This window comes from Fringilla coelebs (genome assembly GCF_963513975.1).
Source record: "Fringilla coelebs genome assembly, chromosome: 4".
NCBI lineage: Eukaryota > Metazoa > Chordata > Aves > Passeriformes > Fringillidae > Fringilla > Fringilla coelebs.
In genome coordinates, this window is record NC_140032.1 from 22,765,361 (window position 1) to 22,887,256 (window position 121,896).

General features: G+C 40.4%; 4 protein-coding genes across 7 annotated transcripts; 2 read left to right on the forward strand and 2 right to left on the reverse strand.

The window, feature by feature from the left end:
* The first annotated feature begins 41,583 nt into the window (after positions 1-41,583).
* KLF3 (KLF transcription factor 3) lies at positions 41,584-70,027 on the forward strand. 4 transcript variants are annotated; one of them, XM_084203931.1, is made up of 7 exons: positions 41,584-41,673; positions 46,420-46,458; positions 53,302-53,398; positions 58,895-59,390; positions 60,217-60,367; positions 64,691-64,851; positions 66,056-70,027. In XM_084203931.1, exons 3-7 carry the CDS (start codon positions 53,342-53,344, stop codon positions 66,235-66,237), a joined length of 1,047 nt encoding a protein of 348 aa, XP_084060057.1. In that variant the 5' UTR covers positions 41,584-41,673; positions 46,420-46,458; positions 53,302-53,341; the 3' UTR covers positions 66,238-70,027. The 4 variants fall into 4 exon arrangements, with proteins under 4 accessions (XP_084060057.1, XP_084060056.1, XP_084060055.1 ...); XM_084203930.1 differs by lacking the exon at positions 41,584-41,673 and adding an exon at positions 41,701-42,373 and having other exon boundaries at positions 53,299-53,398; XM_084203929.1 differs by lacking the exon at positions 41,584-41,673 and adding an exon at positions 41,701-42,373.
* Positions 70,028-74,102: 4,075 nt separating this feature from the next.
* Positions 74,103-76,508, reverse strand: LOC311152974 (toll-like receptor 6; the record flags this gene model as incomplete). Its single annotated transcript, XM_084204473.1, has 1 exon — positions 74,103-76,508. One exon carries the CDS (start codon positions 76,506-76,508, stop codon positions 74,103-74,105), a length of 2,406 nt encoding a protein of 801 aa, XP_084060599.1.
* A 7,519-nt stretch (positions 76,509-84,027) lies between these two features.
* Positions 84,028-88,471, reverse strand: LOC311152751 (toll-like receptor 1). The gene is made up of 2 exons (XM_084204068.1): positions 88,466-88,471; positions 84,028-86,103 (listed from the first exon to the last, which is right to left on the reverse strand). The coding sequence occupies exon 2, from the start codon at positions 86,038-86,040 to the stop codon at positions 84,079-84,081; it is 1,962 nt and encodes a 653-aa protein (XP_084060194.1). The 5' UTR covers positions 86,041-86,103; positions 88,466-88,471; the 3' UTR covers positions 84,028-84,078.
* Positions 88,472-91,872: 3,401 nt separating this feature from the next.
* On the forward strand, positions 91,873-120,839 carry FAM114A1 (family with sequence similarity 114 member A1). Its single transcript, XM_084203905.1, has 14 exons — positions 91,873-91,900; positions 94,377-94,750; positions 95,009-95,096; positions 103,530-103,643; positions 103,803-103,909; positions 106,058-106,192; positions 107,976-108,128; positions 110,320-110,443; positions 112,397-112,482; positions 113,569-113,736; positions 114,948-115,087; positions 116,725-116,797; positions 118,718-118,771; positions 120,149-120,839. Exons 2-14 carry the CDS (start codon positions 94,385-94,387, stop codon positions 120,257-120,259), a joined length of 1,719 nt encoding a protein of 572 aa, XP_084060031.1. The 5' UTR covers positions 91,873-91,900; positions 94,377-94,384; the 3' UTR covers positions 120,260-120,839.
* The last annotated feature ends 1,057 nt before the right edge of the window (positions 120,840-121,896 follow it).

Consider the following 121,896-nt stretch of genomic DNA (forward strand, 5'->3'; position numbering starts at 1 on the left):
AGATGGCAAGTAAGATTTCCAGTATCAATTTATTTCCCATACAGTAATGATAGCTAGCATTACTTGTATTTTTCTCCTTTATTTTTCGTTAATTTAGCCCTAATGAGCTCGTCATTCTTTTGCCCACGATCTGCAATAGGCCCTATTCTATCTACCAAAAATTATTCTGGATTCCGAGCTCTTCAGAAGGACTCCGCTAAGCAGCTCGAACGCAGTTAGCCGGGTGGCTTGTTTTTAATGTTTAACTTCTCCTCCAGTTCCTGAGAGCACAGAACTGTTTCCCCGCAGCCCTGAACGCTCCCAAGTGAGGCGATCCTGGAGTCCTCGGGGCCGGGGCCGGGGCCGGGGCCGGGGCCGGGGCCGGGGCCGGGGCCGGGGCCGGGGCCGGGGCCGGGGCCGGGGCCGGGGCCGGGGCCGGGGCCGGGGCCGGGGCCGGGGCCGGGGCCGGGGCCGGGGCCGGGGCCGGGGCCGGGGCCGGGGCCGGGGCCGGGGCCGGGGCCGGGGCCGGGGCCGGGGCCGGGGCCGGGGCCGGGGCCGGGGCCGGGGCCGGGGCCGGGGCCGGGGCCGGCGGGACCCGCCCGGCGCGGAGGCACCGCCCGCGCCCTCCTCCTCGCCGGGAACAGCCCGGCCCCGGGGCGCTCTGTCCTTGTGCCGGTCCCTGTGCCTGTCCTTGTCCCTGTCCCGCCCTGCCCCGCCCTGCCTCCCCCGGGCGGCCCGGCCTCCCCCACCCGCGGCGGCGGGCGCAGCGTGGCTTCTCTCCTGAGGGCCTTCCGCGGGGAAAACGGCGTGACTGGGACACTTCCTGCTCTTTCTGTAGCTTAAACCCTTGCCAAAGAATAGTATGCGGTTCAGAACGACTTAGCACGACTGGTGTTAACATGCATATCAAAAAGTCCCATTTGTCATGCATAGCCCAAATCTTATCTGTTTTGCTGGCCGATACAATGCAAATGAATTCTAAGAATTCTGATTTTTTTTTCTTGCCTACTCTGTTTTTGAGTCAAGAGACACTGGCTTTTGTTCTCTGTCTCCATACACTTTCAAACACACTTTATATTTCTCAGTACCTATGGCAAATCCAGAGCCAAACACCAACATCCCTCTTTCCACCTACACCATCTGCCAGTATAGGCAGCGGACTGACATTCCCAAAACATCACAGAAAAAGGACAACTGATATTTCTGCCTTTAGCACTGCAGTAAACAGAAGATAAATCTTAGTAGTTTTTTTTCTCCCTGCCAAATGCCAGTTAGTTTTGAAAGAAAGCTTAGTAGCCAGCATTGCATTTTGGTAACTGACCTTAAAAATTAAAATCATCATGCCAATTTCAAGCTTGTGAGAAAACTTGTAACTATGTCTCACAATCAGTTGCAAAATTTGCTTTGAATTTTTCACCCTCAATCCTATGGGCTTTCCTGTGGCAAACAGTTCTGCCTTTTGGTCTCCAGACAGCCAGTATGTTTTGAATTCCAGTTATTGCACAAAAAGTAAACTGATTTTGTATATCAGTACTCATCATCTGTCACTCCCTGGAAGAGAAAATCAACTCAAACCAATCTTTCCCCTCTGATTTTAGTTGGTCTTTGGAGTACAAGGCCACCCTCCAGAACACTGCTTTTAGGCTCTCTTGATCATGACAGATGTTAAGGAGGAAGCCATGGGGAGTTTTCTCTCTCCCCTGCTCTACATACCACCAGAAGTTAGGTGTCCTTAATACCAAGTTCCTTTTGCCTGAGATGTCTTTCACAAGCAGTACTTAAAGACATATGATGAATCCATGGAGGATACGCATCATTCACAGCCCCTGCAGCCATGGCTCAGTCAATAAATCATTGCTCTTGGCGCTGGGACATTAATCCTCCCCTCCCCAAGAGACAGCCCTACCCTGTATAGCCTATCTCCCATCTCATTAGGTTTCTTTGCCACACCAGAAATCTTCGGGTTGAAATGTAGCCCTTTCGTTTGTGAGGGTTGATTCGGGATTGTCTTCAGAAACAGAAATGCTGAAGTTTCTTGAGAAATCTTGTATTTATGATATTGTGTGGAGCAATATTGACTGGATAACAATAGCTCTGCTTCTGCCAAATAAAGGTATGTGGGGCAACCAAGAGATTACAGGATGGACGTGGTAATCAGCCAACTTCAAGTGACTAAGTGGCCATATACACTTATTATCCATGGCCCTATCCTGCAAGAACTTCAATATAACCAGAAGAGTCCATCAGGTCCTGTTGAAATCAGGTTATGTCAATAGTAATAATGGTGATATAAATATGGAACAAAAAAGAAGACACAAAGGCTTACAAAGGAACAATCCAGGCATGGGGATCTGCTTAGATGAGCACAGGAAAGAATCAAAGATAGAGATGGACCTCCAGAGACAGAGCCAGATGGTCCTGTTTCAGATGGGATCTGTGAGAACTTCTAGCAGTTCCCTCCACTTTCAGACACATGCTTTGTGGCTCAGGCAAAATGCTGAGGGATAAATATGTAAATATCCTTCTCTGGCATGGAGGCACCCAGTGTCTTTTACAAGTTCTTTGCTTGCCCCATAAGGAGATTGAGATGCTTGTGCAGGAGGGGTGCAAAGATGTTGAACATGACCTAGGAAATGCCAGGAGAGGCATGAGTAGTAAGTTAGACTTCTCCTAAAGCTCCAATGCCCGAGTCCAGGCTGCAAACAGATTGCTTCTTCCAATCAGAGGCAAGTAAACCAGGTCAGTGACTGTGCACAGAAAGAGGAGGAGGATGTAGTGGCAGAGACGACGCCCAGTAGCCCAGTGACAAGAGAACTCACCCTGGAGGTGGAAGATTCAGGTTTGGATACCTTCTCTTCTGCCTGACTTAGAGCAGGGATTCAGGTCTTCTGTTTCCTAAACAAGAAAGCCACGCAGGCCCTCAGTATCAATGGCTCTGCTTTGCACAGAATTTTTAAATGCTTCTTTGGCCAGAGAGGAAAAAACCATACTGTCTCATCCTGGTGTGAGATCATGCCCAGAAAGCACCAATTTGGGATGAACAGTCCAGCCCTCATCTCGTGAACGATTAAGTACTCTATAGAAACTGAGAGAGCTGAGTCCCACTGCAGAATATCCTCTACTCTATTGAATTGTGCACTTTTTACAAGAGAACTGGGTTTAGACCCAGAGGAATCAGGATTTAAATTTCCAGCATCTCTGTGTGAGGCTTTGGGGGGGTTTGGTTTTGTTTGTTTGGGGGTTTTTAGTTTTCTTGTGTTTTGGAACAGGTGCAATGCAGAAGATGTGGTCTCAGATTGCATGCAGACACTTGGAGCTGCGAATGCACTCAGTAAGCAGGTATTAGCAGCTCAGAGACATTGAGGAGGAAGGATTGTATGCATGCTGACAACAAAAATGTAGGTGCATTATAGCTTTTACTTTTGTCATCATCGACGCCAAAGGGCACCAAGTGCCTCTCAAGCTAAGCAGACCTTGTGCAGGGGGTTCTGATGATCTCAGGAATATGCCAGGTCAGGTTAGCTAGATATCAGCCTAAATATCAGCCTAGCCCTTAGTCTCTGGAGCTCAACTCCACTGTGGTACAGCAGTATCACAGAGACATGGCTCCAGGCCATATCCATCTCCTATCCATCTGACTTGCCTGCAGAAGTACCTTCAGGGCATGTTCTAGAGCAGCCCAGCTGGTACTCACAGGGATGAACTTTATGTGCACCCAAATGCATTGAAGTGCACTCAAGGGCACACTTATTCCCATGCAGTGCATGGCCCTGTGTCTCTGTGAAGCCTCTGCCTGGCCTGTATGCCTGTGCAAACATATCCTGTGACCTTTATCAGGGCAAGAACACCTGGAGTGAGACAGAAATGTCTCTTGCTACAGGAGCAGATGGGTCTTGGGAGCTATCTGAGCTCAGGCCAACTACAAGCAAGAGGAGAACTCAGATGCTTTGCTGTTAGAGGACCACTGCTCCAGCCCACCCTGGAGCCCTGGGGGTGGTGTACTCACAGCCCCACTGCCTCTGCTCCACTTGCAGTAGCTGTGATCATCCTCCTACCAGCAGCACCCTGAGGATGAACACAGTAATGTGGGGCCACTGTGGCCACCAAAATGGGGTTTAGGCAGGAAAGCTGATCTGACAAAGCAAAAGTGGAAAAGTAGAAGCTCTTTCCTGGAAACACTTCTGAGAAGCAGAGAATGGAGAATAGGGAAGAAGAAATGAACAATCATCATTACCAAATCTTAGCATAGCACAGCCACAAGTCAGGTCTCAAAGAATCACAGGATTGCAAAGCAAAATGACATTTTTGTTCTTTGTATTTTTCATCTGATTTTTTGAGTACCTAGGGTTCATGTGCAATCTTTTCCCTCATTAGAACAATCAGGATAAGATTTTGCCTTTGTCACTTATCTCCAGAAAATGTCGCTACAAACAAACACACCAAACAGAACAAGGATGCCAACTGAAATGCTGAATTTTAGCTAAGAAAATTAGAATTCAAATGTATAAAATGGATAATCAGTGATATGGCTAATTGGTGCCTTCCACAATCTGTTCTCCTCCTGTGAAACATAAGGTGATTCATATTTCTGTCAACTGCAAGTCTGAAAGGAATGGAAAAAGAAACAATTGAGTACTTGCAAATATTGCATTACTTTTTTTATCTATCAGGGTGCTAGTAAGAGAAATATATTTGAAACAATTCACCAAGTTTTTTGTCGGTGCGTAGGACACACAGATGAGGGTGTTGTGGGAAAATGCAATTGACATTCATCTTGTCTTCTTCAGCAACATCTGCCACATCCGTGCTGTTTTCATGTCGCTACATGTTAAAGTGCTGTGCTCCTGTTTGGGAGAAGGCCCCACAAATCACATAGCTGAAGCACAGATCTGAGAATTTTTATGAATGTGGCAATCCAAATGCAATCAACAGCTAACAGGAAGCAAAAGAAAGAGAGTTTTGTGTCTGTATTTACAGTGTGATGAGCAGGTGAGTTTTATATCAGGTGTCACATTTATCCAGGTAATAAATCACACCAAAATAAATCCAAGTCTTACTGAGCTGGAAACAGTCTTTTTTCTAACTCATTCGCTAACTTCTTCTTTAACATGGAGTCTTTGTTCCTGTTATGAAACTTTGTATTTCTCTACTTTATCAATTTGCCAATCAAGTTTCACAGTAGAGTACCATCAGAAATTTAATCCAGTTTAAAAATGTCAAAAATGATAGGGTTTTAATAATTAGTTACTGAAATGTCAGCTCAAGTTCCTGGCATTTCAACCATGATTCAGGTCCAAACCCTTCTTTCATGTGGTATCCAATACAGACATACTACAGTATACCTCCTCCATCTACGGGTGAAATGCTTTGACTTCCTAAACTAAAAGATTGTGTGCAAAAATGTTTTGGTACCTCAAAAATACTGAAATAACCAGCTTCTCAAAGAGGTAAAAATTTTACTTTATTGTACTGCTACAAGTCTTCTGCAGCATGACTCCTAGGCAGACTTCCCCCACAGAGAACTGAAAAGAGAGAGAACAAACTGAGATTTATGGATAGAGCCATAAAACCTTTATGCACTGCAATAAAGCTGAGGGCATGTTGCTGGCAGCATGGCTTTGCATGTCTGTGAGCATTTGCAGGGAAACGGAGATCCTTGTATGGGGAGTCAGTGAGGAGCCACACACCAGCAGGACACCTCCATCAGGGGATCACTACACCTTTGTGCCCTGTCACCCAAAGGAGCAGCTCCCGCAGCCCCGCTCAGCTGGGGCAAGGCAGAGCTCACTCCCACCTGCAGGGAGCACAAGGCTGATACCACAGCCACTCACCTCAGCGATCCACCAGTGCACACTGTGCCCCTTTCCTTCACGGCTGTTTGACCCAGCAGGGACATCAACATCTGAAATTGTTATGCCTCTGTAGTGCAAGTTTCTTACAGCATCCTCACCTGGGAGACAGTCTCTTCTGCTAGGCTGTGACATACCGGTGGTGCCATCAGTCAGGCCAGCAGGGGAAATATCTGAAAGCTCATCTATATTCACACCAGCTCAAGTTCACTTCCCTACACCCACTGTAAGAAGTCTTTCAGCTGTAGGAAACCACTCCAGCTTGCATTTGCCTCGGCTCTTTCCCAGCCAGAGCCCTTCCTGAGTGAACACAAACATGACTCAGCTTTTCCTTTGAAACAGAAGAAATTTGGTTCTCTTTGCACTTCCACTGTGGTGTGGTATGACAGAACATAGATTTGTCTTTCACTTTGTTTAGAAGATGCGACACCAGTAGCAGCTGCGGATTTAATTGTATTTCAGCTGCAAGAGAATCTCAGTTATGTTTTTTATGTCTCTTTTTGTTTCTTCTCAGAAAGCCAACTTTAAATAGGCAGACATTCTTTAATGTCACTGATTGTGGCTGGGTCTGACTTAGGTCCCCATAAAAGAAATTACTACTTACTGTCCAAAATGCTTATTTTGGGCGTAAAAAATGTCTCTTTGACACAGATATATATATGTCTGTATATGAGTATATATATATATGAGTGTGTGTGTGTATATATATATATGTATATGTATATATGCATGTATATTGAATAAATGTCATTGTATAATTGCATCATGAATTGTATAATTAATATTTGAATTTCATAATTAGACTGCATAATGAATGTCTTGGTAAATAAATATATGTCATTATCCAAAATGTCTTTCATATACATACACCAACAGTAAAACTTCTCAGTAATCCTTAGTCAGTACCACCATGACAACATAAAAGGAAAGAAAATATATTTATGAAGGCTGAAGTCTCCTAACTTATGTCTCTCCAAAGAAAGCCAATTCTGATAGTCTTCATTTTTTAAAAACATAATAATATTCAATATACCTTAGACATGTTTCCTATTGCTTAAGGATTCATATCTGTGCAATATCACTGCCACCTTGGCTTAGGTCTTCTGCTCTATCTCCCTAGAACTATATAAGAGATGTTTTATTTGTTTAGTTCAGAACCAGCACCCCTCAGTGCTTTGATAAAATTTCCTCCTGGTGTGGGATTGATTTTTTAAATCAGAATTTGTTGATAGGCCTATAAAAACACTTTGGAGCAGGAGAGGCAAGGAGCAGCTGACATTGCATGCAGCAATGGAACAAGTGGCACATTACAGTAATGAGGAGGGACATGTAGCTATTAGAAAAAGAGGGTGGATAAACCCAGTTCAGCTCCCAGCTGCAGCAATGCCTCACCTGTGGCAGGTGTGGGTGACTGTGGGCAGCTGCATGCTCCCAGCCCCCCTGCACAGGGCAGGTCAGCACCTGTGCCACCTTCTGATTTAGCACACCCTGGGGCTCCTGGTCCTCTCTCAACCTCTTCAGCCACCCTCCAGAACCAGTCTGGGCTTCCACTTCACCACAGAGAGGTAGAACTTCCAATGAAGTCCAGTGGGCAAAAAGAGCTTCTGCTCAAACCATTGCACAAAACCCAGTCCCCAGCTTTCATTAGGAGCAAGTTAACTTTTATCCATCACTCCTTTCCTCTTCTGCCTGTTTCCTGCTTAGTCCATTCCCGTTTCTGTGTCAGTTGTGTGTCTTTTGTGTGTCACTTAGTTGAACATCAGTGGAATGTAGTATACATGAAACATATATAAAACATTTCCTCTGCTGGAGAATCAACCTCCTCATGGGGGGAGGTTGTTTTATTTTCCTCCTTTGTTGTTTTGGGAGCAGTAAGGGAAAAGAGCTGACTCAATGGTATTTCAAAGCTATAGTCCCACATGGTAAAAATTGAATAAAACAAATAAAAATAAGCAAAAAGGAAATATCCTTCTTTCTACACTATTTGTAGTACTTCACTCACAGTATCAAGCAGCAACACAGGGTTAGACTGGTGGGGGGCTTTTTCCTGTACAACCTTGCCGTGGCAGGACAGTGCAATACACCTGCCGTGAGGTCAAAGGGCTGAGAAATACAGCCTTTACACTGAAATCTGTTACTGCTGGTATGAAAAAAGCCTTGTCTATCTGGATTTGAAGCATATTGATTGGGATCACAAATTCAGAAACCCATCTGCAAAGTACTGATATAGTATAAACTCACTCTGACAATTCAAATAGTACCAAAAAATCCCTGATGGGTTCACTTGGACTGGTGAGGATCTGCAGGATCTCTGCCTGACCCCATCTAGATTTTCACCAGCCAGGCCAGCATAGAGAGGCAGCAGAAACGTGCTTGGGGTGATTACACAGAAATGTGATCCTGCGCCACGCCTGATCTGAATCAAACATGTATTTCTGGGAGATCCAGTCAAACACGGACCTACTGTTAGTACTCATGGATTTACAGGCTGAGAAGTTTCCAGAGAAAGACTACAGGCCCAGGAACCAGTCACAGATTCATGGAAATTGAAGGTGAAGCCAATCAGTATTGCAAATGGCTTCTTTACATAATAAAGCCTTTAAAACTGTGTTGAGAGCTGTCAATTAAGAAATTTTAAATTAATTTAATGCAGTCAGGTTGTACTGTTTTTCTGTCAGGCACTTTTTAAAATCCATTTCACAGGGAAAAGTGCTTTTCAGAAGTCTAACAGTTGCCTGGAGGAGCAAATTCTTAGCCCAATTTCTACTTTGGAAGTGTAAGGGCAAGATAATGCCATCAAATTGAAATCTAGCTACCATACATATCATACAACTTCATGGCTGAGCATAGCTCATGCAGCTAACCTTTCTGCTCACTATTTGCATGCCACAATAACCCCTCTAAGATTTTAACTGAGATCAGAGCAGTTTCCTGGTTCGATCTGCTGCAATCGTCAAACACTAGCACAGATCTTTGCAGATCTCTCTCTGCAAGACGCCTGTGTGTGCCGAGCTCCTACGCTGGCAGTTTAGAGAATCATTCCGACAACTTCATAATGCTCTGGGGAGAGATTTTGGAAACGTCCAACTTCACCGGTTAGTGCTTGGTGTCCCAGTCGATCGGTGGGAGCTTGTTTGTGCCCACTGCAGGCAGAGCCGGAGCGGCGGGGTGTGTGTGCCTCTGCGGGCGTGTGTGCCCCGGGGCATCATCGCACAGGCCGCCCGTCCCTCGGAGCAGCCCCCGGGCACGCAGCTCCGCCCTGCCCCTCGCACGGGCGCTGGGCGAGGGGCGGCCGGCTCAGCCCCGGGGAGCCGGGCTGCTGCGCGCCCCTCCCTGCGGCCCGGCGGCAAACGCGCCTGCTTCTGCTGCCTGATCGCGATCCGCCGATTCTCTCTGGGCTGCTGGAAATAGTCTTGTTTCAGTGCAACACCCTGGCTGTAGGCTTTGGGAGAGTGCTTGCAGTAATTACAGTCTGTCATAACATGAGTTTATTACAATAGTCTGTTCTTGTAATAGACGGGAATGTTTTTACCCTTATGAAATACACAGATGCTGGAAGATTTATGTGGATAATGCAAACAATAACGCCTTTGCAGATTACAAACCATAGCTAATCTGCATATACTGTACTGCAGAAATAGCGAGAGCAGTTTATAAAGTCATCTGCCTAAAGCCAAGATTTCAGTAAATTATTTACCTTCAAGGAAGCAACATACTGTCTTTCAGTAATGCTTCTATTCATTGACAATTACAAGTTATTTGCTGGCACTTCAAAATAAAACTTGGGGGAAGGGTAAGGGGATTTGTCTGCTCAGGGGGAGGACTTCTGTTGGCATTTTAAAAATGCTCAGGCCTTTCCAGGAGCCAGGTACAGCATTAGACTGTTCAAGTGCCACCAAGGTAAGCAGGTTTTAGTGCCTGAACTCTATTATTATGGCTGCCATGGCTCAATACAGTAGTTGAAGGCCTTGTCTGCCATAGAACAGGCAGATCATAGAACACAGGTATAGAACATAGGCAGCCAGATCTCTGCACTGGAGCTTGCTCCCAGTTATGGGAGCTGAAGGTCCTTAACTCTAAAACCATTTGCTTAGCCTTTTCAATCAAAGAATTACCTAATTTGGGGTTGAAAAAATATCCTTTAATCATCCTCAGTAGTACATCCACAAGGCTCTTTATAAACAGCTACCAAAAATAAGGATAAGCTGTTGGAGTTCATTTAGATACTCTTACATGTTTCCCCAGGCTTACCTGCGTGGTAGTGTGCAAGTTATAGGCATTTTATTTGTTTGTTTCAAGAAAGCTTTTTGAAGAGGTGTAGCTCATCCCCCACTCATTGACATTTTCTGTGACAGGCAGGCAGCTGCCACAGGAGAGGGCTTGCACAGCTTCTCAGGCTGCTTATTTGTGTCAGTGTAATCCAGGAGATGCTCTCTGTGTCTCCCACCCAAGCTGCCAAACTGCCACAGGCACCTCAGCAGTAATAATCTGCACCTAGCTTTGAGAAAGATTCTGTGGCATGTGTAGAAATTTACCTTCTCTAAAACTGATACTTTTCTCTTTAAAGTTTTTCCATCTGTGTGACAAGGTTTATAGCTCCGCTCTCTTGCTGTTATTATAGCAAAATTTGCAAAGATACTTATTTGCATTTGGCATAATGGTTTACCCTTATTGTACAAGCCACACTGACACCTCTTGTGTTCAGTCACCTCCCTGCGCATCAAGATGTCAGCAGGACGTGCAAAGAAGACAAGCATAGCAGCAACATCACTGTTTCTTGGATCTGCTGTTGATTCGACTCAAGGTATTTTTACTTAACCTATTTTCCTTCTGAAAACCAGCCAGGTACACACCAACCAGGCACTAGTGGGGAAACTAATCGGTATTGCTTATCATTTAAAAAGCACCACAAAAATACTTATTGCTCTACAGAACATCAGTTCAGAAGTATTGAACAAACATGCAGGATAGTCCCTGTTCAATTTAAAAACAGGATGTAGTGGGGTTAATGATAAAAAAAGAGAAAACACAATAAATGTGTTACTGAAAATGGTGTTTAAAAGTTCTGTACTGAATAAATTTATTTGCTTCATTATTGTTTTGATTTGCAGTATCCTTTCAGAGCTCTCAGTGTACTGGATGCTTAACTTTCTACTTTAATTTAACTGGTTTTTGAAACCCCAGGGGCTCCCAGTATCCCTAACACCTGATGCTAATTAATTCTGTTTTAACAACATGTTACATGGTTTTATCTTCTTTTATTCATTTGTTTAAATTTCCCACCTGATGATTTCATTTCATTCCACCTAAATCTTTACCACAAGAAACAGGAAGCAGTTTTCTGCTTACTGTTTTCATGCATTTTTCTCCCTGCCACTCTGTTTATCAATTGCTAGTTTATCCTCCCTCATTACCTCTTCTTGGGTTCAGGGACCTTGGTCTACTGAAGTGTTTCTGATATGAAAATTATTCCATGTCTTGAGTGATATTTCTTCACCTTCTCTATACCTTTTATAATGTGTCTGTACCCTTTTTGAGAAGAGGACACAGTATTCAGAGCAGGGGTATATAATAGATTTATACAGTGGGGTAGTTTTATTGCTGCAAGCAATTTAGTATCTTCAGCTGCTAGTTTAATTACATTTTGAAAAGATGCACAAAGACTAAAAAGGAAATGTAAATCTTTATAACTTCAGTCACCTCACATTGCTTCTGGGGCTGATATTCAAGGTTAAATTTCTAAAGACTAATTACTGATTTGGGGAATCTAACTGTCCTTCTGGAGCTTATAATGCTAAGTATTTTTGAGTCTGTGAGAAGAGACTCAGGTGCTTAGATTCTGTTTGAAAACTCATCTGTGGTTGAAAAAGAAGTCTGATATTTTTGTTTCCTTCTTTCTCCAGATTCCTATGTGAGACTGGAGCAGGAATAAAAACTCCTCATAAGTTAAAACATTTAAAATCACAAATCTCTCTGTCTCTTTTTTTTTTTAACTGGCATTTTCTCTGTTTGCTCCTCCTAGAAGTATCCTAGAAGATACAACCTGTTGCTGTAACTGGCCTAAAAGAAGTTCCTAGAGAACTCTATAAGGCAAATATACATACATATATCATTTTAATGATCACACAGTAAGGAAGACTTTTCCCATTATGAAAGTGGTTACAACCTATATGTAAGGGTATAATGCATAACTACAGCACTTCTTATCACAGAGCATTTGGGTACTTTCAACAATACCTTAAATCAGCATAGGCTCTCTGAAGGTAATGGAGCCACAAAGGTTGAAATTAGGTTAAATAGTATGAAGCAACTTTCTGCCCATGGCAAAATCATATCTCTCCTGTCCCTTTTCAAAGGACTTCCAAAGGCTCAGACAGCATGATTTACTTTCCTATAGGAGGTCCAGACAGTCCTTATACTGCATTTGCAAAGCTTTTTGGTCACAGCCATACTGCTGACAAAGGCATTATTTACACTGACAGGTCTGATAAGAGAATGTAAACACCTTAAAAGTGCCATTTCTCTTGCACAATAAGCTCCTGGCTGCTGAATCAGCACTCTGGGGACAGCCCTTCCTGCCAACCACCCCTCCTGTTGTTCAGCCTGCACCTATCTTTGCTGCCATTGCACCATTCCTCTTCTTCAGGACTCCACATAAGCCTCAGAGAGCCCAGCAAAGCCTTTTGCCAGCCAGCACAAAATGGTTGTGCCCCTCTTCTAATCCAAATATTTAATAAACTGACAAATTAGAAGATTAGTTGGGTGTGATAGCTGGTAGAATCCTTACCATACAGATGTTTTCTTTTGGGTCAAGTGCACTTTTCTTGAATTACCAAACCAATCCCCCCAAGATTAAAAATATAGATATAGATAATCATTGACTGGTTAAAAATGTTTTTTGCATAAGTTTGTAGGTTCCTCCAGAAGCCTCATGACTTCATCCAGATAGTAAACCACAGTACTCTCTGGGCAGAGACAGACCTACTGTGTTTGCAAAACACACGGCACCCTCTGAAATCCTTCATCCATACTGGGTACAAATCAATTGATTGGAACCATGAATAAAGGTTTATCTTTTATTATCTTGTAAGAGATAAAAGCAGAGCTGATGATGTGATCCAGCAAGTGTTTACAATCGTATTATTGTATTTCATAAGCTGCCACTCCACACCTGTCAGCACAGCCCTGAGCTGTAGCTGCTGTGCAGGCTGCGAGGCAGCAGAGTACACTCTGGGTGCAGCTAACTGGTTGAAATCCCAGTGAAAACAGCAGCTGTTGCATGGGAGTGTGAGAGAGGACAGAACCAGGCTCTCTTTGGAGATGCACAGGGGCAGCATGAGCGACACGTGCTCCAACATGGGAGATTCCAACTAGATATAAAGAAATTCTGGCACTGTGAAGGGAGCCAGGCACTAGCACAGGCTGCCCAGAGAGGCTGTGGAGTCTCCATCCTTAGAGGTAATTAAACATGGTCTGAGCAAGCAGTTCCAGCTGACCTGCTCTGAGCAGGGCAGGTGAGGTGGACTACCCAATATCCAGAGGACCCTTCTCGATTACTCTGTGGTGCTGTGAGTTTATGGCCAGTTACTATATTGCAGTTGAAGGAGCACTAATTAAGAAGGTTTTTTAAGAAGGATTTTTCACATCACTGTAACTATCCAGGGGAAGTACCAAGAAGAAAATAACCATTACCTATTTAAATAAGAGAACAGAAATGTAGATGTTGGAGAGATGCTTTCCAACCAAATTATCAGCTGGCAGCACAGCTTCTCACGAAATGGAGTTCACTAAGACATGGGGAATTTCCAGCATTCTAGAATGTGGTTTTAACCAGATTTGAGATGAAAAATGCAGATCATATATTTTACAGGAGTAATCCAAAATATTTCAATTAGTAAAAAATGTTAATAGTGTTGAAAGACCATTGCACAATACAGACATGCACATACATGCGTGAACACAAAATATAAATACATATGGAAATACAAGAATACCAACACTAAAAATTCAGGAAAAGGGATGCAGGGGAATAAAAATTAAACAAGGACAGAATATTCAAATGGAATATCACAATTTCATTTTGAATTTCTTTGAAATTTTCCCATGGAAAAAGCCATTTGTTTTCAACATTCTTCTTTTTGAAATACGTCTTGTACCCTGTGGAGCAGCATTTTCCAAAGGGAAAGGTCATTTTCAAGACTTCACATCAGTTCTCTTCAGCTATTCCTCCATGAGCCAGTATCTTTGAGGAATATGAGGAATACAACTCCTGTTTTCCTGAGCCACAGTTTTCCTTTCATCACAATAAAGCAGTGAATTCTTTACATTTGTTACACATTCCTGTAATGTTTCACAAAATGGCATTTACAATTTTTACTGCCCTGTTTCTTTCCGGACCACCCTAACAAACAACTTCTGCTTTATTTTTAGAATGAGCTCTTCTTGCTGGCTTTTATTTTCCTGTGCCACCCTAGCATGATTTACTGCAATTCAAGTTTAACTATTACTTTGCTGCCCTGCACACCTGACTCTGTGGCAGAAGTAAAACTTACTGATTTCCCTCCAAGCCTTCATCACTCAGGCTATTTGAGTACCCCAAGTGCTGACGAACAAAAAGGACATAATTAATGTAACTATCTTACTTCAAAGTATGGAGGAGAGGTAATGAAATTAGCTTCCCAGAGATCCTAGCAATCAGTTCTCACTACATTAAAAGCTGTGACACTATGCATTATGTCCCTGGGTGTAAGCATATAACATTTTATGGATGTGAGTTATGGCCCAGAAAGGAGATTTGTGCTTCCAGTGGTATAATGCCACTAAAGGTTATGTCAGAAGAACTGAAAGTCTGTATCACAAGGTTATAAAGACCCGTGATGTTACAAACTCATGGTAGTAAAAAATGAGAGTGACTGCGGCTACTGCACAATTAGTGTCTGAAGCAACTGCTGCTCCACAGTCGGTCAGGAAAAGGTTAAGATTTTCTGGAAGTGGTGTCTCCACAGATGGCAAATTCCTCTTTCTGTTCAAATAAGACTGTCAAAAACAAAACAAGCTCTTTCCCAGAGAAAGAAAACTAATTTTCCACGAATTCAACCCTTCTTTCTTCCACCATTTCCTCAGCTGTTGGTTCACTGCCAGCTCACTGCATCCTCAGCCCTCACTCCCAGTGGTTCTCAGAAAAGATTGTGTTTGCTGCTTGCTGTTGATTCCCAGCCCTGCTTACCCTACTCTTGCAGTGAACATTACATTCCCCTTCTCCCTGCTCTCATTCCTACTTTTTTTCTCTTACCTTTGTGGTTCCATCCCCAGTTTGCAATATCAGGTGCTGTTTGAGCAAAAGATGCTACCTCTCCCTAAAAAATATTACTCATTCACAGCACTGAACTCCAAAAGTTAATTGCCTCAGGGTTTTATTCACCCCTACAGCATCAAGCTAAACCCCTTTATCTGATGATTCAGTTTCAAATCTGTGTGTCACCAGCTTTTTTTGCAGATCTCTTGTTTTCCCATGACAATCTTCATTTGCTTCACTAAGATCTTTAAACTCAGCAGACTTCAAGAACTGCAGGGATGGTCTTTTTTTTCCCCTTTCAGCCTTCCTCCAAGGCTTAAAAGCTTCTCTTACATTCTTCTTTTTGTTTTTTATAATATAAGAAGAATCACCTGTAGATCATAACTAGTAGGAGCTCAACCATCAGAATTAAATGTCTTAACGAAGGCCTGTATCCTTTTGTGAATGCCTGAACACTCAGCTGCAGGAATGTGGATGTACAAATTTGCCATTTCTATGACCCTAAAACTTTCTCAGTAGCAGACCCATTTCTCCAGGAGGTGTTCTGTTCATAGTCTATGGCCCAGGGCCATCCATAACTTACACATTACTGGACTTCCAGTCAATTTCATACTCTCACACAGTTATACAAATAAGGGGGGTTATGTTCTAAGGATTTATATTAAAATCTGCCCAATAACATAAATAGCCTTTATTAGGTAAACAAGACAGAAGGAGAACAAAATTTTTGTTACCATAACTTGAATGATAATGTGGAAATGTGGAAAAACACATTTATGTGAGAGTGCCACATCTTTTAGGAATATACATGGAATTTCAAAATCTCAGTCTTTCTTTAGGTCTTGGCTGCATGTGCATGCAGATGTTCATTTAGCTTGTGTCTAGATATACAAATCAGATCGCCAGACTGGAGCTGCACACTGGTGTGGCAGAGTCACTGCTAGTGGCAACGTTTCCATCATTTTCAAGGGGTGAAACCTCATATAATTACGTTTTGAACACATACAAAAACTACAGCAGAACTGAGGAAGAAAATTCCCCACCTGAGAAAGAAAATCCCCAGCCAAACTATTCATGCAGATGGATCCCTCCAGCTCTTGCAAGCAGACAGACACCTATTTCAAGCCACCCAATTTCAGTGCTGTGCTAGCCCATTGGAGATGCCACTTTCAAGCATATATTCAGCCTGTAATTCCCATGCACACATTCACAAGGGCTCCTCTTCCAGTCTCTTTCTACTGACAGCTGTACTGCATGAACTGTGCAGTGGGTACTCACAAGCACTGGTTTAGCTCTACATTGTACTTGTTCAGCTGATGAGTAGCTTGGGAGAGAGAGGCTGCGTGTGCTTCAGAGCTCAGCTGAACAGGGGAACTTCTCCAAAAAGTTGTACTTACAGTGTCAGGGCCCAGGGCCAGCTTTGATCCTAGAGCAGCTAAGGCACCTGTAACAGAAAGCTCCACTTCTGAGAGAAGAGCCTGCAGAAGACACCTACATTCAGGAAAAGATAAATACTCTCCAAAGGAAAATTGTGAAATCCTTTTCTGATATTATCACATATTTTCTAACTATATGGCACACAAAAATTATTACTTCACCATCTATTCCTGTCTATGTTTTGAACTCCACTTTCACTTCCTTCCTAATTCTAGCCCTCCCTAATCAGCACCTCTCCCAAAATCAGTGACCTCTGTCGGTGCCTGGCTGCCCGAAGTGCCCTGTGTGCCACGCTTATCTGGCTGGTTCACTGATGGCTGTGCCAGTTCTCCTGATGGAGGAGCCCTTATGGGCCAGGGGAATGGAAAGCAGTCTCTCATTTTGCTAATCATAATTCCAATTATCAAACAGGATCCACTGTTGTTTTCCTTAGCCCTGTTTTCACAGTAGTAGCCATGAATTTTCATGTAGCCTTTGAGTAAGCTGTGCTGGCTGCCCAAGTTCTTTCATTATAAATACTATCTATAGCTGTGAATCATTGGGCTTTCCCAACTCAGTCAAAGGTAAAATCTAGCTTGCTCAGGCTCAGCTAAGGAGCAACCTGTTTCCCTGGCTCTCAAACAAAGTCAAGCCAGTCAGTTTTTACATTGGAAAATCCTTTAAAAATATGTCTCTAGTAACTCCAAGGAGTTTCTTAGTTGTTGAATCAAACTATCCCATGACAAATTCACAGAATTTTAAACAGAATACAGTCTCATAATTCTTGCATTTCTGTAGAGAAATGTTAAATGAGGACAATGTGGCAAAATTCCAGATATCTTGCTGGAAAGCAAAAAGGTTAATTAATCCTCAGTGTAGTTTCAATCATGAACAAATAAAAATGTTTAAAGAGCTCCAGGGTTTAGATTTTAGCAGAGGCTGATATGCATACAGCAAGACTGTGATGTTCTTCATCACAGTGTCTGGTGCTCCACAGAGATTTTTCTGTGTGAGTCCCAAAATTCAGGATTTAAGTGTTATTCACATAACCAAGCTTAGGCTGAATGGCTGAGCCAAGCTTGCCAAGATGTCAGGACATCCTTCTAGTTTTAACTCCTCAATTCTGCTCTTTACCATCCCTCCAGCACCTGATCTCTCTGCCCTTCAGAGATCACTGCTGTCAGTTCCACACCAGGGACAGGCTATGACCTCAGTCTGACATTTCTAACAACTGCAGAGCCAGGGGTGTAGTCCATGACAGGAATTTGCCTGTTAAACTTTGTGTCCTAAGACTGTAGTGACATGAAAAACTCTTATTCTTCTACCATGGTTTCCTGTCCTAGACACTGTACTTTCCCAAAGGTCTGACTATTTTATTTATAGAAAAAAAAAAAAGAAAAAAAAAGAGGCAATTTGTGGCCTATTATAATTGGACAAATACTGAGTGAAAGAAAGCATGACAAGCACAGGGAGGTACAGAACAAGGGGGCACATCCAGCATCAATGTTTAAAGAGCTGAAATTTGATGTCTTTGCAGAAGGACTGAGAGCACTATTAATGTGTATTACAAGGATGTAAATTTGAGCTGTGAAACAGAACTATGAGATAAGCCACAGCCAAAACTATAGATCTGAGTATTGTATCTATCTGCTGTGGGAAAATAGAACCTTTGACCCAAGAGCTCTTAAATCCAGGGCTTAGGACTTTGGACTTGAATCTAATTTTCCCATTTTATTAGGTTTTTCAAACTATGTCCAGATTTCATCTAACACAAATTCAGGCCCAGACCCAAAATCTCAATTCAGACTCAACTCTACTGAAAATCAGTTACCCAATTTATGCAATTTAAATCCAAATTTATCCTAATTTCTAGGAAGTTCAACCTCAGTTAAGCTGATTCTGAAGTTCTATGGTGAAGTTCAGGTTCATATATGGGAAACATGGAGAAATTAGGATACCTAGAGTAAGAGGAAAACATGAGTGTGAAAATCAGAAGGAAAATATTGAGAAGACCAGCTGACTGCCAAGAAAGGGGAAAGAAGGGGACACTATTGCATGGCTCTGTTCATACTTCTGTCAGGTAGGACATAGTCAGTCCTAATGTGGATGCTGTGGAGATAGCATGAAATGTCTGTATTATAATAAATCTTGGTTTTCAGGTTCTTCCTGGAATGAGAGCATTCCCAGTCTAACCAGTGATGCAGATCTGTGACTGGAACTGACTTGTATCTCCCTTGGAAACGATGGCACCTGACTGCTTTCACCCTGTGAGAAGCTATTTAGTATTTTAGATAGCTGACACACTGGCATGGTGCTGTAGAAATGACATGAATCTGGGGTAACAGAATGAAGCAGAAGTAACTTAGTACCAGTGATATCTCTTCAATGGTGAAAGACCCTTATATTAAGAGTAAACTCTTAAATGTGGTTTCTTCTAAACCAAAATGGTAAATTTTTCTCTCCAACCTTGAGAAGATCACTTCCATAAATGGAGAGATGTGGAATGTTACTGTTTCAGTTTTGCTATTCTTGATAGAGAAGGAAACCACAAATCCTTGCTTCCTCTGTACTGAGAAAGACAGAAGGAAAAACACTAAGTGACCACTTGCTGTGCAAGCACAGCCTGAGATGTATGTAAAAGCTAGTAAGAAATAAAACCCTTTTTCATTCTCAGTGAGACCAAAGGTATAAACCTCCTCACACACGGTGTCCCCTTTGTCAGCAAGATCCACAGAGTCTGGTGAACTTGGCAGAAACTGTTCTGTGTTAGTGCTCACTCTCTCTCTTGTGTGCTCACCATTGAAAGTAACTCCCCTAGGTGCTGCACAGAACCAAAAAGGTCATTATTCAGGCAAAAAGCATCTTGCAACTGCCTTTAGAAGGGCAGTGACATTGCAGAAACCCAACAAAATTATCATGTGACGCTCCACATGATATTGTAGGGTTTGTCCTTATCATTATCCACATTTCTGTTTGCCAGTTTATCCTGTGCAGGTGTGAAACTCTGCATCCAGCCTCTGTTGCAGTTGTTGCTGTACTGTTTTGCACACTCTGTGCAAAGCTTTGGCACACATGGGCCAAGTGCAGATTCCATAAGACCCACATAGGGCAGTGTTGGTTGTGCTGCAGAAACACTCGGGGGTAAGAGCAGGGCCATGCATGGAAAGGGAGCCCAGACTATATGCCACAGAAGCCTGAGAGGATAAAGATGTCTGAAATTGTAGGATGGTTGTAAAACTCAGCTAAGACTTTAGCTGAGTCAGACATGGGACTGCAGTGAACAGCAGACTGAATGGGTTCTCTCATAAAAAAGAGAGGAAATCCTAGCAGTGTTAAAAATTTTTGTGAAAAGGAGAAAGCAAAAGCAGTAGCTACAGAAGAAATTGAGATCAGAGATGGAGGTTTTTGTTTTTTTTTTTAAGGTGGACAAGTTAAAGACTTGTTTGCAATATGCAGCAAAAAATCCCAGAACAAAAAGAAATGAATGTGGTAAGCGGAAGAGAGCAGCGATGGAGGGGTGCAGCCAGAGATCAGCCTCCAGCAGGGCTATATTCTCTGCTTTTCATGGCACACACTGCTACCACCAGCCACAGGGTGCCTGTAGCTTGCACAGCACCACCATTTTCTCTAGACAGCTGCTTAACTGATTATATTCCTATTTAATAATTCTGGAATGTATTTTTAGGACCTTTTGGTTGATCATTGCAGTGGGCCAAGGAGCAATAATGACAAACCTGACCTGGGCTCTTGCACCTGGGAGTGTGGGCACATGCAGACTCTGGGCACAGCCTGTGCTCAAAGTACACTCAGCTTTTTAAAGTGTGTTTTCCCCAAATTGATGGCATAGTCTGGGAAAGGAAATCTTGTCTCTGGAGCATTACACTGGGACCCACAGTGCATTTTTAATTCCATGCCTCAATTTGTTGATGACTACTCACATAGTGAGCTGAGCAGTTACCCACACAGCAATTGCTGGGAAGTATCTTCCAAGTTAAAACAATAATACTTTTTGACACATGTGGAAAAAGTTAAATTACTGTGAAGCTTTCTTGGTTTTCTTTTCCTTTTTGTGAGACATTGAACATTTGTCTCAGCCTCAACGTTATTTAAGTGTACTTGGTGCTCACACAAGAGTTTCGGGCTGTTGAGCATCCCAGAGGGCTGAGGACACAAGTCCAAGGCTAAACTTTCCTTAAGAAAACATTTCGGGTTACCTTTAAAATTAAAGGCCAAATGGCAACAATAAAACAGGTAATAAATTGCTATCACAAGCAGAGCCCGTATCTCCTTTGCAGGCAAACATCTGAACAAGACCAAACTACCGGTAGTGCAATAAAACACAAAGGGTGTGGAGTTTGTGTAACATGAAGACATAATTTCTGCTTCATGAATCTACTTATAGAAAGAGGAATGAATTTCTGGGAAGTAAGCAAGTTCATTTAAACAGAAAATAAACTTCAAAGAGAATCATAAAAAGGAGAGGGCAAACACAGAGATCACTTTGTTTTGGACTCTGTACAATTGCTCAATAAAAATGTCTGCTATTCAAATTTAATTTTTGGTTTAAGCATTGCAGTTTCTTTTGCTGCTCTTGGCAAAATTCTGTTCTTATCCTGTAGGCACTTCTGTCATTACTCTTTTTCTTAGCTCTGAGCTTAAGGCTTCACAGAGACACCAGAGTTCATTCCCACAGACTGGCCTCCAGGATTGTGGGTTGCTTCTAGCTTATCTGAAAGTGTGGAGTGATATTTTCAGATATGGGCACCATATCTGCAAAAACAGTGCAAGTGAGCTCAAAGTTTGAGAAACTGGATGTGTCACTACTGCAGAAAAAAAATTTCTTCATTCTTTCTTTGCAAGCTACAATATAGACTTCAACTATAAGGAATCTGTTTCTGATTTTTAACTTAAAAATGCATATCTTTAGAGCAGCAGAGGGTTAGCTGGCAAGTCAGCTCCTGCTTTTTCCCTGTCTGTGATTGTAATTCCTCTTTGAAAAGACTATTTGTGATCCTCTTCAGCAAGGCATATCAAACATTTACCAACAAAAGAAAGATTTTAATTCTTATCAAATGTTGTAGCTATATTTTACCCACAATTTCCCTATTCTCCTGAATGCCAAACCAGCTGACATTTATGGATTTAACTATTAGCATACTATACATGTTATATCTTAACTTACATATGCAGTCTTATACAGTGGCAAGGATTGCTGGTTTTAATAGTTAAATTTCCCATGGCATTTAGTGGACCTAGCTATCTATGGGGACCTACTTCATTTTCCTGCCTTTGAAAATCCAAACCAATATTAATATATGACAGTTTTTATAGCAACTCTTTTAATATCCAAAAGAAGAAAATTGGTATTTGCATACAACAGAGGTCCAGGAAGATAAAGAAAACCAAAATCACAACACAAAGTCCACTGCAGGCAGAGCAAAGACATGGTATGACCCTAGGGACATCAGGACCATTTTGGTCATCTGCTACACTGAGAGCTGGGAAAAAAAAAAATAAAGTTCCTTATTTACCCATAGGCTTGTCCCTCTCTTGTGAACATCAAACTCACCTGGAGCATGAAATGTTCCTGGAGACTATGGCATTGTTTTGGTCTGGTTAATATTTCTTTTTGTAAAGCTTTTAATCTTGTTTTTCAAACAGTGCTAGCACCAAAATGACCTGCCAGTTTTTATTTTTAAAGAACTATGAGTGGTCAAATTCCTAGGAATAACTATTTAAGCCAGAGGGCATGTGGTAGCCAAAGATCCTCTACACATATAAACAAGTAGTTCTATAAAACTTTGCTGCAGGCAGAGAAATGTGGCAGATAAGGCACTGCTGGATGACAGTTACATTTTCCTCAAAGTAGGAAAAACAATGTCATAGCTCCCAAAGGCCCCATCTCTGTAGGCTTGAAATAGAGCAAAAAATTAAAAAGAATGAAAAAGAAAGCAAGCACTGTTTTCCATTTCTTGAGAACTGCCAGTAATAGAAAGACAATGGATAAGCCTTTCTTGCACTGTATGTAATATTTTTGCATCTTCATGAATGTTATGTATACAAAGCATACACAGAGATGTCAATTAAAATACTACCATCAGTGGAACCACAGAGTTGAGAAAACAAGTATTCAAAGGCAGGGAAACAGTCTTAAAATAAAATGCTATCCCTGAGCTTTACCCTTCTATATTTATTCTAAAATATTGGATTTGTTACAGACATAAAGAGAAAAATTGGTGATTCCAAGAGCACAAAAACCATAAAACCATTTTTTGTACAACTCAGCATATTATCCTTCACCAAAAGTAATGTTTGGCCCTTGCACATTTATAGGCTGTAGAGCTTCACCTCAGCTAGTTTTCTGCAAGCCTGTAATATTTGAATTGCAAAAGTGTATTAATTAAGCTAACTTGGGTTAAACTGTCTTATTGCTCAGTTATCCTTGCACAATGAAGGTTTGGTTTCATCAGGGGAAAAGTTATTTAATGTGTTTGTGATGCCTGGATCGGCCGCCTGGAACAGAGGCTAGACAGTGCTAAAGGAATAAAGTAGGTATTTATTAAAAGGCCTTAAAAGGACACTGCCCAAAGCTTGGGCAGTGCAACAGCCTGGCCATGGACCCAAGATGGATGAGCGGTCCCAATGAGTTTTGGTCCATTTACATATTGGGGCTAATTGTCCAATTACAGCTTCAGGTTCTGAAGTCCCATCCTCCCAGACTGCTCTCCTGAATTCGCTGTTGTTTATACTTTTTGAGCCTGAAGCTGCAATTGTGTCCTTGGTTCTCAGGCTGGAAAAGGATTGCTTTGTCTGACTGAACTGTGAAGAGAACTTGCTAAGTTCTTAGTGAAAAATGCAGTACAGATATTCTCCTTGCTGCAAAGGGACAAACTATGGAACTCAAATTTAGTAAAATTGTACACCTTTGGTATAGGGATTTAGAAATCTAAAGATTTCCCTTCAGTACTCAATATTACTACTACTGTCCCTTTTTTAACCCATCCAAATGTTAATGGTCTCATAAATTAGGCAACACACACTCTGAGTACATCCTTTTTTAATTTAGCTTGTGTTTTTTTGTTTATGTGAAATAAAAACAATAATGAATTCATTAACTGTCTGCATTGGTATCAAACAGGGACAGTTAATGAAGTACCTTACAAATGCACCATTGAACAAAGTGTTCCTGTAGGTTAAAAATAAATGAAATGTAATATTAATTCCTGTGTTAAGGGATTAAAACCAAGGATTCCTGCAGCATGGTGGAGGTTATCAACTAAAACCACAGAAGAGAAAACAGAGGACACCAAGACCACAGGAAACCCATTAGACACAAATGTAATTATGAGCTAAGTAATGTGGTCCTATATTTCAGATAAAATGTTTCCTCTAGAAATGGAACAATATTCATGGAAATGTGCATTGCTTCACCTAAATCTGAAGTATTTTGTGTACAATTCTGGTCACTCATTGTTCAGAAGGGATGAATTCAGGATGAATAAAGCAGTGCAGATCACTGGCATGTGCCAAAGAATGGATAGGCTACCATACATGAAAATACAATAGGCTCATTTGTTTAACCTAGTGAAGGTCAGTAGTGAAAATGGAATCAAGCATAACACCAAAAAGCTAAAATAACTTTTTCAGCTATTGCATGATGCTGACACTTGATGGAAATTGGGATTCTGACATTTTTACAAAAATGTAGATAGTTGACCAGCAAAGAAATACATTTCTGAAACAGACATTAAGTGAAAATATAAAACTGATTGCTTTACAGAGAGACACAACTTGTGAGAGGGATTGTATGATACACTTGTCTGCAACAGGAGAAACACAGACTTGATCATCCAGAATGTCTTTTTGAATAGTATCATCCTAACTAATAAGTATTAATCCTATAGGTATGGTATAGCCCATAGGTTTAATGGGCCATCCATAGAAGACTGGGCATCACCAAAGTCTCAAGCAACAGCTGACAGGTACTACCACCTCAAAATCATTTTTAAATTCAAATTGAGAGCTCTCAGGCAACGTTTACTCATGTTTACTGTTTTCCTGAAATCCCTCTTGTTTGCTATGGCTATAAAGGTGCTGCCAGTGGCTGTCCCTGCTAAAAGCAGCTTCCAGAACACAGGTTACCCAGACTGTGCTGCCTGGGGTCTCGTCCCTGCCCAGGCTCCTCTGCCGAGTGCTGCCCAGTGACACAGCCCTGCCTGGCACTGAGCACAAGCACGCAGGCAGTTGGAAACCCTGCATGGAACACACAGCAAACCTAGAGGACTGTGGGAGGGACTAGTAGTGTTGAAGCAGCCAGGATTTGGAAATGTTGGCTTTCAGGAAGAGGACAGTTTGTTAACATGAACTGTGGATCCTGGAATGTTCCAAGCCTGTCTTTTTGACTTCAGCCTGTTTTCATCAAAGACCATTTTTCTGTTGAATGGGGTGGTCCCACCCAGGGGTCACTTCTTGGTGTGTATGCAACCTTGTCACCACAAGGTGAAACTGCAGCTATTGTTTAATTGAAAAGAAGTTTTGCCCACCTACAGCCATCGCCTGCCATTCCTCCTGCAATCTCATTAAGCCGTGTTTTGCTTTGCTGACACCAGCACTGCCAAAAAGCTCAGCTGGCGAAGGAGTCTGTGTTAGTAATGTGGCTGGCATTCTGCCTCCTGCAGCTGAGGTCACTTCTGAGCACTTCTGAGTCTCTACTGGTCCACTTGGATGGATGGCCTAAAACTCTCTCCCTCTGGTCAGCTTCCCAATGATGTAGCAGGCTTGCAGTTGGACTATTGCACTGGCCCTGCTCTCTAGCAGTAATAATATTTATAACTGCTATTTTTCTTGCCTTGTATCTCCCCTAGCCAGCCACCAAGAGTTGTTGAAATACTTCATGATCTTGTGTTCCCGTTCTACTCAAAAGTTCCAAGCAGCCCTGCAGACCACCACCCCTAATTCATGGAAACAACTTAGCTTTGCTGGAAGATTTTACTTAAATTGTTTCAAATTTGCATAAGAATGCTTCTTTTCTGGTTCCCTTGTGAAACACTCATCACTCTCACTCATGAAGGTCTTTTGATTTGAGGCCAGAGATGTGAAGCACAAACTCTGCCTTCTTTGCACAGTTTATAAATAACTGTAGCTTCTAGGATGGAGTCCATTTCACTTCACCTTAGCCATTGAAAAGTCAGCCTAAGTCAATAATTTAGATTATCTCTATAATGATTGAAAAGGAGAAATTTCTTTTAGAAGGAAAATGTCTCCCACACTGACACATGGGGAGGTCTTACCCTTTGGAAAGGTCTCTCTCTGTTAAATGCATGTCTAGGACACCTAACACTCAGAAACAAAAGGTAGATGAGTCTGATGATTGATGGTTTATGTCTTGACAGCATTTTGTAACAGAAACTAATTATTTATGGTGCTTAAAAGCTAAGTAAAATTTTGTAGCCCATTTCAGAGAAGGTAAATAGAAGCACATAAAGAACATCTGACCTCTCAACAGACTGGCAATCACTGTCAAAGTCACAAGACGAAGACAGGAGATCCTCAATCACAATCCTGTGCTAAGACCATTAAACCATGCCTCTTTCAACAAATACCTTTCTACTTGTTGCCTGTGAACATCAACAGCAGTTTTACATGGGTTATTAATTGCTTGTAGTGCCTGGCCTAGAATAGTGTGGTCACACCTAAAGGATTTTCTGTAACTGGGTGGCCAGTCCATGCCCCTTAGCCCCTTCAAGCCAACTTGAAGAGAGCAGTCAGGTCCCACATCCAGAGCCATTCTAAGTGATACTTCACTGCTTCAGATTCAGTAAAATTCCAGTGGAGACACAGTCGTACCAGAAAAGTGTTGGCTGATTTCTGGGGGGTTTTGTTTCCCCAGGGAAGAAGGGATATGATCAAAAGCAATCTTTCCTCTGACCTTAACTGTGGAAGGCTTGCCAGCTCCAAACATATTTTTCTAGAGTAGAGCAGACCTCAAGCCTTCACAAGTACTATGTCACCTTCCATACATAAAATCAAGAACCTTCAAGTTCTTAGGTTATCCAAGCCACTATGAGTGTATCTGTAATAATATACACATTTATATGTATTCTCTCAAGTGGGTACACTCAAATACACTCACTCTCAAGAAGTGTTTGGATGAGCACACAGATAATTTTATCTTTTTTAGGAGTAACTCTTGATTCTGAAATACTTGTTCTTACTAATGAAGGGTACAGCTCACCAGTAATTTGTATGCACCTAAAGGGGAACTCCAAAGAGGTATGTTTCACTTCATCATGCTGGACTTAGCCTTCTGAAAGACTGACCAGATCAGGAAGGGAGAGGTATGGCTATAAAGGTGAATTATTTGTTGTGCAATGTAGTTGTAAAATCACTGGGCAAATACCTACTGTATCTCTAACCCATTGAGCTGCTGGATGTGGAGTGCATGTTGTGGTGAAGCTCAGCTGTGTTATACGAGAGGCTACACGGAGTCCTGAATTTTTATTGCCAGCTTATCAGAAAGAGTCATAAGACAAAGGAATTGCTCTTTTTCAAACAGTTCAGTAGCTGAGAGCAGAAAATAGTGGGTTGGTTTGTGATAAGGACAGCACTACACCCTGCACTCCCTCTGCTACTGTACAGAAAGAGAAAATATAAGAATGCAAAGCAATAGCATTTTAATTTCAGGTTGTAAATGCTACACTCTGCTCTTTGTGCCCCATGCTTCATGCTGAGGAAAAGCTGCAGCATGCCAGACAGGAGCTCTTTTCAAACAAAACTGGGGAAACTGAAAAACTGCACTGCTTACTGCATTTAAACTCCCTCCTCATGGTAAGCAACAGCCACACCAGCAAGCCACAAAGCAAGAGACACCTTAATGGTCCAGGAAGTTCAGAGATCTTTGAGTTAAATATTGAGCAACGCAGGTGCAGGCTGCAGATGGGAGGTTGGGGTGTGAAAGCATGCCAAGTGCATAACAAAACTCGATTGAAAGAAGCCAGTATTAAGATCTCAGTCTGAATTCATTGCACATAGATGGCAGGAATTCCACAGATAGCCTGTGTGAAACAAGAGAATTTTCAAGGTTCCTCAGTCAAGCCACTGTCATAAAAAGGGACCTGCATTGCTTTGCTCTCTCTCAATTACAATTATCACTACACACACCAAGGATATCTTCTGCTAAATATGCAGAGGTAAATAACTTCTTGATGCAACACAATCCTCATCTCAAGTGACTGTATCCACAGAATCACTGTTTTCAAGATTTGTGTCTAATTATTTCAGAATTAAGAACTGAATATTTTGCTGGTCTTACCCCATCATGGTATTTCATCTGTAAACTATAGGAGGTAATGACAGAGGTGACTCTCTTACACATAAAGTTTAGTGAAGAGAAACCCTATCAAAGCAGGCCCTTGCATTTCCTTGGAACCACTGACATACTGTCATTTAGAATCTAGGCCTTTGTTCATACAGTGGTTTTGATATATAGAGCCTTGTGCCTACAACTAACTACTCCATTACTGTTGACACATACTTAAAAGACAGGCTTTATGATTTATTCTTCAGGTCTTACGTTTCTTTGCTTAGGTTCCAATTCTTCCTGACCTTTATAGCCAGCATTTTAAGTTTACACATTATCAATTATTAGACCAGAAATAAATGCAGTATAGTAGGTTGGACTCATACACAAGCCTTTGTAGAATGTAGGAGACTTCACAAAGACTGAAATTCTATCTCCTCAAGTATCTTTGAAATTATGCCTATACTTCTGTTCCAACTTAAGGATGTAAATAGGATTTATGCATGAATTGGGCTGTTGCTGGCTATTAGCTCATGGGTGAATTTGGTCCAGTGGGTGTGTATGTTGATTTTCCACTTCAGAATTTCTGATCCTCCCAATTCTTCATTACTACCTGCCAAGACTGCTATTGTTAGGCTTGGGTTTTTTGTACACCTGAAGAAAGATTTATAACCTTTATGGTCAAAATATTCCACATCTGATCCTTTTTCTATTTGCCTTTAACTCTCTTCCCCAGCCCTGATCGTAGCTGCTTTAAACAGTTTAAATGGACTGATGATGTTTTTATTAATTATTCATGTAACTAAAAGCTAGTTTATTAACTGAGTAGGTCTTGGTTTCTGGAGTACTGTGGAAAAAGCATGTCACTGAGGACTTCTCTAAGCTGATGGTGTCCATATAAGAGGTTCTGACTTTATAAAGTGCGTATTTCTGAGAACTTCTACCTCCAAAGGAGTGTGTTTGCAACAATTTTCTTCGGAAGATTTGAGAGTTTAAACGTTTCAGACTTAGTGGCAAATTTTAAAGCCTTCTTTTCTTTTTGTGAGAAACATTAATTTGTATTTTGAGTTATATAATTATTTCCCTAAGGTAATAAAACTCAGCTGCTTATGAAAATTAATGTTATTTTACCTCTCTTACTTTTTAAAATAGTATTTCCTTAAGCTTGATAGCTTGATTCTTAAATTAAAGTACCTTTTCTATTTTCACATTACATCTTAAATAACTGACGCATTTTATGATCCTCTCTGGAACCCAAGCTCTGATTTGAGACTTCTGTATTATGAATTTATAGTTCTTGCCTGCCACAAGCACACTTCAAAAAGAGATGAAACTTTGTGCCAGAATATAATGCTATTCAAGCATAGAAGAACAAAAAACCAAAAAGTTGAAAATTGCATTCAAGAGCCATTAGTATTACCCAAGAAAAATACATATATTCTGTACAAAACTGGAGACTCCACAAACCCCAAACTCTAAGTTTTCAGGTATTCATTGAATACCTGTAGGAAATTTTTCAGGCCTTTTATTAGTAGTATGCACAATATATTGCCCTCTCCAGATGTACTCTACAACTGCTTCATAAAGAGAAAAAATGGCAACAGGCACAATGGAAGAGGCTGAAGGAAGACTTTGGACATTGTTTGCCCTGAAGAGATGACAGAACAGACTTGAGCCTGCAGAAATAAATACAGCATACTTATTGATAAAGTATTTTATTTGTAAATACAACTTTTATTTATTTTTAAAAATAACCTTCAGGATTTCTACAGCAGATTTTTTAATGATGGTATTTCTAAGTAACTGTTCACCAAAGGCTGAATTTCTTCACTGATGTGAATCTGCTGAATCTGCTTGTGCCGTGCCTCACTGGTGAGGTTGTGCTGAAGCAGTTCCTTTGAGAGGTACTCACTACAGGAATAACTTTGCTGTTCATAAGGGATCCAAAGAAGCCTGAGGAGAGCATGCCTTCAGTGTAGACAGAGGAGAGTAAACTGAAAAGCCATCTTCATGTTCTCCTAATCTTGTTCATCTTTGTCCCATGTAACTCAGACCTCCCAGACAAACTCTTCAATATGCGCATGAGCAGCAGTGCTCTCCCAGCACCAACACACTTCAAAGGGCAGCCATTATTAACATTCCATGACTCTTCCCACACCTATCCCTACGAAAACCCTCTTACCGAGTTTCTGAAAGCATCTTTGGAACTTTGGGAAGTGCCACTTGGCTATGCCTGTTCCTGTCCCAGCTGTCTCCTCTCTAAAGACCTCTTCCTCTCTTCCATCTCTCTTGCATGCTGTCAAAGGACACAGTAAGGATAAAGTTTTCATCTACAGTTTGTATAGATCCAACAACCCATGTTTTGATATGACCCAGGAGAGGTAAAATCTAATTTCTGGATAGCTTTCAGTAATTTTTTCCTGTTTTGGGAACTGTTTTATTTCTGTTTAAATGTTACTATAGCTACTGGAACTTAGCCTCACAAAGTTACATAACCAGCCTCTGCAAGGGTGTCTGGTGGGACATAACACCCTCCTGTGCAAATCTGACACAGAGAGCATTTGGTGCAAAAGTGCTGGGAGGGGAAGGTACCCTTCACACCTCTCTCCAGGTCTGGGAGGCTGTGTGCCTGCCCTGGGGCCCAACAGGGACAGAACATGGCTGAAGCATCTGGGAACAACTGGGTGAAACTAGTCACAGCACAGTCATGAAAAATATTGAAAGGGTAACAGCAGATACTGTCCAGACAGAGAGAGAGACAGCAACACATACCAGTAGACACTCCACAGCTTGGAAACAGTAATGAAAGTACATTGCATTTGTCTGGACTAATCAGGACAGTGATGTGTACAGAAACCAACCTTGGAAGAAGCTGAGTCTAGGCCCAGAGTGTCAGAGTGGCCAAGCACACCATCTAACTAGCCCAAAAAACAGAGCTGGTCAGTTGTGTCACTGCTGTCTCTGTGCCCAAGATCTGTGGTGATGGCTGGATAAACACAGTTCAAAAATCACCAGTTCCCTGAAAGAAAACTGAGCAGAGTTACCATGGTAGTATGCTAATGGCCGCAGGCATTTTTCTATTACTCATGAATATTTCTTTGTCATATGGTAGGGAAAAATATGTTTCTAAACCAACTTATGGCTTTTTCATCCTGTTCATAATGTAGGAAATTGCTTAGGAAAAGTCTACTATCATCAAAGCCCAGAAATTCTCTATTGCTCCAGCAAATACAACTGAACTCCAAGTGGACGCCTGTATGTCAGAGGGGAAGGATGGTGCATTCCTTTCCCAATGTTTTCAACAAAGCCAGGCTCAGCTCTTGACCTCTTGAACCACTGAAGCCTAAATCCACAATTCTGAACTGAGGTAGACATTTGAACATTTAACAGAGTGTCTACTAACTCAGACACTGTCATTTTCACACTTCCCTGCTCACACTACCAGTTTCCTGAAAATGGGGATCATGCTTCCCTATTTCACAGAGCTGCAGCAAAGAAATTCCCTTAGCAAGTATCTGATGCTTGTCATCGAAGTCTAAAGAAAAGGACTGAAGAAGAGCTGAAATAGAAATTCCCTTCATCCCAGCCATATAAAATGCCCAAATGCTTTTTATTTAAATTAGTGTCCATTGTAATCTCACCTTTCTTGGCAATTGCTACGAATGCTCCTTTTACAACCAGTGAAGATGCTGCTGCTTCTTGAGTGAAACAAGGAGAGAGCTCAACAAGACAGAGACAGCTCAACAAGGCACAGAGATTTAGGACCTGAAGTAAGAATTAATCAACATCACATGGCAATAATATAGGCAAGCAGATTTTGTGAACAGAAGCCTTATTTCACCTTCCCTGCATGTACCTGCTACCCCAGTTTTACATCTCACAGCTCTACCTCACTGCCAATTATACTGATACCAGAGCTTTTAACCCATATGTAGCTTTTAATTAAATAAAGGCCATTTAGATACTCTTCACAAGCTATGAGTATAGTGCTGTACTTGAAAGTCTCCAACACCATTTGAAATAAGTAAGCACTTAAGTTAGTAGATTTTTCCCAAAGCATGGAAAACAGGTCAGACACAGGTCCATTGCATCTGTACATTTAAAAAACAGGGTTTATGTAAACACAGAGAGGGATAGTAAATGATCCAACACTGACAAGGCAAGCAGGAGGTCCTGACTCCAGTGCATGTAGTGCACAGATATATATATAAATAAAAAAATATATATATACATACACAGATATTTCAATTCTATTTCCACTGTCTGTTACTAACAATGAAATGAAATGAAATTAAACCCCCCACAAAAAAACCTACAAAACAAACAAAAAAATTTTTAAAAGCCTAGTTTGCCTTGAGAAATGCCAATAGAGAACAATTTCTATGATGTACTCCCCTACTGCCCAGGTTTGGCTGGGATAAAGTTGGTTTTTTCCCCTAGTAGCTGGTACAGGGCTGGGGTTTGGATTTAGTATGACAATAATGTTGATAGCACACTGATGTTTCAGTTGTTGCTGAGCAGTGCATACTGTAAGTCGAGGACTTTTCAGCTGCCTGTCCTCTGCCAGCAGGGTGGTCCACAAGAAGCATGGAGGAAGCAAGGCCAGGACAGTTGGCCCAAAGAGGCCAAAGAGATGTTCCATACCACAGAGTGTCACACTCAGTGTAGAAACTGGGTGGGGGAGAGGTCAATCACTGCTCAGGGATAGTCCTGGCATTTGTCAGTGGGTGATGAACAATTACAGTGTTCATCACTTGTGTGGGGTTTATTTCGCTATCTCTTTTTTTGTTGCATCCCTTTTCATTTACGTTATTATAGTATTATTATTATTATTATTGTTATATTCCTATGATTAAGCTTTTCTTATTTCAACCCACAGGTTTTACCTTTTTTCCCCCCAGTTCTTCTCCAATCACACTGGGGGCCAGGTTGCAGCAAGCAGCTGTGTCATACTTAGTTACTAGCTGGGGTTAAACCATGACTCCCACTTTTTAACAACTTAGTTCCTTGAAAACTTTCAAGATTCAGTCTGAAAACCTGAGGACTTAAAAAGGACCTGATCTTTTTTGGAAATGTAGCACTGATATGAAGTGATGTAGATTAAGGAACAGAAATGGTGAGTTTTGCCTCACAGCTTAGACTGGAGGATGTTTTTCTGGTGATGGTTTTATCTGATTCAGGAAAAATTTTGAAGCTGTTTGGCAAAACATACTGTACAAATGCTTTCCTATTGCACTGGAGAAGCTATGAGCACTACTGAAAGACTTGCACATATTGTGAAATAGTTTCTTTACTTTCACATCATTTTAATGTCACTCACTTTCTGGATGAAATCCTGAACCATAAACTGAGCTGTAAGCAGGATACCTATGTACTAACCCCCCATGTTCTGAATGGATGTTCTGAATGCCGCATCCCCTTCTATTGCAGTACTTTTGCTTTTACAATTCCATAGGGCTTTGCTTGAATTATAACTACTGCTGGAGTATTTCAGATAAATTCAGGCCACTTTAACCAATCAGTTCAGTGTCATTCTTTGCTCAGAAATGCCAGTGTGACCTTACTATTTGCTGACTCTGTAAATAAGTAATTATTTGGCTTACTTATTAAGGTAACACACCCTAGCTAGTTCGAAAAACCAGACCTACAAGATAATCCTCATCTCAAGTTTCTGCTGGCTGTACTGTCCCAAAGAATATGCCCATATTGAATAAGTGAAATTTCATCTAGCCTTCATACTGTAGTTGAACATGTGAGGCACAGGTGATGAAAGCAATAGTCATCAAACAGGCATTTTCTCCCATTAATTTATGAGTACAGAATATTGCTCTGCACGTACAGAGATATATTTTTCTTACTCCAGGAACTGTTTTGCTAAGTATGCAATTAAAATTTCAGTCGAATCACTTTTCATTAAAATAGGTGGATCAATAATAACATTATTAGACATCTGTAGAAGGCAAAGAAATTAAATTTCATAGAAGAGGTCTATATTTCACACTATAGCTGATATCACTCCATTAATAATTTTTTTTATATACACTAAAATGCCAAATATCATTGCTTTACAAAAGTAGTTTGGAAGTATCATGAAAACAGCAGTTCTGTTTTAAAAAATAGACGTGTTGATATAATTTTTTAAAACTTTTGAAATTATGTATTTTCCTAGATTTTTTTTTTTTTTGCTTTTATATATTTAGAATATGCAGTAAATTGAAAAAAAAATTATTGCTGGTTAAAATAGGGAACAGCACTTGTTCTCTGTTTTTAACCAACAGATGCCATTCTTGCTGGAGCATATAGTACTACATACAGGTATGTAAGATGGTAGCCACTGGCTATTCCTTTACTTTGTCCTTAATGCCTGCATTATGATAATTTTAACTTGCAATTTGTTTTCTTTTTAACAAGTACAGCATTTTATAGCTAGCAGTTGCCATGAACGCCTGATTTTAAAGTATATAATGATGCTTATCTTCCCCAACATTGGTACTGAATGCAGAAGCAAAGAAATCACAGCGTTGGTCAGGCTGGAAGGGACCTCAGGAGGTCATTTAGTCCAAACTCCCATTCAGAACAGGTTCTGAGTTTGGAATGAGTTTAGAATTTGTCTCCACTTTGTCCATTCAGATCCTGAAAACCTTTTGAAAACATTTCAGAGCTTCTCTGGGCAACTTGTTCCAAAACTTCAAAACAAAACAACATTTATCCTTGGTTTGGCTAGAATTCCCCTCCCCCGTTTCCTCATTTTTAGGAAACCATTGTCTCCCATTTCCATGCTGTGCTTCTCAGCTTCAGTTTCACCTCCTCAGAAACCTCCAGTGCTCAGGAGGCTGCTCTGAGATCTCCTGACACCATTTCTTCTCCAGGCTGTCACAGCCTTTACTGAAATACTTTTTTCATATAGTCATATTTTTAATTTATGAAAATCAGCTAAAGATGGAAGCTAGTTCAAACTGGTCAGACTCTGCAAAGCTTTTTCAAACAGCAAGAGAAGGAACCAATATCTTACCAATTTCAGTACATTCTTCAGTCAAATGTTTTAAATTCTACATTTTGTCTGATAAGTCTTTTCAGGGCCTCACAATTCAGCAAAGAAATGTGCTAACTTTTCAGTAAGTATTCAATAACATTAAAGAGATACAACATTTTTTAGTTCTATATTAACTTTTCAGTTTCTTCTAGTGTATCTTTTTCATACAATACCAGCTTTGCAAGGGAAGAAAACCCAAAACAACAAACCAAACCAAACATTGTTTCCCAAAATTGCATGCTTTTGGAGTTTGTTTTTGAATATTGAGCATTATGAGTCATTTGTGACTGTGGAAATTCCAGTAAGTCAATGGAGTTACGTCAGACCTGAATTGGACTCTTTAATTCCTGACAGTACATCCTAAACTACACCAGCAAACAATGTCCCCAAAAGTGGATGCAGTGTTAACATCCTCCATATTTTAAGACACTTCTCAATCACCCAGATTAAACCCAAAACCTCCATTCTTGCAGGACACATAAAAACATGTGATCTCTGGATATATGAAACCTCCAAAGATCAATCTGTCTCCTACTCAAGTTATATAAAGCCATACATAATAAAACACAACAAAATGGCAAAATGGGGAAATAAATTCTTAAATTAAACAAAAAAAAAAAACAAAAAACCACCCAAAACAATCCAGTAAAACCAAAACCCAAAAAACTCAACAAAATTCTTAAAATTTATCTATTTTCCCATCAGTCAAGCAAATAAATAAAAACTGAAGGTCTAGCAGCTTTAACTATAGGCTACTAGAGTTAGACTTAACTATCTCCTGGAAGATCCAAGACCTGGTTTTCCCCTAGGAGTAACCTGGCATTACTCCACTGAGTTGCTTAACTGAGCAAAGTCAAATGACTTTTACATGATATGGACCCTAAACAGACGTAAACTGAAACATCTAAATTACATTTTTGTGCAGCAAAGTCAATTTCCAACTGTTAACAATTCCACATTTTATCTAACTGGTGCATGACAAGATTTTCTGAGAATAGCAGAATTACTTCTCTCGATTTCCCGTCCACCATGGGTTGACCCTGGTTGGGTGCCAGACACCCACCAAAGCTGTTCTATCACTCCCCTCCACAGCTGGACAAGGGAAAGAAAATACCATGAAGGGCTCGTGAGTTAAGGACAGAGAGATTGCTCACCAATACTGTCACGGGCAAAACAGGCTTGAATTAGAGATGTTAACTGAATTTATTGTTAACAAAATCAGAGCAGGATAATGAGAAGTAAAATAAGACCTTAAAAACACATCCCCTCACCCCTCCCTCCTTCCCAGCTCTGCCTCCTCCCCCCTCCCATAGTGCAGACAGACAGGGAATGGGGGATTATCATCAGTTCATCTCATGTTGTTTCTGCCACTGCTCAGGGAGAGCAGTCCTTCCCCTGCTCCCTCCCACAGGAGACACTTCTCCAATGTAGAGTCCATCTCACAGGCTACAGTACTCCACAGACTGCTCCAACATGGGTCACTCTTCCACAGGGTGCAGTCCTTCAAGGTTAGGCTGTTCCCCAGGAGCTCACAAGTGTTACCAGCAAACCTGATGTGGCATGGGCTCCTCTCTCCATGGGCTGGCAGATGTCTCCCAGGACCCTGCTCCATGACTGGTCTCCCACAGGGTCACAGCCTCCTCTCAGGCATCCTCCTGCTCCAGTGTGGGACTCTTCCACAGGCTGCAGGTGGATCTCAGCATTCCCGTGGTCCTCCATGGGCTGCAGGGGCATGGCTGCCTCACCTCACAGCTGCAGGGCATCTCAGCTCCAATGCCTGGAGCACCTCCTGCCCCTCCTTCTCCACTGACCTGGGTGTTCACAGAGTTGCTCCTTTCACATATTCCTGTCCCACTCTTCTCTGGCCACACTTACATCTGCACAATAACTTTCTTTCTTCCTTCTTAGATAAGTTATCACAGAGTCATTACCACCATTCCTAACTGGCCCAGGCTTGGCCAGCAGCACGGCTGTCCTGGAGCCATCTGGCATTGGCTCTGCTGGACACGGGGGGAGCTTCTGGCAGCTTCTCACAGAAGCCACAGCTTTAGCCCCCTGCTACCAAAACCTGGCCATGCAAACGCAACACACCATCATTTCAAGGCTTCCAGAGCACAGAACAAATCCTTATACAGTGAAAGTCAACAGAATAACTCACTTTTTATCCATGTGTTTTCCATTGCTTTCTGTTGGAACACTGAATATAGACTGAAAGCAACAGACAAAACCACTGGCTGCATATATTTTTGTATGAGAAAACCATGTCATCTTTCTGTTTTCTGTTGGACACTCTGGAGAGAAATTCCAGCCCCAGTACTGAGGAAAACATCATTATAGAAATAAAGCTCAAGAACACTATTAAGAGACAAGGCACCTACACAAGGTCATTCTCAATTATAACATCATCCACACATCATCTTGAGTTCACATCAGCATATATTTGATGAAGATTTGGTCTCCAGCCCATCAATCTTCACTCATACGTATCTGCCCTTGCTTCCAAAATTGTTGATATTCTTCCTGCTATGGAAACTTCAGGTGTCCTTCAACCACATCTTGGACATCACTACTAAATTTAACCATCATTCTACAATTCAAATAATGAAATTCAAGTAGTAATTACACCTGCAACAAAATCATGCCTGTTCTTAAAAACATCAACATATGACAAGAAATTCAACACACACGCATCCCAGTCCCCACGTTGCCTCTTTAATTCTGATCACTGCAGTGGTCTTGAGGGCTGGCCTTCAGAGAGCTGATTTTTGTTAAAAGTAGTCATGTGTGACTTGTTGCTTTTAACTAGAAAGAGCAGCTATCCATCCTTTCCTTGTGTGAGGTGGTGAACACAGAAGAACCTTGTGTTGTGGTGTTTGAAATTTGTTTCTGCACAAAATGTAAATTCATCTCAGGAGTGAGGAGCTACAGTAATTGTCTTGGTCCATGGGCCACAGGAAGGGACAGGCAGGAGGAAGAACCTGGGCCAGGTCAGGCAGCAAGACTCGTCATCCCCGTGTGGGCAGGTGAGAGGCAGGGAGGGGTTCACACAGTAGCCTCTGCCCTAGGCCCCATGCACCTCAATACCAGCTCTGCCCAAGCTCCTCCAGTGGTTTCCTCTTGTCCACACCTGTATGACAGAGCCAGGAAGCCTGGCTACTCACCCTTGCCTTGCCCTTCCTCCAAGCAAACAAGAAGGACCCAATTATGCAAACACACAGACTGACTCACGAGCTGCTCACGTGGCTACGAGAGCCCACCGTTACAACACAGGACATTTCAATGCCATAAAGGTGCATCTTATGCTGTGCTGTGAGTTTTTGGATACCTGAAAAGGCCATGGACCACTGAATTGGTACTAGCTGCAGAACTTTCAGGAGGGCTTGGGAATCACCTGTCAGAAGACAAGGCTGAGTCACAGAATTCACAGAAGGGTATGTCTGTGCTATAGTCACAAGTGATGTGACTGCAGTTCTACAGATACACTGCCACGCAGGCTTTAAATTACTCGTCTTGGCCATTGAGTTCAGGCCAGCCTAACCACTCAAGTATTTACCCAGCTTTTTGGGCATGTTTTCCAGATAGCTATAGGGTCCACACTGCCACAGTCAGATTGCTACCAGTTCCCCAGCTGACTAGTTTTAAACCAGCTCAGGTATGTACATCACTGCAGCATAAACATACCTAAGCTTTTAAGTAATTTAAGCTTCAATTCAAATTCTTACTGCCTCAGCTTCTATATTTTTAACAACTTGGACTTACAGCATGTAGCCTCACTGTGGAGATTAAACAATTGGGGTGCAATAAATTAATAGCATTTTAAGTGTAAAATTTATGCTTCTTCCAAAATGTGAACTGTGTTTAACAAAAGTAATGAATATTGCTGGCTATGTGATGATCTCTCCCTCATTCCTTCCAGCAGCTGTTCAGTGAGTGCTAGATGTATGAGGTGACTATCTGACCTGAAACTCTGCAGAACACAGTAAGTTTATACACAGATATCCAAATCCCTCAAACATGTATCTGTAGACTGAGGAAAAAGCTCACTGGTTGCAGTGGACATTTTCCCTGCATAAATACCACTCACTGACTATATATAGAGTACATTTTGTAACATAGAACAACTTGGAAGAAATGCCAGCTTAACAATTGTACTGCTTGGATCCAGAAAACTACTTCCAATTTGCCTCATAACCTGAAGTTGAATTAAGGACTGAAAAAGTACACAGAATTCTTAAGTATTTCCTTTATTTTTTAACTGATTTTTGGGAAGGAGAATATGTCAGAAATGTGACAGAACAGTCACATTTATCACAGCAACAATTTGGCTGAATGTAGCAAGGGTTCATTTCAACAAATGGCTGGATTTGGTCTTTCAACAGACATCTGAACATATTATACCCATTCATTTAACATTGTAATACTGATTTGTTCACACCAGAGATCCATACGTTTCCCTCAACACACTCTAGGTAACACCTCCTGTCTGCTTATATCAGAAACTTGTAACATGTTGCCAACACTCTTCCTAATGCTTGGGATTATGGATCCTCAAGGCCCCATCACGTTAAATGCTCCATCTTGTTGCAAGGGCTCATGGCAGGTGCTACAAACCAAAGGACACCCAAGAAGCATTCTTTCTTTTTTTCAATCTCAAGGACTTGCATAGCACTTCTCTTCCTTCCATTTTGAGACAGAAGTCATTCTGTGGGGATAATGGCTAGAGCAGAGATGGAAGAGGTGTTGTGCTGGAAGATGTTAAGGGCTGCCATCAACCAGTCCTTTGATCTAGAAACACTTCCAGACATGGTTAAAACTGCTGGGTCTGCTAACCAGATGGCAAGGACTCTCTCTGCTCCCAGCTTCTCCCTTCTGATTTTTCAATTCCCACGAAAATCAGTAATATTCTGCTCCCTTCAGAACTTCGACTTGCCGAAAACAAACACAGGAAGGCAACAAAATGCTGAAAGTCTTGGCAGTGCAAAAGCATCATTCTCAATCCTCCCTCTCTTCTGCCATTTCACAAGAAGACAGTAAAATTACAGCAGATTAAAACAGGTTCATCTGAGGCCACAGCTAGATAATAGCAAGAAAAGCCAGTGACTTCACCAGGAGCAGCATGCTGGCTACTACTAAATATTTTGGCATTTCTCACAATTTGACATCAGAACAGCTCTACCTCTGACCTCAGGGTTTCAGTTAGCTGTTTAACCTCTGCTAGTTCCCAGAATAAAAGAATGCAAACTGGGACATACCTACTTTATCTTGAGCATGTTCCTGCAAGAAAGCTACAGCAGCTCCCTTTCACAGCTCTAATGAAATATTTTGTGCCCATGTGTGTAACAGAGCATTTTGTTTATTTTATAGGCTTATAATAAAAAAATGACACTTTATGAGCTACATGATAGGATTTCAACAATACCTTGTTGTGACATGATATGGTGTAATTACTTAGCAGGAGATACTACAATTTATTGTTATGTCACTGAGTCATACCCTTCAGGGCTTCAGATTGGTGTCTTAATTTGCTTTTTTAAAGCCATACAGACTAGCAAGCTAAGTAAAGGGATTTATTAAAACATCCTAGGAATAAAGACATCGTCTGAACGTGCGTGCGCAGCCATGTGTTTGAAAAAACTTTCCTCATCCTTTCCCCTTCCTTCATTGCTTTGTTTTTACAGCATTATCGACTGGGTCAATAAGAATCAAAGTGAACAGAAATTTCAACCCAAACATACCAACAGGTATGTTACACTAGGGTCCTATTAGACAGTTATATACATAGACTGGTCCTGCAGAGCTAGCTGGAAATACTCAGCCCCTTCCACTGAGTTTACCCACTAAACAAAGCATGTAAATAAAGACCTGCCGGGTGACCTGGCTATCCACAAGAAGTATAACTGGCTTTTCATCTGTCCACTCCATTAGCACTGGACAGGGCCTTCCTTGCCAAGCGCAGCATTTGCCTCTTTCTTGGTCTCACGGTTAGGTACATCAGTAAGGGGAGAACATGATTTCATACGGCACACTACAACCATCATAAGCACACTGTATTTCAGTGAATAAGTGGCAGCACTTTTCCTTGATACAGTCAGCCAAGAAACATTTTTTTAAAAAGTACTGCTCCCAGTGAAGTCCCTCGGTCTTCTTCTGTGGCTAGAAGTGCCTCCCATTTTACAGAGGGCGCGTGCAGTGCACTCCGCTGAAAGCTGTGTCGAGCAGCAAGCGCAGCGCTGGGGCAGAGCCAGCGCCCCGCCGTACCCCGCGTCCCCGCGCCGGGAGCGGCCCCGCAGCGCGGCCCCCCCGCGGCGAGCGGAGCCCGGAGGAGGGGCGGGCCGGGTCAGGCACACACACCTGCCCCGGGCCGGTGCCAGACGCAAGGCTGGGCAGGCAGGGGCGGCACGGGTGGGGGAGGGAGGGGATCGCCGCCTCTGGCGACGGGGGTCAAGTCGAGGCAAGCTGGCAGCGCCTCTCCCCGCCGGCCCCTTTTCCCTCTGGCGGGAGCGCACCCGAGGCACGACGGGCTAAGCGCAGCCATAAAAACCACCCCGGCACGGGCCTCAGCAGCCGGCGGTCCCGGCGGGCCGGCCGCCAAGCCGGGGCGGAGCCGGGCCGACACCTCTGCCCCACGCCCGCCGCGCTCCAGCCCTCGCCCCGCCCGGCCCCGCCACCTCCCCCGGCGCGACGGGGCGCGGCGCGGGCAGCCCGCGGCGGCAGGGCCGGGGAGCCGCCGCCCGGCTCCGCGCCGCCCCGCGCCCTTTCCCAGCCCCCGCCGGCGAAGCCAGCTCGGCGGCAGCGGCCCAGCGTGAGCACCTCCCTTCCTTCCCCCCGGGCGCTGGGTGTTGCTGTTGTTTTGCTGCCGCCGCAGGTCGGCCGGGGTGGACGCGGAGGGAGGGAAGCAGGGAGGGGTGCGCCCTGCCGCAGGGCCGCTGCCAGGTGCACGCCTCTGCCTGACACACGGGCGGGGAGGAGGAGCTGGACCGGCAGGTTTGTCGGTGGGGCGGCCCCGCTCCCCTCCCCTCTCCTCCCCGGGCTGCTGGGGATAATTATTGTCTGTGCGAGGCTGTCTGCCCCCGGGAGGCAGGGCGGGCGCGCAGTCAGTGCGTGCCCGGCTGTTTGTGAGCGGTGACTCGCCCCGGCCCCTCGGCGGAGCCTCCACCCCGCGGGCGGGGACCCGCCCGGCCGCGCTCCCTGCCGTGACCCTCCCACCGCCACTCACCCCGCCGGCCCGGGGAGCCTGGCAGGGCGAGCGGCGCCGGCGTCATGTGACAGCGCGGCCCGGTGCCAGGAGCCCGGGGGGAAGGCGAGCGGGCGGAGGGCGGGAGCGGGCAGCTCCTCCTCGCACACAGACCCGGAGACACCGCCGAGGCTCCTTAGCCGCGGGGACGCGGGACACGCCGGCCTCGTGCCTCGGTCCCACCGGAGCGCCCCCGCTGCCTACCGCGACCCCCGGCGCTGCGGGAGCCGACGGAAAATCGCGGCGCGCTCCGCACCGCCTGCCGAGCGTAAGTGTGAGGGCGGGGGTAATGCGGGGGCCGGGCTGTGCTGACTGCGGGATGGAGGTGCCGGAGGAGGAAAGTTTCCCGGCGCTGCGAGCAGCGCGGAGCCCCAGGCGGCAAGGTGATGCCGCGGGAGCCGCAGCCACACCGGGGGTGGCGGGAACCGGGTCTCCGTCAGGCCGCAGTTGCGGGGAAGGGGGAGCAGAACTCTCCGCGGGGATTCCCTCCCCGGCGCCTGGGAATCTCGCTGTGCGGCCGGCGGGAGCCGGGGGCGCAGGGCCGCCGCGCCCGCCGGGCTGGCAGCGCACCTGTGTGGCCGGCGGGGCCGCTCGGGGGGCGCCTTCCCGCTGCCCTCCCCCCGCCTGTCCCCGGCGGGAGGGCCCGCCGGCCGCCCGCCCCTCGGGGCCGCTCTCCCGCCCAGCGCGGCCGCAGCCCCTGGCCTCTAGCCGGGGCGGGACGAGCGCGTCTTCGGCTAGAGACTGAAGTGCCGTCGGATCCCGGGCGGGATACAGTGCCCGACCAAACCGAGGTGGAAAGTAGAGCGGGCTCGCTCGGTTCCGCGGGGGTACTTGGCAGGGCAGGAGCTCGCGTCCGGGCCGTGTTCCTCCCGTGGCGCGGGGCGGATCGGCAAGCGCCATGGCCCCCGTTTAACTCTTCGTGAAGTCTAGGATGAAATCGGCTCCCGAAAGCCTGCCCCTCGTACTGTCACGTCACCTTAGCACCGCTTGGCCGCCATGCAGGCGAAGGTAAAATGTGGGACAGCACAGCAGCGAAGTGTGGAGTTAGAAATAACCTTTCCTTTGCTAGATGTCTTTTGTTGGTGTGGTTTTTTTTTTGTTTGTTTTGGGTTTTGTGGAGTTTTGTTTGTTTTTAATTTTTTTGTTTATTTATTTGTTCTTTAACCCAAATGGGAGTAGGAATTACTTGCCTCGGACCGCTGTCAGGTGAGTGAGTGCCTGGCACAGCTAGGGGAGCCCTGGCAAAGGAAGGCTCAGCAACGCGAGCCTGCACTGGGAGATCAGAGCACCTAACTGGAGCTTGGGAGAAAGCTAGTTCAGAATAGCTTAAGTTGTTATTCAGGGGCTACATAAAAAATACCTTAAAGATGTTTTGTGCACTTCCCTTTTGCTTCAGGTACTGTACATACATGGTCCACTGTTTTATTCACTTCCTCACCTTTGAGAATTCAGGAAGTGTCACTGTTTGTGGAACTGAACTCTGAAGGTTTAATTGTTGGGAAAAACTGAATTTGAGTGGCTGATAGGAGAGCTCTGAAGACTTGTCTTCATTTAAACTAATATTCATAAATATACATTACCTGTATTGAAAAGAAAGACTTAGATGGCTGCTGACTAGTGACTTTTCCATCAAATACTTTTAAGATACCAGTGTGATAATCACATGAGCAGCTGGTGCTTGTGTGAGAGGAATTACATGTGGATTTGATAATCTCACCTGACCCAGAAGACAGTTATTTCAAATTAGCTTTCAGCTTGTATTTTTAAGAATTTATTGTTACTGCCTAGTATTGAAGTATAAAAAACCCCAAGCTGACTTGAGTAGCTTTTTTTCACAAGCAGGCAATTATTTCTGTTGTTTTTTTTTTTCCCTGCACACGCTGTTATAGCTATTGGATCACAAGAGAGACTGGGGGTAAGGGCGAGAGGGGTGGGGGCAGGAAAGAATGCTAAATGGTCTTTCCCTTCCCTATGAGTCCAAGCAAAACTTCCTCTAAGTTGCAGAGCTGCAAGGGAGCCCTTAGGTACCGTGAACATTTGACCTAGTCAACATCTGCTAAGCCAAAAGCAAGAGCCTTCAGCTAAATAAAGATATAAGTGTGAGATGAGTTGAAGACTGAAGTGATAATAAAGATGTTATACAATCACCAAATTACCTATATTTGCAGTTATTCAGTATGAAGCAGTAAGGAACTGATAGTATTGGCATAAACTCCACACCTTGCTGTGTAGATGCTGTACTAGCCGCTTTTTACCCCATGTTCATTATTAAACTCCAGCCTTGGAACCCCACAGCATTCGTTGATGTTATTGTGGTACTCATCCATGTAATTTGCTGTAACATTCTCACACTTGATAATATTAGATGTCCCACCCATGGTGTATAAAAAACTGATGCAAGGTATCTAAGAGAAGAGAGAGTATTTAAAACCACAGCTTTAAAGGGAAGCAAGTGTTGAAGTTATTCTACTGCATGAAATCTAGACAAAGTTGTGCTATTCCTCTGCTTCAGCTTATTTCATTTATTCAGCTTTATATGTGGGTGCTTCAAAAATAAAAGTAGTAAATTCATGGGAAATCAGAGTCTGAGGTGAAGTCTGAGTGCATATGAAAACAAGGATCTCTTAGGCTGAGCATGTGATAGCTTAGAAAAATATTCTTGGGTGCTCTGAGAGACGTTGGTCCTCGGCTATGGAGCAGTACTGAGCATGAGTGAGCCACTGTCCAGGAGCAGCCCCAAGCTTTAGAAATCCTTCCTGCAATTCTCATCCCCCAGCTCTCTCTGGGAAGAAGGTGCTTTGCCAGGCTGGGTGCTGCCTCTGATGTCATGAGGCCAGAGCTCTGTTTAGCTACTGGCATAAACACAGTAATAAACCAACTGGTCTAAGGGAAGGTTTCAGCAAATCCGCCTGACCTGTGGTGTCTTAAAATCTCCTGCTCCCTCATGTTAAGGGAGCCTGTTTGTAAATAGGGCAGGTCCCCTGCATCAGGACAGTGTTTTTATTCACACCCAATGAACAAACACCTCCACCCACTGTTGTTGTTTTAAAAGACTCCAGCTGCTCATGAATATAGGGTCAGGGAGGGCCGCCTAAATGTTTCTCTGTGCTTTCTCCCCAGCACAGCCAGCAGAGCTGTTTCCTGTTCTTTGTTTCAAGGCTGGGGTTTGCGTCACACATTCCAAGTGGCATATGTGGTGCTCTTTCCTGTTTCAGGCTGTTTTCTGGCAGTTCGGTAGCCTCGTCCAGGCCCCTTGTCACTGCCCCTCAACTCCCAATCCCCACCCGATGAGTTATCATGTCTCTACACACTCAGGATTGCTTAAGATGCCTGTGTTATGTCATAACGAGGTTTCCAAGTTAACCTTTAACATGCCCCTTCCACTCCAATGCACTTCTGGGGGTGAACTGGAGTTTTTAGCTCTGTTTGCTGAAAACCTGAACTCAAGTCTCCAGAAAATTGTGAGCCAGTTTTCTGCTCTCCCTTGCTCATCAGCCGGTCTGGAATAGCTCCATTAAAGTCACAGTTGCCCTGATGTATAAAGAGTATATGTGAGAAGAAAGACCACTTCTATAGGCTCATAGTTGTGCGAGGGTTTTGACTTCAGCCCTTACTCAACCTGAACGGCTCACTATGAGCACTTTGTATTTCCAAGTCTCAGAAGTATTTTCCTCTTATGCAGGCTAGAAGGTTGACTGTCTTCCAGTAATACAGAAAATGAGGCATGCTGTCTAACTTCTCTTTGGCATTAATAAGTACTGCTGTCCCACATTTTACATTTTTGAAGGCACAAAAGTAATTGTTTTACTTCTGTTTTTATATTTATCTTTCCCCCTCACCCTGTTGCAGGCAGACGTAGTGAGAAATTGAGAGGAAATTGAGAAAAACATAAATGTTTCTGTTACTTTGAATCTGACAGAAGAAGAGCTAAAGGAGCCAAGCCAAAGCTCACTGAAATAAACAGAAAAACTTGCATTAGCTTCAGTGTGCCCTGGATGAAAATGCAAGATGGAGTATTTATTCTTCTGTGTTTCTTATGGCCTGGAATATGCATGGTTATGTACACACAGAAGTACTTCCACCCTTTCATTTTCCTCTTTTTTTTTTCCCTCCAGTCATTTTTAAAGTAGTCTTTTAGTTCCTGCTCTTGCTCTTCTGGATGCTACAAGTTAGCTGTTTGAGATCGCTGAAGGTATCTTTAGGAAGTATCTAAGTACACGCTTTAAACTTCTTTCAGAGCTTAATTGTATGTGAAAAAAAAAATTATTGGATTGTGTGCACATATTAACAGCAAACTGTTTTTTGTCTGTTCAGAAATCCAGATAAAAAGAAGTATTTGGCTACACTGTTTTGGTAAGTTATTTACTGATTATTTTAATATGTTGCTCTCAGTTGTTTTTATTTTGCTGTCATTTCTGTTTGTTTTAGAACACCATGGATGAGTTTACCCATTAGAATGCAATTATGTATTTTAATTCTTGTACTGTTAATTTGCCCAAGATTTCAAACAGTTAATCTTTTTTTCCCAATGACAGAGGAAAAGAGTTGCATTTAACTGTGTTTAATATTGGAAACTGCTGTATAATAAATGCAGTAAATTTTGTGGTTCACACCTTTTTGTAGCCAGAAGTTCTGTAAAATAGGGAACTGAGGTTAAAATTATAATAATTTTTGTAAACCAACTTTTAAATATTAATTAACACCACTAACAGGAGGTCTTTTAGAGTTCTTTTATGCTGTCAGCATTCAATCTTTGTGTTTTCATTCCGAGGCTAGTTGCTTCCAATCCAGAATATGAAGTTTGGCAGAGCTGGTTTTAGGAGAGATTTAACTCTTCCCTGTGAAGCATTCACTTGTTGCCAAAGCTTCCTTTGAGGGTTTTGTAGCTGTAGGTGATATCTCCCAGGGGAAGAAAGTGTAAGTGTAGATCAGCCAAACCGAAAACAAAGCCCCAGCAGGTTTTAAATAGTAAACTAACTCAGAAGGGAAAAAGCCTCCCACCAAACGCATGGTCTGTCTGTCATGCGGTCTGTGTGTGTTACCAACCAACTAACTTGATCCATGAAGACATGACAGAGTTTCCACTTTTTTTTTTAAAAGTGTAAGTTACTTTGATCACTGTCACATTTGTACCACTACACTGTCCACCTCCTTTCCCTGGTTGTTTTTTTTTTTTCCATTTCCATAGGTTCATAGAAATTCATCAACATTTGCCCTGTATTTGGGTTCTTGTTCAAATCTATAATTTAGGTGGTTATTCTTAAATGTATACTTCCTTTTTCTAGGATTAGATTTTTTCTATAAAAATGTTGAATCTCTTTTTCACGTTTCCTGAAATAGCAGAACCCTTCACATAAGAGAACAGTATTTTCTGTCATTTTTGCCTCACAATTAAAAGGTTTAATATTTCCTCTTTTCAAATGATCTTAAAAATTAACCTCTTAAGAAAAACACAACAAGAAAAGTGAAGATCAGTTTGGAAGGGAAAGATTATCATACCATTCCACATACTTAATTTGTTTTCAAAAGTCTGATCTTTTATCCTTACTAGACTGTTTCTCCTTCTAAGAAGTAGCTTGAGACAGGAAACCAGACAGCAGTCTGCCCTGATAAGGGAGAATATTGTCTAATGGAGGTGCCTCAAGAGGTTCTTCTCTTAGGTTCAGTGAGTATAGAACTGAAGATTGAACAGGGTTTACATGGGCTCAATTTTTCCTTGGTAAAGAAGATATTTTCTTAACAAGCACTTGAAGAACATTTTTCCCCAAGATTTTTACATACAAGAAAGCTGTTTCCAGACATATGGCTTCAAAGAGCCTGCAACAGTATTAGCAGAAATTAATTGAAATACTAATTAGTCAGCTGCATGTCAAAGCAGTTCTAGGTCAAAAAAGGTGATGTCAACAAAGTTATGATGCACAAATTGTGCAAAACCACAAGTTTTTCAGCCTGCTTGCAGTCCCGAAAGGAGGAAGATAAAAGATTTTCAAGTCTTTGCTAAGAAACAAATAAAGTTTTAAATACTCAGTACCAGAATTCTGTAGAAATGCTCTTTTTCTTAATGCCTATCAATAAAACTTTGAGGAGAAAATTTTTGCCTAAGTATACCATTGTCTTTTACAAAATATTCTAACTTTTTCAACAGTTATTATTGTTACCCAGTGGAAATCCAGCAAATAAACACAGAAAGCTGTTGATCAGTAGAACATTTTCTTGGCGTGCTGGTTCTTCCTGGTTCTCCTCCTGCTCTGTTCCTCATGGTCTGGCTGCTCTGGTCCTTTCCCACAGCACCACATCTGGACCTTTGGTGCTTTGGCTGAGTCTGACTGCTGTGCTGAACTGGAGAGCTTCTTTGCCTGCTGCTGTTTTGGGGTCAAGGGCAGTTAAGCACTTGCTTACTTCCCATTAAAGTTAATGGAACATTAGAAATACTTTTTTGCTGACTCAGGTCTTGATGAGCAACTGGTACAGTAAAGTGCAAATACCTTATGAGCTCTGCAAAACAGCTTTTTTACCTTCCCCAGGGAACGTTTGTCTCAGAAACTGGTTCCTCTCTGTCAAACTCTTTGGAAGTTCCACTGAGGAGAGCTTTTCACCTGGGTTCAGAAAACCTCCCTTCCCTCTTGGATTTCATCAGTGGAGAATCCTCTGATACTATTGTTTCTCCCTTGTATCAGAAGAAGTTTGACTTGAGGTTCACAGAAGTCATAGGTTCTGAGCTTGGACTGAGGAGCTTTTGCAAGGTGATAATGTTTGCTGCTGGATTCAAACAGTGCTGCAGGAACTGCAGTTCTAGCAGAGGGCACTCATGCAGTGCTAATTTAGCAGATACCATTACATTATTCTGTAATTATACTGACAATAACAATCATACCTTGAAGCTTCTAGAGAAAAACTTGTTGTACATGGGGCAGCATTCCTTTGCTTCCCCCAGGCACAAAGCCTGAGGAAATAACCCTGTATGTGTTCTCAGGCAGAGTGAAGAGGGGCAGAATGTATGGTCACCACCCCCCTGTCTGCAGCAAAAGTCAGTCATGTACTGCTCTTCCAGGTACTTCATGAGAGCACAGGCTTTATATTTGAATAAACCTTTGTTGTTGGATGTGCACAGTCAAAACTGGCCCTCCACCCTACCCTTTCCTTTCATAGCAGGTCTGCAGAGTTGGTGGACCTTGAAGGTAGATGTGCAGGGCTGCTGGGAGGAGCTGCACTGCGGTTGCCCTTTTCCAGCTGCTCTGCAGTGCAGATATGTAGTCTGAGTGCATTCTTTAACCACTTTACACATTTCATCCAGGGTAAATAGTCCATACAAGCCCTTATTGTCAGAATACATGTTTAAGTACCTTTCAGCTTTCATTTAATCTTAATTATGTCTCTGAAACAATAAACTATACACCTGTCAGGAAGTTAATATTGACAAGTGTTCAATCCTGACAAGGTGATGAGCTCTAATGATAATGAACTTCCATTCTGGAATGGATGCCTTGCTGTATATTGGATCATAAGGACAGAATTTGTGTTGTTTCTGGCTTGCTGTCTTCACTGGACTTCAGACAGGGGAATACTGAGGGACTTTGCCTGGACTTTACCTTGCACCTGTCCCTATTTGCATACAAAACCCAGTTGCTCCATTTGTCTTTCTGAAGTACAGGGTGTGAGCAAAATCTTATCAAAAGCTGGGTCCTGTTTGGACAAGTTGGACTGACTTGGCAGAGATCCACTGGGTGGAGTGAATGGGAGGAGGCAAGAAAGTAAAACTGGGTGGCTTGTTAGCAGAAAAAAGAGGGAGAGCAAAAAAAAAAAGGAGGGTGGAATGTTTGCTTACTGGATTGCAGTTAATTATTTAGTTTCAGATTACATTCATATTAAATTCTTTTACCTCACATGAGAAAACCCTTTAATGCAAAATAGTTTACCTAATAAAGTCAAGGACAAAAGTTCTTATTTTTAATACATTTAACACGAATATATTGTTGTCACCTCACCAGATTTTCCAGAGCACTTCAGGAATGAGAGATGGTATTTTGATTTTCCAGAAATTATTTGTATATACTAAACAATTTGCAGGCCTTCATACAAGTAGATTCTGAAATCACTCTGTAAAGTAGAACCCAAGTGTTTTTTCATTCCTCTGTAATAGAAACAGATAAGACTGTTTATCTTCCCTATTGCCCCCTTCTCAAATGTTTAGGAGAGAAAGACTGAGAAGTTTTGAGTTAATAGGCATGATTTTACAAATACACTGGGGAAAACTATCTGCTTCTTAGTAGAAGTACCATGCTTTATTTGTGTGTGAGTGTACATGCACATATTTGCTGATGAGTGTGGTCCAAGCTATCAATTTGGAGCATTATTTTTAAATACAAAGAGGAGTCTTTTGTGAGTTTATTTACAGCCTTAGAAATACATCATTTTGAGCTAAATTTTAAATGCCAGATCCAAAGCTGACTTAATAATATTGAGTCTGTAGCAGTCCTACAGGACAAAGTGTTTCATCTTAATTTATTTTCTGTTCTTGAAAATTGGTTTCCAGTCACTATAAAATGGGGAAAAGAAACCTGCTTAAGAGTAACGTGATGAAGTGCTTGATTCCTGTACTCTGATGCAGCACAGTTACATACAAGTCAGGTTTTCCTCTGCTGTCTTAGATGACTGCACTTGGGAAAGATTGAGAATTACTTTTCACTTTTGTTCAGGGTAGTACATTTCCTGTTGTCTGTCAGTTTAATTCCTGCACAGTGATTTAGAGCTGTCTCAGAAAACACTGAAATCTGTAGCATGACACATGAAATGTATATCAAGTGTCTTTTTACACACTTTCTCGGAGCAAAAGGTAAAAAGGAGTAATTCTTAAACTGAAGAAAATACGGTTTTAGAATTACAAAAATTACACAAAGGATGAGTATCACTGCATTTACTTAGAACAGCCTTCCTTCCTTCCTTCCTTCCTTCCTTCCTTCCTTCCTTCCTTCCTTCCTTCCTTCCTTCCTTCCTTCCTTCCTTCCTTCCTTCCTTCCTTCCTTCCTTCCTTCCTTCCTTCCTTCCTTCCTTCCTTCCTTCCTTCCTTCCTTCCTTCCTTCCTTCCTTCCTTCCTTCCTTCCTTCCTTCCTTCCTTCCTTCCTCCCTTCCTTCCTTCCTCCCTCCCTCCCTCCCTCCCTCCCTCCCTCCCTCCCTCCCTCCCTCCCTCCCTCCCTCCCTCCCTCCCTCCCTCCCTCCCTCTCCCCCGCCTTCTCCCCTTTCCTTTCTTCCTTCACTAAAGTACAAATTGGTGTGTTACTTCATCTATGCATATAGAAGCTAAAAATCAGAAGTTTCTGGAAACCTGAAAGGAATTAGTTCCAAATTCCAATATAGGAGCTCTGAGTGGCTCCATTTTACTGTAAACTTTTTTCATGTCTGAAAGTACAACTTCTCTGTATTCACAATGCAGATGAATGTGTGAGAATATGGGTGATGCATAGATATGTGGATATATTTCTGGGAAGTCAGTATTCTGAAACATTAGTTCTAGCTATGTCACTTGTTGAAACCTGGAAAAGATAACTAGGTAACAGTTATGTAAATGATAACCATTCAAAGAAAATAGTATAATCAATAATCTTCTCACAAACATGCTTAAGGTATTTATGAAATTGCCACAACTTTCAGCACATAGTGCTATCTTACACCACTGCTCCCAAACTAAAACTACATACTGAGTTTAAACTGGAAATTTCATTAAGCTGCATCATTTGTTTCACTTTAGTTTTGCAATTTATTTTTGCCAGGCCTTCCAACTTTTATAAGGTGAATTATGAAGATACTGTAATTGACTCTCCCACTTGTTTGTTTCCATTATTCAAAGTGCACACTGTTGTAATATATTTCCAAAAGTCTTTAAACTTTCTTTATGTACCTGAATAACTAATGGCAGACTTGTAACAACTCACGCTTTCTTTCTCTGGAAGCTCTAAACAAATTTTGATCTATAAACACATGTTAACTGCAAAACTGTTCATTAGCGTAGGCTTATTAGAATTGATTTAATTTGAGCAGGTACGTCTTTAAATGTTCATTTACATTTCTGGGAGAACTTCCCAGCCACAGCTACAAATCTGTTGGTGAGCCTTCCGCCTGTGCTGCGGGGTGAGTTGGCGGTGCTGGAGTCTGGCTGTATTCGCTTCTTTCCAGTGCCATCTACCGGCCAAACCGAATTTCTGTCGTTTTCTTCTGTCCTCGCTCTTCAAAGAGGTCGTACCGCCCCCAGGCAGGGCTGCGAACTCTGCGGTGTACGGTCAGAGCTTGCTCCTTTGACATCAGTCCTATAATGTATAACCTCGAGTGATTTACAAACAGCCTGGCAACATCTAAATGTCACTGTGAGCAAATTCCCTTTGCTTCCCCTTGGTTTCTCTGTGTAGCCTTATGGCTTTACCCAGAAGAGGTTTCTCCTTTCCCTCCCAGTATCTTTCCAAGATGACCATGGCAAATGTGTAGTATGACAGCTAGTAGATGCTTTATGCTAAATACTTTTATTTCAGGCATTTAGAGACTGGCCAAGTAAGGTTGAACACTGTAGGGGAAAAACCCTGAAGCTGCCCAGAATGCAAGCAGATTTTTTTAAAGTGCTTTTATTTTGCACAGTTAGCACAAATAGTTGTTGAATTGTCAGTAAATCTGTTATCTTATAATTACTGATGCAATTTTTCTGTTAAGTCATTGTAGCATGTTGAATGTAGTCCAATTTAGTCTTGAATTTTAATCTCTTTTTTTTGCGTTGATATCAGTGTCACTGTATGTGATCTATTGAGTGTTTCTATTGGGACTCTTAGGAAAGAGAGATCCTTTCCAGAATCAGTTCACTTGTATAAACAAGATTATTCTGAGGTTGTAATGCTGATGAGAAATGTGTGGTCTAAACTGTGATGTGTTAAAACACTTGACAGCTAAGGAAAGTGAAAATTCTGTGGTCTTGGTGTGCTGACATGCACAACAAAAATTCAGTTTGACTTTCATTAAAGTGAACAGATGTCCCTTTGTTTCAATAGCAATTTGGAAAGAAAAATCTTGCAATAAATTCAGTCAAAGATTTAAAAATCTGTGTTAGAGATGGATAAATATTCACATTAATCTGACAAAATAGTAAATTCTCTACAATTCAGAAAGTTGATTTGGGTATTTCCTGTGGCTTTCTAAAACCTTGTCTTTCCCCAGCAGGACAGAACCTCAGAGGCATCAGAACAGGTGAATAAAAAAGATGCTAATGTTTGACCCAGTCCCTATCAAGCAAGAAGCCATGGAGCCTGTTTCAGTGGTAAGACTTTTCTAATATATTTGCCCTAAAATTTTTCCACCTTCAAATTCAAAATGAGATGTAATTAAGATTTGGACTAGGTTAGGAAAGCATGTGAAGCTATATTTTGCTCTTAGTGCAATCAGATTCATGTTCTAGGAAAACCTTCTGTAGTTTATTAATTTATTGCCTTAAACAACCTGAGCAGTTGCCTGTGAGAGGAGAGAGCATCCCTGTATTCCTGAGCCACTGCTCTGTGAATATCATCTCTCTAGCTCATGCTGCTGATGGAGGTGGGTTGAAATTAAGTTGCCACGCTTCATGGTGAAGTGGCAATAGCCTGTGGTTTCAGTGTTACACCCTTGAACTAGTGAGCAGCTTCTTGCTGTGCCTTTTTTTGTTTTTCTCTAGGTTGTGGTAACAGGTGCCTGTGGCTAGCTCTGCTCTAAACAGCAGGAAATGAATCCTGCAAAAACCCAAACCAACAATGGCTTTTTGCTGGGTGAACTGGTTGCGCTGCTTTACCAAGTGAACAAATGAGAACTAGGACGGGGGGGAAAAAGGGAAAGAGGAGACACTCCTCTCACTTACACTGTTTACTTCTTTAAAACTGGGTTAATTTTCCATGAACTTTCCATGAATTTTCTAGAGGATAGGTTCATCTCAGAGAAGAGTCTGATAAGCACCAGCAGCAGGACATGTAGGTGGGAGCAGTACATGAGAACTGTGATGATACAGGCTGCTGCTGAAAGGAAGGGCTTTGACTTTGCTCCCTCCACACCAGCTTTGTGTCTCCTTTGTGTGACTGAAGAATTGTGTGGTCCTAGAATGATTTGGATCCTTTGGATCAGCTCACTGAATGGTCAGAATTGCTAACCCATCAAAAATACTCATTTTTTGGTCAGATCAGGAAGCTGATCTGACTCATTCTGTGCGGCTGCTCAGTATTAGAGCAAGGGGAGAGAGGAGCATGAGGGAGCAGGACCTCCCCTTTCAGCTTTTAGCCTGCAATAACAGATTAAGTGTAACATGAAACCACACCTCTGGAAAGGCTGATCCATTAGAATAGTGAAGTCAGTGTACATAACTCAGAGTGCATTAAACTTGTGCTGTGAATGGCATCTTTCAATGAAAAGTTTGTTTCCTGTTTTATGTAAAATAAAGAGTAATTTTCATAAATTTAAATGCATCTCTAAGTAGTCTGATTTTTTCAGTGCTATTAATAGCACTTCTGGGAGTTAAGTTTATATGCATTTTAAAATTACAGTTTGACTTTTGTGGGGTTTATTTGCTGGAGAACTATGATGGAAAAATAACTGTCACTGAAGGTACGACGAATTCCAATATTTGGGTCAAGAAGGAATTTTAGTATTGGCCAGCCTGTCACTTTAATTACAGTTACTGTGTAACTATATTAAGATTAGTGGTGATTATCTGCTATAATCTAAGATTATCTAAGGGTGTCTGTTGAAATCAGAAAAGAGGCCAGTTTTACAGAAGAAGTGTCACTGCTGTCTTTTGGGCCACCTTTTGTGCACGTCTGCCTTCATCTCCCAGAGAAGGTTCTGCAATGCTTTGAGGCTCTGCACTAGACACACAAGTGCCCCAAACAGTTGTGTGCTTCTGCCACATGGGCAAGGTCAGTCCCTCAAAAAGCTCACCAGGAGAGGAGTGAGCAGTGTTTCCCAGACCAGCAGATAAAGGAAAAACTGCAGTGGGAAAAACAAGGGAGCATTTCTGAGCCAAGTGCATTTCAAGACTGGAGTTCCACATATTGGTTATTCTGTACCATATCCTTCTCCTAGTGATGTGGTACCTTCCATGGCATGTAGCGTTGGACCTTTGGAGTCTTCTCATAAGTCAGTGTAATCACTCTGACCAGCTCTTAAAGACTACTCAGCGCATTTTACCACATCTGTATGTTTTTCTTTTTGCCGTTGCACAAGGGAAAAAAAAAAAAGAAAAGAAAAAGCAGAAAGTCCAGAGGAAAGTATGGTTTCTGAGTGAAGTTTCCATCACTGGACACTATTTTGTTTTCCCTCAGACTGAGGACCATGTGTGTTTCAGCTTCTGTGCACATAGAGGCTGCTTAGCCCCAAACCCTTGGGCTCCCCTGCTCTTCTTGCTCTTGTGGCTTCCTTGGAGCCCTGGTGCCACAACAGAAACTGCTCTGGAGACCCCTCTAAAGGGAGGTATTGTGATATGGAGAGAACGTAGGAAAGGATAGCAGCCACTGAGTAAGTTTTCTTGACCACCTTTTGAGGAGGTGGAATGAGAGAGGAACTGTTAGTGTGATGTTGAGAGGTGCTAAGCTGAGCAGACTGGGCTAACATAACCTGGAAATCTGCAATCAGGATTATTTGTATTGCATCTTTCATTCTGACATAATCATTAGAGCCCAAATTAAATTAAGCCTCTTAGGAATATCTCACTCTTCTCTCAGAATGTAGGTGTACTCTTTACACTGTAGGTGTAAAGTCTTTGTGTCTCTAAAACATCACAGTAGTTGGAGGGGAAGGAGGAAATTAGTAATGGTTTTGACACCACTGTATTTCAGGGTGTGTGGCTGATAGGATTAACTATGCTTCTCAGGTGACTGAAGCTTGCACCCACACTATTTCATCACTCTACCAACAGCTCATGTCATTTATTGAAATGAATTATTGGACATATATTATGATAGTTCTTAATGAACTACTGACAAAGTCATCCAAGTCCTACCTACAGGACTACTAATTTGCTGCAAGGACTTTTTAAAGGACTTTTTAAACATTTGAACCAGTTACCATTTGGTGAAACAAGTTGCTTTTTTGTTTGAATTGGAATAAACAGTTTTTCTCTGTGTAGCAGAGTAGTAGAGAGAAGACTTGGTCAGGTGCTAAGACATATGACACTGATTATGTGGGTTGTGGTGATTAGATTTATTGATAATACAGTATCTAAATATTGCCAGTGCAGTATATAACATACTGAGCTCTAAAGGGTTATTTTTAATATATATATATATATGTATGTATAAAAGCAGGTTCTGCTAGAAATGTTTGCAGTCTTTGGCCTTGCAGAATGCACAACTCAAAGCACCTATGGAATTACTTTATCTTTGTATGTGACTGAATCTTGGCATTTTTACTCACCCATCCATAGTGAGTGTTCACTTTTCACTGTGGGTGTATTCTGCTGGCTCCTACCAGGGAGGGGGGAATGTACCTGGAAGCTGCCCACAGTCTCAGAAGATCAGTTTTCAGTCTCCAGCAGCATTTTTACCCTTTTGCAGGCTGTGCACCAAAATCAGTCACAATCATTATCACTCCCCAGTCAAAGAATGCAGAAGTTATGTGCACATCCAGACAGTTAATCTTTGAATTCCCACCAGATGTTCTTAGGATAAGGTTACACCTAGGGATGCTTGTTCTTTAATAGAATCATTGGCCAAAAGCATTCCTGGAGATTTAAATTTCACAGGCTTTTTCCTTTTTAGCATTCTTGCAATGGAAGAAAAGTTCATAGGCAATGACATTGTGATCATCCCTGACAAACCTGCAGCACTGTAAATGCACTGATGCTTAGTGGTGGAATGTTTGCAGTTCATTAAAGCTGGGTGAACTCTGTACTGTAAACTAATAACAGGAGCTTTAACAGAAGTATTTAATGTTCCTTACCTGTTAAAATTTTGTGTTTTTTGGCTATGCCCATAATTTGATCCAATTAAATAGATACCAAATGCTGTTAAATATTAAATTATATCAATATTTAGTGGTCTCCATCACTTAGAATGCTGATAATTTCATTGCTTGGCTCAGCAGTGCTGGCAAGTCTACAGACAGCACTTCTTGCAATAATGGCATTTAATAAAATTCTGATGGACCAATTACTATCAAAGATGAGTGTTTCTATAGATGGAATTTGTAAGAATAGTCATAAAGAGAATATATAACTTGCAGAGATTTTAATGTAATATTTACTGTCTGAAGATTAATCACCATTGTGTATGCTGCTTTATTTGAATGTTTTATGGACTGAGGGACTCAGCTTTGTTGTTCTATCACAGTGCTATGAATGCAGGAGGAAAATTTAATATTTTCTAAACTCAGTGTTTCAAACAGTAACTGAAAAGAAGAAAATTATTTGTGTCATTTTGCAAAAATACCTCCCGTTAACATTGACATTTAAAATGAACCAAGTGCTCCCTCATAGGAAGACAGAGGTAGGAAACCAGGAAGATGTATTGACAGCAGTGTTCACCCCAGGAAGAAAAAGAATTGAAATGTTATGGAAATAATTTTATAAAAATACAATAGTTGTATGCTTATGATGTTTCACTTTATACCATTTTGAACTTTTTTTTAATCCCACTCATCAAAATACCTTTGGTGCCAAAGAAGCAATTAGTTTCTTAATATTAGTGTACCCACCTGAAATCCAAAGATAGCATTTTCTTTCAAAAAGTTGACAACACAACTAAAAATTTGTGTGCATTGTGTGCCCGGTCCCACTTTTGGTGTTAGAGCATCACATCAGTTTCCATTGTGAGTTAGCTGTTAAGAAACAACCTCAGTTTTTAACAGTTTTTAAATACAGTATTGTTCTGGATATTTGTGTCTGGATACTACAGTTAATTTTAATACTTCTTGGTTTACAAAAATCACTAGATATTTGTGTTTTACTTACAATACATATGTACATGCATACGTACGTATATACACACACACACACGCACGTGTGTGTGTGTATATATATATGTATATAAAAAAATTATTACTGAATTGTGGAGATGGTCACATAGGTCAAGATTAACTTTGGGGTTTATATTGTAATGGGAACTACTAGCTACCACTAACAGGAATATTCTTCCAACACACCAAATGTTTATCCTTGTACTCATTTCCAAAAATTACACTGGCTGGTTAACTGCTTTATATCTCAAAAAATCATTTAGAAAGGTTTAGATTTTACCTTTTGCACTCTTGAGTTACTCACCCATTACTTACATAGTTCAGCTGAGTATTTTGTATTGATTGTAGGGTTCAGATTCATAATTTCTTTCTTTAGTGATGATTGTTTTTCAATTACTTTACCAGCTGATTGAGACCCATTACTTGCAATTCTAAGCCCAGCTGAGCTCCCCTCTTGCCAGAATTGATGATCCTCAGTTACACAATTATATGCTTGGCATAGCAGATATATCTCCCAGGTCAGTTAAGAAATGTACAGGCATGTATATATGACAGGCAATTTAAAGGGAGAAAAGCAGTTGAATAAGCCTTGAAGATTTCTTTTCATAATCTGTTTTACATTGCTTCTGAAACAGTTAGTGAATCAGAACTTGATTAACTTCCTGTGTAGGGAATCTGAGGCTTTATTTGGTTCCATTTTATTTAGAAACTACATCAAAGTGCTTTCTTGAAACTTTTTCATTTTGCCTGTTTTATTGGCTGCCTTTCTTTTTCAGCAGTAGCCGCTTGTATGTGTTGATTTATTATTTGATTTTCTGTATTTCTTTTCCACTCCATCTGACAGTCATACCCATCCAATTACATGGACCAAATGAAGCCAAACAAATACGGCGTCATTTATTCTACACCAAGTATGTTGCACAATAAATTCTACTCCAGCCCTGAAGGACTATCAAATGGAATCCAGATGGAGCCAGTAGACCTTACAGTAAATAAACGGAGCTCACCACCTTCAACTGGAAGTTCTCCTTCCCCGCTAAAATTTCAGACTGCGCATAGGAGAAGTTCGCCTGGATTGACTCTGTCCTCTCCCAGCTCACCTCTCAGTAAATTCACACCGTCACCCCCAGGAGTACAACCGCTTTCCATGCCCATAACAATCCCACCTGTAATGGCCGCTGCTCTTTCACGCCATGGACTGAGAAGCCCTGGGATACTCCCGGTTATACAGCCTGTTGTGGTCCAGCCAGTTCCTTTCATGTATGCTCCCCATCTCCAGCAGCCCATCATGGTGTCCACAGTTCTCCCAGAGGAGATGGAAACTCCAAGTAGCATGCAAGGTTGGTGTTGTCAGAATTGCTTTTTATGCTATCTCGTCCCTACAAAATAAGACAACTATCCAAGCACTTGGTTTCTGTGGGTTGTTGATATTTTAGGAAGTGGAAAGTAATTTCTGCTCTTCCAGAATAAACAGGCACAGAATTTATTGTGTAAATATTTTACCAGACTTACCAAGGTCATGGGATCACAGAATCAATTAGGTTGAAAAGACCTCTGAGATCAAGGAGTCCAAGCTGTGACCCAGCACCACCTTTCCAACCAGACCATGGCACTGAGTGCCACATCCAGGCTTTCCTTAAACACCTCCAGGGATGGTGACTCCACCACCTCTCTGGGCTGCCCATTCCAATGCCCAGTCACCCTTTCTGGGGAGAAGTTCTTCCTAAAGTCCAAACTAAACCTCCCCTGGCGCACCTTGAAGCCATTTCCTCTTGTCCTTTCAGACAGTTGTAGAGAGTAATGAGGTCTCCTCTGAGCCTCATTTTCTCCAGAATAAACAATCCCAGCTCCCTCAGCTGCTCCTCACAGGACTTGTTCTCCAGACCCTTCACCAGCTCCACTGTTCTTGTTTGTATCTGCGTAAACTATTGATCTGCTGAGATTTGGACTGATAACAATATCGGACTGATGAAAATTAATAGAAATGTTTTGAGTCATGGTTATCAGGGGATAACTAAAACTGAAAGATTTTGTACTTAGTGTAAATAGTCACAGTAAATGTAGAACTGATGGATTTGTTTTAACTATATGGGTTTTTTGTATATTATTTATTTCCATAACTCTTCATAATTTGTATGTGTTGCCTTCCTACCCTCTGCCATACAGTGCCTGTCATTGAGTCTTATGAGAAGCCCACACTGAAGAAAACAATCAAAGTAGAGCCAGGAAGTGAACCATCAAAGACTGACTTCTATCCTGAACAAATGTCACCTCCAATGATGACCTCATTGTCTCCTCAGCAAGTAATGTTGCAAGAGTAAGTAGCTAACAGTTGTCCCAAGATCAGGAGAGAAATGGAAAGCAGTTCACTACAGCAGTTAGCAGTTCTGAGGAGTGGGAAGGATTGTTGCTGTGCTTTAGAACGTGTAATAAAATACAGGTTCATCCCTCCCACCACTGCCACTGTGAAATGTGATTTCAACTTTCTTTTCCCCCTTCTTCAGCAGTACAGGAGGTGATACATATTTATACCTTCGAATAGATCTGCCATTTCTAGAATGCATTTCTAAAGTGATGATAGGTTACAATTCCACAGTTTACTAAAAGTAGGACCCCCAATAAGCCACTGATAACCTATTTATGTAAAACCAGCAGCAAAATTGAAAGAAACTTAAAAGACAGTTCATACTGATACCTCTATTTATGTTACTTGAAATACCTTTCTTTAAAATGAGTGTTGTGACTTTCTCTTCTTGTAGGACCTCTTTGTCTTTTCAAAAATTTTGTCTCATTGGTGGAAGGAACCTTTTCAGCCTTACAAGTTTTGTGTATACAAGTGAAATTGCATTTTTACCTGAGGCCATTGTTCCGTGGGTGATTTTTTTGGCAGCTCAAATAGTTCTTGAAGCTTTCTTCCCTCACAGCCACTTTTTCCACCCCAGTAGTAACTCATTGTGCTGGCATAGCTGTTACTGGGGCCCCTGCATGAACTGGATCACAGATCTAATGGGTTTTTAAACAGTGCTGTTTGCAGAAGAAAGGACAAGGGCTAGAAGAAGAAATTAGGTCTGGGGCATAAACCTTTTAATTGGAAACATTAAGGAATTCTCAAGAAAGTACCTGAGGAGCCTTGGGCACCCTTCCATTTCCTGTTTTCTGGGGAAAATCCTGTCAGTTTCAGTAAGCCATGGAATGACCCAGAGCCAGGCTCATCCTTCAGCAGGCAGTGCTCTGGGTAGGCAGGCAGGCTGCCAGTGTGGCTCTGGCAGGAGCTGGAGTTGGGAGCGGAGCAGGGCTCACAGCACAGAACCTCAGAATCCATTTCTGCACTTCCCTCTTGCTCACTGTCATCCTTGAGGTGGTTGTGTTTGACCTCACCTCACAGAGTAAGGGGAAGAGGGCTTCAAGTCAGACACTCAAAACCCAGTGTGAGTATGGTTCAGAGAGAGAAAGAAGAGCATAGGATGGATGGGTGGTCTCCTGTATTTCCTCCAGAACGCCGCCTTTTCCTCCTGCAGATGGCCATTGGGTTCAAAGGCACACCACAGCACCAGGGCTGGCTGCATTCCACAACAGCCTTCTTGTGGGCACCCCTCCTTGTCTTCAGACAATCTAGATGCCCCTCCTAGACTGCAGGCTCTTTGAGTTGGTTGCCAGCTAGCTTTTATAAACGATACGCTGTTTCTTTTAAATCACCTTATACATGTTTATTACATAAAATAGTAAACATGCATGTTTACTAGTTAGTAACTTACCTTCCATAATGGACCTACCACACAAGGGAGTCAGGTCTTTATGTAGCTGGAACTAACTACTGCTAGGTCAGGACTATCAAATGGTTCAGTTTATTTTTTGTCTTTGTTAAGTCTCTTTAACAAGAACAAACCAGTAAGTGCTGTTCCTGGCTGGTACCACACCCTTCCTCCAGGGCTGAGACTTCTGCAGACTTGTCACCTGCATTAGTGATTTGCATTATTTATTTCCCAATGGGTGTAGTTTCCCAGCAAACCCATCCACTGAGCAAATAATATAAAATTTGGTGTCATATGTAGCTTTGTTACAGAAAACATTTGTATGTGCATGTTTCCTAAGCATCAACTCTGCTTGCCCATGTAGAGTGTGATGTTCATGGAGATTCTGTCCTTGCACTGTAACAGCTTAAATTGCATTTTAGCTGTCCTGTGGAGCTCTAGTTCTTGCTCCTGGAGCCATCCCATTCAAGTTCACATTCTGCTGTATTCAAAACAAGAAGTTTATAAATTGTGTTTCTTATCATTAAAAAAATATATAGACAACTCATACGAGTTACAAGATGATATACTTAAACCTTTATTTTTAAAGACTGTTGTTGTCTCACAGCTTTATGAGCTCTAGTTAGGCATTGAAGTTTTTATCACTATTCATTGTTTCCAACTGCCCAGAATGTACTATTCAGACACCTAAGCTACATTAAAGGGGCATAGGAAACCTTTAGTCTCACTGACATGAACTTTTTTAAGACTTTTAAGTGACTTATTTTGCTTTAGTGTTAGCTTTTGGCCGTATCTGGATATCTGTATCTATCTATCTATAAAAATAATGTTGGTGACATTTCTGGAGGGATGGTTGGACCTTCTAGTATGTCTGATAATCAGTGTAACTGTGCAGTTATTTCTAAAATCAAACTTGAGGTAATAATAATAGTATAAAGAGCCTCAACATATTTTCATGCAAGTTTCAAAGTCTAACTCATGCTGTCAACATAATGTGGTCTGTGGTAAAGAAGAAAAAGCTGTTGAAGTTTTAACATAATTTTTAGAAGGTACTCTTACCTATTGAAGAGTGCCAAATGGTACATACATGAACTTACATCTAGTTGTAGAAGAGGGAATGAAAGAATTAGGGCTGTGCTTTTATTATTGGCACTTACTTAATATTTACCTCTGAATTTGACACCACCCTAACCATTTTTTAAAACTACCACACCCTATCTGATTATTGATAACATTCTGTTGTCTTGCCAGCCTTCTCTCCCATAAGGGTAAAAGAAGATATTCTCAGTGCTTTTTCCAGACACTTGTAGATTGAAAATCTAAATCACAAATGGTGTATGGCCAATATCCTTTTTCTCCCATTTCCCAGATGTTACCATGTCCAGGACTAGCCTCCACGCATACTGATTTAAACCGTGTCTGTTTGCTATCCTAAGCCTGAGCTTCTCCAAAAAGGCTGGTATGCAACTGCATTGAAGCTGAGCATTGCTTTGGAGAGCTGGTTCTTTGGAAGCTAGAAGCCTGCCTTCTTATTTAAGAGTGTGGGCGTCTCTGTCTAACATCACCATCTGGGGTTTCCTGCCATTATAATATTTTTAGCTAGATTTAATTTGTACTTGAAGAGTATATCACCCAACAGTCACAGAACCACCCAAGAAAGAGAATTTGGTTCCCAGTTTCCAGCTTCTAACTCTTAAGAAAAGAATCAGTAACAGAATTCAACTTTTCCCACATCGTTAATACCCATCCTGCTGCTGTGGGGTCATAGAAAAATCTTTTCTTCTTAAGCCATGAACAAGATTCTGTCTTTACCACATGCCCTTTATTTTGCTGAGAGAAGTAGGAATTCAGTATTTCTGAAAATTAGGCTCTAAAGGAACTTGGAGTAAGTGACCAATAGAACCCAGTGTTACAAAACATAAGTTGATTGGTAAAACATGTGAAATGCATTAACTTAAAAAAGACAAGAATTCTAGAAAGCTCCTTTGTTTTGCATGGAGGAGCTGGTTTTGCAAAAAGGAATGCTAATATCTGCACCTTATATTCTACACCTTTTTTTGACAAACATACATTTTTAAGATTGATGTGGAAGAAAGAGTCAAGGTTGTTTCCAGTTCTACAGCAGGGGTGTCATTCAGCATTCAAAGACACCTTTTAAGAAGCTTGTATGTTTTCACACACATGAACATTTATGGGTTTGTTTACACCAGAAGTCCATTTGTAGTTCATATATGTCTTACCTGCGCTGTACCTGTGGGCTTCTAAAATGAAAAATTATGTTTAAGAAGGTGGAGGGACAACTTCAGACATCCTGTGGGTGTGCCACACAGGCTACGCTCTACTTTTAGGAATTGACGTCAGTGGTACAGGGAGGCCGCACCCTGCTGCCAGCACCAAACAGGAAATTCTTAATTACATTCTAAAGGAGTGGCTGGAACAATAAAGATTGAGTTCTGCTTTGAAACCCTAAAGATACAATTTCTTTAATAATATGGAATAGCTGTTTCCAATTACAATCAAATTAGTTGTATTTGAAGAGAAAAAAAATAGTGAACCAATACAAGAGAAGTTCACTCAGGGTTTAAGAAATTGGGTTTGACTGAAAAACACAAAGTTGAATGGGGTTTTTCTTCTGAAAGTTTTAAAAAATAGCTAGGAAGTAGTAAAAATGGCTACATCATGCCACAAAGTGAGTAAACATTTAGAAATATTACTGCTAAAATACACAAAATTTGCTAAACCCTTCTGAATTTTTCGACATGCATGTAATGTTGTTCTTTCTGCCAAGAGACAGAGTGGTAGTGAATAAAAGGCTCTGTTATGAATCATATTAGCTGAGGTTTGCTGTGCTGAATGTTTTTGATTTTAACATTAATTTAACTTTGCAGGAATCACCCTTCAGTTATAGTTCAACCAGGAAAGAGACCTTTGCCTGTGGAATCTCCAGACACACAACGAAAACGCAGAATACATCGATGTGATTATGAAGGCTGCAACAAAGTCTACACTAAAAGCTCCCACCTGAAAGCTCACCGAAGAACCCACACAGGTCTGAGCATAGCTATGCTTCTCTTTCATCAAGCCTGTGGTAAAATAGTAGGCTAAGCTTGTAACTTCTGCTAATGGCCAGGTGACCACAGGTGTAAATAACAAAATGACAGAAGGTAGATCTGGCATTGTTGTGAAAATACTTCTAGGCTGAGCAAAAGACAGAGGACGTAGTAGGAAAAACCTACAATAAGAGACTGTAAGCCAGAACAGGTTCACAGTTCATGCTGATGAGTGTTACATTCACTGGCTCTTCACTCATTTTGTGTCCAGTTGCTTGCACTCAGTCTGCACACCCTGTAAACACCAAATCAGTTCAAATAGGTGAGCACTGGCTCACCTATGACATCACTGTTAAATTTGACTGTAATTTCTATGGGAGTAGCCCATTTGCAGAAGTTCGGACTGTATGCCAAATGCAAACACATCTGCTCTGTGGAAATGCTAACCCCTGGTGCAATGGTGCTTTTTATCTGAATGAGTGTTCCAGTAAACATATCCCCATCTTTGCTCTCCACAGAAATGTTCATCTCTGCATGCTGAATGAATATATATATATATACATCCAAGGCTTTTACAAGGGTACCTCTTTTAGGAAAAATGGAGCCCAGTTCATGTCTGTTGTGCATCAAGCCAGCCATTTACCTGTTGGGCAATACAGTGGTGTTAAAGGAGGGAGGATGACATATGTAGTATGTCATATTGATGACTTATTAGTAATGATAGAGAGAGAGTTTAAGTTGAGGTACTTGAGACAGTGATGCCAGTCATTTACACTGCATTAAATTTCAGAAATCACAAGATTTCTCCCTGTTGTGCTTTATGGTAGCACAGTCCTTTCCCCCAGAAGGCTAGAAAATGAGATCCCAGTTTTGAAAATACTTGAACAAATGCTTAAACCTTCATCCTTCTGGGTTTCATAATATAAAACAAGTACTAATATGGCAGAGAGAGGAACAGAGAGACAATAAAAAAATAAGTTGTGGCAGGTAGCAATTTTTGGTCAGTTAATTTCGACTACACAGTTTCTAGCACAGAGTACGCTTCAGCTTTGAGCTGTTTGGAGGCTTTTTAAGTAAGCACTGAAGTACTAACTGAAATTTGGCAAGGCCGTAGAATAAATCTATCGCATTTATGTGTGAACTTAGTGATCAGAACTGATGTGCTCACGTCTTAAATCCCCACTTCTGTGTTTCCTTTTCCAGGAGAAAAACCGTACAAATGCACTTGGGAGGGATGCACGTGGAAGTTTGCTCGTTCTGATGAACTGACGCGGCATTTCCGCAAGCACACAGGAATCAAACCCTTCCAGTGTCCAGACTGTGACCGGAGCTTTTCACGCTCGGACCATCTTGCTCTTCACAGGAAACGCCACATGCTAGTCTGAATGTCTTCTGTCCCTGACTCCTGCCACACTTTTTTGTTTTTTACACATGCATTTTAATTTGGATTCAGCTGGTCTGGATCTCTGAGTTTATACCATTAAAAGCTTACGTATGGTCAGTAACAGATGTTATCTAACCCTTCTATGTCCTTGCCACGGGTCAGACCTAAAGAATGTGAACACTTCTTTTTTTTCTTCTGGGGATGCTAAGCAAACCCTTTCTGCATTCAGTATGTTTATTGTATTTCATTTGTGAATAAGGGAATTTTTAAACTAACAGCTTTTGTTAGTTTCTTCATATAATCAACCCAGCATATACTGATAAAATAGTAAACGTTACTGAATATCTGAAATGCTAGTCCTTGCCAGAGACTATTATTTATGTGCCCTGTAAGGGATACATTCTCATTTTATGCTCAACAATGCAATGAATGGACCCTGCCAGCTGTGTTGATTTCTGCGATGTGGTTCATACAACAGTTTTAGAAAGACACCTGATTTAGAAATCCCCTCTGCCCAAACAGTGAGTAATACTGAGGAAATAAATCTAAACAGTGTAATTACTTTACAGAAAGATTGAGTCATAGTATCATTTACCCCAGTCAAGAAGAAAAATGGGCAGGAATTGGTTCGTACATAACACTGTGCATCTAAACCAATGTCATCTGTATTGTAGTGTAGTTATATCCTTGTTTTTGTTGCATAATGCCTCAGTGGATTTGTTAAAGGAAGACTTTGTGTGACTCTGTATGTCTGGTTTCTGTGCAAGTGTATGGATGGCTTGAAGCTGAGTCAGGGGTTTACGATCAGGAAGTTCTTCACCCAGAGGGTGGTTGGGCACTGGAACAGGCTTCCCAGGGAAGTGGCACAGCACCAAGCCTGTCTGAGTTAAGCGTCTGGACAATGCTCTCAGGCACATGGTGTGACTTTTGGGGTGTCCTGTGCAGGGCCAGGAGTTGGACTCGATGATCCTGATGGGTTCCTTCCAACTCAGCATATTCTATGATTCTGTCTCTCTATGGTACTCTCCTGTGATTTGGCATTAAATGACATTCATGAAAACCTACTGCACATCATTTCAGGGATATAGATTATCCCCCTGCAATCATGCCCCTGCATTTCTTCTAAATAATTTTTTGTCTTTGCTGTACTTCAGAAAATAGCAATCATTAAGTCAAAAATGCTCTGAACTGTATTGTTGTGAGTACCACTGTAATACACTAAAGTATTTAAAATTACTGATCCACAATATTTTTATGAGAAGATGGCATCAGATATGAAGTACTTCTGATCATAAATTGAGTCATGTATCTGTTTTGGATAAAAGCATATACCAAATCATCCAGTTCCTAACTCTGGTTTGTGACTCTGGTAGTCTCTCCATGGTAGGTACAACTGCTTCCCTGTGGACGTGTCTCTTGCATTAAAACCGTGCCCATTAGCAAACAGAACTCCATAGCTAAAAGAAACCGAATTCAAGCAACCTGCAGCTGCCCCTAGAAATGTTCCTGTCTGGGACCCTCTGAAAGGAAGGTTTCTGTCTGTATTAGCTGGCAAACTTTGTGGCTCTGCAAGGAAACAGGATGTATTTCTCTACACTCACACACAAGCGCATTTCCCTTCCTTGCCCTGTGTAAGGTAACCGCCATTCCCTGTACCTTAAACATACTGAAGTCAGCTTTTCCTTTCTTTTGGAAAAACCCAGTGAACAATGGAGGTGTGAGGGGAGGAAGAGTTTCATAGAACCCTGCAGGAGACAGGTGGAGTGTCCATCTGCAGGTGGGTATATTTGAGCTTGTGGAGCAGGTGGGCTATGCTTCTATAACTAATGGAGCCCAATGCCAAATAATCTTGGAGATGCAAGTGTGTAAGTGCAAAGAGCCTTTATTTGGTAATAGGACTTTACCAGCTGTTCTGCTGACATCCACATGTCTGTGGAATTAAGAGAAGGAGAGGTTTGCACTTCCTGTAGAAAAATGCTCTGACAGCAATTGCTCTGTTCCAGCTGATACATCCTCACCACCTCGGTCGGGCTGCATCTTGTGTCTTGTAGCTTTCCCTCATCTGCTCACCTGTGGCGCTGAAACACCTGGCACGTGAATCGGTCTTTTTTCTTTCTTGGTAGTGACATTGTTAGTGACATTGAGAAACTTGTAGGAAAGAGACTGACATTAATGAGCAGCTGTTCCAGAATGTGGACTTCCTATTTTATATTTTTTTGGTAGCAGAATTGGCTCTAGGTTTTAATGGCAATTTTGTAAATCCAGGCGCGTCACTGGCTGGGAGGCTGTGTGGAGGGAGCCCTGTGGCATCAGTCACAAGTCTACAGACATTTAGTACCCTGGGATGAAAACAATTCTGTTGATGAGGGGGAAAACAAATACTAGAAAATACGCACCTTAATGGCAACTGGTCCTATTTCTACCTTAAAAATGCAAATTTATAATATTCAGGATGTTCAAGGAACATTTCTTTCTAATGCTCTGTTTCTCTTTTGAGGCTTACATAAAATGTTTTCATTAGTATGTTTTTAAATATTTTTGAAATCCGTACCCTAAAAGCAGAACTTCTCTGTAACTAACAGTTACTTCAGATAATTTAGTCTAGGTTATTTCCCATGTTAATTCATTAGTTTATGTACCTTTTTCCTCAAAGTATTTTTACACTAATGATGGGGTCTAATACAGTGGAGATTGAGCAGAACTTTCAGATTTCATCCATGTGTCTTGCGAATTAGGACAACAGAAATTTAAAAATTAAATACAAGTATTTGAGATTATTATATGAGAATGCCTTCCTTATAGGATTTTTCAGTTATGCCTGTGGTGTCTTTGTGGGATGTCTAAAAGGTCACAAACAAATACACTTCTAGCTGAATGTGAATTCACATTTAACCAGCTCATTGTGTCATTTTAGCAAACTTTGATTTGAAGGATACCTTGCAATTTTTAAATATACTCAATTAAATGCTTGGCAAAACCAGTCATTCCATCTATGCACTAAAGAAAAGCCAGTTTAGATAGAAAATCCTAATCCCGGAGAATGAGTATATTTAAACTCTCCCACCTTTCTCTGTAACAGTATTGCACTGTGCAGTGTGAAACAGGTAATACTGTTTTACTAAAATGTGCCAGTTTAAGCTATTTGATTATAATAAATTCCTAGTTTCTAATACAATTGCAAGAAACTAAACAGGTATGAATGTGTGGGGTTTATTTAAATGTACACATGGCATTCTGCAGTGATACTTCTAATGCCACATCTTGTTCAAATATGTTGTCTCTGCCAAGGTTAGCAACATGATGAATACAAATCCTTCATAAAAAATTTTACAAAGCATTTTACATCTCTTAAGAGGGCTAGACCATTTTTCATTATATTTTACAGATACTAGCACTTAATGTACTTTAGAGGGTCAAAATAATCTTTTTGCTTAGCATCTCTCACCTGCAAATATAGCAAGGATTTTAATTTACTTTGATACTTCTATAAACTATGCAGAATTTTTAAAATAAAATGTAATATATTTTATAAGCTAATAAGACAAAATGGCTAATTAAAGGTTTCTAGCGTGCATTACTATAACTTGCAAATATGGAGACATTTTGGTAATCTTTTCTTACTAAAGATGTGAATGTTTAATGTACTTTCACTGTTTCTACTTTGGTAGTCCAATGGGAATTCAGTAATGACATTTTGTCATGTCAAACTGTGAACATAAATTTGTACTGTACAGTCCTCATACTATATTTAGTATATTTAGTGCACAGTGCATATGTATTATACTTGTTAATAAAACACTCAGAATGTTGTTGGTGGTCATGTTGTCACATGCTGGATGACACAGAGCAGTGATGCCGTGCTTGGGTCAGGGGCAGGAATGGAGGAGACCCCTGTGGCTCTGGGTGTTTGGGTGGCCCTTCTGCCACCTCCTGTGTGTGCCTGCCCCGCACGGGGCCCAGGGCAGCAGCACAAGGAATTTGTGCTGGAGGGGCTCTGTCCTGCAGCACACTAAGTGGAAAGCTCATAAAAATGTTTTACTGGCCTCTAATTAGGTCATTCTAATTAGGGCATTCTAATTAGCCCATAGGCAGGTGTGGAGCACCAAACAGGTGAGTTTGCCTTTTTTAATCACTCACAAGATGACTGACTGGGCCTGCTCCCCACAGCCTCTCCCAGACCGAGGTGCCAGAGGCTGCTGACACATCACCACGAGTCCTGCACACCCCAGACACACCTGCAGGCTGTGCTGAGAGATAACCATGATGATGATGATGAATGGGGTTTTATTTCTTCACACCCTATCAGATGCCTAAGAGGGAGCCTGGCTGAATTCACTATGCATCTCTAACACTTCCCATTTCTGCTGAAGTATTTGCATCAGGATGTTGGTTTCTCACTGCCTGGGATCCTGCAGATCAGCCTGGTGAGCACCTGTGCTATGCCATGGTGATGTACAGAAGGGAAAGCAGCCACAGCAGAAATGAGGCACAAAAATAAAAGCCTGCAAACAGCAATCAGAAAATGAGTAAATTACTGGCTTGTATTTCTTGGCCTCCTGCTTGAAAATAAGAACCACATATTGCAAAGCCAGAGACAGCTCATTATCGTGCTGTTGATTTCTAAGATTCAGGCAGGAGGGACCAAAGGCACGGGGGAGTCACTGACCCAGCGCTGTCACGGGAAGAGCTCGTCCTGACCTGTCCTCCTGAGCCCGCACACCTGCCAGAGGCTGCTCCAGTCGCTGGCTGATAAGATTCATCTCTGTTTTCCTATGAGTCAAGAAGCATTGCCTACGTTCTAGAGTGATCACTTTCAAGAAGCAGTGATAATTTCATCGGCCACTGGGTGTCCCTCTTAGTCTGAGAAAAAGGCACAATTTAAATTCATGAGATTTTAATTTAAGATAATATTCATTTTCTCGTACTTGAGAAATTAAGCTGTTCCCTCTGTCTTATTTGCGATTACTGAGCTCAATCCTGTCCTACAGAGAAATCTGCTCAAGGATTTATAACTGATCTCTGTGTCTTTGCTGTGATTTTAGTCATAAAAAGGCTTTAAATGTATCCTTTACAATTAAAACTCTGGCCTGGCTGAACACTAACTAAGCCAACACAATGTTGCTTGATGAGAAATACTGTCAAATGCTTACTTAGAAAAGAAAACCAACCAACACACCAAACCAGGACAAAATGAGTCTGCTTTATCAAAGGAACTCAGTAGTGTATTTTAAGAAGCTGTACTGTATGGTATGTACACAACCAAAATATTTGGCATCTGCATGAAAGATCTGTGAGGTGGGAACAATAAAGTATAAAGGGCTCTTACAGCATTAATATTCCAAAACAATATACATAGAAGACTTGAGAAACTATTTCTTTCACACCCACATAAAACTTACATTTCAGAACAGTCTTAAAGGGGAGGAGCTCCTCCACAGCCCAGTCTGTACATTATTTAGGACATAACCGCCAGTTTGCTGATGCGTTAAATTCACAGGGACCAGAAAGTCTGAATTAAGACATTTCACTTCCTCTTTTCTTGTCTAGTAAACAGGATAGAATTTTAGCCCATTAGCACTAAGTGTGACTGCTAATCACGTTAGGCTGTAATGCCTGGGAGGGGGAGAAGGCTTTCAGGAAGAAGGGTCACAGGATTTCTTGATAGCATTCCCCACTTTGAAGTGTCAAGAAGTCCTAGAGAGGCAAAATTGTAAAATCATAAAATAATTTGGGTTGGAAGGGGCTTCTAAAGGCTGTCTAGTCCAACTCCCTGCAATGAGCAGGGACATCTTCAACTAGATCAGATCACTCAGGGCCCTTCCCAACCTGACCTTCAATGCTTCCAGGGATGGGACATCCACAACTTCTTTGGGCCATCTCTTCCAGTGTTTCACCACCCTCATTATAAAAAATTATTGCTTATATCCAACCAAAATCAGCCCTCTTTTCGTTTATAACCAATACCCCTTGTCTTACCACAACAGGTCCCGCTGAAAAGTCTGTTCTCATCTTTCTTATAAGCCCTATTTAACCACTGAAAAGCCTCAACAAGATCTCCATGGAGCCTTCTCTTCTCCAGGCTGAACAACCTCAGCTCTCTCAGTCTGTCCTAACAGGAGAGGTGCTCTGCCCTTCTGATCATCTTTGTGGCCTCCTCTGGACTCACTCCAACAGGTCCATGTCCTTCTTGTGCTGGCTGCAGCACTGCAGGTGGGCTCTCACCAGAGCAGAGCAGAGGGGCAGAATCCCCTCCCTCCCCTGCTGCCCACGGGGCTCTGGATGCAGCCCAGGACACCTTTGGCTCTCTGGGCTGGGAGTGCCCATGGCTGGGTCATGTCCAGCCTCTCACCCACCAGCATCACAAATCCCTACTAAATCTTGATTTCTGGGTAAGGCTTTGACATGGTCCCCCACAACATCCTTCTCTAAATTGGAGAGAAACCGATTTAATGAGTGTGGAAATAACTGAGTGATGATTAAGATTTAGTAGGGATTTTGAGCTCTTCTCTTCAAAGCTCAGGAGCCAGGCACCTGGCATCCTACTGCCATCCTATCCAGTTAACCTGAACTGGTAGGTGGGTGCCAGCAGGGTCATCTTTGGACACCAGGAAGCTCTCCCACAGCTTTAATTTCACTGTTTCATCTAGCTACCACACCTGGTGTGTGCTTGGTGAGCCACCTCAGTGAATGTTAAGGATCACATCTTCTTACCAATTTGATCACCTCATGGGCTGCCCACAGTTGTGATCTCAGGGCTTTACATCTCCATTAGGCTGTAAGTACAACGACACAACTCCACATCGCCATTGAAATGACACTTGAAATTTAATAACAGATTAAGAATTAGATGTTTATTAGACTCTCGAATCCAAGCACAGCAAGTTTCTAGATGTCTTCTACTAACAAACACCATTAGTTTAATCAGTAAGATTTTAGAAGTTATTTCCTAGGGAAAATGACTCTTTTTTCACCTATGTGATGACCCTTAGCACCTGCTCATTAAATGAGCAAGGTAACAGAGTTCAGTGGAAGCCTGGAGATAAAAGGGATTCACCTCCAAACATCAAGTTTCTAAGTACTAGGAAAGAGAAGAAACACACAATCCAGTATAGCTTGATAGAATCACAGCAGAAAGCAACAATTTGGAATACTATAAAAAATAATAACTACAGGTATTAACTATGCATTTGAAGACAGTGAATAGCAAATTCTATGAACTCATGACTTGGCAGGTATCGATCTCTAGGCAACTGGTAATGTTAAACACAGCAGAGGAAGAAGAACATCAAACAAGAAGTAATGGATTCAACATTTCAGCACATACCCAAGAAACTCTCCCTGCGATGAAGGGACAGATTTCCAGGAAAGGAAAACAGGCTGAAATGGTGTGGATACTATACTCTTAACACCCACTGTACCAACATATTGGATGGGATTCAAACAAGAGTATTCTTTTTTGTGTTATTTAATTAAAACCAAGAAAGCAGATCCTTACAATCCCAATCTCACAACATTCACATCAGAACAAAGATTAAATGTATGCCTTGGCAGCCTGATTACACCAAACAAACTACTATTCCTGATACTTTCAAATGGGAGAAGTCAAAAATAAATGCAACCTAAAAATAAGGTCAATCATTATGAAAATTTCTCTCTCTTTCTCTTTGTTGATGATGAGCAACTACAGATGACTTCTGACTATCTAGATGGCTTGAGTAAGCAATAGCAATTTCTATATGTGCCACATTTCGCAACAAACTGGCAATCTTGTAAGAAAATGGAAAAAAATATTACCAGAGTTTAATGCAAAAAAGTCAAGTCAGTTATTCACATACTTATATTACTAGTAGGTGTAACATCACCCTCCTACTCATTTGCTTCACTGGATATTGGCAGGTTAATGTTAATGGCTGCCCTGAGGTTAGCCCAGAATAGGGCGCGCTTGCTCCTCTCCTTCGGCCACTCCATGTAGGTGCGCTTTGCCATGAGAGCTTTCAGCTTGTGATACCTGGCAGGGATCAGGTACGGAGGGATTGGCTCCAGTAAAATGAGGATTAAGCTGTTGGAATTCTCACTGAATAACTTGTGATGGGCAAAGTACAGCTCATAGTGACACCACTCGCTCTGCACAAAGTTGGGAGACAACACAAAGATCGACTTGTAGCTCTTCTCAATGCAGTTAATGATGTTCTCCACAATGCTCTTGCCGGGGATAAAGTTTCTCTCGTGCTGGCACAGTTGCACGCAGCCCTCCCCCCTCTCCAGGTTCGGCATCAGCTCGTTCTTCACCCACAGCGAATCGCGCTCGCTGTAGGAAATGAACGCGTGGAATTGCAGCATGGCCCCCTGATCTCCGGGGGGGTTGTGCCAAGCTCTGCGCTTCATCTGCGTCCACTGCCACGTCATCCGCACGTACCAGGGCACGTCCAGGCAGATGCACAGAAAGGCCACCACAGCCACCAGCAGCAGCGTCAGCAGCAGCGCTGTCACCAGCAGGAGCGTCGTGTTGCAAGCCAGCAGGCTCAGGTGGAAGTCCTTGAGCTCCGTGCCTCGCAAGCTTTCTGGGTACTCGCACACGTACGCCGCCGGCCAGCCAAAGAGCTTCCCCCCTGAGCGCCTCTCCAGGCGGATAAAGGCTTGCAGCTCACAGGAGCACTTGAACGGGTTGTGCCCGGCCTGCAGCTCCCTGACCCTTGGGCAGCTCTGGAAGAAGTCAGCAGACGGGGTGAGGATCGAATTCATCTCGATGTTCAGGAACTGCAGGGACGTAAAGCCGCTGCACCCCGGCAGGTCGGCCAGCCTGTTCGACGCCAGGTTCAGCTCCTCTAAGGATTTCAGCTCCGCCACCCCGCTGGGGACATTGCTGATCTGATTGTTCTGCAGGCTGAGTTTTCTGACGTTGACTGGCAAGCACTCAAACACAGCATCCACCAACTGATTGGAGGACAGGTCCAGCTCTGTCAGAGACTCGGCCCACTGGCATTGCACGTCAGCTCCATCGTGGCGCAGCAGGTTGTTGCTCATGTCCAGGTATTTCAGTGATTTCATACCGCTGGTCATGAAGCTTACTTTGCGAAGGCTCTCAAATTTATTCTTCTGCAAAATAAGTAATTTCAGATCCAGGAGAGTACCGCAATTCTGGAACAACTCATCTGTCAGGGCATTGTGAGAAAAATTTAAATACTGAAATGAGCTTGTTCTACTGGGGCAAAGCATGTGGGGCATATATGCATCAGCTATTGTTAAACTGGTAATATTCATCTCTGAAAACTGTCTGTACAGAATCTCCTGGTTGAAATAATAAACCTTATTACGAACATGCTCCAAAGTTAATGCTTTCATGGAGCCATCCAAAGAGATTAATTGTTCCACAGAGCTTAATAAGGGTAGAAATGCATATTCAGTCAGCTCCTCCAGTGGTCCTCTAAAAGTCAAATTTCTCACAGTCAAATGTTCCACAGGTGAATACCAAATAAGCATGAAAATTTGCAGGATGATAGCCCATTGTAAGTCCACAGCATCAAGTGTGAGAGTTGTTGTCTTGATTTTCTTCAGAAGCATTAAAGACGGAGAGGGGAAATCTTTGTAACTTGAGGTATATCTTAAGTTAACTATTTTTAAGTTTTCTGCAGCACTCATTCCATCGTACAGGAGGGGAAAAATGAAGTTTTGGTTTGCTGCAAATGTAATGTGGAGGTTCCTTGTAGTCAAGACTGTCAGACTCTGAGGCTCATACAGTGAAAAGTTTCCCAAGTTCAGGAAGACAGTGTGCAGCTGCAAATGTTTGATATACCTGAAGTCTGACGTTCGTATCATTGTAGCACTTAATCCAAGGTACTCCAAATGAAACATGTTCCCAAATTCCTGACAGATGGGCGGGGCAGTAAACTTATTGAAAGAAAGATCTAAATGTCTAAGATATGCAAGAGTTAGACAGGAAACTTTTGAAATGTTATTATGAGATAAATCTAAGTATTGTAAATTTTCATTAAAAATGAACACACTAAAGTCAAGCACCGTAATTAGATTATGAGAAAGATTTAATACTTGAAGGTCAGAAAGATGAATAAATTCTGAGACACTAAGTCCAGAGATCCTATTATGCGAGAAATCTAATACTTGAGTACGGACTGGAATGGTTTTTGGAACATTAGTTAGCAAACCGCTTGAATAATTTGCAATAAATTTATCCTCTACAGTAGGCTGAATATTATTCCATAGTGTGAATGTAAAGGCACAAGTTAAGACATAGATATTTGTGAGGGATCTCATTATGCTATCCAGTTTTATCTTGGTTTTTTACAGGAACACAGAAGCATATCTTTGTTTCCTGTTCAATATGTCCCACTGATGAGTCCAGCCCTATGGAAAAAAATACATTACATTTAATGAAGCTGTTGAATGGCTGAAGTTGCTTTCTTACTGTGAAAATAAACTTCAATATAAAATCTATGTAATAAAAAAATATTTTTCCATACTCCTCTTTTCAGTTCTTACCAATCGTCCTCACTCCCATTCTTTAACTCTAATATTGACTCAGTCAAATATAAATTAATTCTCTTATAATGGGCGGGATGCCACTGGTATATTACAAACACATAGAGGTTAAGAAATACAAATTTCTTAACAATCATGAAAAAATACAAAACTGGTAGAAACCAACACCAATACGTTCATGAATAAAGGAGAACAAACATCAAAATAAAGGAGAACATCCATCTGCTGTTTCTATACATCCCAGGTTCACACAAATTTGGGAACAAAACTCCAATAAAACCACCCTCACAAGAACTGGTGCAAAAACAACCTCTTCACTTAAAGGATATTCTTCACACCCCAAAGACCTGGACATTGCCATGCAGCCTCTCAGGGTCAGATTATCAGCTTTGTCCTTGCTATATCACAAAGACATGAGTCCATTTTTCCAATAAGCCAAGAATTCAGAGGAATTATACTGTCCATTGTATTGGGTTTGCATGGCAAGGTTTTGGTAGCAGGGGGACTACAAGTCTGGTTTCTGTGGGAAGCTGCCAAAGGCTTCCTCTGTGTTCCATAGAGCCAATAGCAGCTGGATTCAAGGCCAAGCTCATCCACAAACTTAGTAGTGCTTCTGGGATAACATGGTGAAGAAGGGGGAAAAGCTCTGGGAACAGCAACTGCATGAAGCATAAACAACTCATAAACAGTTTCAGGAGACAAACATCTCCAGTTTTAGTTTCTGTTCTGATTTTTTTCTGTTAAAAAGATCTAAAACCCCAAAGTTTTAAAATTCTGTCCCTGTGTAATCTTTTGTTAAATAGAAATCAAAACCCCTTTTTTTTCAGTTCTAGGTTATAATGTGTGCTAGTCCCTAATAATTTGATTAACTGATGGTTATCCAAAACTCAACCCTTCCCATCCAAGTTTCCTATCAGGCTTAAAAAATTTTTTTCTTAATTAAGTAAAGCAAAAATACATGCAATTAACATCTCCAAAAGCATTAAAAGAATAAATCACTAAAGTATTTCTACCTCTATTGAATCCAGTAGAGAGGCCAAATTATGCCTTCAGAAAGTTGTGCTAGGGTATCTGAGGACACAAAAGAAATGAAGCTGGGATGGTTGGTCAAAGTATAGTATCAATTGCAAGACAAAACAGGACAAGGAAATCTGACCCAGCTCCTTCAAAGTGCAGTTGGTTCTGCTCTTCAGAGTCCAGGCTGATAAACAATCTAAGTCTTGAATCAAACAAACTTTGATCTAGAACCACCTGGAGGAACCTCCTCCTGGTCAACAGGGATGTCAGTAATAAAGCAAGAAATGTTCTGAAGGGAGAAAAAATCCAGGAATATATTCTCTGTACGTGTTCCAGTGCCAGATGAGTTTTAATTTATTTTACATGCTATGCTAGATACTGCAACAAGGGACAAGCCACACTCTATAGCCCTGCAGAGTGACACAGTCAAAGAGTAAAGCAAATATATTTAGAAAAGCAATAGTAAGGATCAAGGGTTACCCCGCCAATGCTGTTTCGGAATAGAATATTAAATTAGAGTTGGCTGAGAATTAAAACTGCCATACCGAATTATTTTTCTCCCTTTCCTCTTTGATAAAATTCAGATTAGTGTTTTCACTGAAACTTGCAAGAGTATCCTCCAACATCAAAGAAATACCAGCACCTGAGATTTTATGAAGTCCAAGATATACAAATATCAAAGGGAAAATTACTATAAATAATGAAGCAAATATAACCCACCTTTTGTGCATGGAATTCATCTTCAAGCTGAAGAACCAGCAAAAGTCCTCTGCATACTTGGTTAGGGTCCTCAAAATAGAATTTCAAACATATGTAATCTTCAGGGTGGGCAATCTCACATGAGATGCTAATTCCTCAATAATTACCTACCTCAGGAAGCAAATAAAACAGGTCCTTTTTAAACAAGATATACCATTTAAGAATTGATGAAACGTCCTTACAATGCGGGTATTAAGAGCACAATGAAAGGAAACTTTCAACAGCTCAGACTAAAAATACATTCACTCCTTTGATATTTACATAACTACCTGGTTTAGGAGGAAATAAACCTATCTGTAGTATAGAATATTTCCCTTGGCAAGACTGTTCAATTAATTCTGCATTTCTAATTTCAAGTGTGCTTCTGATGTTACACAGATGTTCTAGAAATCCGTCAACTGCATCTCCTCTTTGCACACACAGAAAAGAGGAAGCAGAACCCTCACTGCCAAAATTTGTTCATATCAAGATCTCCTGCAGTGCTCTACCCTACCAAAATTCTTTGTTCATCAAGGAGAGTAATTAATGTAGTCCACTGATGGAGGACAGAAGTTTATATCTCAAAAGCTAGTAACAGTGGCAAATTGGCACAGTTAAAAACCTTTACAGGCCAATCATCTTTACACTAGAATGGTTATCAAGGATACCTCGCATTGTGGCTTCCTCCAAAAAATTATAAAAATTAACAGAGAATATTCCCTATGACAAGACAGCTGTAATGAAGTCACAAATAATATGACAATATAGGGCAGTCTGGGGCTGAAGGATGTCACCGTTGAGCCAGAAACGACACAAATTCACACGAAGGCTGGTTTGCAGGAGGAGCGCATTTAATGCGAAAAATCCTCTCTTTTATAGACAGATTTGACACATTCTACTTGATTGGCTAGCTAACAAAAACACATTTCTCACAAACATTCCTTTAGAAGAACAGAAAAAACAGAGTAGAAAAACACCACCTGCAGGTTGTTTATACTAACAAGTTATCATCGTTTCTATGACTCCCTAAAAAGTCTCACAGGTCCACTGTGAGAAAACGAAACCCATTTTCTTGCTCTCTGACCAGGCTGTTGCATCCACAGAAGGAATCCAAGAAAGCAGCCATTCAGTTCATATTGTGAACAGGGACATGAGCCTGGGAGAAAATCATCATCTGTGACCCAAGATAAGACCAGAGATCATGAATGTTTCTCTATAAAGCAGCAAGAGTGTTTGCCAGCTGATACCACCTAGACTCCAAGTTAAAAGAGACACTCCTATTGGTAGGCATTAATCCATGACTCTGAATAGAGTAAGGCACTTGTTGTCTGAACAATGATATCACAATTAGCCAAAACAGTAGCAGCTTTACGTTGAACATAATTCCTAGAAAAAAATTTGCTGCATCAAATACACCAGCAGCTTTCATCAGAACTGACTGTAGTGCACACACAACTATTAAAACTACCTTTTAGTTGTAGTATGTTTAATTTTTCTACCATATTTCTTTATGAAGTTTTAAAATACATTCAAATAAACAGTTTGCCCTAAAGAAAAATTTACAGATAAATAAATAAATAAATAAAACTCATACCTCTGAATACCTCTGTTAAACCATTAGGAACCTTGCATAATTTATTTTTACTAACCAATTCACCAAAGTTTTCTTTGGGGCTGGTTTCAGCTTACTGATTCAGTCATTTTCCATGACAGGCAAAAACTAAAATTAATGTATTTCTGTCCATGCATCTCAAAATGTACCAGCTACATACCATCTTTTCCATAGTCAGCTCACACATGTTCATGCAGATACCTTGTTCCGTTTTTGAATTTTACACTGCTGGGGTTTTTTGCAGTTTGTTCTCTCAGTGTTTGCAAAAAGACATTTTACACTTCTGCCTGTATGTCATCATTATTTATCCAGAGAGGAATCAGAACTACCCTTGGTCAGGTATGAAAAGCTTTTCAGGACCAGCACCATGCCAAAAGTGTGAAGAATCTCTCTGACAAGAACTGCAGAAGGGCTCTTAAAGCACAGTCACAGCAGATGAACTCATCAAAGCACTCATGAAAAGTTAATACAATAATTAAAGGTTTACAACGTTGGTGTTTGGTCACATCAAGGACTTTAACTGTAATTGTCATTGTCACTTGTATGTCAAGTAGGTGAAAAAAAGAGTAAATTCCACCACAAGTCAAACTGGGCAGATACTGTATCACATTTATGCTCAAGCCAATTTTGCTTTAGTATAAACGGACACAAGGATCAAAGCTGTGGAAATCAAACTGGTAACCCAGAGCCACCTTGCAGAACACACAATTTTCTCACTTATTGATTATAAATACTGTTTTCTCTTGACAAAACAGTGACTACAAATGAGCATTAGAGTCAATCTCAGCAAGTATTTCCAAAAGAAAAAACAGACTAACCAAAGCCTTGAATAAAAACATGGGTTTCACAGAGGTTTTGAACCTTCCTCTCAGCAGAATCTCCCTGAGTGCCATTATTTTCCCCTGAGTGCCTTTCCTTCCTCTAACTCTTTGCAGCTAAAGTTCAGTGAAGGTGTTTTGTAACATTTCTAAAGCTAAAGAAGAGCTGAGCTCTCAGCAAGCAACTCACATTGTGTCAAATCTGCTTGTCGGCCAGTTTCCTTTATATTATACACTTCTTAAATACACATAAAAACATTTCCGCTTCTACACTTGAATTTCGTTCTGCACATTTTTTATGTTTCAGAGGGTGTTTAACTCCCATGCTATCAGTTTTGTATGTTGATATTTTTATGTATGCAAAAATAGCATTCCTGCTAGTCACCAAGATGACTAATCAAATGCCAGGAATCGGCCCTGATACAGTATCTGATATCACACATTTACACACTCCCTTTCCCTGATAACTGGAGTGCAGCAGCAGTTAGACATTTCAGTGCAGTACCAAATGCAGGCACACATCACCAGGCTGCACAGAAAAGGTTAGTCCCTTTCCAAACTGAGCAGATAAACTGACTCACGTGCTGTGAGACTACGGATGGCCCCATGAACACAGAAAAATTACTTCATGGATTAAAGCTGGTTTTATAGAAAGGTTGAGAGTATGACAGAGACTGAGATAATTATTTGAAATATTCTAATAACACTTAAGAAACTCATTCTCTCTTGTGGAATCAGAGAAACTAGCTCTAATAATTCATTGCACGTTTAGCTGTTCAATCAATTATTTGGCACATATGGAAAAAAAAAGATAATAGTATGTGGGCTTCTGGTTCCAAAGCACAAGTTTTAATTGATGCCCATGCTCATTAAAAGTCACTCTTTCCAATTTATTAACTCAAGGATTTTGGAATTCAGAAACTGTAATACCATAGAACTGTAATTATATACGTCTGCTTATCATAACATCAGCTACATTCCCTGAGGTCACATAGTTCCAAGTTCTTTCCAAAGTGGCAAACAAACCTTGCTTGCCTTGTTAAAACCTTCCACTCCTTAATTTCTGGTAATGGCTATGGCTCCCACATGACTAACAGGAAGGTTTCTTGGAAACTCTCTGACTTTCAGAGCATTTCTCTGTCTTCCAGCCAACAGCAGAAGCCAGATGAGTTCTTAAGATTACACACAAGGGGATGTTACTGGCCTAAAACTCCGAGGCTTTTGAAGAAAATTTTCAAGCAAGGTACCACATAATCCAGCTGTCCCTGGTTGTGAGAAAGGGGTAAGCAAAACAAGCTGTCTGATCATCTTCAGTTTTCACACTGAAGCAGTACTGGGAGGGGAAGGGGGAAGCAGAGAAAACATTTATTTCCACAGTCCTGAATGAAATGTCTGCCATTTGGTAACAGGTGTGCTATATTAATTTTGAGGCTAAGTGGGAGAGCTAAATGTGTTAAATTTGACCTTTCTTCTACAGGTCACAAAGAGTCACATTTCAAGGCTTCAGGTAAAGAAATCTCAGACTGCTTAAACCTCAGGCAAAAAGAAGCATCAAAATTAAAACCTTTTGCTAGTAATGGAAGACAGAAATAAGATAAAATGTAGAGATCCTATTTACATGAGGATTTCATCATAACATCCTTTTCTCTCATATACATGTTGAAAAACATTTTTGAAGGGAAACTTCCTGCTTGATGGTCAACCAGCTCTGGTATTTCAAACAAACTTCCCTTGCTGGGGCAACGAGGAAGTTTGCTGTCATCATCTTCAGCAGTTGTGAAAGTTTGCCTGAGCCCAGTCATGCTTTCTTCAAGCTAAAACAGTATAAGTAGAGACAGAGGGGCCTGCTATGTTTTTGTAAAGGAAAAGCAAATATTGTAAATGTAGCTTGTTTTTCTAACTCACTGAATAAACAATTAAATTGCCTGCTGCCTCAAGACCTGGGAAATTTTTTCAGGATCTGGCTGGTTATTGACTTTCTGACCACAAGTCATTGCCATGCCACAAGAGATACTGTTTCAGCAGAAAAGGACAGATTCTTTTAATAATAAATATAAAGTAAGATATATGGATGAGTGTCACCCTGGTTTTTTGAGACTCTCTAAGCCTTCTGATGTTGACATTCTTGTGGGGAACTTTCTCACACACTTTCTGTAAACAACTCATTGTTTTTGCATTCCTTTATGGAGGAGGAGAGAGTTGATGGACTGTTGGTTAAACCAGTGTCTGTGGAGAGGTTCACTGTCACCCTCCAATCCACTGTCACCTTTGTAAAACTATAAATGTTGGAGTCAGAAAATAAACTCTCTCTTTTCTTCTTCACCCTGAGAACGGTGTGTGCGTGTGTTCTTTCCTGTCCTACAGGGACAGATGACAAAAAGTAGAAGGCTAGGAGGGGAAAAGCGTGATTCAGAGATGTCAGGAGCTTCTCAAAACATAGACAATATGATGAAGGCAGCTCTGTTACTGCAGATGCCCTCCCACCCCCTCTGGTCAAGGTATCTAGGTATCAAGGTAAGGACTTTATGAGTATTAGAGCTCTGTGCTTCTCCCTTGCTGTAATGTCAAGCTAAAAAGTGAAGTACCTCACCTTTCTTTTTCTTAAGAAAAAAACCCAAAACTTTTCTTCCTTGCTCAATCCTTGTTTTTGGCAAGTTCAAAGTTCACAAACTTCTGTGTCTGGGTCCTAACCTTTTATCCACCGAACCTGAGCAAAGACTATTTAGCTACCATTTTGAGCTCTGGAATTCAGGCACCTTCTCAGGATCCATAATTTTCTTTCACATGAACCAATTTTAGAAAAAAATCTCCTTTGACAAAGCTGTATAAATTTTGTGATTAAAGCAGCCCTGAAATTATCCAGCAGTTGAAGCACTCTTCCAAATGACTATACCAAACTGCTCCAGATTTTATTCTGCTGAGAAAAACTCACTACAATATCTCAAGTCATATTTCAAAATCCACATTCAAATTCATTTGCAATTTCCTATCTCAAGAGATTTGCAATAAGATGAATTAAATGTTGACTACAGTTAGGAGGCAATACAGACAAGTTGGAAACAAGATTGCGTAACAAAAAATTAAACACATTTAAAATCAATGGAAATCACATTTATTATTTCAATAAGAAAAAACAGATGAAACTCCATTAGAAAGATTCTTAATCTGTTTCCTCATACAAGTTTTCATCAGCTTTTAGCAGGTTAATGTTAATGGCTGCCCTGAGGTTAGCCCAGAATAGGGCGCGCTTGCTCCTCTCCTTCGGCCACTCCATGTAGGTGCGCTTTGCCATGAGAGCTTTCAGCTTGTGATACCTGGCAGGGATCAGGTACGGAGGGATTGGCTCCAGTAAAATGAGGATTAAGCTGTTGGAATTCTCACTGAATAACTTGTGATGGGCAAAGTACAGCTCATAGTGACACCACTCGCTCTGCACAAAGTTGGGAGACAACACAAAGATCGACTTGTAGCTCTTCTCAATGCAGTTAATGATGTTCTCCACAATGCTCTTGCCGGGGATAAAGTTTCTCTCGTGCTGGCACAGTTGCACGCAGCCCTCCCCCCTCTCCAGGTTCGGCATCAGCTCGTTCTTCACCCACAGCGAATCGCGCTCGCTGTAGGAAATGAACGCGTGGAATTGCAGCATGGCCCCCTGATCTCCGGGGGGGTTGTGCCAAGCTCTGCGCTTCGTCTGCGTCCACTGCCACGTCATCCGCACGTACCAGGGCACGTCCAGGCAGATGCACAGAAAGGCCACCGCAGCCACCAGCAGCAGCGTCAGCAGCAGCGCTGTCACCAGCAGGAGCGTCGTGTTGCAAGCCAGCAGGCTCAGGTGGAAGTCCTTGAGCTCCGTGCCTCGCAAGCTTTCTGGGTACTCGCACACGTACGCCGCCGGCCAGCCAAAGAGCTTCCCCCCTGAGCGCCTCTCCAGGCGGATAAAGGCTTGCAGCTCACAGGAGCACTTGAACGGGTTGTGCCCGGCCTGCAGCTCCCTGACCCTTGGGCAGCTCTGGAAGAAGTCAGCAGACGGGGTGAGGATCGAATTCATCTCGATGTTCAGGAACTGCAGGGACGTAAAGCCGCTGCACCCCGGCAGGTCGGCCAGCCTGTTCGACGCCAGGTTCAGCTCCTCCAAGGATTTCAGCTCCACCACCCCGCTGGGGACATTGCTGATCTGATTGTTCTGCAGGCTGAGTTTTCTGACGTTGACTGGCAAGCACTCAAACACAGCATCCACCAACTGATTGGAGGACAGGTCCAGCTCTGTCAGAGACTCGGCCCACTGGCATTGCACGTCAGCTCCATCGTGGCGCAGCAGGTTGTTGCTCATGTCCAGGTATTTCAGTGATTTCATACCGCTGGTCATGAAGCTTACTTTGCGAAGGCTCTCAAATTTATTCTTCTGCAAGATTAATGTCTCTAGCTGAAGTAGGTTGTCACAATTTTGAAAAAGGAAATCTGTTAAATCATTCTTTAAAAAATTTAGGTATTTAAAGGGACTCTTATATGAAGGACAAAGCATATGAATCATCTCCGAATCAGCTATTGTCATGTCTGCAATATTCATGTTTGCAAATATTTTGTATAGGTCATCCTGTGTGAAGTACATGTCTGTGATTATAATTTTCTTCATTGTCAATGCTTTCATAGAAGTACCCGAGTAGTCAAAGTCATACCTTTTAATGTCTGACAGCTGTGTTACATTGCTAGTATTGAAGTATTCAACGGATGAGTGCCATACAGTCTGAAAAATTTCCATAAGGTGTTTCCAACCCACTGACACATTTGTCAGTGTCAGATTTGTTAACCTGGATCCTTGTCTGAAATTAGATAATAAAGCTATCAACTTTTTTACATTGCCATCTGTGATTTCTGACAATGACAGGCTTTCTGTAGTATTTTGGATCACAACCCAATCAACATCAGTTTTGGACGGATCACTCTTTGCATACAGGAGTGGCAGGCTCGCGATTTTTTGGTTAGAATCATCTTCTGGAAAATTGTTAGAAAGAGGTGTAAAGAGTTCATCTTCCACAGACAGGCTGACATGGTTCCAAAAAGTTAATACAAAAAGACACTTGTACAGAAAAACGTTTCTGAGAAAGCTCGTATTTAGTGTCATACTGTTTTCTCCTTCCTTGCAGGTGCTCAATACTTTTCTTAACTGTCCATCTTTGTTCCAATCCTGTGGAAATTAAAGAAACACAAGCAAAAACCAGATTGTATTATTAAGTAGCTGTGCAGGAAGCATCAGAGAGAGAGATTTTTTTTAAGGTTCCAATTTCTTATTTCTCCATTTGATTCAAAAAGCAATGATTTTCTACAATCATTCAGGAGAGACATTCTTTATTAACAGACTACTGAAATTTTTATTTGGCAAATACAGTGTATTTAACAAATAATGAGTCAGTTTTTTACAAAACATGTCTGATTTCATAGGTGTCCAAAATTTGCTGCTTACTTACAGAATTACGACTGTGATACAGTGCATTATGAAGGCTTCCTAAACTGTGTAATACACTTTGATTAGAAAGTACAATAATTGGTGTCAACACATCATCCTCTCCTCAGATTCTCTCTTAAGTGATGTGAACTGGACTCAGAGACATTATTTTAAAATAGGCTTTTGACAGTAACACCTGGACTGAAACATAGGATGGAGGCTCAAGAGCCTGAGTCCTTAGATAGCTGAGACTAGATCATCAGTGCTTCTTTTAACTAAGTGAAAGAGAAACGAGTGTGAGGGTAGAATGATCTATATTTATGCCTTGGGAAAGCCCACAGAAGGGTTCACTTCTTGTCTGAGCTTAAGCATTTCCTGAATTTAGACTCTGAAAGTGGGGTGCTCACATTTGGTCTGACAAGTATACAAAGAGAACACCAGACCACACTGGGAATATTTGCAGGCTACACAAAAGAATACACAAAAATAGACATAGAACCTCTGTACACAAAATCCAGCTCTGATCTAAGGAGACTGACCTCAAACATCTCTGTTTTGAAAGAGAGGCGTATTTAAACAGACTTTAGAGGGAAAAAATCATAACTGTGTCTTTGCTTTGGTTTTCCTTATTAGAGGTCACTTTTTCTTTCTGACTGTAGGAGTTTAGGATAGCCAACCTCCCTTTAAGTCAGCCATTGAAAACACTGTCTTAAATCTCCTTTCAGCTATTGCATAAATCCATTAGACCGCCCCTCTAAAAGAGGAACTGGTAAGAACTTGGTTAACAATTTTACATGTGTAAATCTTATTTCAAGTTGTTTTCCAGATTTCTAATATCTTTTTATTTCCTCTTCTTTCCCCTTCCCTCCCTTAAATTTTAAATCATAATGTTGCCTGAGGTTTCCCACGGTACTTTTTAATGACTGCACTGGCCTTCAACTTTCCCTTGATATTGAAGGGGTTAAATTGTCAGTTTACATTTCTAAAGACTCTACAATGAGACAGTACCTACCACCTGACAGACTGATTTACATCTTCAAGGACTACATTCAAGGACTACAGTAATATAGCAAAACTTTTCCAGCGTTTTTCCAAATTCTTATTTTGAAAAATTATATGCATCACAGCACTCAAAAGGCATTTGGGCATATTCAGTCCTGTTCTTCTGATTGTTTGGGCAACTCTACTAATGTGTTTAAAATTAACCAAAATATGTAGCTTCAAGAGAAATCTGAAAAAAATCTACCTTTAAATCGTTATTCCTTCTTCAGATAAAATTTCAGAAATATCCATGGACTAGATGAAAAAAGAATAGGATTCTTCTACATATGTTTTATTTCCTTCTCTTTCATCTATCCTAGCATTCAGTCAAACTATTTATGAGTACCTTCAAAATTTCTTTAGACTATCATATGAAGCAACACAAGTAAAAACTTTTGTAACATATATACTGTGATCTAACATATAAACTATAATCTTTGGAGGCTAATACTGTAGAAATTATCCTTCACAGTCATATCACTTTTAATTCAGAAGTATCCTCATGTCTTCAAACGTGATAAAAAAAGCTTAATCAAGAAAAGCAATCCAGGAGGGTAGGCAAGCCAAGAGCATAGCAAGAAAGTGTCCTGTTGTTTAAAAAGCAGGGGGAGAGATAAAAAATGAAGTTTTAAAGAGTTTTTCCAATATAAAACTGGTATAAATTGACTAAACTTCCATATAAGAAATATACAGAATACATTTAGCTAGGCATGCACTTGGCAAAAAACTAATGTTACAAGCATGCCTTTCACAAGGATGAAACACATGATCAGGTTAGACCCAGTTCCTGAACTGCAGAAAAGCAGAAAAACTACTGCCATCACTCTGCCCCCCTTAACTATGGGTGTAGTGCTAATAAAAAGAGACTGCTACTTGGACAGTTTTTTTGGATAAATATTCCGAACACAAGCAACTTCACCATCGTTGCTTCCCCATACACTTGAAAGAACATCGTACACCTGCTATGGAAAACAAGGCTTATTTTCAAATAAGATACGGAATAGAAAACAACTACAGCTAACTAGCAACAGCACAAAGTCAACAAAATCAAAACTTTTCTCACCAGAAATAGCTGCTGTCCGAAAAAGCAGAAAATGTTCTCAGGAAAACAGCAAAAAAAAAAAAAAAACTTCCTGTAACTCTATCCTACTGAGTAACAATACTTAGGAACACCCAAATTTTTATATACATGTTTGTGCCATCTACTGACAGCTTGTGAAATGGCATTTGCTTTTCTCCAGACGTATTTTTCACATACAACATTACTGTACTATCCTCACTATTCCATTACTGAAATTTGTGGTTTTATGCTTTGCAATATATTTAACAGGAGAAAAATGAATCTTTTAACCAATTTTCTACCTTCATTAAATTAATATGAAAATAAGCACTTCTTTGGAATAAGTAATTCAAACACCTTTCCATCTAAACTTAATAATGATCTAAGTCTCTATGCATTATTGTAATTTTTTGTCCATTTTGCTACACCAATTCAGTTGTCAGACTCTCATCAAGGTTGGTTTATAAAAGTACCATGTCTTAGTTTAATTTCCACTTAATGGGAATGGAATAATAATCCCTCTCCTGCTCCAGCAGTGTTGTCATTGGGTTAAACAGTGAACATGGAAACATTGAGTGGAGTTTGGGTTTGGTTTTTTTAAAAAAATAAAACAGAGCAGACTTTGGCAGTGAATGCCCAAACACAGGGTTATTGTCCTGGCAAAGACATAAACCAATCTCTCTTTATTTCTGTATAATATTGGTCAGAAATTCCACCATAGCTGAGATCTAAATACAGAACTGCCACACTACAACCTACCTTTCTGGGTTAGCACATCATAACACATTCATCACTTAATATTTCAATGATTTAGAAAGCAGAGGAAATAATATAAAAAATCACTTTTTCACTTTGAGGCTTATTCTATAGATGATATTTAATTTCTCAGCCTCAAGTGAAAAGAGGTCATCCAAAAATGAAATTGAAAGATAGGACAGGTAGTAAGCAACAGAATATGAAAAATTCACTGCTATAATGCCGATGATTCTTATAGTAGTTCTCTATGATTTTATGATTCTCCATTTCTGTCAATTCAGACAAGACTATTCACAGCAGATTTCCAAATGACACCTTATAATGACGTTACATAAAAACCTCCCCATTGCCTGCTCTTAGGTGGAAAGACTTTGCTATCCATCCTTAGGATGAGATAAAATCCTAAGGTCATGCTAATACCTTGCTTCTACCAAATATTCATACCTGTTTTATAATGTAACAACTGAACTGCTTGAACAGAGCCTACATATTGCTCTGCTGAATACAGAACTGGACATACAATCGGTACTGTGTATTATCTCCTGTAAGGTAGAGACTCTTATTCCAGAGAATCTCTTAAGTTCAGGGACAGGATGAGCCGCCACTGGCATTGCTTGTATGCCTATGTACTATAAAGACAGATGAATAATATGTTAAACAGCAAAATAACCATACTACTATGAATTGCATCCCCCTAACCCTTCAGACCTACCACTTAGATTTAGCAGTGCAATCACTGGAGGTTGATTAACATAGTCCATGAATGTCATGAATACTTCCATGTACTGTTAAATGTAGCCAAATGTCTTTTTGCCTTTATTTATATTTATCTATTTATTAAAAGGCGGGTGTCTATTCTGAAACCCATTAGAAAGATGATGATAGAGTAATAACAAACATCAGTGAAACCTGAGATAAGTGGAAGTGTTCAATCTCTAATGCTTATTTATTCCAAAACCCTTTGAAACATTACCAGAGTGAAAAAAATGCAAGTGAAATCAATTACTGAAAATTGAAAGAGAAAAAATTAGAAAATGTTAAGTGTAAAAGTCTTAAATTCAAAAAAGTAGTTTAGGAACTTGCAAAATATATGCATCCTTATATCCAAACAGACAGACATCCACATTCATGTACATATAATGTTAATTTTACCCCTAGGTGGTAACTTAGTGTTACAACAGTGATTAACAATGTCATTAATAATGTCTTGCATTCTACGACATGCATGGTTATGTAAAGAATCTGCAAAAGTGACAGTGCAAGATCCATGTCACAGGCAAAATTATTATCTGTCATGGGCTAACCTCCAGTTACTGTGATTCCTCCTCAGATATTGCTCTTACTCTTCCACAAGCTCCACTGAGAAGAAGAGGGAAATCCCTAGGGCGATTCTAGATTTAATTTTCAATAAATATATCTAATATTAATAAATTACCCAGCATTCCTTAACACATACATTCTCACTGAATGATCTTCAAAAGAAACTTATTACATAGGGCTGCTACCAACTAGCTTAATGAAAAGCTTCAGAGACTTATGCCTGGTAAAGTCACATAGCATGATCGGTATTTGTAAAACACACTTCTGAGAACTTTTGTGACCTCTTGGAGTAGCTCTCCTCAGTGGCTCACAACGCGCTGGTTTACCGCCGGTGTCAAAATTAACTACTCTCGTTTGCAGACTAGTGATAGAAATGAGGCTATATTGCCTTTCACCATTGTAAAGGGCATGCTTCACCTTAAAATGAGGCTGCAAAAAGAGGAACGGGTATGAGGAATTACACAGAAACAAGAACCACAGGCTGTTGGGAACAGCCTGAAACCCCTTTGCTCAACCAAGTGTTTCATCAACTGACTGGAAATGTGTGCACGCACCGCCGGCTTCTGTCAGGGCATTTCCTGTAAACGCAAAGCTACATCTCCGTTCAATTCCGCAACCCCACGGGTCAGCAAGTGCTCACTTTGAAGAAGGATTAGACTTTCTTAAAAAAAAAAAAAATTATGCCAGCTCAGCAACTAGATTAATTTGGACTTTTTCTCTTAGACGATGGTTGAGCACTGAAGCGGCTTCCCAGCGAAGTAGCCGCATCACCAAGCTTATCTGAGTCCAAGAAGCATTTGAAGACAACGCTCTCGGGCACGTGGTGTGAATTCTTGGGGTGTCCTGCACAGGGCCAGGAGTTGGACACGTTGATCCCGACAGGTCCCTTCCAACTCAGCACATTCTATGATCCTATGAAATTCACCCCTTTTCCGCCTCAGCGCGGACGCGGGGGCGCCGCCGGCCCGCCGCCGGCCCTGAGGGAAGCGCTGCTGCAGCCGCGCCCGACGCTCCGGGCCGGCGCTTCCAGCGGGGTCCAGTGGGGTCCGGCCGGGCCCGGGCGCGTCCCCCGCGCCGAGGGCCGTGAGGGGCGGGCATGGCGGCCGGGACGGCTCCCCGCGCTGGGTTACGGAAGCCTGGAGCCCGGAGACGGCTCGGCAGCGGCGTGGCGCTGCCCCTTTACAACACTCGGCCGCCTCACACAGCCGGAAGGCGAGCGAGGGACAAAAGCCAGCCCTCCCTCCTCCCTGGGGCCGGCCCGAGCTGTCTGGCCCGCTCTGCCTCCTCCCCCCGCTGCTGCCGACGTGGCGGGGCGGGGAAGGGAAGGAGCCGGGGGCGCGCCGGTCGGGGCACTGCTGAGCGGTAAGGAGCACAGCAATTTCTGCAATTTTTACCGCTTTTGACACTGGCTGCGCCACACAGCTCTGTCCCAGAGGGGAATTTCGAAAAGGGAAAAAAAGAAAAGGAGAAGCGGGAAGTTGTGGCCGCTGCGGGCTTGCGGGAGCGGCGCCCCGGCTGCTCCTGCCCCGCCTGGGGAAGGGGGCAGAGGGCAGCGGGTCCGGGGGAGCTGCCGCCGGCGGGCGCCAGGGGAGGTTCGCCTGCGCTCGCCGTGCCCGCAGCGGCCCGCGGAGGAGGAGCGACAGCGGGCATCGAGCGAGAAGGGAGCAAGGTGCCGTCGCCAAAAAAGTTATTCCTCCCTCCCGCTCGGGGACGGTGATTCGTGCCCGAAGGCGCCCGGCGGCAGCTGGGCTTTGCTTTCTAGGGGAGGTGAAACTCCTCCGACGGACTCGGCAGGTGCCGCCACCGCCAGCCCCCTCAGCGCGGCTGGTCGGTGCGGGCCGGGCACTCCCCCGCCACCGCTCCGGGCTGGCCTTAGCATCTCCCTCACAAACTCCCCGTAGAGTAATTCCCTTTGGGCGGAGCTGTCCGAGTTGATTTCGATCAGGACAGGCTCACGGATGAGAGGTTGAATGGCGCTGACCCCGGGTGCAGCACGGCTCGGGTGTTCTGACAGACGCGGTGATTTGCTGTTACGTGCCGTGCTCCTGGAAGGAAGGTTCAGCAGGCAGCTGCAGGGACTGTGGCCCGAGTGGTACCCAAAGATGATCCAGTACTGCAAAAATCCATGTACACTTCTGTGTGATCCTTTAAAAAGTGCTGGGCTTACTCAGAGCTTATGCCCATTCAAAATTATGAAGTATATGTGTAAAGCTTTTACAGGTTTTAATAGAGGATCCTCATATCCCATGATGGAATTTGGTTTACAAATACAAACATTTTCCTTAGGTGATGCTGCCCATCACACAGTGAGTACTGTTACAACAATAGCAATACTTCCCTACAATAAAGCATCTTACAATATCTGCTGTATTTTTAATGGAAAACTGTCAAATGCAAAGATTCTGACTTCAGAATTCATGTTTTCTGAAGATAATTAAGGTACAATGTAAGCTGAAGTAATACAAGTGATAGCAAGTGCTTAGTTTTTTAATTATGTTTCTTCTTCACTGATCCAAAGTGCTACTCTTGGAACTATTAAAACATGTGATCTACATTCACATTAGATAAACAGGCTACTAAAGCTATAGATGTACACAATTCTATAGACTTTAATAACATACACTAATTTAAATACATGCTTCTCAGGCAGGTTTCTCCTAGATCCCAGTTATGTTTTGCTTTTTGCTTTTTTTCCCCCCTGTTCTTTAGTCTCTCATACAATCTCCATTCTTCCTGACTGATGCATACCTTTGATCCATGTTTAATTAATATGAGAGTCAATGAAAAGGCAGCATCTACAGAGAGGACTGTACAAGTCTTTCTGTGCTATGCAACTCAACACTTTGCAAGCTCTCTGTCAAGGATTGTCTTCTGATTGCCAAGTATACTGTTGTTACCAACAAATGAATGGTAGTAATCACAGACCAGCCGTCCTTTTGGACTCTGGCAGTGCCACTCCTTAATCAGCTGCAGAGCTTACTCTGTGGCTTTATCTTTGCCCATCAGCATCCTCAGCCTGATGACTTCACAGTGGTGGAAAATACCTCCAAAATTACATCGGAAGGTAAGGAATAAATTAGAGAAAACTGGTTCATAACTTACCCCCCCTCAAAAAAAAAAAAATCAATAACTACCCCATACAAGCTTACCTTGGCTTCAAAACTGGAGTTTCTTCACACAGCTGGAATTTTAGGAGATGGTGAGAAGTGTTGCTCCTCAAAGAGCAATACTTTGGGACAAGTGATACAGAAACAGTGTGAGCAATGACTCTGTGCTATGGCTGGGTCTATGAAATGACTCTAGGTCCCATGGCCTGTCATGTTCACAGATTTTGCCCCTTCTCAAGCACATGAATGTCACCACAGTTTTAGGTACAGAGAGTTATCCTCCCGTCTTAAGTCAGCATGCTGAGGGAACCTGTGTATGTTGCAGTGATGAAAGGGAGAGCAAGAGCTGCTTGGCACTGCAGCTTGGATTATTTTGTTCTGCAGTGGTCTTTCATACACACCTGATAGTGAATATGGAAATTAACCATGTGGAAACTCCTACACTTGACTTCTCCAGACAAATTAATATCCTTTCACTCTCAACCATATCTTGGAAAACAGTAGTGCTGCTCTTTGTTTTTGAGTGGGATTCTGCGGAGTGAATGAAGTATTTACAGTATTATCCTGATGCCAGTGCCAGCGTGAGGCATGTGCCATAGGGCTCCATGCTTTAGGAGGTCTTACATCAAAGGTGTATTGTTTTTCAGCAGCATCATATGGTAAACACTGTCTATTTTATAATAAACACTCAAATGTTTATGGTACCTAAAAGACTTTATTTCTATATTCAGAACTGAAAATGTCTGAAGACATATCTGATGGCACCCCATCTGAAGAAAAACCTGAAGTAATGGAGATGCCCAGTAATGAGGTATTGCCTCATGAATCAGTACCACACCTCGTAGAAGCTGAGATCTTGCATGAGTCTTCACAAGATCAACATGGACAGGTCACTCAGAATGTTAGTAATGGAAAGGAAGGAGACAGAGTCATTAATGAAAACCCTTTGACTGAAAAACTCCTTGAAAGCCTGCCTTCCAGCCTGCCTTCCAGCCTGCCTTCCAGTGAAGACACAACTGAAGACACGCCCACCGAGTGCATTGAAACTGTAAACCTTGATGCAGAACCTGAGTTGGAAGAAACACCTCATGAGCAAAGCAATCCAGTAAGCAATACTTTCTTTTCTCTAAAAGCCTTCCTCTCCTTCCATTGAGGACAGAATTTTGTATAATGTACGTCCTGTTTTTCACAGAAACCTAGGAAGTTATGTGGAAAACCTACATAGGGATACATAGGACTCCACATAATACCCAATCTGTCATCATTTATTAAATGCCAGACTTTGTTGCCTGACAAGTTTTTTGTGTTTCCTCCTGCCTCTTGAGAACAAGATTTTTAGACAGTAACATTTTTGTTCTTACAGGCTGCAGACTCCTCATCTAAAGCAAGTAGATGGGGAGCTTGGGGTACCTGGGGAAAGTCTCTCCTGTCATCAGCTTCTGCCACAGTGGGTAAGTGTTCAGTTGGTAAAATGGGTGGAAATAATTAATAATTTTCATGTGTCATTAGACAAATTAGTGTTGCATCTTAAGGATTCATAGATGATTTTGCCTTGATAAGCTTGGGAAGCATGATTTTTTTAAAGAGGAAAATGGACCTTCCTAATTATTCCAGTTGTGGACAAGGTACTAGGCTTGTTGTAAAGTTAATGAATTACTTGATTGTGACTTCTTCATATAAAGGGTCCATAATCCAATACAATTTCTATCAGCCAAAGGCTTATGGTTTCTCAAGTCAAAGCAACAGAGATTCATGCTCACGCATGTTAATGGTTTGTATGCGAGGATTGACTCCTGCCTACACATGAATTCACTTCTAGTAAATCATTCCAGATTTTCTTGCCACCCAGTGAAACCTTCATACTACATTTCAGACAGTAGAACAATGTATTAAAACATGGGCCCTGTACTCCCTCTCCCTATACTCTCATTTCCAATAGTAGGTCAGTACAAAATGTCCTTGTTAAGACTTCAGGTAAAACTTAATTATTGCTCTTTGAAAACTCACTGACAAAAAGCGAAGCATAGAAATATGTAGTTACCAGTGGGAAGTAATTTCGCACAAACCAGAAATGTTTTGTAACAAAACAATCTGTTAGCTAGTCAGTTCTCATAAAGGATCCTCAGAACACTTTCAAAAGATGAACCTGGGAATTAAAATTAATTGCTGGTTACTAAAAATGGGTTCAATAGAGATACTGGTTTTATGATCCCATATAAGGCTAAATAATTATCCTCCTTATCTCTTTTTCATGGACAGTAAATGGTTTCTGTCTGTTTCTCAGAGGAGGGAAGTTTCCTTGTCCTCTTTTTTTTCAGTAACATCCCCAGTCAGGAGTAAATAACTACATTTTCTTTCAGACAACCACAATTAACATTTCTTGTTACATTCAGAATGGGTTTCTAGGGTGTGTGGAACAAGTTTGTTGTGTAGGCAGTCTGACTTGATAAGGTCCTGTGATGTCTGTTTTGAATAGGCATGTCATCACCATGAATAAATATTTTTAGGATTATTATTGTCTAAAAATGAGCACAGCTGGAACAAGTCAAGTTGCCTTGGAAAAAGAGCATCCACACGCAGAAAAGGAAAAGGAAAATTTTAGAATAATTTTAAATCAACATCGGAATGGTTGCACTATTTCACACTGAAGACCCATCTACTATTTAGGTTCTGACAGTGACCAACAACAACTAGGAAAGCACCTAAAACCAGATGTATATAAAGCAGCAGTTCCCTTGTTTTCCTATTTCCTGGAATCTGCAGTGTAGACAGACTTTCTGACCCTGGGGTCAGGGTAGGTTGAGTTTCCATGTTACTATCTAATAATTTTGAATCTAACTTTGTAAATTTATTTAACATAATAGAATTTGAATTAAGCAAAAATGAAATTTATGTTCTTCCATGTTTTGGGAACCCAAGGTAACTTGGAAGACCAAATAGCTAGTCTTGATTTGTTACAGCAAATCAATGCACCAAGTAATATTTTAAATTCCTGATATAGAGGGTTTATTTCCTAGTTGTTTTTTATGAAAATTCATGCTTGATCCTCTGAAATACTTACTGTCTCTCACTGTCATGGACAGGATATGGTTCTGTATAGACCACAGATTATTCCTTCAGTATAATTCCCTAGTGAGCTATATGGAAAAAAATTTAAAGCTATTGGGAATTTCTATAAGCTTTATTATTGTTATATATTTATTATTCTCCTTAAAGTTACTCCATTTAATATCTGATCAGTTCAACCAACACTTCATCTCCTATTCCACACCAGAAAATAGTTTTGCTATGGACCAGTCCATTGTAAAGTTGCTATTCCTTCAGTGTAGCAAATGCTGTAAGTAAAACTGCCTTCTTAGAGCTAAGACTTAGTAGCAACACCTTCAGTCTGTGATTTTTCTGTTGTTCTGTCATCATATTGTACAACACAGCTGCTTGTCTCGTAAAATATGACCAATGTTTACTATTCCTTATGTTTTTCTTCAAAATTGTACTTTGTAAAAATTGCACAAACAGCTTTAGGTGGACTAAATAACATCTTAAAAGCTTAAACAAATACATTCTCCTTTTAAAAAAAGAGTATCATGGACCAGCCAGGGTTGGACAGTACCTTGAAAAGTCATCTAGTCAGGAGTTTTGTGGGAAAGGCTTTATGCATCTAGCATGTTGTCCAGTCACATCTTGAAAACCCCCAGCAATGGAGATTCTACCATATCCCTAGGTAGGTTTTTGCAGTGAATAATTCATCTTCCTGTAATTAATTTTTCTTGCATTTCTACCTGTTTAAAACTGAGTTAAAATGTTGTTCCAATGATCTCAGTTTCATTATCCTTCAGACCCTGATTGAGAATTTACAAACACATGAGCATTTTTAATGCATGGCAATAATTTATTTAGGACAGCTGATTTTAGTTCCCTATGATAACTCGGTTTCCATATAGTTTGTATTTCATTCTCCTTTAAGTAACTCTGCAATTAGAGCCAGGGATTGTTTTGGTGGTAGTTTTTTATTCCAAAGAAAATATTTGTTGTCTTTGAACTGATTTTGACATTATTTGGTTTGAGGTCCCAACAAGAAGACAGATGTGATACTCCTCTACACAACAGAACTTATAATGCCTTTGGAGTTTCAGTCACTGACTGAACCATGTTTGGGGTCTTGACACTAGATGTCACACTAAGCAAACTATTGAATCAACTTCATCAATGAGGCGAAGAGATTTCTTTTGTTCCTGAAAGGTGCAGGTTGCAAGGTTCCTCCTTGCAAGGTTGCTCCACAATGGAGCAGAACATCTGAATAGTTGCTGGAATGATGAGATGGTGAAGGCTCACTGTGATATGGAGGAACAACTTGTACTAATTATCACCATTTTAGTGTCTTTCTTTTCAATTGTGTTTTTTAGTAAATCAGCCATTACACAAGTCAGTCTTTTGACAGTGTTGACAAAGCTATCCTGCTCAAGAGGGTGACTCTTGCAGCTAAATCAATCAATTAACGGCTAGTAGCCACTGAAGTGTGTAGTCCCTCACCTGTCTTTTCCTTGCATGTTTCTTCCTTCTCCCTGTACCAGCATTCATGTTCCTCTGAATTCCCTCTAGTCCAGTTTAGGAAGCGAAACTGACATAAGAATAACTCTAGAGGAAAGAAAAATCCCTTTCTGCCTCTTCAGTTCCTTGAACCAATTCTTTGAGACCAGTTTCGGGGAAGCAGAAGGGACAAGCATGGAACGTGGGGAGGAGTAGAACCTCCCATAACTGCACCAGGAAGCCATTAGGTTAGCTGTAACAGCAAGCTCTTTATCCCCTGGGCTTATGTGAGGCAAATTGTATTTTCAGTTTGTACTGGCAGATTGTGACTTGCATTTTTAAAACATCTTCTATGCTTTAAAGCTTGGGTCTTTGGTTTTTCTTCCAACTCATTTATCTGCTCTCTTAATGAAAGTGACTACCTTCTGCAAGCCTTGCCTTTCATGTACTGTGTTTTGAATGAGGTATGGCATTCATGAGGTGCTGAAGTTTTGGTGCTCAGTGAGCTGCATTTCCAAGTTCTCTATCATGCTGTATACAAATGCTTCACTCTGTGTAAGTTTAAGGTGTTTTATCTTTAGGCCATTGCTAAGACTAGCACCTGTCCATACATTCACATAAAAGTAATAAAAAAATAACCCAGCCATTTGATTCACATGATCCCTGAAATTCATACTATACGGCTGCTTAATGCATCTTTCTAATGTATTGTTTGTAATTATTGTTCTGTCTTGATTATTTTGTTCTTGTGTATATTCTCATCTTGTTCCTCAACTATGAGAATGGCACATGAAAATATCAGACACCCATACTTCTCCTTGGTATGCTGAAAAGCCCTTTTTGTCACTCAGTATGACAGAACAAAATGTCACTTTGGATGTCACTGTGTTCATAAGCTTGGATATTATTACACGTAGGCATGTGTAATAATCAGCATTACATAGCTTAAGCTGATTTCTGTGGAGCAGAAATGCCAATGCTGAAGAAAATGTGAAATTAAAGTATTCAAACATTGCAAATGTCTTTGCTTTTCTCTATAGATCCTATTGCCCTGTTGCAAAATAAAGTACAATATTAAAAAAGAAGGCTGGATGTTATGCTTGTACTTTAGTTATACATGTACTTTATGTGATCATAAAGAGGATAGTTAATCTCTTCAGACTTTTTAAAATTCATAAATTAGTCTGATTAAGGGAAAACTACTTTGGGTTGGAATCACATGGTGGTCACAACTGTATTGTAAATAACACTTTTCGGCTGCTGTAGCAGCAAAGCCCTTTGCAGTTATTCTTTTTTAAGAATGCTGAATGGACATAACAGACGGAAGGAAATGTGGACGCATTTTGGGTTGGCAGTCTCTCTTGGGTTCTTTATGTCTTTTAACACGGGCTTATAGTCTAAAAGAGACTGAGAACCAATAAAATGGTGTAACAGCCTTTATGCTTATTGCTATTATTGAAACCTTTTATGCTTGCAGTAAGGAGAGCTGAATCTAGTCTCATTTACTAGATTAATTGGAGTGATTCCTGTCCTGATTTATAGACAAGATAGCTTAGGTGGTATAAGAATCTAGCCTGTTTTTGTTTTTTTTTTTAACTGCCAGGAAGAGAAATTTTGTGAAGGGTTGAAGTGAATGGAGTGCCAATAGGATAGCCTAAAAGGGAGCACAATGGGGTCCCACTTTTTAGTGTACAAAACCAGAGCACGGCTGGATTGTCCACATTTCTATGCTTCATGGTGTGGAGTGATTCTCCTCCAGCCAGTTTCAGGTTCCTCAGTTTCTCATCTGGTGAAAGATGCTCATTTAAGGCCTCGGTCTTGATCTTTAGCTTGAGCTAGATGAGGCTTCACTCATGTTACTAGACTAAATTGTGATCAGTTCTTCATTAGATGTGCTCCCATGGTAGGACATGGGTTACAAAGGCAGTGTTGTAGCCAGGGACAAAATCTCAAACTCCTCCACATCTGTACCACTGAATCAGACAGTCCAGTTGCCGGGGAGTACTAGATGGACAAGTGATCAGTGATTCCTATACAGAGTGGTTTGGGTTTCAGACATAGTGAACTGCCTTCCAGAGGTGTCTGTTTGCCTCTCTCAGCTCTGCAGGGAATCCAAAGCTACTAAGCTGGGAGGTGGAAGATAAAACAGTTTGCAGCAAAGTGGGATGGGATCTGACTAAAGCATTTGTGAGTGCTGTATTTTGGTTTGCCTGATCTTGGCAGACTAGGCAAACCAAAAGGCAGGTCATGTTGTTAGGCAGTGTTAGCAAAACCTTCTTTTTTAAATGAAAGATTCAGCTAGGAACATGAACAATAATATTCTGTGGAAATTGCCAGCCAATAGAAAGGCAAGGAATCATGGAGGCAAGAGAAACAAAAGCAGCAACACAGGAGAAAAAAGAGTGCTTTCTTCCAAAAGCTGACAGTTAACAACGCCTATTGCATAACTCTTCTGTCTGCTGTTACAGAAGAGTAAATGGAGATGTCAGAGGTGTTAGCTCAGTTGCATTAGCATACCCAGTGTTACAAAATGAGTGCATCTTTAAATTGTAGGCTTCTCTCCTATGACCTCTTTTATTTCTGTGCCTTTTGAAATTACAAATAATCATTTTCATTTCCAAGGCAACAGGCATTTCTGCCCTGTTTGTGCATGTATGGTTGCTTCAGTTGTGGTCTTCTGATCTCATCTGGTTTTGCTGCTGCAGTCAAACATACATCCAATATAGCTTAGTTCAGCAAAGCCACCCTTAGCCGACCTGGAGTATTTTCTTATTATTCTAGGGCATTTAACCACAGCCCCAAAAATGCTGCCTTTTGTAGGTCAGTAAATATCAATACAACAACTGTCTGCTTTCTCTTCTTAAACGTGTTAGCTTCTCTGCCAAACTATGGGAATCAATTCAAGGCTATAAAAAAATCACAGGAAAAGAAGTGGGAAATTGATCTGAAAACGTGTAACTTTTGCAGACAATTGAATTTTTTGCTCAATATTTATAGGATTTTTATATGACTACAGGACCATAGTATTTTGTTACCAAGTCAGGTTGATTAAGTCAATGAAAAGAATAAAACTCTTGCACCTTTAAAAAGTTGTGAGCAGAAGCAACAGAAAGGAATGTGACATGCAGTGTCTATTATATTGGTGTAAAAGCACAATTAATAGTGATTTGAGTCCCAGGAATATGGGGATTAAATAAATTACTCCAGAATCTATATACGCTAATATTTTCATTGAACTCATTAAAATATGTGGGAGATTTGGATTAGACCATGCAATACACTGCTCTCCTGTATCTGCATTGGAACAGACTCTGCAAAAGTCAGGAAATGATCCAGCAATGACTTAAACATTGTGGTGCATAACCTGGTATGACTCACACAGTTGGATGCACTACTGTTTTTGTAAGACACGAGATAAAATAGATAAAGGTCATATTTTCTTTAGACATGTAAAAGCATTTATCTGCCTAGGCTGTTACGGTGTAAAACATTGGGACCTTGTACAGCCTATGAAATTCCTTGTCTCTGCAGGTCTATTCCATAGGTCATATCTGTTCTTTATGTTTACCTCCAGATACTGCAGTTTTCTTCTATGTGATCTTTCAGAGGTGCTGCTTCACATGTGTTTTCTAGAGTATATTTATTCATAAATACATATATTCATAAATATTCTTAAATCTAAGCTTTCCTTTTTTCTACTCCAACTAGATTTGCTGCATCTTTCTTGAATCAGATGTTTGAAAGCATATTTGTATGACTACACACACACACACACACACACACACACACACACACACACAGATAGATGTATGTGTTTATTCAGAAAGTTACAGAGTGCTGGCAAGTGATAGGCTGTTTTGCTGTAATTAATGTAACTCAGAAAAGATGCTTTGAACTTCTCTAATAGAATGCACACAGTTGTGGGAAATTGTGGACAACACAATCATTATGCATAACTTTGCACCTTAGATATCTAGATATCTTCCTGACCATCTGTATTAATGCCTTTTCTGAAATAATTTGTATATTTACAGTTCAGTTTAACCAAAAGATTAATTTCAGTTTTACAAAGAAATTGTCATTAACATTTCTCATAAGTTTTTAGGCAGATAGCTGAAGCACTCTGGATTGTCCTACTGCTAGAAGTGATCGGTTTCATGCAAGATGCACTGACAGTGTACAGTATAAGATAAAAATCAAATCCTGTCACTGAAGCTATTTAATTTTGTGTTGGAAAGAAGTATTGCTCACCTGGTTTATTGTTCACCTGTTGCACCTTAGCTGATGCACAGAAATTTCAGCAAAGCAAGATTAACAGGTGGATTGCTTGTAATGAGAGAAGTATATCATAGACATACTTGTACACATTTCCAGAAGCAAAATAGGCAGACAATTTTAGAGTAGTCTTTTTAAGGGCAGCATTTTTCCACTACAGTTGATGGAGATTAGGAGGATATTGCCTCCCCTTGACTGACTACCAGCCAGTCTACCCAATCCTATAGTGGGATTACACTAGCAGATCACAGGGACTCACCAGTCCCTGTGATCTGCTTGTGTAAATAAACTCTGTGTAAAAAACCAGTACAACCAGCGAGGCAATCCTGTTCTGTCAAAAATATTCAGATAGAAACAGTAGCAACATGTATACTTTATATTCAAGTAGACCGTTTTAATAGAGGGCTAGGGAGTCACTGCATATGAATCATATATAAAGGTGGTAAAATTTCTGTAGGAGATCACCTGCCACTGGAGCAATAATTCTGCTTGTGTCATTTGACATCAGCAGACTTTACAAAGTGTATTTAAATAGTAGCTTTGGGGAGAGACATTTCAGAATTTTACTTTAAATGAGAAACTAAGGAGCTTAAATCCTGAAATAACTTTGGGGACTGGAGTCGGTATCCCTAAAAACATAGCACCTCTGCAGAGGACTGAAGAACAAATTCCTTGCCTCAGTCCTGCAGTCCTACACAATCCATTAACTTCGGTTTAATTGTTCTAGAATACTGAAAACTATGTGAGGTGATATCCTATGGCCTTAGGAGGACTAAGTTTCCATTTAAACTGATTGCAATAGAATATTTAGCATTTTGAAAAGCAGGGAACTAAACTTATGTGGGCCACTGAAATAACTTTTACTTTTCAGATCCAGCATAATTTGTGTTACATTTCAGCTTTATAATTTATATGCAGTTAATATGAATATAATAGAAGTGAATTATTAACCTAGAGAAAATTAAGGAGTTGAGATAAGTTTAATAGATATTTTTTGTCATAATTCATGAAATATAAGAATACTGTTTAATGATAGTAATGAGTTTTCAAATCATATAGTCTAAAATACGCCTCTCCTACAGGTCATGGGATAACAGCAGTAAAGGAAAAAGCAGGAACTACCCTAAGAATACGTAGTGGAAGTTCAGCATCTCTGGAAACAGCAGAGCCTCCTGCAGCTGAAACACCAGTTACTCGTAAGTTCAACTCTACTGAAATTGGACAAAACTCTTTTACCCTGCCAAATCAGTTCCATTTAGAAAATTTTAAGATTTTGGTCACATAAACCAGTTTACTGTAATTTTTGACTTGCAGGGTTGAAATTATGCTGTAACCTGCTTGTTTTCTTTTGTTAGAAGCAGAAGATTCTCTGGCCCAAAGCTCTTCTGAGAATATTCCTTCTTCTCCTTCATCTGGATCTCGTGGCATGCTGTCAGCTATCACTAGTGCTGTACAAAACACAGTGAGTCATTTTAGCTGGTCTCTCTGCTCTAATTATTATTCTTTATTTTTAGGTTCAACTTCACTGTAGGTCACGTTTTTTAAGTTACAGGTCCTTGTAAAAACAGTTTAGAGTCTTTTCCATGACAAAATAACTTTAAAATTAAACTGTATAATTAAAAAATAAAAAGTCAAACAGAACTAACTCAGTTACTCTGTTTTCACCAGTTTCAGTAAAAAAAAATATGGTCTTCTCCAAAACTATGTAGAATTCTGCAAATTTTTGGAAAATCTTTTTTATAATTGTACCATCATCTGATTTTTTATTTTTACAGTTAAGTCCTTCCAGAGAATGTGGGATAGGACTTGTTACCATTTTTGAAGGCAGATAACATAAGAAAATACTCCATTTGCTTATTTTAAGGCTTTTACTGAGCTCTCTATTTTTAGCTCCTGTCCTTTACCTTCACCTCTTAATCTACTCTCATTTCATATTAGCCTTCCCAGAAGGGGGTCTAATTGCAAACTTAGTGAGGCAAAATCTTTTGTTCACAGTTCTTTCCTATCATTTTGTGTGTTGAACTTCATCCCGTACCATACTGTTTCCAAATCAATTTTTGTGTCATCTTCTTCCTCAAATTTTTTTTGCAGCTGGTATTTCACTTGAATTTACAGAAGACTTTAAACATTTGCTGTAAAAGCATAGAAGATTAATTCCCCACTGAGCAAGTTTTATGAAATGGCAGTTCTGTTTTACTGTATATCCAGTTCACTCTCACTGCCTCATGACTCTAATATCAAAGATTTTGAGAACTGAAGGAGATTCCTATACATTATTCCTAAGACTGTTTCTACCTAACCTGGAGCATCATATGGCTTGTAGAGCTGGCCACCAGTAAGATTATACAAGCATTATGCAAGATTTGAAATAAGAGAAATGTGCTTGTAGGCAGCCTGGAGTGGCTGCTATACCACAATGATCAGTGTGGTACAAAAATAATCACTTAAAGTCTCAGTAAGTCACCTGTAATGCCACTTGAGACTTTGAAAGGGTTTTCCATTATATGCTGTGTTACATCAGCATTTGAGTATCTGACACACACATAATCCAGATTGAAATGGAAATCTTTAGCCAGTGAAACTTCTCCTTCCACGTACATAAAAAATACGAAGACACAGAAAAACATATGTATTTAAATAGGCAGTTCCAGAGTCATCAAAAGTGTTAAATTTTTAAAAATCCAGTAAGGCATAGTCTTCTGTTCATGATGGACTTGGCTCCATATTATTCATGTCTAAAACAAGTTCCTACAAACCAGATGCCATTGGATGAAATTAAAGTAGAGTAGAGTAGAGTAGAGTAGAGTAGAGTAGAGTAGAGTAGAGTAGAGTAGAATAGAATAGAATAGAATAGAATAGAATAGAATAGAATAGAATAGAATAGAATAGAATAGAATAGAATAGAATAGAATAGAATAGAATGACAGAGACACAGAATAGTTAGGATTGGAAGGGAACTTAAAGATCATCTAGTTCCTATGTCCCTGCCTTGGGCATGGACACCTTCCACAAAACCAAGATGCTCAAAGCCTGATCCAACCTGGCCTTTAATAATTCCAGGGGTGGGGCTTCCACCACCTCTCTGGGCAACCTGTTTCAGTGCTTCACCATCCTCACAGTGAAGAATTTCTTCCTGATATCCAATCTAAATTTATCCTCTTTCAAAGTAAAGCCATTCCCTTCTGTCCAAACACTGCTTGCCCTTGCAAAGTGTCCCTCTCAATCCTTCCTATAGGTCCTGTTTAGGTACAGGAAGGCTGCTGGAAGGTCTCCTCAGAGCATTCTCTTCTCCAGGCTAAACAGCTGTGATTTTCTCAGACTGTTTTCACAGGAGATGTGCTCCAGCCTTTTTATGATTTTTTTTTTTTTAAATTTACAACAATACATTTCCTCTGGTGTAAGTAGTCAATTAACTGGAAATATTTGCACGGGTTTTGTTTTGTTTTTTGAAAACGTATTCAGAACAAACTAAATGGATCTTGTTAGTTGAAATATAGGAAATTTAGGGACCTGAATGTTCAAAGATGGTGTCTGCAAAAAACACTCCTCTTTACAGTTCATATTAGCCTAAACTGGGAAGGAAATAACCACAATGCATTATTTTATACAGGGGAAAAGTGTATTATCTGGAGGCTTAGATGCTTTGGAATTTATTGGGAAGACAACCATGAATGTCCTTGCAGAAAGCGATCCTGGATTTAAGAGAACCAAAACACTCATGGCAAGAACAGTCTCACTATCTCAGGTTGGATATATTTAAATACTACTCTGTCAATGCAGTTTCAGGTTCTTTTTCCAGAATTTTCACATGCCTCAGGGAGAGACTTTATTTATTGCAGTAGATGCTGGCTGGGCTTATGGAAATAAATATTAAGCTTTACAGTTGCTTTACTTCTTTATTTTTCTTCATAGAACCACAAAAGAAAATGTAAAATCATCTTTTCTGCATATTCATACATGCAATTGCTGATTTAAGTGAGATAGTATATGTGGTGATAAATCATTACACTCTGGAGGCAAAATCAAATTGTTGGTGTTTTGGTAACAGCTGTAGATAGGTATCTTCCAGCATAAACATTACTATACTGTTTTCCTTGGAAATCAGTAATACTGGAATATAACATATGTCTCATTAGGAATTAAACGTATAAAGAATTGTATCTCAGTGTCCATCTAACTTAATGGTATCCTCACCATCACAGTTGTGATTCATATGTTTTAAAGCTCAGAGGTGAGATAAAAACAGAAAAATAAACGCTGTCAGTACAAAATTATTTTAGTTCTCCAGACCCTGAAAGGAGGGAAAACAATAGACATTGAAAAGAAAGTATGTTTACTGCATGCTTACTTCCTTGTAGAGAAGAGTAAGGTGTTTTTCTTTTAATGAGATGTTTCACCTTTACTATTCATCATTGGAAGTTAACAGACTTATACTGTTATAAGTAAGTATAGTAGATCAAAAGCAATTAACTCTTGTTAAGGCCCAAAGGGTTAAAATGAGCTTTTGAGAATGTCTCCTTCAACAACATGCATGGATTTGTACACAGAATCTGAAGCAGAATGCAACATAAATCAGTTCTCAGGGGTTGCACTATCACTTTTCAGTGATTTGTTCATAAAACTTTGTGAGTTAACTTTTGAAGATGGAGACTTCAGAGGAAAAATGTACTGTAGTGTAAATTTTAAGTCTTTTGTACTACATGAATCACTGAAGACAGTATTGTAGGAATTTTGAATGGTGGAGTTACTTAAGTGGTGGGAGTTCACCTGTATTCAGAGACTTGTATATGACCTAACATGTAGTTCAGATGTATTTACCACCTTTACTGTAGGAAATTCATGAGAGGCCACTTCATGCAGGAATAGAAGGAAGGAGGAGAAGATGCTATTGGATATCCTATCCCCTTCTATCCTTCTTATACACTGATAGAAGTGTATTAAAAGCCCATCAAAATATACCCAAGTATACAGAGAGTAGTTCTGCCCCACCTTTGGTGTAAGTCCTCAATCTCTTTTGTTACTCCCTCTGTCATGTAAAACTGACTTTAGTATTTGCTAAGAATATTTCATAGAAAATATTTATGTAGGTGCCGTATTTATGCAAGTTAGTGGATAGGTCCTGATAATAATACTCTTCCCATTTTGTGATCTGTAGAAAGAATTGAATGGCTCTTTAAGGCTGAACATGAAATAGTACTTTCTCTTTCATTATAATGGGTGGGGAAATTTATTATATGGTATCTGTAGCTGACATTACTTTTGAAAATATAAGATTTTTTTTTGTTCATTGCATGTTAAAGAGAGATGGTTCGCATCGGGAAAACCCTGCTTAGACTATACGATATAAATATTTTATCAGAGAAAATTATCAAAAAAGAAGTTAGCTATTTAATCTCTAAAATTTTAGCTCTTCAGGTGTGATATAGTCCTAAATTTTATAACTACTTCTGGACACACAGAAGCAGAGAATAATAAAATCTGTCACACAGTACTATCAATAAAACATAGAATGATGTATGTGTTTACAGCTGCTGCGAGAAGCCAAAGAAAAAGAGAAACAGAGGCGGGCCCAGCAAGTTACAGTAGAAAGAACAGCACATTATGGACTACTTTTTGATGAATTTCAAGGTTTGTCTCATCTTGAAGCTCTGGAAATCCTGTCAAATGAAAGTGAAGCTCAGGTACAGTATACACACAGCACAAATCAATATGGTTGGTAAAAAAAATTTATATTAATTTTATTCTGCAGGTGCATGTAGAATGAACAGTAAGTTTTCCATCAAATTCAGAGAAAGCTGAATTGATCCTATGGGCTATCCCTGGGTTTTAGAACTCAATACATCTAAAATATATCTACAAGATTAACTCAAAACAAACTTCATAACTGACAGGTATTTTTGTTAGGACCATATGTAGTGTGCCATACGCAGCTTGTGACACTGCAGATGTCTTGCAAATTGCTTGCAGAATTTGCAAGGAGGTTGAAATCTTTTGGTTGAAATCAGGTACAGATACTTACATTCAGGAATTCCAGACCTACTACACATGGAGGCTGGGGAATTAAAATTAGTTCCAGATTACTTACTCAGTTCTTACTGTGTTAGTTTTTAAAGCTACATAGAACTACACCAAGATATTATTACTGGAAGTATACAAATGTCTCTCTGAAGATGGTAATGTTAGTAAGGCCTATCTGATAAATATTTCAATACTGATAAAAATTTCAATACTGATAAGTATTTCAATTTCAACTCTCAATTTATTTGTTCTGCTGGTACATAACAGATCGCTGACAGTGGACTAATAGAATTTTGTAGATTCCTAGCAGTGATATTTTTGTAATTAAACAGTTTTCTAAATAAATTTCTTAAAAACAAGTTTTCTTTTTTTGTTTGTTATTTTAATTAGCATTCTTTGCCCTGTGGGGTGCTTCTTAAAATATAACCAACTTATGTTTGAAAATATTTTATTTGCTCTCACAAATAAAAGAAGCTTATATTAGTAACAGTTAGGTGCATACTGTCAATGTTGGTTTTATTTTTGGTTATTATCTAGATGAAAAACTATACGTTCAAACCACACATGTAAGGTTCAAGGGTCTGCTTTCGGAAGCAAAAAACAAAACCAAAAATGGCCAAAGCCCCCCATCCACTAAACAGGAATTAGCTAGATAGATAGATAGATAGAAAGAAAACAAGTTCAGGTTAATTGCATGTGTCAACAATATTTTTCTTTTACTGTGAAATTCCACAAGGTAAGCCAGACATGCAGGTTGTTACCATGAGGTTTCTGATGCACTTCATTATGTCCTAGACACGTACATAGTCCTACTCAGTCCAACATGATTGATGGTGACTGGGTGGGTCAACAAGTCCAGTGCTCAGAGAAGTGTTCCACTTACCATGCACAGATGCACACAGACACAGAATACAGAAGGAGTACAGTAGAGAAACTTGAGACCACTTCTAACAGCCCAAAAGCCATGGGAGGAGTGCAAGAGGTACTGAAGACATGTGTTTAAGCTTTTATTTTAAAAGTTTCCATTAAAAGAAGTTCCCAGTTAGCCAATGGATAGTGCTATAGAAAGGGAGGAAAAGGCTTTATGTAGTCCTTCATAACCTGACTCAAGTGCTGCAGCTTTATCTTGGGTTTAACCCTGAGCACAGGAGCTGGACGCAAGGACACACCAGTAAGAGAGTAAAGCTGTGTCCAGCCTTACACTGAGGTAGAGTTTACCTCTGTCCAGCAAGCTTTAAAAAAGCCCCTTGAAACAAACATAAAGGTCAAACTTTGTATCAAGGAGAGTAAGGGCATTTCTCCTGGCTTCCATAGGCAGAGGGAGCACTCTGCTCACTGAGTTAACACCATCTAACTGTAGTACAAACAGTGATTCAAAGAATCTGTTTCCATCCCTTTTAGGTGTGCCATCCTCTTAGATATGCAGGGACTTGCAGATAGCTGAGCTATGCAAGGACCTGCCAATACATTCTTCAGAACAGGCAGACTGTCAAGAATTTTGGCTGCATTTTGAAGGCAACATTTTCCATCTCTTTCCATGAGTGCTCAAATTAACCATTATGCCTGTGCTCTTTTTGCCTGCTGTCTTCATCCAGGCAATCCAAAAACAGTTTGCAGTTAAACCACAGATTTATAGTTCAAGACTCATGTTCTGGAGGAAGGAAAGGACCTAATGATCTGGCAAGGCTAGTAATTTTTGTGATACTCAACAAATTCTATTGACAAGATCTAAAAATATTTCTAAGCTGGGAGATTACAGACAAGATTTGAACATAATGGAAGTTTCCATTTCTTAGTCTATTTTGGACTCAGGCTCTAAATTAGCATTTAGTAATACTGTCCTTTCTTTTACAGATTCAGTCACATTTAGCAACACTTGATGGAGAACAGTTGGAGACTGTGAAAAATGATTTAATTGCTATAAAAGAGATCTTTGTTCCAAAGGAATTAGATGATGAAGTGGTACAGGCACAAAAAGGTAATTAGAAATACAGAGACTTAACCATATGAATATTTGCTACTTCTTTATTCAGTAATTAAAAAAATTTCAGTCCAAACTGTAATTTCTGATATCCTAATAGTCTTCATAAGGTAGTTACTAAAATGAATAATCAAAAAGTTCTGGAAGCTGATCAGTGCTTAATTTTGAATTTATATTTTAACTGAAGTGCAAGTTAGGCAAACATAAATAAATATTAAATTATTTTGCTATATCATCAATGAAAGCAAAAAATGGAAAATAATAAGTTTTTTGATAACTGAGCTTTTCTTACAGAAATTGTATAATCTGCAAGTTTTGAAGTACTTCAAAATGATTTTCTGTTCAGCAACTTCATCTTCACTTTGCACTCCCCTTGCTAGATGGGGGAAAAGATTTGAGTATCATAAAGAAATTTAAGAATCCTGATTTTTTTTGAAATGAAATGACTTTGAAACATAGTAGCAAAGCTGCTTTATAGGTTTTGCTTGGCAAGATGTGGCACGTGGTGTGTGAGAAGGAGGCTGGAGCAGCATAAGTGTTTCCATAACTGTGACATGGCACAGCATTGAAGAGAATGGGCTGAGCTCCCAAAAATTACAATAAAATGGGTGGCTGCTTTGGTTAGGGCCAAAACAGGTGTTTTAAACAGGTCAGAAATGTTAGCAGTTCCCCAAACAGGTTAGAACAGAAGAGTAAGAAGTCAGCTTGAAGGCAGCATAGTTCCTGTCTCCAGGCCTGTGAGATCTAACAGCAAAAATCCCCTTGACCTGACTGAAGACTGGGTTATGCCATTGTACACCATAGCGCTGTGTTTTGGAAATAAAGAAACATAAAAGGATATTTCTTCCACATCCTCTTGATCTTCTCAGTGTTACTTTGCCCATAAAACCTACATTTTGCAAGATGGTGAGATAAGATTTCTTTAGCCTTCAGAAAAGTTAGCAAAACTGTGTTAATATTCACATGTTCTAACAGGAGAGTAATTTCTTCTCAGACTTCTCTTTCTGGCAGTGCTTACTCAGCTTGCCTGATCCCTCTCACAGGAAACTCATTGTTTCTCATTGAAGGGAACAGCAAGTGCTCAGCATAAAATCTTAGTGTGGTAAAGTTTTGTGCTGGTTTTTTCCCCTCTTACTTGCTCTTTAAACCCCACACCTCTATGGAGTTGTGCAAAATAGAAGTCAAGAAAATGTATTACCTGCTTAGGAGTGAGGATTCATGAGATGTCTGTTGTTCCATAATTTCTGTGGAAAGTAGTTCCTTGCTTTGAAACCAGCTCCCAGGAGTTTCTTGCACAAAGTGATGTTTTCTCTGAAGGTCAGAAGTTCTGTTTTTTTCAGTAAATCACAACTGCTTATCCTGCTCCTTTAAACATTTACAGAGGTTTTGAATGGGCTGCAACCAAGGCAGCGAGCACCTTTAAAAAAGAGACCAAACCAAAATGTGCTGCAGATTTGCCCTTGCAAAAGCAAACCACTCATCAGTGAAACACATTCCTTCCTCCTAAGACTGCAGAAACAACTATGACTGTTTTCTGGTACAAGTAGCAGAAGGCCACACACATACCCTTCTCTCTAATGTTTCCTCTCACTTTGATTATGCAGCCGTTTCATGCATTTTTTACTGCAGCTTCATTTCAGTTGTTTATGAAATAATGAGGAGAATATTTGAAAACGTGTCTTTACCTATATTTTGAAAGATATTAACACCAAAAATTTCACATATGAGGTTAAATAAGACAGTAATCACAGTGAACAGTCAATTGAATATCCCAGTTATCAATAATTTTGGTGCATATACATGCACACCTCCACACATTCCTTTCTTGTGTCACTGTCACTGTTTTTCAAGTGCTGGAATACTTAGTGAAACTATTTCACTGGATGTGTTTGATCATATAAAGTACTATAGCAGTAACACTAACAAAAACTGTCTTGTTATTTCTTGCAGCAGATACAGGAGAAGAGTTTGTCAGCATGCTCACAGAACTGCTGTTTGAATTGCACGTTGCTGCTACTCCTGACAAGCTAAATAAGGTGAGCACCTCTTAATGAGCTGCCTTCAGTTTCTCGGGCAAAGCAGGAGAGCTTTGTTTTAAAATCTGACACAGAGCAGTACCCAGTTCACTTCAGACAGCTCAGAAAGCAAAGTACAGTAGACTGAGACTAAAATGCTGAATATAGAAAAGCTTTCACAGAAGTGAGATGAGTAAGGCAGTGCAGTTGGATGAGCCCTTTCCAGTGTTGGAAGACTTAAATCTGGTGTGTCTCAGGAGAACAGGGCTCATGAGAACAGCAGATTTGATCTTACATACTGGGACAGAAGTCAGGTTCAGAATAAATTTTCTTGCTCTAAAAGTGAGTTGTGTGCTGCTCTCTGTAGCCAGAGAGCTACTAGCACAAAAGTGAGTAGCTCCACTCCCGGAGCTAGTCACATAACCAGTCACATTTGTACTATCAGGTCCCTTTAAAGCTGGTTCATCTGCTGATCTTAAGCTCAAGTGAATGTTTATCTCTCTAGCTACATAGGTAGACTATGGATAACTAGCTTAGGCTTGGGTCTTAATATGTTTTAATTTGATTTCATGTTAAAAAAGCGACATCATAAATTTCCTACTAAGCATAGCAGTAGTTTGAAGTTATATAAAGCCTCAAGACTCTTCAGTTTTGATCTATTTGCATGTCAGGGAAAGCAGCTCAAGTGATTTTATATTTATTTTTTCTTTAGGAATTTACTACATCTCTTTTACCTCTCCAATTTTTTTTTCTTTTTTATACACACTTCTTATTTTCTTATTTGGGAAACTGTGTAAGAAAAATTTCTGTGTCAATTCTTTTGAATGATAAAGGTGAAATATTAACTTTGGAATTAATGTTGCTGGGTGTTAGTTACACCTTTAGAGGAATTTTATCCCTGGATGATCCATCTTTATGCAGTCCAAAATGCTTTTCCCTACAGTTTCTTAAATGTACACTTAACTAAATGCCACTCAGAGGTTTGATACTTTTAAATTTCTGAGTTTAAGAGGAAGTAATTAAATGTATTGTTAATTGATGTTCAGGAATGTCATCTCATAGTCTCTTCTCAAACTGAACTTTGGGGTTGGGTTCTTTGTTCGGCAGGCTAGGAAAAAAGCTCATGAATGGCTGGAAGAAGCCAATTTGTCCACCCCAGTAGACATAGAAGAGGAGATAAATGAACAGCCTGAAGAACCTGGTGAAGAAAAGACTCAAAAAGACAATACAATTGAGAGTGATAAAACAGAAGTAGACAAAAGCAAAACTGTGGAGGTAAAATAACTTTTGGAGGATAAGTTTCATTAAGTGATAAGATTGTTTCTTTATGTGTTGTCTTTATATGTCATCCTTATTTTTTAAATTCATGGAAGTAATAAGAAATAATAATACACAGCTATTCACTGTAGACCCAAGACTAAAGTACATAAATATTATTACTGTTATTCTGTTTCCATAAGTAAATATCAAAGTGACAGGTTCTCTATCACATTGTTTTTATGGTTTTATATCTGTGTTTTTATGTGTATACATGTGTATACTCAACATAAAGTGAGCTGAGGGATTCTGAGGTGTGATGCCAAACATTACATGCACACTGAAAGTTGCGTCTCAGTGTTTCTTAGTATCTCCTTCTCTCAGGGACAATACACAGGAAAATGTTCAAACTATTTAAAGTTTAAATTATAAACAGAACAGAAATATTTAGGCAACTAACAACTGTTCATTCTGTTTATAAAAGATAGCTCTTAAGGCTAAAAGTGTTCATTTAGACAGTTCTGATAAGATTAATTGTGATTGAGTAGTTTCTGTCAAGTTAATGGCAATATTAAATGCGGTCACTATCTTTGTTGAGATTGTTATTTCTAATTAGATATTATCTGTTGTGTTTCCTTACAAAAAAGTCTAAAGAAGGCGACAGAATATATACACTGTATATATTACAGATTTTTATGTGATTGCAGATTATCAGCTGGCATCAGCTTGTGAAAGCTGTAACCACATAGTGCTCCGTAAAGATTTCTGTAATTGTTGATAAAAGCCAATTTTTTATGGGGCACGTTATCTATTTCTGCTCTTGACATTCAGCTAAGGGATGACTCAGTACTTTCGGCTCCATATGAAAATAATTATGATTATGCCTTATTCTGGAATTTAAGTATCTTTCTCTTTGTTAGGACAAGGTTTAAAAGTGGTATGTTGGAAAATCTAAGAGCCTGACCTTGTTCCTAGCCAAGTACACAGTAGACTTGATCTTGCTAATTTTTCAGAGCAAGTAGAATGTCTGTAATTTATAATCTGTGCATATTTCATTTTCCAGTATTGTTTGTGAGGATGGCTGATTTTACTTCACCATGTATGTGTTGGTATTTCCAGTTGGGGTAGGAAGGGTTCCTATGTTTGAAATTCTTTTATATGTATATATCTATAAATATATTTATCAGTGTTGTTATTATTGATTATATTATTTCCATTTTAAATTTAAGGAAATCTACATGCTGTCCATTGAAAGTCTGGCTGAGGTAACTGCTCGTTGTATTGAACAGCTTCATAAAGTTGCAGAATTAATTCTGCATGGGCAGGAAGTAGAAAAAACGGCTCAAGATCAAGCAAAAGTACTGACAAAGTGAGTATTTTGTACTTCATATATAAACATTTGACATTTGCATAGAACTCATGAAGTTCTATTTAGCTTGAAGGCACAGTAAGTTCATGGATCAACAAACAGCATTGGATTTAGGGGTCCTGGTGCTATATTTTCTTATGAAATCAGGTTCTGTAGACTACCTGTATTCTTTGACATGGCTGACATATGTATGTTTACAAAAACATGACCTATGCACAGGCTAAAGGTTGCTTCTGCTCCAGCAAGCAAATGTGCATGCCAGCTTGGGTTGCATTTCCTGTTCTGCAGAAGATACTGTGCCTGCATATATGGAATTTGTTTTTAGAGTGTATAATGCTGACCTATTATCTGCCCACAGAGTTTCCTTATCTAGTGTTTATCTGCCAAAAATATACAGAAATCAATCTGTAGTTCTAAACAATAGACCACATTTGTTAACAACTTTGTAGTTAACCATAGTGAAACACCCATAATTTCAAGAAGCCAGTTTGTCTAGTGGGACTCCAAACTAAAATCTCAAGCTCCCTGTAGTTATTAAGTCTACTGATTTCAGTAAGTTTTCATGTTAAGATCTTTTAAACAGTTGACTCCTAAGTAATTAAAATATTTAACCAAGTGCTTATCCTTAAGAATGTTGCTAAGAACAGCAAAGTCAACTTCGGTTGAAAACAAAGCACTTAGTAAGTATTTTTCAGAATCAGAGCCAAGGTACAGTGCCTCTTGCAGGATGAGGTCCTATGGGATACACTTGGGAATATCTAGGAACACAATGAAAGATCTCAGAACAGCACTAGGTTCTCTCATGTTTTAACCACAAGTGGTCTTTCCCTTTTAGCACAGAGTAGATGTTTTACTGTTCAGTAGAAAACTTCTCACTGTTCTCATTCAAGTTTGATTTATTTCCAACAGTATTCCCAGAAATTGTGTTGCTGCAATCATCAGGAAAAGCATAGTTAAACTAGAAGTTTAGAATTTAAACAAGTGAAACATTGCACTGTCTAAAAAGACTGGTGTGTGAAACAACACATCATTTTGCTGCTGTAGTCAGCAGTGGATTTATCAGTGAAGGAATATAAAAACTTTATCATGAACAGTTTATGCCTAAATTTTTTTAAAATATTTAGAAGCAAAATTGCTTTAAGAACATCTTTGCTTGCAAGATTGTAGCTATGATTTTTTTTGAAAAATCTTTTCTTTAAGATTTTTCTTCTTCAGAAGCTGAGAGGCTTTAAAAACAAAATGTAAACAATAATTGTTTGCTGCTGTGGAATGCAACAGGTGGTTAGTCTGTGATTAGTTTCATAGAGTTGTTTTTGATTAGTAGCTAATCACAGTCCACCTGTCTCAGACTATTTCGGTCAGTCTGAACCTTTGTTATTCATTCCTTTTCTATTCTTAGCTAAGCCTTCTGATGAAATCCTTCCTTCTGTTCTTTTAGTATAGTTTTTAATATAATATATATATCATAAAATAATGAACCAAGCCTTCTGAACATGGAGTCAACCTTCTCGTCTCTTCCCTCATCCTAAAACCCCTGTGAACACAGTCACACAAGATAAAGTTTGTCATGGCGTTTTTATCTATTGATAGATCAAGGATGTATCTTTATATTTGTCTCTCTTGTTTTTTTAAACCAGTTTAACAAGTGCCATGTGCAATGAAGTTTCATCTTTATCAAAGAAGTTTTCTGATTCTGTAACAGCTGCTGGGGTAAGATGACAGCATTTTCTGTAGCATTTGGGCTTTTTTTAACATAGTTCGCCTCTTGAAACAGAAATTCTTATGTGGGTCCAGAGGCTTTATGTCAGCAAAGAGGCCACTTCTTTCCTCAGATGAAGAACACAGCATTTTTACAGCAGGGAAAGTTTATAAGCCTTTCCCTGCCTTGTAATATCTCTCTTTCTAGAAACCACTTCCTATTTTTCCTGATCACCACTCAACACTTTTTACATTGAAGGGCCCCACATTTGAAGTTACACGGCTTGATGATAATTTCTTCTCCAACTCAGCCTATCCCTTTTGAACACATTTGTATAAAAGCCATTAAGAGATTGTACTTGCAATACCTTAAGATGTTTCATGAGTTGTCTTCTTAGCCTTTACTAGATCCCCTGGCTTAGCAGTGCAGTGTTTTCATAAGGTTTAAGAGATTAGAAAATCTGTTTGGTCCAACTTAAAAAAAAAAATCACTCTGTCTTCTATCACAAGATATTCCTTTTAAGAACATCCATTTATCTGTGAACATCTTTGCTAGAAATAGTATCCTGCCTTTCAAGATGCTTCAAAGGATGACTGACATCTCAGTATTATAGCAAGATTCAGAGGTAAAAATTGTGCTGTTGCTGAAATCTTCTGTAAACATCAGAGAAGAGCAAATTCTGGTTCTCCTGGTTGTTCCATGAAAACATTAATGTAATTCAAAGGAAATTTTTCCAGTTTTCCATTAGCTCTTCCAGCACATCTCTGAGCATGTTTTTTCATAGTTATTTGTAAAGGACATGATTTATGTCTTTGCTTTTATCATGAATAATTTACATAACTTCCAATTACTGCAAGGAAAAATGCTTATTTTACATTTTGGGATTGTACTTTAGCATATATCTGTGGGGCACTTGAAATAAATGCATGCACAAAAATATAAAAATAAAATATTAAACTGGCCCACTAAACAATGCATTTTTTAAGGGAATTTCTAGTAACTGAGAGTAAAAATGTACTTCTTTTCTCTAACCATATATCTTTGGTTCTGCCATCTTTCTCCAAAATAAAATTAAGAAGTTTCATGTTTCTGAAAATCTGTAATATGAGAGCTACAAGTTTGTAAGTGGAAATCCAGTTAAATTATTCAGTATTGTACTCAGTCTTAAAAGAAAACAACTCTTGCTGGAGGTTACTGTTGTTCTAAAGAACCACAATGCAAATAATAGTGAGAATAAAAAAGGGAAGAACTTTTGCCAATTTTAAAAAGTAGAGGATCTTGATTTTCTAGCCTCTCATAGTATCACTACTCATTGTGTCCATCTGTCTTCCTATCTGGTGGTTGAGAAGAAGGTCATGCATGCTGAGCTGCTTCACTGGCCAACCTGCACTGCCCAGCACATGTGCTGCCTCCAGTTTGGGGATCTGAGTTTCACCTGTTTTTCCTTCTGTCGTGGACCTTTCATCTGGTCCTAACCACAGATATTTGCGTAACTTCTAAGAACTTCATTTTTTCTCTGACATGGCTTTTTCCTTTTGGTGTCCTTGAAAATGAGCAAGGGGTTAAAATTTTTGTGGGATGTGAAAAGGTCACTGATAGATGGACAAACAATGTCATTACATAAACCTCACACCTGTAGGAAGATGCGCAATATGAAACTCTGTGGTACATGAATTAATAAAAAAGTAAAACCCTGGGCCTCAGGGTTCATTGTACCCAGAGTTCATTGTACTCTGTCATAGAAATGCATAGGGTGTGCTGAGGTGTGGTTGAAATGCAGACACATAGCAATACTGAGATAAACAGGCTGAGTAAGAATCAAGGTGAAAGAAGACCTCTACAGAATTAGTAAAACCACATCTCACATATCAGTATATTTCTGTTAAGTGTATTTCTTGACCTGGTTTTTCATTCTGTTTTCTGATTTGCAGAGCAATATGAAGGCAGAGGTTCTTAACCCCATCATCAATAGTGTGCTATTAGAGGTAAGCTCCACCTCTTCACATTAGAAAATGTTCTAATAAAATTATTTTAAATGAGACAAGCACATTTATTTCCAAAGGCAAAACTATTTAAAAAACAATGACAATATCATTCTGGCTGTTCAGTGCCAGGACGTAAATTATGTGTTCAGCCTCTCCCACAAACACTGTAGTAGTCAGGTTACATTTACTGAGGATTCTTAAGAGCTGTATGACTGCAGTGAGGCTGGCCAGCTCTGAAACTGTACTGTACAGCTCTGCTGCTGTACCGGTCAGAGCGTAGTAACAAATTGCAGTTTCAGACTATTCTTTCTTTAAAATTTGGATTGTAAGTATACTACAGTGTTTCTCATCTGCAGGCATTTAGATTTTTACAAAGATTCACAGTCTAGCAACAGCTTCAGTCAGCACATGGATAACCATGTGTCAGACCACCAAAATGTTCATGAGTGATTTCTTTTATTTGACACCATGTTCTGTTTTTCTTCAGAAAAGCACAGTGAATAAAACATACTTCAATTTTACCAAGAAGATGTTGAGATGAAGTCCTCATAAAGTCCTAAAACTCATAGGAACTGCAGCACAAGTGTGAACTGTTAGGTCACACTTCCCTTAAAGCATAAAGAAACATATAGTAGTGACCATATATTGTCATTCTGTATTTAATAGCTGCATTCCCTTAAAAATAAGGAGAAGATTGCTTTACAATAGGCAATTTTGCACTGAATTAACAATATCTTTAAGGAAAATTAAGGAAAGTTGAATAGAGCTGTAGCGAAGACTACCATGCAGTTTCTTTTGTTATAGGGTAAATTTGCTGTAGCTGCTGACTTACCTTCCTGTGGTCCAGGAACTGCAAAATCTAGGAATATTTAGAATTATGGGATACAATGTTTTGTACTTTATAAATCCCATAGTTGTATACAAATATTTATTAATACAATCTAGGATCATGGAGAACTACAGGGCACTATACTGTTCAGTATTAGAAATTCCAAAAATAGTACTATGTTAAAACCATTATAATTTGAACTGTTAATTTCAGTTACACTTCTCCCACCTACAACAAATTCAAAATTAGTTCAGTTGATGGAAAGACTACCTGGTTTGTGTTTAAAAGTCAAATCTGCTTCTGAACACTGTTGCATTTTATTCTACTCATATTACCAACTGTCTTAGAGTTCAAACTTAGCGGCAGTCAGGTTTTTCTATATTTATTCTATCTACAATCTACAGATTCTAAAATCTTGTGTGAAGACATTGCTAATGTAGCATGATCCAGATGTTAAAAAAAAAAAAAAGGAAAAAGAAAAGTCCAGTGTCATTGCTGAAGTACATGGCAGCTGTACTGATGAACCACATGTTTTCTCCCCGCTTTAGGGCTGCAACAGTACTACTTATATTCAGGATGCTTTCCAGTTACTGCTTCCAGTTCTGCAGATTTCCCATATCCAGACCAGTTGTTCAAAAGCCCAGGAGTTGTCAGCTTGAGAGCAACCACAGACCCGAAGTCTTGAGTTGTGCCAAGAGAAGAGCTGGTACCAGAGATGTCTGGCCACTAGAGTTCTTTGAAGACACTAAATGCGGTTTTGCACACACAGTACTGAACATTTTAAAACTCTTTCAGATTTTTAGACTTTAGAAGTAGTTAGTAAAGTGAGTAATTTCTTTTCCAGTGCAGTTCATGCTTTGCATTAATTTAAACAGAAGTTTATTGATATTAGCATTGACTTAAATACGGATTCTAAATGTTGACCCTTTCAGTTGTAAACAATGCATGAAACAAATTGGAATGTAAAGTTTCTTAAAACATTTAACTTCAAATTACCATTTATATTGTTTGTATTGTAACTGCAGTTTAAAAACTATATTTCAGAAGATGGTGTCAGTATTTAATTTTTGCCAACATGAACAAATTACCAAAGTATTGAACTTGTTAAGTATTATTTCCAGTAGCAAATACTAACATCATATTAATATGTACCACTAACATAACACTTTGTATTGAAGGAGTTGCACAGCAATAGGTATTAACTTTACTAAATGAAAATCATGGAGGTTATGCATAAAGAATATACTGAAAAGAAATTTTCTGAGCCAGTTAAGAATACGGGTATAGCTCTGTATTTGCTGACCCATAAGTTTATATTAATTTAGGTCCATTTCATCATTTCAATGGTTAAACAACACCATTGAAACGAAAGTAAATCTTTTTAATATGCAGGGAATAGAAAATTTCCCTTTTGTTTAGCAATTGAAACACCTGCTAAACAACCTTCTCTCAGATGTATTACCTGGTTAACACTTTGGGGTTTACTGATACCTACAGTTCAGAAATAGAAGTTGTAGCAAGAAGTTACGAAATAATTGCTTTGGGTGTGGAGGTCATATATCAGAGCAATCATCTTTTTTCTGAGGCAGTAGTTGGGGCATAAGCAAGCAATAGGAATGACATTTCATCACAACACTAGCAACCATGCTAATTTGTCTGTATCTTTAGTTTAAAATACTGAGCTTTGGACCTAAGAATTTGTTTAGGCTACTTTACCTCTTAGACAGGAAGAAACTTCCAATATTTTACATAGCATGTTCTCTTGAATTTTTGTCATTTATTATGCTTCTTTCCGTTATTTTGTATTTTTCTCTCTTGGTATACTCATTAATTGTATTTAAGTGGTAATTTTTACAGTTAACATTTTAATACATTTAAGCATAGTGCATACATCATAAAAATAATGAAATAGAGTGTGAGGCAGTTTCTGTGTTTGATAGGAAAGAGAAACCATGTAACTGCTTTGCACATGGTAATTTTTTGAGTCCAAATAAGTGGACAGAAAATCTTTTTGTGTTTTACACTATTGTGGTACCTGTTCCTCTGTCACACTCATGGTGACTTTTCCATTTTTTGTTGTTTAGAGATGAAATTTTCCCTATCCCTGAAATAAGGTTTATTACGCAAAATCTATTTCCTGGCACCCTGTAATTTAACAGACATAGAGATATCTTCCTGGGTAAGTAGAAGATGTACAGTCTTCAAATTCATTTGTGCAGGCTGAATATAATATCAGAATCCTCAGGGGATAATGTTTGAAATCACTGAGGGGCATTCTTAAGACAAAGATTGCTTG

What these genes read in the sequence shown, in the direction of transcription:
- FAM114A1 (XM_084203905.1), top strand. Translation starts at nt 94,385, where the DNA reads ATGTCTGAAGACATATCTGATGGCACCCCATCTGAAGAAAAACCTGAA. An exon ending in CTCATGAGCAAAGCAATCCA is followed by an intron (nt 94,751 to 95,008) that starts GTAAGCAATACT and finishes TTGTTCTTACAG; the next exon opens with GCTGCAGACTCCTCATCTAA. An exon ending in CAAGCAAAAGTACTGACAAA is followed by an intron (nt 115,088 to 116,724) that starts GTGAGTATTTTG and finishes TTTTTAAACCAG; the next exon opens with TTTAACAAGTGCCATGTGCA.
- LOC311152751 (XM_084204068.1), bottom strand. Translation starts at nt 86,040, where the DNA reads ATGACACTAAATACGAGCTTTCTCAGAAACGTTTTTCTGTACAAGTGT.
- KLF3 (XM_084203931.1), top strand. Translation starts at nt 53,342, where the DNA reads ATGCTAATGTTTGACCCAGTCCCTATCAAGCAAGAAGCCATGGAGCCT. An exon ending in CCATGGAGCCTGTTTCAGTG is followed by an intron (nt 53,399 to 58,894) that starts GTAAGACTTTTC and finishes TCCATCTGACAG; the next exon opens with TCATACCCATCCAATTACAT. An exon ending in CAGCAAGTAATGTTGCAAGA is followed by an intron (nt 60,368 to 64,690) that starts GTAAGTAGCTAA and finishes TTAACTTTGCAG; the next exon opens with GAATCACCCTTCAGTTATAG.